Here is a 124,064-nt window from a genome sequence, read left to right on the forward strand (position 1 = left end):
GTCTTATTATGCACTTACAACACTAGATTTTTTTGATCACTATCTTCTACTTACCAACCCACCACCAGAGGCTGCAACACCATCAAAACCACCGTGTTTTGACCACTCAATACTCACCCTCACATCTGTATTTTTTTCTTCTTCTTTCTAAGCAAACCCACATGTATTTTTTTCATCTCAAATATTTTTCATCCCAAATCTTTTTCATAAAGAAGCTGCCTTTTTCAATTGAAACCTAGATTATGAATTGTCCCAAAAAAACAAAACCAGGTTGTTAAGATATTAAATTGACAAAGGATCTAGAAAAACAACTCAATATATCATTTTTTAATTAAAAATTAATTACTCATCTTCATGTGTTCTTCAAGTGATTCTTCATCATCTTCACCAATTTTTCTTACTAAAAAGTTCAGATCTAGAAAACTACAACAAGAAAATATACAGATCTGGAAAATCACCACAACAATAGAACCAACAATAAAAGGAAGTTGTGAAAAAATCAACTAAAATAATTCCCAAAAAAAAAATCCATAATGTTTATGCTACCATTTTCATTACAATTAAGATATGAATGGAACACGTGGTTTTGATGATGAGAACATTTGAAGTGTGAATAGTGCCAATGCGATGGAGATCAGCTTTATTATGCACTTACAACATTAGATTTTTTTTTGTCACTATTCTCCCATCTATTTAAAAAAATTGTTGCGATAGAAATTGGTGAATTAATAAATAACTTATGAGTTACTTATTATATGTTGAGAGCTGGGACCGTGAAGCTTTATGTTGGTGGTGGATGAGAGATGAGAGAGAATGGTTAGAGAAGATAGTATAAAAAATTCAGTGCAGAGAGTGTATGATAAGAGCATGTTCTTCTTTTAATCCTCTTTAATATAAGAACAAAGTATGTTGTGGAAAACTCAAATATAACCTTTAATGAATTTCTGCCACGTCGCCCTTTTGAGGGTAAATTTTGTCTTAATTTTACTTTTTCTAACAAGATTATGTCATCTAACTCCAATGATGTCATGTAACTATAAAGTTGAGTTTTACAACATATTGCAACACCTTTTCCTTGGGAACTAACCATATAGTTGCCTTTTTCTGAACAAATACACTTTGAGATAACATGTGATTCAAACTTTTCACATATATCAATGTTACAGATTGGAAATAGCTGTCAATTCTTTTTGGCTCTCAAATTTGAATTTCAAATTTCTTTTGCTCATACATAAGTTTTCCACAAATTTCATTCTTTGCTCACACTACTTATCTCTTTATCAACTTATTTCTCTCTCTACTTCCCTTTCATTTACTTCCTCATGTATCTTCTTCTATCATTTTGTTCTTCATTTTCCTCCCGTCTTTGTAATCTTAAACTCCAATATGTTTTTGCAGAAAAGTTGCAAGTTTTTTCTTCTCTGCACAACCAAAAAGGACACGGGTAAGTAAAATAACACCAATTTTGTATCTATACATATTCTTTTTTTATTCTGTTCATATCATCTTTAACTAACTGTCATGTTTTTTCTTCCTTTAGGTTCATAACCACACATTCTACAAAAAGGTAAACAAGTTTCTATTTTTCTTCAACTTCATCATTTTCAATATAGATGCAAGACAAAATTCTAATAACGAACATTAGTTAAGAGATGCAAAGTCTACATAGCAACATAAAATACATGTTATACTTTCTTCTTTCTTCTATAAATATAAAACAAAAGAAAAAATCCAGATTAATAAATTAACAAATTACAGCCATAAATAAATGATGAGAAATATTGTTACAATACCTTTTTGCAGATGAAATGAAGTTCTCATCTCTCCAACAAATGTTCTTTTTGCAGGTAACTCAAATGATGTTGTTGTCCATCCAAGAAACTACAAAGAAAGACATGCCTAAATAAACAATGACGAAACATAAAGGGGAGGGTTTTGAAAGAGTTTGATTATGAGAGTTTGATTATGATAAGTTTGATTGTGATATGTTTTTTTGTGTTATTATACCTGTTATGAAAAAATAAATATATAAGAAAAGTTTAGTTGTGATGACAAATGACATAGTATTGTTGTTTAAATTAAGATGATGATGAAGAAACAGAGATCCAAAAACATTTTCAAGAAGAAAATCTTACACTTCTGTCTTTAAGAGTTTTTGTTCACTTTTTCCTCTTGTACGTTTTTTTCTTCTTATATGTTCTCCTTTTATATCTATATATACGTATTTAATAAACTGTGTTAACAAATGCTCCAAAGAAAAACAGAATATTATTCTTTAAATTTAGAAGATGAAGAAGAAACGTAGATCCAAAAACATTTTCAACAAGAAAAACTTACAGTTCTCTCATTAAGAGTTTTTGTTCACTTTTTCCTCTTGTACGTTTTTTTTTTTACTAAGCTCCATTTCTATTCTTCCACTTCATTTTGCAAGAGATTTAAAAGTTGATCTCCTTTTTCCAGTCAACAGTAGACCGATTTCCTGTAAAAAAGCAAAATTCTTTGAAAATTATTATTTTTCCTAACCAACAACAAAAAATATCACATGTAATCTGGGTATACATACTTTATTGAAATTTTTTCTTCTCTGCGCAACCAACAAGGACAAAGGTAAGTAAAAGACAATAACACCAATTTTGTATCTACTCATATGCATTCTTTATTCTTTTTTTTTTATTACGTTTGTATCATATTTAACAAACTATCATGTTTTTTCTTGCTTAGGTTCATCACCACACATATTCTACATGAAGGAAATAGTTTGAAATGAGTTTGGTTATGATGTGTTTGATTGTGCTATGTTTTTTGTGTGATTATAACTGGTATTAAAAAATAAATATATAAGAAATATGTGATTGTTTTTTTAATAAAGGTTGTCGGAAGGAGGCTGCGGCCGGAAGCCGACCAAGGTTGAAGAAAGCTTAAAAAGAGATGAATTTGTTTTGGTAAAAACAAAATAAATAAATAATAAATGAATAGTTGATTTGTTATATTGATGTGTGGTTCAATGTTATGACATGCATCACATGAGAGTAGTTGAGAACTCTAATGTGTGATGACGAAACTTTCTTTTTATCATTTTCCATATATTAAATGAATAAAAAAGAGTTTTGATTTCTGACAAAAAAAAATAAAGTGGTGAAAATACTTTTTTTTTGGTATAATGTGAGTTGTGATTTCTGACCAAAAAATTGAGTGGTGATAATTATATTTTTGTGATATAATGTGTCGAAGGAACTTTGTTTTAGATTTCAATTAAACTTCAAACCAAAAAACACATGGTAGCTACAAAAGAGAGAAAAGGAAGGATGAGAACTTACAATAGCATTAACCGAACTTAAATTCATGTCATTACCACCAAAAAAGAATGGTGATTTTATTAAATAATATCTAAGCAAGTTGAGAGACAAAATGAGAGGGTCGATCAGAATTTTGTTGATATAAAGCTCAGAGTCAGCCATAGTATCTGAAATGAAGGGTAATAAACGATTAGCAGCAGAAGTAACTCAAATTTTCTCAGTGAATCAATAATCTTCGGATATGGACTAGACAAGGATTAAGGTCTCAATTAAACACTAGAAAGACACATGAATAAACAAGATAACATACAAATATTTTTCCTGGTTTTTATTTTATTTTTTAAACAGCATCTTTTATTAGTTTAGGTTTATATTTCATTTTGTAGATTTAACAAGGAAGTTCAGAGCTTAAATAAAATTGAACTGTCAACAACACCATACAATAGAGTCTGAGTCTCTATATCTAAAATTATTTATTGTTGATGTTACAAAATTCAAAGTGTTAAAATATTTATCTTTTTTGTACCAAAAAAAAAATATTTATCTTTTGTGAAGGAAAAGTGAGAACATATTGTTTTGCATGTAAAATTTGATCAAAAAATACAACACCATAATTTTCAGATTTGAGATAGATAAAGGTTGAGATCCTAAATAAAAATCAAATCTTTATGATTTGGGTGACTAAACAATGATAAATTAATTAATTATATAGTTAAACAAAATAACATTACCATGTCTAAAATGGCTTTACCAAGAAGAGAGGTGCATGATTTACCAAGAAAAATAAAGAAACTACTCCCAAACGGTGGTTGTCCGCGGTGGTTACCGGAAACGGCCTCTAAGTCCGGTAGTCTGAAATATCGAAGAAATAAAATAAAAAAAAGGGTGTATTATAAAGAATGGAGAGATTAGTTCGGTGGTGGTGCATCAAAACGGTGGCCGAAAATCACTTTTTAAAAAATGTGAAATTTTCAAGCTATTTCCTTTTGAAAATCTGATTTGATAGAAAGATAGAGGAGAATGAGGTGATGAATAATATGTAATTTTTTATGAGTAAAGGTCGCCGGAAAGATGTAGATCTGGTCGGAAGTTGCTGGTGGTGGTTGTTCATGGTGGAGAAGAAAACGATGTGAATGAGATGGATGGTTTCAGGCGAGTGATAGAGAGAGAGAGAGAGAGAGAGAGAGAGGAGGGGAAATATGTGAGTGATGTGGAAACTGATAGGTTTTGTTAAAAATAAACAAATTATTAAATAATATTAAATAACAAAATTAATATATGTGTGAGGTGTGAGGATTTGAGAAAGGGAATAGAAAGAGAGTACTAATGTGTAGAGATTTGGAGAGTGGTATAGCAGGTACGTGTGGTGTGGCAAATTTTTTAAAAACTAGCATTAAAACAAATTTATAATTAATTAATATTTTTTAATGGGACAATTAATTAACGAGTAAATCATGATTTTGGTTGATGTCTTTGAAAGTCATTTTTAAATTAGTCGTTGACTCTATTAATATTTTAAAAATAGTGTTTGTCAAAATTTTCTGAATTAAATTATTATCTTTGTGTTTTGTCACACGACGAGTTAAACTTTTGAAAAAAACAGAGGCTATTTTGAAATATTATAAAAAGTTTTTATATTAAATCTTTATCTCTATGTTATTGTCACATTACGAATGTCTTAATTGAGAAATTTTTAACAAAGACAAATATTATTTTGAAATATAAATAGAATGATGGACTAATTTGAGAGTGTTTTGAAAGGCAAAGACTAATTTGGTGGTTTACTCGTTAGTACTCCATCTGCCTCAAAGTGATAGTCGTTAAGGTTTGTACATGATTTTTATGAAAATAATTAATTATGGTGATTTCAATGTCAAAATTAATATCATTTACTAAAATACCTCTATTAATTGTAGTTAGTGGATAGTACGTCGGATGAAATTTAATAAATAAGAGCATAATAGTGGAAAAAAATATAAATGATGTTTTGATATTATAAAAAGTAATAATTATTTTAAGACAGAGAAAATAATACTAAAAAAAACGATTATTTTAAGATGGGGGGAGTATTTAATAGAGTTAAGAAAAATCAAACAGGGGTCCGAGAGCATAATTCATCATGGTCGTAATTGAAAAAAATCAAATATTAAGGATAGCTACAAATAACTTTGTAAATTCATAGAGCAACTATAGTATTTGGTGATAAATATAAATTAAGTATATTAATTATTCAATACATTTAAAATATGATTTTTTACTTATAATCATGATCGAAGGAAATACACTACTAAACACATATTCATTACACCATATTGATTCATGAACTGAAATTAATTATCTAACAAAAATATTTATTACATATAAACGAAAAAATTATTAGATGCAAGACAAGTTGTTCTTGATAAATATTTAAAAATAAAAATTAAACGTGGACAAGTTATCGTTGATACAAATTTTAATATAATTGTTAAATTATTAATTTATCAAAGACATTTATAGTTGGTACAAGTTATTTATAAAAAATTGTTCCTGCTAAAACATTCCTGCTATTTATAACGTCACCTCACTTCAATTCTATAACTATATTGAACCCTTATAATATAAAATGCACGAGATAAGTGAGCATTGACTAAAATCACATAAATAAATCAAATACACGGGATAAGATGTCTTTGACTAAACTAACCTTGATTTACATGATAAGTTGTCATTTTAAAAAAAATTGTTCATGCTAAAATGTTTAAACTATTTAGAATATCATCACCTCAATTCAATTCTACAGTGATATTGAACACTTATCTACTAAAATGCACGGGATAAGTGGACATCGAATAAAATTTTGTAGACAACTAAAATGCATGGGAGAAGTGCGCATGGACAAATTTTTTAAAAGTAACGTAAATGCACGGGATAAGTTGTCGCTGACTAAACTAACTTTGATACACGATATTTATATAAAAAAAATCCTGCTAAAAGTTTCTTCTTATTATGATGTCACCTTACTTCAATTCTATAATGATATTGAACACTCATAAACTAAAATGTCATTGTAGAAATGAGCATTGACTAAAATCTCATAAATAAATCAAATACACTGAATAAGTTGTCATTGTCTAAACTAACCTTGATTTAAAGGACAAATTGTGATCTATAAAAAAATGTTCCTGCTAAAGTGTTTAAACTATTTAGAATATCATCACCTTGATTCAATTCTAAAATGATATTTAAAAGTTATCAACTAAAATGAACGGGATACGTGGACATTGACTAAAATTTCAGAAATAAATCAAATGCATAGGATAAGTTTTCATTGACTAAACTAACCTTGATTTACAGGATAAATTGTCATTTATAAGAAATTGTTCATGCTAAAATGTTTAAACTATTTAGAATATCATCTCCCCAATTCAATTCTACAATGATATTGAACACTTATCAACTAAAATGCACGGGATAAGTGGACATTGACTAAAATTTCAGAAATAAATCAAATACACGGGATAAGTTTTCAATGACTAAACTAACCTTGATTTACAGGATAAATTGTCATTTATAAAAAATTGTTCCTGCTAAAACGTTTAAACTATTTAGAATATCATCGCCTCACTTTAATTATACAATGATATTGAACACTTATCAAATAGAATGCACGAGATAAGTGGACATTAACTAAAATTTCGTAGAAAACTGAAATGCATGGAAGAAGTGGGCATTGACTAAAGATTATGTAGTAACGTAAATGTACGGGATAAGATGTCACTGACAAAATTAACTTTGATACAAGGAACCAGTTATTATTTATAAAATGTTGTTCCTGCTAAAATATTCATGCTATTTATAATGTCACCTCACTTCAATTCTATAACTATATTGAACCCTTATAAACTAAAATGCACTGCATAAGTGAGCATTGACTAAAATCAGTTAAATAAATCAAATATAAGGGATAAGTTGTTATTGACGAAACTAACCTTGATTTACAGGACAAGTTGTCATTTATAAAAAAATTGTTCCTGCTAAAGTGTTTAAACTATTTAGAATAAATCACCTCAATTCAATTCTAAAATGATATTCAACACTTATCAACTAAAATGTACGAGACAATGTACATTTACTAAAATTTTCGTAGATAACTAAAATGCATGGGAGAAGTGGGCATTGAATAAAATTTCAAAAGTAACGTTAATGCACGGGATAAGTTGTCGATGACTAAACCAACTTTGACACACGAAACCCGTTGTTATTAATAAAAAATTGGTCCTACTAAAACGCTCATGCTATTTACAATATCACCTCACTTCAGTTCTATAATGATATTGAACCCTTATAAACTAAAATGCACAGGATAATTGGACATTGACTAAAATTCCATAAATAAATCAAATACACGAGATAAGTTTTCATTAACTAAACTAACCTTAATTTACAGGATAAATTGTCATATATAAAAAATTGATTCTGCTAAAACGTTTAAACTATTTAGAATATCATCGCCTCACTTAAATTCTACAATGATATTGAACACTTATCAACTAAAATGCACGGGATAAGTGGACGTTAACTAAAATTTCGTATATAATTGAAATGCATGGAAGAAGTGGATGTTGACTAAAATTTCTGAAGTAACATAAATGTACGGGATAAGTTGTTATTGACTAAACTAACTTTGATACACAAAATGAGTTGTCATTTATAAAACGTTGTTTCTGCTAAAACGTTCCTGCTACTTATAATATCACCCCACTTCAATTCTATAATGATATTGAACCCTCATAAACTAAAATGCACGAGATAAATGACCATTGACTAAAATTCCAGAAATAAATCAAATTCACTGGATTAAGTTATCACCCAAAAAGTTTAAAAATAATATTTATACATGGGACATGTTGTCACTGATAAATTTTTAAAATGATTATTATACACATGACAAGTGTCACTGATTTTTAAAATGATTATTATACTCTTGAAAAATTATCACTGATAAAAAATTTAAAAATTATTGAACATGGGACAAGTCGTCACTAATACACATTTTTAAATAATTATTATGCACATGACAGGTAGTCACTGCTAAAAAGTTAAAAGTAATTATACACAAGACATGTTATCACTGAAAAAAATTATAAACAATAACACACGGGTCATGTTGTTATTAATATAAAATTTAAAATAATTATTATTTACGGGATAAGTCATCGATGATACATATTATAAAATTATTATATAAAATAATTATTATACAACATGTGACAAGACATCGCTAATACATACGATAAAGTTTACTATACATGGGACAAATTATCACTTCTTGAAAGTTGAAAATAATAATTATACACAGAACATATTGTCACCGATTAACTTTTAAAATGATTATTGTACACGTCCTTAAAAAAAAATGATTATTGTACACATGATAAGTTGACAAACATAGTTTAAATTTTTATAAGTTGATATGTTTTTTAGTAGGAAAATTATATAAATTGATATTATTATTGTTTAAACCTGCAAATAGTTTTTTTTTTAAATTATATAAATCGTTCACACCGTGAATAATATCAACAAGTTAAGAAATGAATAATAAACGGTATAAATTAATAATAATATCGACATTATATATATATATATATATATGTTATAAAATTAATAATAATTAACTTTTAAATGGTATAAATTTTAACTGTTCAATTACAAAATGACAAATTTCAAACTACTAAAAATCATCCCCGACCAACCAGTACCCGTGCGAATGCACGGGTATGTTACTAGTCTAGTGGTAAAAATACAACTTTCCCATTGTGGGAAAAAACTTTGCTGACCCAGGCTAAATGCCACCTAGGTGTAACTAGTAAAAATGTTAGGTTTTGTATGTAACTGCGCTCTCTTCCTTCCGGCTCCGCTATTTCTCTCTCCTCTTTCCTTCATTTCATCATTCGCAAATTAACAAAAAAAAAAAAAAAAAAAACTTCACTCTTCTTTTCTTTCTCTCTCTAGGGTTTCGTCACGAACTCTACCAAATCCCAGGGTTCATCCTTTCCCTTTCGTGATCCACAGATTCTCGATTCACCTCGTTTCTTCGTCAATTCCATCGAGGTTTGTCAAATCGCAACTTCTATCTGCTTCCGCTTTTCTTGATTTTGAATTTTCGTTTTGATTTTGCTTCCGTAGAACGAGTATCTGAAGTAGGAATCGATGATGTGAGTGAAATTGAAGTCAAATGTGATTTTCGTTCTTCATTTGTTCATCTGCATCAAGAAATTATTATCGTTTTGGTATTTAACGGTTGGAGAAAAATTAAGCATAAATAAGCTATTTTGATTGTGATTAATTTCATGATTGATTTAGCATTTTCTTGTTGTTGATGAAAAGTCTTATCTGGTAGAATTTTGTTGAATTGTTTATTTATTAAGATTGATTGAACTTGTTTGAACTTTGAATGGTGCAGGGAAAAAGGATTGTTGATGAATTAGTAGTTGTTGGGTGTTTTTACTGCGGCGTGTGAATGTTGTTGTTGTTCGATGCTTGATGATAGTTGCAATGGATTTGAATGCATCTCCGGTACCGGAGGAAGATGAAGATATTTTCGAGGAGGAGCCGATACATGCTCAACAGTATGTTGCACCTGAAGAACGTATAGAAAGTGGAGCTGATATAGCACGCCGGGTACTATTTCTTAATTTTCTCTTTTTTACCCCTTTTGGTTTCATGGCAGTGTCAACTTACGTTGGTTATGCTGAAGCACAATCACGAACACCGGACATGACATTGATACTGGAATGTTCACACCGACTAATTTTGAAAAAAAAATTCATAGTTTAGTGTAATCACATGTGTTGGTGTCGTGTCATTGTCGGACACCTGGACATTTCTTCTATCACAAGTAGGGCTGGCAATGAACCGAACCAACTCGAAAATAGTTCGAGACTCGATTCGGTAATTAACTCGTTGAACTTGGTTCATGAACCAAATGAGTCGAACTTGAGTTGAAAATTAAGTTCGTTGAATAAATGAGTTGAACTTGAACTATGTATAGTTCGACTCGTTTGGCTCATGAACCAGCTCGATATATATATATATATATATATATATATATATATATATATATAATTTCTAGTTATGATCAACCGTTAGAAGTTTCACACTTAAAAACTCTCCCTAATATTGCATGTATATGTACCAACATAGAAGGTTTGATGTTGTAAATTAATAATTAAGAATGAAGAAGATTGAGACTTAGCTATTTTTAGTTTTCAGATGGAAGATTGAGATTACATTCACAAAGCTAAAACCAAGACACAATTACATTAAAGAAAGAAAGAATTACGTAAAAAATAAAATAAAATAAGGAAAGAGCAAAAGCTAGTACCGTTTTAGTCCCACATCGCCTGAAACTAAATAGTACCAATTGCAATATTGTTATAAAAGAAGGTTTTATTCACGGGATGTTTATTAACAACTAGTAGCAAGTTGTTTCAATTTGTTTTTCCCAATACAAGGGTCTGGTTTTAGCAAACACCTTGCTAATATAGTTTTTTTTTTTTTGTTCATTTTATTTTTTGAGTGAACCTATCGAGCTGAACCGAGTTGTTCGTGAGCTTGAATCGAGCCGAGTTCGAGCTAAAAAAATAGTTCGTAACGAATTCGAATCGAGTTTCGAGCCGAACTAAATTTTAGCGAGTCGAGCCGAGCTGAAGTAAGTTCGACTCAGCTCGACTCATTTCCAGCCCTAATCACAAGTGTAGGCGCTATGGTGCTTTGGAATAGGAGTAATGTGATGGTAGGAGTAATGTGTGTGATGGTAGTTTCTCATTTTTTTAGTTTGTACTAGTAAGTGTGGGACTTAAGTTAATCTCACATGGCACATTATCAAATTAGACCTTTTTTTAGAGGTGTGAAAGGAATTGAGTTCACATATCATGATATACAGGAACCTATGCGGAAGCTGTTTTGATAGTTGCTTGGATTTGATAGCACAAGTTTGTATTGTAGTTTAGTATTTATCTAAAATTCTAACTTGTTGTATTAATGAGTGGACGGCTGAAATTGTTTTGAATATCTCATTTCTCTGCAAGTGGCATTAAAAGAAAAATTAGGATTTATGATTAAAGGTGAATTCTATAAAAATTTACTGCAGTGTTAAATGATGTGAGTCAAACAATCTTGATCTTGAATGTCAAGAATCAACTCACTCTCTTGTTCCCCCATCCCTCAAGTTACTGGTTTTGATCAGCACTTTTTGTGTTCATTATAGAGTTTAATCAAAATGCTGTAGAGAACGCTGATTATTTTTTTTGGGGTTGCATAGAAATTAAGCAAAACTAAACCATTGCTTAGTGTGTTGATTGAGATATTTCTTTTAAAAGTACAAAAACAGGAAGAAAAAAAACTACAACCTCAAAATTAACCATTTGAAACAATGATTCTTTTTGGCTATCAAATAACATGGGTTTCTAAGTAATTAGGGTTTCAAACTGTATATTACCCTTACTTTTCTTTTTGTTCACACAAGTCCTGAGTTGTTGTATCTTTTTTAGGAGCGCGAGGAAAGAAAGAGACGCTTGAAAAGAGAACGTCCAGATGATAGACCCGTGCATCATTCACAGTCACCTCGATATGATCAACAACTATATCATGCAAAAAATCCTAAATCATATGATACAAGTAGGCTTCCTCCGGGTAAGGGTTTCTTTCCAATTTCCATGGTCCACTTGCTGCCAGTGATAATCAGCATTGTGATTGAAATAAGATATTTCTTAATACGATCCTATCTCTATTTCAACCTATATTTGAAGTGGATTTATTATATATTGATGAAAACCAATGATGGGCAATAAATTATGAAAAAGTAAAGAGCATTGTTGAAGGGTAACTTGAGCTGTTTGAGTTCTTTCATTAGAATAGTAACTGAAAAATTTAAACTTTACATGGGTGCACATGTAATACATCTTTAGTCAGGCATCAACAACTAACTGAAACTAACCTTCTAACTACCCTGTTATTTTCCCTTAAACCTAGGAACCATGTAGTTAACTGGTCATGTGATCAGAAGCACTAGATCCCAAAACCTATGATCCAATCAGTAAAAAATGAGCGATGCAATTTGTAAGATTGGCCTGCAGTAGAAAGTGGTGATGCTGCATGAACTGCCTTGGACTGTCAGTGACGGATCCAAAAATCTTGATTTGTGGGGGAAATGTATGATACAATTTATCTGAATCCATTTAAAATAATTAAGTATAATAAAAATATTTTTTTTATGGAAATTTTTGACCGGCTTTAAGATTATGTGACATTCGGGATTTAAATTTTTATTTCGCTTGTTTTTTATTTCGCGTTGATTAAGTAACTTATTTATTTTAAATTTTTTTATTTATTTTTTACTCAAACCGTTAATTCATAATATTATCAAGCAAATTCATATTACAATCTAGTAAAACACAAAAACCACTACAAAGAACATAAGATATAGATGCCAATGTTAAAGGACAAGCACCACCAAATTTTTTAATTGAACCAAATCTTTTTGTGTTTTATTGTATTTATTATTCTATGTGCTTTTAGGGTAAACAAGAATTTTACACTCTCTGAGTATTTATATAAAAAAATATATCAATATATAACTGATAAAGCACATTTAGGCTCTGTTTGGTAAAAATAAGCTATAAGCTAGCTGATAGCTGAAAAGCTAGCTTATAGCTGATGACCGATAGCTGATAGCTAATAATTGAAAAAGCTAGTTTATTAAAATTAAAGTGTTTGGTAAAGTTAGTTGTCGAAGTAGCTGATAAATATAAAATGACATAAAAGGATATGTTTGTTTATTTATATTTTTTAAATTATATATGTAATTTTTTTACTCAATGTATTTTTTTTAAATATTCAAATTTATTTGAAATTATTTTCATCTTCACACTGATAAATGTGCTTTATGAATTTCATTGACATTTTTTATTCGACAAATTTTTATTTTTTGACGAATTTTATTTAACGAAATTTGTTTCACTATTTATTTATTGTTTATTATATATTTTATTTAACATTAAATATTACTAATGTCGCAAAAAACACGTTGGGAAAGTGAACAGTAAAATACAGAAAACTATACCATGTAGTGACTAGCAAGTTGTGAGCATGGTTGCTGTAGGCCATATAAACGTGGGAAGTGGGTGGTTTTTTATTTATTTAAAAATAATAAAATTAAATTAACAAGGTTAAAATTGGAAAAAATTATAAGAAGCTATAAGCTATAAGCTTAAAAGCTACTTGAAATAGCTTTTCAAAAAAAGCTATAAGCTCACGAAAAAAACTTGTTACCAAACACCACATTTTGATCCAACAAGCTTATAAGCTATTCAATAAGCTATAAGCTAGCCTCTTGTTGTTACCAAACACAGCCTTAAACATCTACAAATTATATTTTAGAACGTTGTATGATTTTTTCAATTTTAACACCATTAAATATTCTTGTCTAAAAGAAAACACCATCAAATATATTATTTTTGTGTATGTGATCAAATAACCATTCAATAATGTATCTCTCATACTCTATTTGATTCTTCACAAAATAATTTTTTGCGGGGTCAACACTTCATTTTTAATGGAGATAAACCTAAAATTATTCAATAATTATTAGAAAAATAATATGCTAGTGGGGGCATTTACCCCCAATACCAGATATGTGGATCTGTGCCTGTGGACTGTAGACACTCTATACACCTCATTATCAGACAAAGGGCTCGTTTGTTTTAAATTTTTAAAAGTCCTTTTTTTTTTTTTTAATGTTTTAATTATATTTGTGTTAGCTTTTCTCAAAAATCATTTTAAATGAAATAGCTATTTTGATTAGCTTTTGATTTTGATTTTTGATTTTTAAAAGAAGAGAGATTAATCATAGTTTATGGTTTCTATGCTTTTTAAATGATATTAATGAAAGAACATTTTAGCAAGCATAGTTTTCAACTTGAATGCTTTGTCAACCATGGTTTATGCTTTTCCCAAAAGTCTCTAAAGAAAATCTCTTATATCAAAAAGATTTTAAAAAAAATCTAAAACAAACAGGCCCAGGATATTGTGATTGATTGCTTCTTGATCATATTTGCTTCACTATTCTACAACCCTGATTGACTTGCATTAAGAGAATTATTAGTTGAATCGTGCAAAAAATGGTATGTATCCTGAGTCTGACCAGAACAGTTGTAATGAGACCATTGAAGATGATTACCATTTCAATATCCTCTGCTGCTCCCATGGCCGCAATTTCCATGGTTAGTCAAATTGGAGACAAATGTCGAGGAATCTGGTAAGGACAACATTCATTTCAGAAGAGGGACCTCTTGACGGCTGTTAATGAGATTGTTTACATTAGGGACATCACGGTTTACCTCTATGATTTTCATGAAGAATATCATGAAGCACAAAAGCCATATACAGATTGTCGAGTTTATCAAGGTTTTATTAACAGTATCAGTTTTAAACTCTGAAGGATGGGCTTGATCTCTTCAGTGACGGATTTTTCTCTATTCAAGTATGTGGTCAGATCATGATATGTCATTTGAAGAACGACAAGATTATGGATGGAGTCATACCACCACCGTGCACATCATTGTTCTACACCTGTGGATCCTTCTTCAATATAACAGCATGTTTTACACCTGTGGTCAACAACTTCGGATCAATAGATTGCCAAAGCAAGGAGACTCACTGGTAGTCCTCACTCTATCATTACTTTGTCCTCAGATGGAGTACAAGAAAAAGGCAATTTAATCACCCCCTTTTTGGAATTGTCATTGGTTTGAATGGTATAGCAGAATTGGAAGACATGGGAGTCTATGTAGCAAAAGAATGCAACAGGTCTATCTGGGCCGTGGTCACTGATACAAGGCTTGGTGAAATTGTACCAGAAAGGTAGCCACAGAAAATTGGTTGTAGGGTGGTGCAAACTTCACATGCAGTAGAAGCTTCACACGTGAGATGGGGCATTGGATTTGGACGACAAGATCTCTTGGAACAGGATGGTTGGCACTGTCTGATGTGATTCAAGGTTTCACACAAGAGTGGGTCATGACTCACGAGAGTTGATGTTGCAGGGAAATTTCAGAGTGGTGGTTGGCCAGAAAAGTCACAACCTGACATATTAAGGCACTAAATAGCAAGTTAACTGATTTGGTTAACTTGAGACTTTGAGAGGATCCGTCTTTTGACACAATTTTATAGACATGTTAGGGCTCTAAATAGCAAGTTAACTTATTTAGGTTTGATCGGCTGAGGACTAGCTAGCTGATTCTCTGATTAAGGCTTTTTCAGCCCAGGGGTTCTATGAAATGTATGACAAAGTCGTGGTATTGTATTATATTTCTATGCTTCAGCCATCCCGAGTTTGATGATGAATATTAGAGTATTAGCACTCTGTCTCTGTTTTTGAACTTTGAAGTCTCTGCCATGCACTGACTCCATTGATAATGAGGCCGCTAGCGGTTGATCAGTTGGTAGTCACTGTTAACAAATGGGTTTTATTTATAAAATTCGAGATTGATAGCTGTTAAAGTTTACTTCAGTCATGATTGAGATTCTGAGAATACATTTTGTCACAAATTACTATTGTTGTACATGTGGGGAAAAAACTTATGTATTATTTTATTCTTTTCAAACAGGGTGGTTAGATTGCCCTCCATCAGGCCAGGAGATTTGCTGTATGATACCTTCTAAGGTTCCTCTTGGTGAATCATTCAATGACTGCATCTTTCCTGGCAAAAGATACTCATTTAAACAAGTGATACATCAACAGAGAGTTTTAGGAAGAAAAGTAAGTAGAACTTATCCTAAAAATGTAATACTTCATTTAGGCGTTTTTCTATCTGTTTCTTATGCTTTGTCGTTGATTTTTTCTTGGATTTTAAATTTTGAGCAGAGTAATCAGAATGAAAGGGGTTTCTACCAAAAAAGAAAATATAAAAAGGATCTCTATATCTAGTTTACCCAATTGCAATTTTGATACTTGTCTTTAGCAACATAATCTAGCGAAATTGAATGTTCTATATCATACGAAAAAACTTGCATGCACAAATACTGCTTTTTTACATTTTATTCTCTTGATTTGCAGCTTGGTCTGGTGATTGATTTGACAAATACCTCTCGATACTATCCAGTGACAGATTTAAAAAAAGAGGGTATCAAGCATCTTAAGGTTTGTAGTGGCCATATTTTATTCACCAACTCATGATTTTTACAACTTTCTTTAAAACTTTGGCATCTATTTCTTGTTCTTACATTTGAGGATCATTTACTTTTTGTTCAGATTCAATGCAGGGGGCGTGATTCTGTACCTGAAAATTCATCTGTAAATCAGTTCGTCTATGAGGTTTGTTTAAAAATAATATTTAGTCAAGCATAGTAATTTTGAAGAATTTAGCTTGAATTTTCGTTTCGTAGCATGCATAGGAAGATTTAATTGAGGATAGGAGATCCTTCTTAAAAAGCCTAATGAAAAAAACCTTGGTAAATAAGAAAATATATTGTATAGGAGATCCTTTTTAACAATGTTATTGTTTATATTTCAGGTTATACAATTTTTGTCACGCCAAAAGCAGTCAAAGAAGTATATACTTGTTCATTGTACACATGGGCATAATCGTACGGGATACATGATTATCCATTATCTAATGCGTGCTATGTCAATGTCTGTTACTCAGGTCAGTTTTGGAGTCACCTTATTACGGTAGCTCTCTCTCTCTCTGTCACCCTGTTTACCTGGATTAAGATGGTGCTCAAGTTGAATAATACTTTTTCCCAACTTGTAGGCCATTAAGATTTTTTCCGATGCACGCCCTCCAGGAATCTATAAACCCGATTATATTGATGCATTGTACAAATTTTATCATGAAAAAAAGCCTGAGATGGTAGTTTGTCCTCCTACTCCGGAGTGGAAAAGATCTTCTGAACTTGATCTCAATGGTGAAGCAGTTCCTGACGAGGATGATGATGGAGTCCCAGGCCCTGATTTGCAGGTATGGATATACATAGTGAATTTTGATTATTGGACTTTCCTATTTTCTCGCTGAATGAATGGCTTTTTAATTTTCTAGCGAGATTTAGTGTAAATCATATGTTTATATGATTCTCTTGATTGGTACTAGGCTTCTTCTTGAGAAAGCCATTTAGTAATCTAAGGGCCTGTCCACTCAAACTGAGAATATTTTTCATTTTCATTTATTGTTTTCACTTTCTTTTACAAAAAGAAGTTTTAACTATTTCCTATGAAAATCTTTTAAAGTAGGTATTATAATTTGGGTTGGGCCTAACTCATTCCTTACCTAACCGAAATGTAAGGCTAGTACTGCGTCTACTTATAAAGTTATGTTCAAACATTTTCTCATCCAATGTGGGACTCTTGAAATAGTAGGAAACAAAAGGAAAGCATGATGACATTTGTCATTAGAAAAAAATGCTTTTAATACTACACTGGTTTAAGGTTTAATAATAGTCTAATCATGGCTAGAGATATGGAATAAATAGAGCTTATAAAGCTTAGGAAATTCTCACTTCACAAGTTATATTGGGTTGAGTTAGGTCCAAAGTCTTAGATTATATAAAAGACTATACTGAATCCGTTGATGGACCATTGTATTATCCTCGAATGAAGGGTTTGAGTGTGAAGCTCATATGTTTGGGCCTGTCCAGTTTGTTTTGTGTTAACTAACTACGCTGGTGACTTGTTAGGTAATTAGGTAAACAACCGCTCTCACATCTGATCTTCAAAATTACTCTCCTGTACCCTTCCAAATGAAAGTGTTACACTGCTACTCTTTAATGCATGTTAGTATACACAGTGAGAAGTGTCCAATTGATTTTGCCTCCAATCAAACGTTATTTTATTAAAAATATAGATGTTTGGTTTCTTTGGTAAAAAATAATTTTGCCTCCAAACCTCAACTTGACTAGTAGTGATAAAAAGCAGTTTTTGCATTAGATTTTAAATTTTCCATTTAATTTTACAAAAAAATTGCTTTTTGATGCAAAATTACTCTTGGTAAACGCTCATCTAAAAACCTGCTTAGTCAGTTTTAATGTAATCAAATCTCTTTGCAGTGGTAAAAAATTATAAAAATGAGCCTTTTGGACTTTCGATGTTACAAAAATCTTACATTGAATACGTTCATATCATTTTTATGATTATAGAATATGAAATAATGTTTTAAATACCTTACTATCACTTTGATATGTAATCAAAATCTTCATTTTATTTTCTATAATAAAGATCACAACTAGCTGCAGATGATGCCAAAAATCAAGGCAAGAAAATTGATCCAAAGCGAGTTTCATATTAAAATAGAGTAAAATGTAGCACATATTGGCAGGTAAGTTTAATTTTTTTAAACTAGAGGGGAGTGCGGTGACTATAATTTAATCATCTATCAATGGAGGTTGTAATTTATCCTTGTGTAGTTTGAGACAAATGGTGACATACTAATACTCATAAAAATTGTGGACTCAACCACCTGACATGTTTTAAACTTGGCATTTTTCCCATTCTCTTAGGAGAACCATGAGACAAGCTCACAGATGACGAACGATGATGTTTTAGGAGATGAGATACCTGCCGATCAGCAAAATGCATTTCGACAGTTCTGTTATCAAACACTTAGATTGGGTGTTGGGGTAAGCCTTCTTACTTTCATGTATGGGTTTATTCTTAAATTTGAGAATTCATTTCTAAAATTATGAATTTGAAGTTTTAATAAGGTCACTGCATCTTTTCATTTTTACTCATTTAAATTATATTACAACAAAGGAGTTGATGGTGCATATTCTGCTAATTTTTAACAATCATTTGAACCGATCCTTTTGTTTGTCACATTACACTATTGCACTAGTCATTTGATGTGCTTGATCTTGTCGTTTTATGTTTTCAACATTATGTATTCTGTTAGTATCTTTGATTTTGGAGGTTTTGCTCTTCGTACTATTTGGAGTTACATGTACTCATTTCCTGATTACTTGATTTTATCATTTGTGTAAATTGCGTTCGTACTTGCCTTTTTCCAATTTTAGATAAATTTGGCTGCGATATATATATATATATATATATATATATATATATATATATATATATATATATATATATATATATATATATATATATATATATTGAGAAGGGATCCATTGACTCCAAGAGTAAGTCTAAAGAATTACTCCTAATCATAACCATTGATCTTTATATTAATTAATGGCTGTAATTAATTACTATTAATCCATAGGGTTTGGTTGTTGTACGCCTTCTTCTCCCTTTCAAGAAAATAAGATAAAATACTCTTTCTTCTCAAACAATCCCGTACCAGTGAGCATATGAACATTTTCTATATACCTTTAATTAATATCCGGTGTCTTTATTCAATTCTTATGTTTATTATATGATCTATGGCTGTCAAAAACAAGGTTTATATCATCTTTATGAATAAAAAAAATAAAAAAATCTGATTCAATTAACATCACAATCCTCTATCGGTTAGAATAAAAATTAGTTTTCAATTGGATTCAATCAAAAAAATTCTTGTTGAGATAATGATAATCATGGTGGCTTACACTGTTTGTTTGAGATCTCTTTTGGCTGTGTACTCTCATCTCATGTGATGTTTAGGAGAAGGAGTATAAAAGGTTCACATTAAGGATTAATGCAATAGATCACAACCATTAATTACTATTAAAATCAAAGGTCAAGATTTGGAGTAAGTCTTTAGACTTACTCTTGGAGTCAATGGATCCCTTCTCATATATATATATATATATATATTGCTATGAACTTTTTTTCATGTTGAGTTGTAAGGTCACGAAGTATGTGGCACATTTTACTATGTGATTTGGTGATTTGTGGAAAATGTGCTTGGATAGCTCTTCCTGATTTCGTGTTGCTTCATTTTTAATGTAAATATTGTCTTAGCTGCACGTGGTTTCTATTTATTTTGAATGTTCATCCAATATGTATATTCTTTTGAAATTCTGTGTTGTACATTGCTTTTATGAGTGAACTAAGCAGACGATAACATACATTGCTTTTTTCAAAAGCTGTTCACAGATCACGCCTTTCATTTCCCTCTCATTTTTATGATTTACCTGCTTTATGTACTTCTGATGCTTTCATAGCCAGTTCACTAACCACTAGTGTGCAGGCCAGAGGACATACACAATTTCCAGGTTCACACCCAGTTTCTCTCAACAGGTTCTATTTATTTGAGCCATTAAATCATGTTTTGATATGTTATATTGATTTAATTAATTATACATATAAAGTAGGACTGCTATTTCATTTGCTACTGCACGTTTTGTGTTGTGTGTGTGTGTGTTTTTTTGAATGGTAAATGTTAGCATAGTTAGTATTATGGTGGGGATGAGACCCTCTCAATCTTTACCACTCAACTCCTTAACACTCCCACCCCAACCACATAGCCAGCCTGATCTTTCCATTGTGTTATTGTTACACCATGACTTGGACAATTGTGCATTGTATTTCGTATTGGGTTGTTTTTGTGCATTTTCTTTTTTACAATCCTTTTTTGCGTAATGTTTTATCCACAACATTGCCTGGTGCTGGTTTCTGAGAACCTATAGATTCTCAGTTTTACCGGAGGATACTTTTCACAATTAGACCTTAAATTGTAACCCGATATATCTCTTCTTGTTCAAAGATTTCATGGCGCTAACTTACCTCTAAACCCTATCTAGTAGTGCATATAACAAAGGGAAGGGAACAATTTTTTAAATACCTCTCTGTAATGACAGATTATTCAAGGCATTATGTCAGTATGAATATCATTTTTTCTCATTCCTTACATTCTTTGTAGTTGCAAGTACAAACCATTTCACTAAGCCATATCTTCGAATGATTAGATTCTAACCGTATGCCTAGAATTAGTGGTCATTTTACAATACATCATTTGCAACTTTTTTATTTTTATAAATGTACAGTGAGATTTTTTCCCATTATTTAATGTTAAAGTTTTTGTATATACGTGTCCTTTTACAACACTATCTTCACGAATTTAAATTATATTTATCTCCAATAATTGTGTAAAAAAGAAAGTATTAAATTTAATTATCTATTTGCCCTTCTCTTGTAAATTTACTTGTTTAATTGATATAAAAAATCAGTGTCCCCAATTAATTTTTACATTTTTTGTCAGTGAATCTATATTAAATTTGGTTATGTTGGTATGCAGGGATAATTTGCAGTTACTACGACAACGTTATTATTATGCAACATGGAAGGCCGATGGTACACGGTATATGATGTTAATAACAATGGATGGGTGTTACTTGATCGACAGAAATTTTAATTGTCGAAGGGTCCAAATGAGGTTTCCTTGCAGGAGTACTACTAATGAGGTATTATGCTACTTTATATTTGAAATTTCTAATAGTGGTTGTTACTCTTGGATCATATTTAACATAAATAGATTCTACAGCATGTGTAAATGCCATTATCATCCATAATGACTTTTGTTTCTTTACATTATCTAGGGATCTGGTGGTAAGTTAGTTAGTGATTATCTTACAGCAAGCAAACTCTTCGCCTTTATATATTTTACAATATATTATGAGTAAGGAAGTTCCAAAATACTGTTTCAACATTGTTTTAGTGGTGTGACTTTTCCTGCTGTGCTCCAAGTCTGGCATTTTCCTTTCTCATTATGCCTCTACTCTGTCAAGTCCTCGCTACATTTTGCATGGTTTTCAGCACTGTTCTATTTAATGCCAACCTTAAAATTTCAAGATCTGGCCAAATCACCCAAGTATCCTTGGTGTTCCTAGACTGGCCAGTGGCACCTAGTGTCCAGTATTCATCGGTGTTCAGTGTTCTCCTTAAATCATTTCAACCAAAGCATTTTCTAGTTCATTTTCATAATCCTTTTTCACTTGCTTTTCAACAGTTGTCGCCTACAAATCACCACTGGTTCTACCTCTGACTACTAGAGACTATCACTAAAAGTGAAAAAGAGTAACCAGTCATAACCTGCAGTTCTATCGTCTACCAGCACTTGGAATCTCTATACTCCTCTCATTCTCATGAAAGCATGATTCTGTTCTGTATAAAGTTCCCTAGCTTCTTTTGGACCGGGCATTTTTCCAACCTATTCCCTTAGAAATTATGAGGCTATAGATTTAACTAAAGAACATGCAATAGTTGGTTAAGGACGGCAGTAGTTTGTTGTTGACAGCTGTAACCAACTCCAAGCTGGTGTTGGGAAATCCTCTATGGTGTACATCAACCAACCACCACTGTTTTAAAAATTGTTACACATGCTTTATTTAAATTTATATCCTCATACAGAAGTCATCCTAATCGATAAAAGCTTTATCTGTATTAGTATTTGTTGTTGTCGTATTCCCTTAGAAGTGGCTATATTTGTAACAAGCTTGATTTGATCTACATATTCCCACTAGAATAGTGGTCTTATATATAGCACACTGCACATGTGAATTTGATGATGCACTGTAGTTATGATGAGTGATGTAAATTAGCTTGGGATAAGGCTGTAAGTTTGTTACTTTCGCTCGTAATCAGCTTCTTGATTGATTGCAATTGTACTATAATAAGAGATCAGTGTGCAGCCTAGAGAGACAATTTATTTTCTAGCACTCTGTTTTGATATAAATTATGCAGAGACTGATAATTTGTTATATTTTGGTTCTAAGGGTTTGGGCGAGAAGACCCACCATTTCACATTGCTGGATGGTGAGATGGTTATAGATACCTTGCCAGATTCAAATAAGCAGGAGAGAAGATACCTTATATATGATCTTATGGCAATCAACCATGTTTCAGTAATAGAGGTTCGGTTTAAAAGTTATTGTGCAAAATAATGCTGGGTGATCTAATTTCTGTTTTAGAATTGTTAGAACAAAATAGAGTAATTGTATCATATGCTCATATAATAAGAGTAACTGAGCTAACTGTAATCTAGTGCATTTAATGTTTTCATTCTATATAGTTCACCTCAGTTGAACGTGTCTTTCCCGAGTTGTTTTTATCTGCTCTACTTTTTTTATGCCTTTCTTGTTTCTTGGTAGCTGTGTATGATTATTGGTTAATGGCTCAAATTTTGGTGCAGCGACCCTTCTATGAAAGATGGAAGATGCTTGAGAAAGAAGTGATTGAACCTAGGAATCACGAACGACATCAGATATACCAGAGCAGAAATCCTTACTACAGATATGATCTGGAACCATTCAGGGCATGCATCTTGAACCTTATATTGATCACAACATATTGAAGCCTCATTTTTCTCTTATGGCTTACAGTTGATATTTTTGAAATGTTTTTTAGGTAAGGAGGAAAGATTTTTGGTTGCTCTCTACTGTCACAAAGCTTTTGAAGGAATTCATTAAAAAACTCTCACATGAGGCAGATGGTCTTATATTTCAGGTGAGTTGTGAATGGTGATCAGTGATAACCTTCATTGTACTAGACACTAGAATGAGAATAAATCTGTGTGGCTGATTCTTGATGAGAGACTGGTTCAAGTTTTGGAAGGATTGGTCCATTCCTTTTACTTCCAAATCCTTGTTAACATTTGTTCTTTTCCTTCTGTTTTGGATTCAATGAAGTTTGTTCCTGATTATATTACTTACCAGGGTTGGGACGATCCTTATGTACCACGTACTCATGAAGGACTCTTAAAGTGGAAATACGCCAATTTAAATTCAGTTGACTTTCTGTTTGAGGTTATCATCACCTTCTTTTGTATGGTGTTTTGGAATTTCTGATATTACATGGTCAGTTGTTTGATATTGATGCCGCCATCTAATTTTTAGCTGCTTCCATCGGCAGGTTGAAGGTGATCGGGAGCTACTTTTTGTGTATGAACGGGGAAAGAAGAAACTCTTGGATGGGAATAAGGTTGCTTTCAAAGGTCAGACAAAGTTCATTTATTTTATATGTCCAACTTTGTTTTTATAATTATGTTGTGTGTCTGTAGAATAGGAAATTTAGACAGTCATGGCATTTGGGACGTAGACACGTTAGAGCTAAATTGCTTGATTTTATAACCTGGCTTGCAAAAATGATGTTCAAGCTTGATTCATTTAATTAAACAAGCCAAAATAAAGGGTTTGCGCTTGGCCTGTTTGAATTTGAGGCTTGAGCATGGCTTTAGTTTACTTATGGCTTAACTATCTATTCCATTTATATTGAAGAAAAGGTATAATTCTCTAGGTCAATGTAATAAATAAAATTGAAATTCAATTATCTAGGTCAATGTAATAAATAAAAGGGTTAATAGGCTTTTACCCCCCTGCCATTTGGGCGACTTTTGGTTTACCCCCCCCGTAAAATAAAAACTTGGAGATTCCCCCTCGTAATTTAAAGATTCTTTGGTTTACCCCCCCAAAGCCAACCGTCAGCATCTGACTGGATAAAAATGGTGATGTGGCGTGCTGATTGTGCATTAATTAATGAGGTGGCACTTTGACTTGGCTTTTTTTATTTATTTTCCAAATTTTTTTAATTCCATTTGAATTTCCTTTATTAAAACTTAATTTAATGAATTGAAAACATTAAAATTAATAATTTTTCTCTTCTTCTCCACCTCTCCCTCACGATAACCCTTCTTCATCCTCTTACATTCCAGTTTTTCCATCATCTTCCTCTTCCTTGCCCTCGTCGTCTTCTTCTCTCACAATTCCCAATTTTTTTTCCTGCTCAATCTCCCTCACGCACAAAATCGATTGGAACCCTTGATTGGATGAATTACTGGGTTTCAAATTGGAACCCTTATGTTTTTGTTGATCTAAAATGGGTTTTCGAATTTGGGGTTTGGGTATTTGAGGGATTAGTGAATTGAGGGGTTTGAGGGATGTTTTTGGTTGCAAGTGAAAGAAGGTGGAGTGTGATGAAGATGATGATTTGGAGAAGAGAAGGAAGAACAGTGAAGGAAGAAGAGAGAAGAGGATGAGTTCGCTGGAAAAGAAGAGAAAGAAAAAGAATTGGGATTAAATCCAATTTCATGAACTCACCCACTCGCCGTGAAAATCGAATTGAGATGCCATCGGAAGCAATCAATTTCTTCCCTAAAAGATTCGAAATTTCTCGTAGGAAAAAAATCAATTTCTAATTCCTTCCCTCATCTCAGCTTGTTCTCTTCTTCCTCTTGAACATCAACTCACTCTGTTTTTCTCAAACTGCGTTTGACAGCTCAAAACGCACATTTTCAATTTTCTAACGGGAATCCAAACAGGCACTTAGAAGCAACACTTTGTTCAAGTTACATCATCAAACCCTTTTGTGGATACAAACTGCAATTTTCATTTTCTGCATCATGGTGTTCCCAGGCTGTTTTTCTGCTAGCTTAGAGCAGTTTTTTTGTTTCAGCATTGGGCGCGGCCGGTTTGTGGCTGGCTCCCTGTTCTGTTTGTTTTGTGCTTTTGCACCCCTTGTAACAATTGCCTATGTACTTCTTGTGCAAGGTTTTCTAATATATAAGCTGTTTAAAAAAAAAAAAAAATCCAATTTCATGAATATGTTTTGGATTTGTTGTTGGTGTTGGGCTGTTATTGTTGAAATATGATGAACTGTTGTTCTTCCTGTGTTGTTATTGCGTTTCCAGATTTTTTTTTTTTAAGATGTGTTTGTGTTGTTGATAGAGGGAAGATGATGAATATGGGAAGATGAATGAGTTTGTTAAAGAATCTGAGTTGTTGTTGATTAGAAGATTATTTGTTAAAGAATTGTGTTATTTGTTAAGTTGGGATGATGAAGATCTAGAATATTCTTAATGAAGATTTATGCTGTGAAGGATGAAGTTGTTGTAGAAGAAGAAATGGATGAAGAAAAGAGGAAGGAGGAAGAAAAAGGTACGGTGGAGAGAAAAGAAAAGAGAAGGATTGATTTTTTTTTTTTTTTTTTAATGTTTTAGGTTATTTAAATTAAGTTCTTTATTAAAAAAAATCGAAATGGAATAAACAAAAATGGAAAAGAGTTTTGTATTTTTTTTTTAATTTTTTTTATAAAATTCCAACTCAGCAAGCCAAAAATGCAAATTTATCCAGTCAGCACCGCCACATCAGCTTATCCGTACAGTCAGATGGGCTTAGGGTCCAAAACCAAAGAATCTTTAAATTACGAGGGGGAATCTCCAAGTTTTTTTTTTTTTACGGGGGGGGGGGGGGGGGTAAACCAAAAGTCGCCCAAATGGCGGGGGGGTAAAAGCCTATTAACCCTAAATAAAATTGAAATTCCCATGTCTCAGTTATTAAAGTCAAGATTATAAAGCTTGACTCATTTAAATAATCATATTTATTTTCAAGCACGTGTATGCTTGTTTAACTTAACAAAGTTTGATTGAATACGCAACAAGTTATGATTAAATAATTCATGAATAGGTGCATTTGCATATTTAATGATGCTATTTATTTCTTAATGCGACACATGTTAATATCAGTTTCTAATCTAGTGCCCACCAAAAAGTGGGTTGAGAAGGGTGATGCTTTAGTAAAACTAATACATGATGTTATCTTTTGTTTTAATTCAATAATTTTTTTTTTCTTTCTTCCAAGTCCACAGTTCATAGTTTGTTTTATTTCAATTTCACTTGCTTTAATTGCTTTCTGGTAACATTAAATCTGCAGATGGCACAGAACCCTCATTTTATTCCGGAAAGATCATCGAGTGTTCTTGGGATTTTGATAACCTGGAATGGATATTCCTGCGAATTAGAACAGATAAATCAACTCCAAATGAGTTTAATACTTACAGAAAGGTCCAATACTAACTCCCAATTTTTAGTTTCTTTTATCTCTAAATCTGTACTTGGATTCAGCCATTTACTTAATTTTATAGGTGATGCGAAGCATAAAAGACAACATCACAGAGGAAGACTTGTTGAATGAAATAAATGAGATAATTCGCCTTCCCATGTATGCGGACAGGATAAAAAGTGATAGTAAAGCAAATCAGATTGCTCATGCCGCAAAGCAGCGAAGGTGATTCATTGTGGTTAGATAGGGACTCATAATGCCTTAAATTATTTCACTGGTGGGAGAATGAGATGTTTGTAGGGTAGAAGATCAGGTGAAAAACATAAACATATGTAACCATTGGTGTCTGCTTCTGGTATTTATTGGATTTGGCTATATATTTGGCCATCATCCTAAGGTTGCTTATGTAATTAGTTGGTCCTTGCAGCAGTGCTGCCGAGTTGCGTCACAAATTTCATTCTGAATTCATTTCCTTTAGTTGTCTAGATCAATAGGGTTAGGTTTAGGATATTATTGTATATTATCAATTTTTATTTTTATTTAGTGATTATAAGTTATTGAAATGGTAACTGTTGCTTCTTAGACTCAAGTTCCATTACATTGGTTAGAATTTTCTATGTATGTGATATATACATTGGTTAGAATTTTCTCTGCATGTGAATATTAATTTAACTACTTGTAGCAAGCCTTCCATTCTTTTTAGGCGCCAAGTTTTCATTCACGCACTATGCAGTATGTACTCAAGCACTGGTCTCAGATTGTGACTGGACAGCATGTTTGATGTTGTGCCTCTTATTTTTATTCATATATTTATTATTCTTTTTTTTTTTGTGGTTAACTACGTTGCCACTTTCTCAAGTAGTAGCTCTCAAAACTACCAGAAGACAGAAGTATTGACAACATATTTTGTATTCGTCTTTTGCAACATTTAAAACAACAATTTTTTTAGTAAAAAACATGCTAATTTAAATTATATAATAAAAATACTTTCTTATTCGATGAGGGGTTTGTATTTTTGACATGTGATGTTCTGGAGATCCCGTTATGTAAGTGACTCTTGAGTCACTTTTCTAGTGATCCTCTCTATTTCTTTAAAGGCAAAATTACACTTTTAGTCCCTTAACATAATTTCAGGTAACAGTTTGGTCATTTATCTTTTTTTCATTTCAATTTGGTCCTTTTTATCCATTTTCATATACATTTTCAAGCTTCAAATCTAATATTCTTATGCAACCATAGACGAGAATCATAGATTTGAAGACTAAAAGACTATAAAAAAATAAAATCATGAATTTTAAGCGTAAAAATTCATATGAAAATGGACAAAAAGGACCAAATTGAAATGAAAAAAAGATAAAGGACCAGAATGTTACCTGAAATTAAGTTAAGGGACTAAAAGTGTAATTTTGCATTCTTTAAATAAACGGACATGTAGATTACTATTATAAAACTATAATAAATAACTTTACCATTTATTTTTGAAAACAGATCTCTACTCCAAAAAGACAAATATTAATATTATTTTTTTCTTTGAAGGGATTAATATTAATATTATATTATTATGTACACTTTGATTATTATGCAGAAAAATAAAATATAATTAGTACGCGTGCTAAGGAAAGAAAGAATGTGGAGAAGGAGCTGAAACTTTTTCCTTATAAACAAACACAAGTAAATTCAACGGCTGAGAAAAAAGAAAGAAATATCCAACGGTTGATATATGGCAGCAGAGATGGCAGTAGACAAAGCGCTGCCGAGAGGAAGAAGAACAGAACGCAGTCGTCTACTACTGACTGAGTGGAAGCAAACCCTAAAGAAAAGAAGTGATATGGATATTGGAAAAGTAAACGAGCTAAAAGAATTCATAGAATCATGCAAATCAAATCCTTCTCTTCTTCATACTCCTTCCCTTCAATTCTTCAAATCTTATCTTCTCAGGTATTATTATTCTTTTCTTCAATTCAATTCAATTCAGTTATTCCCATTATTTCAATCTCTTCATTTGTGTAGTTTGGGTGCTCGCATCCCTCCCCAACCCAAAGACGGAACCTGATGTTGATGATAATGATGACATTATAAAATCTGATATTGAGTTGGATAACACTGACGATGTTGTTCAACCTGACAATGACCCTCCTCAAAAGATGGGTTGCTCAACTGAAGACCAAAGGGATGCTGCACAACTATCAAAGGGATGCTGCACAACTATCAAAGATATATTATGATGTGAAGAAAAAAACATAACATTACGTACGTGTAAGTTTCTTTTCTTTCTTTAGTTTGGTAAGTGAGACTTTTTCTTAAAAGATGAGTAAATGTGACATGAGTTTATAAATGAAAAAGAAGCGGTAAATAAATAACTAAAGGTAAAAAAAAAAAAGAAAAAAAAAAAAAAGGAAGCATAGTTGACTGCCGGTGCACATCTACTTTTTGTTTTGTTTTGTTGATTGATGAGTTGTGGCTCGATAAGCACACAGCCTGGAGGACTTCCAACTCATACTTCATTTTTTTCTTTTTTGTTTTTGTTTACCCAACCCAACCCAACCCCAATATGAAATTATGAACCTTCTTTCTTAATTTCTTCTTCTTCTTCTTCTTCTTCTTCTACATCTCTTTTGTTTTTACGGTTACTCTCTCTCTCATCCTATAGCTACACACAACAAATCCATTTATCCAAATCAAGCTGAAATTTGCTGAAGCTGAAATTTGTGTGTGTGTGTGAGAGAGGAGCAATGGGAATGCTTCCTCACAGATCAATGTTACTAATTCTAGCCGTTGGATTATTATTATTATTATTAGCTGAAGCTGAAGCTGAAGCAGCAGATCTGGATTCCCAACGAGCTGCATTGCTAACTCTCCGTTCTTCTGTCGGCGGTCGTACTCTCTTTTGGAATGCCACCAATCAGTCTCCCTGCAACTGGGCCGGCGTCCAATGCGACCACGACCGTGTTGTCGAACTTCATCTTCCCGGCGTTGCTCTTTCCGGTCAAATACCCACCGGCATATTTCCTAATCTCACCCACCTCCGCACACTCAGTCTCCGTTTCAATGCTCTCACCGGTTCACTTCCTTCAGATCTGGCTTCCTGCGTCAACCTCAGGAACCTTTACATTCAGCGTAACCTTCTCTCTGGCCAAATTCCTGACTTCCTCTTCACCTTACCTGACATGGTTCGACTCAACATGGCCTTCAACAACTTCTCTGGTCCCATTTCCACTTCATTCAACAACTTCACCAGACTCAAAACCCTCTTCCTTGAAAACAACCATCTTTCAGGTTCTATCCCCGAATTCAAAGCCTTCACCCTCGACCAGTTCAATGTCTCCAACAATGTCTTAAACGGCTCTGTTCCCATCAACCTCCAAACATTCTCTCAAGATTCCTTTCTGGGAAATTCCCTCTGCGGTCGACCCCTTTCACTCTGCCCTGGAACCGGCGCAGATGATGCCTCTTCTCCTTTCTCTGCCGACGATGCTAACATCAAAAACAAAAACAACAAGTTATCTGGCGGAGCCATTGCTGGAATCGTCATTGGATCTGTTGTAGGTCTTCTTCTGCTCGTTTTTCTTTTGATCTTCTTGTGTAGGAATAAGAGTAGCAAGAACACTAGTGCTGTTGATGTTGCTACCATAAAGCAGCATCCTGAATCTGAACTTCCTCACGACAAGTCTATTTCTGACTTGGAGAACAACGGCAATGGATACTCTACTACATCTGCTGCTGCTGCTGCTGCTGCGGTTGCAGTCAGCAAGGTTGAAGCAAATGGCAATGGAAACACTGCTGCTGGAGCAAAGAAATTGGTGTTTTTTGGGAATGCAGCAAGGGCTTTTGATCTGGAAGATCTGTTGAGGGCTTCTGCGGAGGTGTTGGGTAAAGGGACGTTTGGCACGGCTTATAAGGCAGTTTTGGAGTCAGGGCCGGTAGTGGCGGTGAAAAGGTTGAAGGATGTGACAATAACTGAGAAGGAGTTCAGAGAGAAGATTGAAGCGGTAGGAGCTATCGATCATCAGAGTTTGGTACCTCTAAGAGCTTACTATTTCAGCAGGGATGAGAAGCTCCTTGTTTATGATTACATGTCAATGGGAAGCCTCTCTGCACTTTTGCATGGTTAGTCTTTCCTTCTTTCACAATCATTGCTCCAATTTATCTTGTTGTTTCTTTATTTTTAACTTTTGGCAATGCATCTTGGCTATTGATTGCATTGCATTTCTTTTGATACTACGGGAAATGTCATCAGATCAGAATGTAGCCTGTTTTAGGAATTAGAATCTAAGATTATGAAGTTTGCTTCTTACACCCACATTTAGGGGTTGGGTTTATGATGTTGTGATTTTATCAATAACGTACTGGATTGCAAGAATGGTTAATTTGCTCATTTTATTCATTCATCTTCTGTTAGATTGAGAATTTTTTCTAAATATTAGTAGTAATAGACCAAACGACTAATTCAGAGGTTTGAGTTTTTTTTCTTTTTTTCTTTTCAACTTGCAATATTGCCTTTCTATCAATTAACATGGAAATCCCATATTCCTTATTGGAATTATGGGATACAACAAATGGCCCATAACATGATTCGTTGATTAGCATGAAGAAAGAACGGTGTAATGATGTTTGTGATATTTGTTATAGGAAACAAAGGAGCAGGTAGGACACCGCTGAATTGGGAAATGAGATCAGGAATTGCACTAGGAGCAGCCAAAGGCATTGAGTACCTTCACTCACAAGGACCTAATGTTTCCCATGGAAACATAAAGTCATCTAATATACTCTTAACCAAATCATATGATGCAAGAGTGTCTGATTTTGGGCTTGCACAGCTTGTTGGTCCTTCCTCTACCCCAAACCGTGTTGCTGGGTACCGTGCACCAGAAGTAACTGATGCTCGCAAAGTATCTCAAAAGGCAGATGTGTACAGTTTTGGCGTATTGCTCTTAGAACTTCTGACAGGAAAGGCACCTACACACGCTCTCCTCAATGAAGAAGGGGTAGACCTCCCCAGATGGGTTCAATCCGTGGTTAGAGAAGAGTGGACTTCTGAGGTCTTTGATCTTGAGCTCCTTAGGTATCAGAATGTTGAAGAGGAAATGGTTCAGTTGCTGCAACTTGCTGTTGATTGTGCAGCACAATACCCTGATAAGCGCCCTTCAATGTCTGAAGTGGTACGGAGCATAGAAGAATTACGTCGATCTAGCTTGAAAGAGGACCAAGACCAAATCCAACATGACCACAATGATATAGAATTGTAGATAGATGGTGGTGCATCACACTATCTTCTCGTTCAATTTGCCCCCTCCACCTTACTTGGTGGACTTTGTTTTATCAGAGTCACATTCCATTTTTTTTTACTTGCTTAAAATTAAAATCCTGTGCGTATGTTTGTATTTTTGTATCTTGAGGCTCTTATTTGTTTGCTCTTTGAATTTTCTACTCATTTTTCCATTCTGCCATCTCCTTTTTTTTCAATTACTTTGGGGAAGTGGATTCCTGTTCCATTCCATTATTAGTTGTTACTCCACTATTATTGTTGTGTTGTTGGATTCTGGTTGATGTAATTATTACTTTTGCTTTAAAATGGCTTTTACTTTTGTTGAAACATGTAATTGAGGTGTTATGTGTCATTGGTTGGTTGCCATGTCTGTCTCGTGGGTGGCTCTTTCTTTAATTGTTGCCAAAAAGGTTTGGTTCATCACCTCCTTATTAAAGTACTGTACTCCACTAGTTGTAGTTGTATGTATGGATGGATGATTTATCCTCGGAACCAACCTTGATTGATCGATAGTGGCAGTTGGTTTCATTTTTATTTATAGTAGGGTGCTCACATCACCAAGGAATGTAATACATTTACAGAAAATAAAAAAATGAATGTTACACAATTTACAAATGAGACTTTGTCAATGTATCATTATTTTTAGGATTATGCTAACAAGTGTCTTAAGCATACTTGTTAAGGATTCAATAATAGAAATAATTGATAAATTTTAAATAAAAAATTAATTTTTTATGTTTTAATGTCTTGAATGCGCAAATTCTAAAATGAGTTTCTTATTTTAAACTTGTAGTAAATAAGTGTCCTAAGAGCACTTATTAATACTTCCCTTATTTTGACTTAAGAAATTTTAATATTCTTTAAAGAAATTTTAATATTCTTTAAAGAATTAAGAAACCTTGGTGTCGTTAGAGCTTTAGGTGGCAACATAGTTGGATCTTCTGCCTAGGGGTGTTCAAATAATTCAGTTAACTGCACCAAACTATGAACCAAACTGCATCCAACCCTATTTTGGACTGAACCATTTCAAACAGTTTTGAACTGAACCACTTTTTTCAAACCAGTTCCAGTACAGTTTAAAACCGGTTCATAACCGGTTTGAATTTAAGAACCTTTTTGAAAAAATAAAATAAAATAAAATTATCTGCAAAATGTTTAACATCCCGAGAACAAAATTAACTAAAAAAACAAAAAAACAATGACACTATGAAAAAATATGAAAATCAAGAATTAAAAATAAAAAGAAATTAAATCAAACCAACAATAATAATACTTATGGCGTCAATGAATGATTGAAGTTGAAATGGATTTTGTGAAAAAACTGAACCTTGCATTCATAGTCTTGTTTATTTCCAGATCTATGCCTTGATTTTCAACATATAGATGTCAATAGCTCTCGTCAGAAACTTGTATTCATAAATGATGTAAATGATGAACGTAGACTCGAATTTGATGATGAATCTCGTCAAATCATCATCTCCAAAAATGCTTAGAGTTGCTTTTCCATCTACTAGTACTGAGAACTTCTATCTGACGAGATGGTGAACAATGCTAGAGTACATTAACAAAGTTGCAGAAAACAATTGTTTATTCCTAATCTCCATTGCACTACTGTTTTGGTTATAAAATCACAAAAAATAGGTTTTAAAACAATTAACTCGAAAATCAGTTTAAAAATCAATTAAAAGTAATTCGGTTATAATAAAAAACCGGTTCAAATAAGTTAAACCGGTTTACAATTACAAACCGGTTCTGAACCGGTTTAGAACTGAATTGGAACTGGTTTGAAAAATTAACCAGTTTTTATCAAAATGGTTTTATTAATTGAACCAAACTGTTAATGCAGTTCAGTTACAATTCAGTTTATGAACCATGAACACCCCTACTTCTGCCTTATTGTCATATTTTTGCGTGCCTGTCTTGATTTAAAAAAAAAACCAATTGAACAAGACTTTACTACTCTTTCCGCTCCTTTGTAAGTGTATTCTTAGAAAATCACCACTAAAGTAGCGAAGTATATTTTTGCACATTTTCTTCCTATTATACCCTCATTTTAATCCATCAATAAATTCCTATTTTTTTGCACACACTTTATCTTTCCATTAAATTTAATGTTATTTTTCTCTCGTAACAAACAATTGTCAGTTATTATCTTTTTCTCCAATAAATTCCTATTTTTTTACGAACTCTCTCGTAACAAACAATTGTGAATTTTATAAATATTGTGTGGCAAACTGGAATGAGACATGGAGCCATAAAATTGAAATGGGATTCAAAAAGTTGAAATGGATTTATGAGAACAAAAAATTCCAACTTCTTCGATTGTGTAAGATAAAGGGATTGCAAGGGCTTATTATCAGATGAAGAAATCGAAACAGTACTCTTTTATGAGTTTGAATGTGTTTTTGAAGAAGTCGAGTGATTTGGATGTTGTTGTTGTTTGGGTTTTTTTCTTCTATAATAAAGATCACAACTAGCTGCAGATGATGCCAAAAATCAAGGCAAGAAAATTGATCCAAAGCGAGTTTCATATTAAAATAGAGTAAAATGTAGCACATATTGGGAGGTAAGTTTAATTTTTTAAAACTAGAGGGGAGTGCGGTGACTATAATTTAATCATCTATCAATGGAGGTTGTAATTTATCATTGTGTAGTTTGAGACAAATGGTGACATACTAATACTCATAAAAATTGTGGACTCAACCACCTGACATGTTTTAAACTTGGCATTTTTCCCATTCTCTTAGGAGAACCGTGAGACAAGCTCACAGATGACGAACGATGATGTTTTAGGAGATGAGATCAGCAAAATGCATTTCGACAGTTCTGTTATCAAACACTTAGATTGGGTGTTGGGGTAAGCCTTCTTACTTTCATGTATGGGTTTATTCTTAAATTTGAGAATTCATTTCTAAAATTATGAATTTGAAGTTTTAACAAGGTCACTGCATCTTTTCATTTTTACTCATTTAAATTATATTACAACAAAGGAGTTGATGGTGCATATTCTGCTAATTTTTAACAATCATTTGAACCGATCCTTTTGTTTGTCACATTACACTATTGTACTAGTCATTTGATGTGCTTGATCTTGTCATTTTATGTTTTCAACATTATGTATTCTGTTAGTATCTTTGATTTTGGAGGTTTTGCTCTTCGTACTATTTGGAGTTACATGTACTCATTTCCTGATTACTTGGTTTTATCATTTGTGTAAATTGCATTCGTACTTGCCTTTTTCCAATTTTAGATAAATTTGGCTGCGATATATATACATATATATTGCTATGAACTTTTTTTCATGTTGAGTTGTAAGGTCACGAAGTATGTGGCACATTTTACTATGTGATTTGGTGATTTGTGGAAAATGTGCTTGGATAGCTCTTCTTGATTTCGTGTTGCTTCATTTTTAATGTAAATATTGTCTTAGCTGCACGTGGTTTCTATTTATTTTGAATGTTCATCCAATATGTATATTCTTTTGAAATTCTATGTTGTACATTGCTTTTTATGAGTGAACTAAGCAGGCGATAACATACATTGCTTTTTTCAAAAGCTGTTCACAGATCACGCCTTTCATTTCCCTCTCATTTTTATGATTTACCTGCTTTATGTACTTCTGATGCTTTCATAGCCAGTTCACTAACCACTAGTATGCAGGCCAGAGGACATACACAATTTCCAGGTTCACACCCAGTTTCTCTCAACAGGTTCTATTTATTTGAGCCATTAAATCATGTTTTGATATGTTATATTGATTTAATTAATAATACATATAAAGTAGGACTGCTATTTCATTTGCTACTGCACGTTTTGTGTTGTGTGTGTGTGTTTTTTTGAATGGTAAATGTTAGCATAGTTAGTATTATGGTGGGGATGACCCTCTCAATTTTTACCACTCAACTCCTTAACACTCCCACCCCAACCACATAGCCAGCCTGATCTTTCCATTGTGTTATTGTTACACCATGACTTTGGACAATTGTGCATTGTATTTCGTATTGGGTTGTTTTTGTGCATTTTCTTTTTTACAATCCCTTTTTGCGTAATGTTTTATCTACAACAATGCCTGGTGCTGGTTTCTGAGAACCTATAGATTCTCAGTTTTACCGGAGGATACTTTTCACAATTAGAACTTAAATTGTAACCCGATATATCTCTTCTTGTTCAAAGATTTCATGGCGCTAACTTACCTCTAAACCTTATCTAGTAGTGCATATAACAAAGGGAAGGGAACAATTTTTTAAATACCTCTCTGTAATGACATATTATTCAAGGCATTATGTCAGTATGAATATCATTTTTTCTCATTCCTTACATTCTTTGTAGTTGCAAGTACAAACCATTTCACTAAGCCATATCTTCGAATGATTAGATTCTAACCGTATGCCTAGAATCAGTGGTCATTTTACAATACATCATTTGCAACTTTTTTATTTTTATAAATGTACAGTGAGATTTTTTCCCATTATTTAAAGCTAAAGTTTTTGTATATACGTGTCCTTTTACAACACTATCTTCACGAATTTAAATTATATTTATCTCCAATAATTGTGTAAAAAAGAAAGTATTAAATTTAATTATGTATTTGCCCTTCTCTTGTAAATTTACTTGTTTAATTGATATAAAAAATCAGTGTCCCCAATTAATTTTTACATTTTTTGTCAGTGAATCTATATTAAATTTGGTTATGTTGGTATGCAGGGATAATTTGCAGTTACTACGACAACGTTATTATTATGCAACATGGAAGGCCGATGGTACACGGTATATGATGGTAATAACAATGGATGGGTGTTACTTGATCAACAGAAATTTTAATTGTCGAAGGGTCCAAATGAGGTTTCCTTGCAGGAGTACTACTAATGAGGTATTATGCTACTTTATATTTGAAATTTCTAATAGTGGTTGTTACTCTTGGATCATATTTAACATAAATAGATTCTACAGCATGTGTAAATGCCATTATCATCCATAATGACTTTTGTTTCTTTACATTATCTAGGGATCTGGTGGTAAGTTAGTTAGTGATTATCTTACAGCAAGCAAACTCTTCGCCTCTATATATTTTACAATACATTATGAGTAAGGCAGTTCCAAAATACTGTTTCAACATTGTTTTAGTGGTGTGACTTTTCCTGCTGTGCTCCAAGTCTGGCATTTTCCTTTCTCATTATGCCTCTACTCTGTCAAGTCCTCGCTACATTTTGCATGGTTTTCAGCACTCTTCTATTTAATGCCAACCTTAAAATTTCAAGATCTGGCCAAATCACCCAAGTATCCTTGGTGTTCCTAGACTGGCCAGTGGCACCTAGTGTCCAGTATTCATCGGTGTTCAGTGTTCTCCTGAAATCATTTCAACCAAGCATTTTCTAGTTCATTTTCATTATCCTTTTTCACTTGCTTTTCAACAGTTGTCGCCTACAAATCACCACTGGTTCTACCTCTGACTACTAGAGACTATCACTAAAAGTGAAAAAGAGTAACCAGTCATAACCTGCAGTTCTACCGTCTACCAGCACTTGGAATCTCTATCCTCCTCATCCTCATGAAAGCATGATTCTGTTCTGTATAAAGTTCTCTAGCTTCTTTTGGACCGGGCATTTTTCCAACCTATTCCCTTAGAAATTATGAGGCTATAGATTTAACTAAAGAACATGCAATAGTTGGTTAAGGACGGCAGTAGTTTGTTGTTGACAGCTGTAACCAACTCCAAGCTGGTGTTGGGAAATCCTCTATGGTGTACATCAACCAACCACCACTGTTTTAAAAATTGTTACACATGCTTTATTTAAATTTATATCCTCATACAGAAGTCATCCTAATCGATAAAAGCTTTATCTGTATTAGTATTTGTTGTTGTCGTATTCCCTTAGAAGTGGCTATATTTGTAACAAGCTTGATTTGATCTACATATTCCCACTAGAATAGTGGTCTTATATATAGCACACTGCACATGTGATGATGTGAATTTGATGATGCACTGTAGTTATGATGAGTGATGTAAATTAGCTTGGGATAAGGCTGTAAGTTTGTTACTTTGGCTCGTAATCAGCTTCTTGATTGATTGCAATTGTACTATAATAAGAGATCAGTGTGCAGCCTAGAGAGACAATTTATTTTCTAGCACTCTGTTTTGATATAAATTATGCAGAGACTGATAATTTGTTATATTTTGGTTCTAAGGGTTTGGGCGAGAAGACCCACCATTTCACATTGCTGGATGGTGAGATGGTTATAGATACCTTGCCAGATTCAAATAAGCAGGAGAGAAGATACCTTATATATGATCTTATGGCAATCAACCATGTTTCAGTAATAGAGGTTCGGTTTAAAAGTTATTGTGCAAAATAATGCTGGGTGATCTAATTTCTGTTTTAGAATTGTTAGAACAAAATAGAGTAATAGTATCATATGCTCATATAATAAGAGTAACTAAGCTAACTGTAATCTAGTGCATTTAATATTTTCATTCTATATAGTTCACCTCAGTTGAACGTGTCTTTCCCGAGTTGTTTTTATCTGCTCTACTTTTTTTCATGCCTTTCTTGATTCTTGGTAGCTGTGTATGATTATTGGTTAATGGCTCAAATTTTGGTGCAGCGACCCTTCTATGAAAGATGGAAGATGCTTGAGAAAGAAGTGATTGAACCTAGGAATCACGAACGACATCAGATATACCAGAGCAGAAATCCTTACTACAGATATGATCTGGAACCATTCAGGGCATGCATCTTGAACCTTACATTGATCACAACATACTTGAAGCCTCATTTTTCTCTTATGGCTTACGGTTGATATTTTTGAAATGTTTTTTAGGTAAGGAGGAAAGATTTTTGGGACGATCCTTATGTACCACGTACTCATGAAGGACTCTTAAAGTGGAAATACGCCAATTTAAATTCAGTTGACTTTCTGTTTGAGGTTATCATCACCTTCTTTTGTATGGTGTTTTGGAATTTTTGATATTACTTGGTCAGTTGTTTGATATTGATGGCGCCATCTAATTTTTAGCTGCTTCCATCGGCAGGTTGAAGGTGATCGGGAGCTACTTTTTGTGTATGAGCGGGGAAAGAAGAAACTCTTGGATGGGAATAAGGTTGCTTTCAAAGGTCAGGCAAAGTTCATTTATTTTATATGTCCAACTTTGTTTTTATAATTATGTTGTGTGTCTGTAGAATAGGAAATTTAGACAGTCATGGCATTTGGGACGTAAACACGTTAGAGCTAAATTGCTTGAATTTATAACCTGGCTTGCAAAAATGATGTTCAAGCTTGATTCATTTAATTAAACAAGCCAAAATAAAGGGTTTGCGCTTGGCCTGTTTGAATTTGAGGCTTGAGCATGGCTTTAGTTTACTTATGGCTTAACTATCTATTCCATTTATATTGAATAAAAGGTATAATTCTCTAGGTCAATGTAATAAATAAAATTGAAATTCCCATGTCTCAGTTATTAAAGTCAAGATTATAAAGCCCGACTCATTTAAATAATCATATTTATTTTCTAGCATGTGTATGTTTGTTTAACTTAACAAAGTTTAATTGTATATGCAACAAGTTATGATTAAATAATTCGTGAATAGGTGCATTTGCATATTTAATGATGCTATTTATTTCTTAATGCTACACATGTTAATATCAGTTTCTACTTTAGTGCCCACCAAAAAGTGGGTTGAGAAGGATGATGCTTTAGTAAAACTAATACATGATGTTATCTTTTGTTTTAATTCAATATTATTTTGTTTTTTTTCTTCTTCAAGTCCACAGTTCATAGTTTGTTTTATTTCGATTTCACTTGCTTTAATTGCTTTCTGGTAACATTAAATCTGCAGATGGCACAGAACCCTCATTTTATTCCGGAAAGATCATCGAGTGTTCTTGGGATTTTGATAACCTGGAATGGATATTCCTGCGAATTAGAACAGATAAATCAACTCCAAATGAGTTTAATACTTACAGAAAGGTCCAATACTAACTCCCAATTTTTAGTTTCTTTTATCTCTAAATCTGTACTTGGATTCAGCCATTTACTTAATTTTATAGGTGATGCGAAGCATAAAAGACAACATCACAGAGGAAGACTTGTTGAATGAAATAAATGAGATAATTCGCCTTCCCATGTATGCGGACAGGATAAAAAGTGATAGTAAAGCAAATCAGATTGCTCATGCCGCAAAGCAGCGAAGGTGATTCATTGTGGTTAGATAGGGACTCATAATGCCTTAAATTATTTCACTGGTGGGAGAATGAGATGTTTGTAGTGTAGAAGATCTGGTGAAAACATAAACATATGTAACCATTGGTGTCTGCTTCTGGTATTTGTTGGATTTGGCTATGTATTTGGCCATCATGCAAAGGTTGCTTATGTAATTAGTTGGTCCTTGCAGCAGTGCTGCCGAGTTGCGTCACAAATTTTATTCTGAATCCATTTCCTTTAGTTGTCTAGATCAATAGGGTTAGGTTTAGGATATTATTGTATATTATCAATTTTATTTTATTTAGTGATTATAAATTATTCAAATGGTAACTGTTACTTCTTAGAATCAAGTTCCAGTACATTGGTTAGATTTTTCTATGTATGTGATGAATATTGGTTAGAATTTTCTCTGTATGTGAATATTAATTTAACTACTAGGAGCAAGCCTTCCATTCTTTGTGACTTGACAGCATATTTGATGTTGCACCTCACTTTTTTTGTGTGGTTATCAAGTAGCTCTCAAAACTACAAAATGTCAGAAGTATTAACAGCATATTTTGTATTCGTCTTTTGCAACATTTAAAACAATAATTTTGTATTGAAAATCATGCTAATTTAAATTATAAAATAAAAATACTTTCCTATTCGATGAGGGGTTTGTATTTTTGAGAAAGTAAAAAGGTTATTCAACTAGGTTGTGGGATCAACCGTTACTCGTTGTACTTGAAAAAATATTTTCAATTACGATTCTTTTTGACATGTGTGTTCTAGACATCCTGTTATGTAAGTGACTCTTCGGTCACTCTTCTGAAGGATCCTCTCTATTTCTTAAAATAAACGGACATCTATATTACTATTATACTAAAACTATCACAACTATAATAAATGACATTGCCATTTATTTCTTAAAATAGAGGATCTCTATTCCAAAAAATATATGGTAGCGTCTATTAATTGATATTGATTACTACTCTTTTTTTTTGGGGTGGCCGGGGTTCGAACCCGACAAGTTGCATATATTATCCATTGTTCATACCAACTGAGTTATGTTCACGAGGACTGGTATTGATTACTACTAATAAAGGGGAAAAAATTACAACAAAAATAATTGTAATAGTAATAATATATACTTTTCTTTTTCCTTCAAAAAAAAATACTTTTCTTTTATTGAGTCTTCTTAGCTTATGTAGGTTGGTTCACATGATAAGAGGTTGTCTCATATTTCACAATGAAGTGAATTCAGACCATGCTCTTAATGGTTGCCCAATGTTAAACCTTGATTATCTAAACAGTTTTCATTAAGAAAAGGTTTTTATGCAATTTTGGTCTTCGTTTTTAGAAAAATCGCAATTTTGGTCTCCCGATTTTTAGATTGTACAATTTTGATCCTTATTTCAGAAATTTTGACCAATCCATTATTTTGACAATTCAATATGAAAACGTGATAATTTATTAGAAGACATGGCATTAAAATGAATGCCTTAATTGTTCAGAGTCTTCAATAATATAATGTTAAATAAGTCGTGACCAATCATAAAAAAAACAAAAGAAGAGAAATTAAAAAGATATAGAGTTGAAACCGAATAAATTAATACCACATCACGTAGGATTGACTTATTTAAAATTTTTAGTGACACAAATTTTGTAAAACTGTTTAGAAGAACTTATGAAAACAACTTATAACAATTTTCAAAAGCTCTTTTTCAGATATTTTAATAAATTATTTATATAGCTTATAAAAACAACTTATAGTACAAACAAAAACAAAAACAATTTAATTTAATTTTATCCTTTATTATAGCAATAGCTTATGTTAGTTTATATACAAGCGCTTATCATGATAAACACTTTGTGCTATAATTTCCAAATAAGCCGTTTATCCAAACATACCCTAACCAAAAATAAAATAAAATTGAGTGTTGGGAAAATATAATAAACAAAAGAAAGACAATTTTGAGAGTCCAATTGGTGTCGTCCTCTTTCTTTGATTCTAGTTTGAAACTGTAAATCCAAAGAGCACCCATCACTTCACACACTCAGATCGGAGTCAATGCTAAACCCTTTCTACTTCAATTCTAGTTAGGGTTTTCAATTGATCATCAAATCAATCTTCAATCTTTCAATTTGGCGTAACCAAATCCCTAATTTGTTCTTATGAAACCCTTTTCATCCAAAAAAGTTCTTCTTTTTCTTCTTCTACTCTCCACTTTTTCATCCTCCGTTTTCTCCGAGGAGGATTCCAAGAAGAATAATACGTTTCGGGAACGTGAAGCCACCGATGATGCGCTCGGATACCCAGAAATGTAGTTACTCATAGTTGCATTATTCGTTTAATTTCATTGATTTAGTTTTTTTTTTTTTTTTGAGTTTTTGATTGGTTTTTGTTATGTTGTTTAGAGATGAAGATGCTTTGGTGAATTCGAAATGTCCTGTGAATTTAGAGCTAAGATGGCAAACGGAAGTTAGTTCTAGTGTTTATGCAAATCCCTTGATTGCTGATATTAACAGGTAATCTTTGTGTGTTTTTGTGGTTGAATTGCATGAATGTGTATTTGTTTGTCTAATGGAGCACGGACTGACACGTCAACACCGATAATAATTTGAGAAAATTACATAATTAAATGTAATCACAATGTCAATTGATAAAACTAAAACCTGCCATAAAATAAATTCACTGTTTTGAATATAGGGTAGTTCCATACAAACATACATCAATTGTTTTGAAATAAGGGAACTTTGATACAAACTCCCCCCTTCAAAACCCTTCAAAAAAGTATTAATGATAAAGTTAAGGGTATTTTGGTATATGTATACATTTTTAGGTAAACGATTTATTAGTATGTCTGTGAAAACCTTAAACTACCAAAGAAAAGAAATGTAGGGAGTAGCTTAATCTTGAGTACGGCTTGCTTTCTTGTGTCGTCAAATCAAATCACTGCAATTTTGTTTTGGCAGTGATGGGAAGCTTGACATAGTGGTTCCCTCTTTTGTTCACTACCTTGAAGTTCTTGAGGGCACCGATGGAGACAAAATGCCAGGTAAAAAGATCGTCAATGTTTCTCTTTCATTTTTGTTTAAGACATGTGTATCAAGATAAAATATATGTTCCTTGTCCTGATGATATTTTTGTTGTAGCTATATTTTGGTTAGTTATGTTTATAATATGAATGTAGCCTTGAGATTAGTTGAAGGGATTTAGATTAAGACAGAATTTAGAGGGCCATAAGAGAAGGAATTAGACGATAGTTAAGAAGAACACTAAGTTACTAACTGGTGTTCTATGACCAGAGAGAAGCAAATGACGCAGAAATGATTGATTCTCTGTCCCATGTGTGGCTTGAATTTTCATCGCAACCAATATTTACTAAAAATTTCAACATGCCTGTGTTTGCACTACTTTTGTAAGCTGGTGTAATGGCTCAGCTCTTGCTCATTAACTATACTTGAGCTACATAGTGTGTCACACAAGGGTAATGACTTATTTAATTTTTTTTTTTGTTTTTTGTTTTTCACACATGGGTAATGACTTAGCATCGGTGCCGTCATATTATCGATTCGTGTTGGATATTGATTCTTAATACAACTCTCCTCTTTTACTGGCTTAGATACTAGTCATGTAAAATTTGGCTTAAAGGTATGACATAACACCATAGGCGGAATGGCTCCTTGTACTGTTAGGGTGTGATGTAGATAAAGTCATAAAGGGTTAGGTTGTGATATATATAAAGAAGGGGAAGGAATTATAGAGAGGGCATCATGTCAATTGAGAGAGTTAGGTCTTCTGGACATTGGGTGGTGTAGACCCATGATGTTCTGCAAGCTGTACTGTTATAAGGGGATATATTCCCTAAATATGCTAATAAAAATACCAGTTTCTATTAATTGGTATCAGATCTCTGGTATTGGAGATTCGGGTCCTGCATATTGACAATTCAGAAGCCGCTGTTCATATTCAACAAGAATGATTTCCTTTTCCCTCTCAAAAAAAAAAACAAGAATGAAGGATCCCATTCTTATCATTCTTGGAGAATGGAAGGAACTTGGAGGTTTTAGAGAGAATTCAACAAGCAATGTCTAAAAATCCCAATCTTTGACGGAGAAGAAACTTATCTATAGTTCTGAATGGAAGCCTAAGGAAGGGTAGGATGTTATATTGTTACGAAAGGGTGGTCTGCAGAGGACCAATGTAAATGGGTTTTTAATGTTCAGCTAATCATTGCAAATGCTAATGATCAGCACCTGTCCTTATTCTGATAGATCATCTGGTGTTCGATTTGACTTTATTCAAATCATTCTTCTTCTTGGTTTTTTAGGCTGGCCTGCTTTCCACCAATCGACTGTGCATTCTAGTCCACTTCTATATGACATAGACAAAGATGGCGTGAGAGAAATAGCTTTGGCAACCTACAATGGTGAAGTGCTATTTTTCAGGTGAGCTTTATACAGTTTCCAAATTTTTCTTCCATTTACAAATTATCCATTGCTTTGAGGTGTTTTATTAAGGTTGTTACAATGATTTTTCATTTTTAGGGTTTCCGGCTATATCATGTCAGACAAGCTTGAGGTCCCACGTAGGAAAGTGCTTAAAAATTGGTATGTGGGTTTGAATAAGGATCCAGTGGACCGTACCCATCCTGATGTTCATGATGACCAACTTGTCCAAGAAGCTACTATCGCGAATTCTATGTCCCGTAAGTTTCTGCTGTGCTTATCGCTTAGATAATTGTTGGATATAAGCATATAGGTAAAAAATCCTTATATTTTCATTATCTACACAATAAAACAGCTTTTAACAGAGGATTCAATCACTGTAGCAGCCACGAAGTTTCTGCGGTCTACAATAATTTTGAATTTCATGCGATTGTGAAATGTATTTTTATCTAATCTAATTTTATCTTTGGGTGATGATTCTCCTTGTAGAAATGAATGGAAGCCGACACGAAGTTAATTCCTCAGCTTCCACATCAACAGAAAGTCACCCTGACACAAAAAGCGTGTCTAATCCAGAGCCTGAAAAGAAAATAAATGGAAGCCAATCAGAGGAGAGTATTAACACATCAACAGAAAGTCACCCTGATACAAAAAATGTGTCTAATCCAGAGCCTGAAAAGAAAGTAAATGGAAGCCAATCAGAGGAGGGTATTAAGATGCCAACAGTTGCTGATAATTCATCTGTCAGTGCTGGTTCTGTGGAGACTGTTAATGCAGACAACAAGACTAGCATTGGGAGGCGGCTGCTGGAAGATAACAACTTAAAAGGAGCTGAGCAAGTTGGTTCTGAATCCAAAGGTAAGGAAGAAGTTCATGCTGCAACTGTGGAAAATGAGGAAGGACTGGAAGCAGATGCTGATTCATCTTTTGAGTTATTCCGCAATAGTGATGACCTGGCTGATGAGTACAACTATGATTATGATGATTATGTTGATGAATCATTGTGGGGTGATGAAGAATGGATTGAAGGGAAGCATGAGAAATTAGAGGATTACGTGAATGTTGACTCACACATCTTGTCCACTCCTGTTAGTTCCTCCTACACCTTTTAATTTTATTTTATTAATTTACAGTTTATCAATTCTGGATTTGTGAAAGTCCGAGAGAAAGTATAAACAAGTCGTTTTCTTGTCTTTTCCAGGTCATTGCAGATATTGACAATGATGGCGTAATGGAAATGGTTGTTGCTGTTTCTTATTTTTTTGACCAAGAGTGAGTCTATGCTTATACTTTATTTTTAAATTTCATTATTTTTTATTGCTTTCTTTATCATAACAACGTTGTGATTGGAATTCATAGTCATAGTTATGTGAATAGGATGGTAGCTGACTAGCTGACTAGTTGTGCACCTTTAGCTGACTATTTTGGTTCCTATCATAATGAACCCAACAAAAATAGGATATAGGAATTTCAGACTTTAATTACTTCAAACGAAACAAGGTTGCTGCTACTTGAGCTTTGCATCAAAACCAATATTCAAGTTGAGCTTAAAAAATATTGGCATTGTCAGAGAACTCAATACATGATCTCTTTTGCAGTATCGGAAACAGGGTATGCTGGGAAGATAAAATTTTACATTGTGAAATTGAGATGTCAAATTAAAAACAGATGAAAGAAAGGTCCCTACAATTTCACTCTGATAGAGAAAGAAATTTGGTTTAGAACTTCAGATGTTTTCAATCCAATCTGCATGGACTGAGTTTTTCTTTTTTTGGTTGAATTGGCACCCAGTTCTCTAAAAAAATTTCTGACATCCCTTTGCAGCTGTATACATATTGAATAGCTAAAAACAAAAGATATATTATAATTTTAATTCATTACTGATTATCGAAAGATGAATCATAAATATTCAAAATGTCTTTCTGATTTGTTAAACCAATACTTATCTGCAAGATGAATCAAATTACTTCAGAAACGATAAAAGTCACATGCTGGGAGCTTTGGAGATGTGGCGTTTTAACAGATAATGGTGTTAATAATATTTTCTATAAGAGGAATATCAATGAAACTCGCAGTTTTCTTTTTAATCCAGTAATTACCATTCCTTCTATTAATTGCAATCAAACTCAGCCCAATCTTTTACACAAAGGATTGGCTGAATATAATACACAATACAAATATGCTTATTGTATGTGCATGTGTGTAATAAATTTTATATATATATTTTATATTAATTGAAAGCATAGAATAGATAGATAAATAGTTATCTAAGCTCTAGATATACACCTGGTCTTCAATGAAAAAATAAAAGGCACAAGATTGAATGCTATATTCTTGGGTTGTATCCATAAATGACTAGAACATTGGTGAGATTTCAAAATTGTTGAGAGGCATCAAGCCAGTGAAGTATTTTATTTAAAGCTAAATTCGTTCAATCATCTTTATACTTTGAATCTGGCTCTGTTTTTGTTAATCCTGTTTTTGAAATTTTTTGATGCATTAGGATTTTTACTATAATAATATACATAGCTCAGTGCAATATGATTTTTGACAATTATTGGTTTTCTTAACAAATGAGTATTTGTCAATTTAGTGGTCTGGTGGTAATTAGCAATGTTTAAGCTGACAGGTATTATGACAACCAGGAGCATATGAAAGAATTGGGCGATATTGACATTGGGAAATATGTTGCTGGTGGTATTGTTGTTTTTAATCTGGACACAAAACAAGTCAAGTGGACTGCAGAACTTGATATGAGTACAGATACAGCAAACTTCCGAGCGTACGTATATTCTTCTCCAACTGTTGTAGACTTGGATGGTGATGGGTATCTGGACATTCTTGTTGGAACTTCTTATGGCCTATTCTATGTGTTAGATCATCATGGTAATGCCTGGAGCCTGCTTCTCTGCTACTCGCTTATATTAAGAATGTGTTTTTTAATATGCTTCTATGAGGTCTTCATTGATTTTCTCTGGGACTTTTGTTTATTATTGATTTTGTAGTTATCAATCCCAGATAGTAGCACAACCATACCACCCTTACAAGGAGATTCATCTCCATTTCCAACCATTACAATTTACTGTTTTAAGTTATTTTGTATAGAGGATTCTTCCCTAAGTTTCATCATTATCAATACAGACCAGAAGTGTTTCTTTTCTGTGACCCTATTAGAATTTTATTTATGCTTCTTTCTGCTGTTTTTTTTGCAGTTTTTTGACAATAAAGTTTTGCATTGCAAGGTCGGACATTTTTTGGCTCTGAAATCTTAAAATTCGGGATTTTTTTTTATAAGCTCAATTAGGGCCTTTTTTTTTTGTGAATCATAATTAGGGGTTTTAAGTAGGGACTTTTAGCAATGTCCTTGTTTATTAGTCGAACAGAAGCTTTGGAATCAAATATATATTTTCTTTGGTTTATTAAATGCTAATAGTTTTTTTTTCTTCCTCAAATAGGTAAAGTTAGAGAGAAGTTCCCTCTTGAAATGGCCGAGATTCAAGCAGGTGTTGTTGCAGCTGATATTAATGATGATGGAAAAATTGAGCTAGTTACTGCTGATACCCATGGAAATGTTGTTGCATCGACCCCCAAAGGAGATATGATTTGGGAAAAGCATCTGAAGAGTCTTATTCCACATGTAATGTACTATCTCAATCTTCCTTGGCATGTCAATGAGTGTAGCATGATTGTGAGCATTTTCTGTTGTTTTGCTGAATATTGAACGTGGAGCCGACAGTGTATGTTTAATAGCATTTTTAAATTGGTTTGGGTTGATGGGATTTCTTAGAATTTGGGGTGGACTTAAATCAATCCTACAAAATCGATTTATAAGATTAGGGATGCCATTTCACATCCAATGTGGTGCTCTCGACAAGGTAATTATAAGATGGACGGAGAAGCCGGAGACTATAATGGATACTAGTGAAAAGGAAGAATACACGAGTTTTAGATAAAAAAGAAAGAGTAATGAAAGCAAGCCAGGGCTTAAATAATAATTTTAGCTTTAAGTTTCTCATTTGCCAACAGGTTTTTGAAAGAAATAGAATTACCCATTTTGCCTTTGTCAATGAAACACTTTCAATCATGGTCTCAATTTATTCCTTTGAGCTGCCAGTTTTCATTTTAATTCTGTTTCTTCCCAAATTGTTAAGACATGGGCTCTTCTGTTTCTGATGGTAGAATTCTTACATTGTGTGAAATATCACTTTATAATCAACATATGCTTCATAGGTTCAACTTGTACTAATATTCCTTTGTACCTTTGGTCCAAAAACATAGCTTGTACAACTTGCTCACTGTATAAGCAGCCATTGAGCAGTTTTGCTCTTAAAAATTTAACCTTAGTCAATGTCTTCTAAATTAATTTTCCACAGGCTCCAACTATTGGTGATATCGACGGGGATGGCCGTACTGAGCTTGTTGTACCAACACTATCTGGGAAGATTCATGTTCTTGATGGAAGGGATGGATCACCTATTGGACGGTACCCATTTATAACTCATGGAAGAATAATGAATCAAATTCTTCTTGTTGATTTAAGTAAACAGAAGGAAAAGAAGAAGGGATTGACCCTTGTTACCTCTTCGTTTGATGGTTATTTGTACCTCATTGATGGACCTACAGGCTGTGCTGATGTTGTTGACATTGGTGAAACTTCGTAAGAAATGCTCTGTTCTTTAACCTTTGTTTCTTTCTTTCATGAATTTTCTTCCCATCCTATTTTCCAGAAGCTAAATGAACGAGTAATTTTTTTATGCAGATATAGCATGGTCTTGGCAGACAATGTAGATGGTGGGGATGATCTTGATCTGATTGTCTCGACAATGAATGGCAACGTCTTCTGCTTCTCGACTCCCTCACCTCACCATCCCCTCAAGGTAGGATATTTTCAAAACTTGTTCATTTAAACTCTCATCTTTTGCTCAATTGCTTTATACCATGTTTCAGGCATGGAGATTGCCTAACCAAGGAAGAAATAATGTTGCAAATCGGTACGGTCGTGAAGGCATCTATGTAACTCATCCTTCAAGGGCTTTCCGTGATGAGGAAGGAAAGAGTTTTTTTGTGGAAATTGAGATTGTAGATAATTATAGATACCCATCTGGTCATCAAGGACCATACCATGTCACTGTAAGTTCCCATCCAAATTACTTTCGATCTCTAATTCTCCTATGAAGCACTCAGTTTATAAGTTTTTTTTTCTTCCTTTTCATGCTGTGAAATCATCAGACTTCCTTGCTTGTCCCTGGCAATTACCAAGGAGAGAGAACAATAAAGCAGAACCAGACCTATTATCAGCCTGGTAAACATCGAATTAAGCTGCCAACTGTGGGAGTAAGGACCACAGGAACAGTTTTGGTCGAGATGGTTGACAAAAATGGACTCTATTTCTCTGATGAATTCTCTCTTACATTCCATATGCACTACTATAAATTGTTGAAGTGGCTTCTTGTTCTTCCAATGCTTGGGATGTTTGGTGTGCTTGTCATCCTTCGCCCACAAGGCCCAGTGCCATTGCCATCATTTTCAAGGAACAACGATTAGCGATGATTATTTTGTTTCATGCTCCAGGCACACCATTGAGCTCAGGAAATGTGAATACTTTTTTACATCAAATTGAGTTATCCCTGGGTGCCGCAGTGAGCTTTGATCACGTAGTCAAAGTGGATATTTTATAAGAATCATTTGTTCAAGCTTTGGTTCAGGGATAGTTGAGGGTTGCAACACAGTGAATGAGATCCTGATATTGGAATTTTGCCCTTTATGTGTAGTGTAATCAGATACTGAAATGTAGAACTGAACGTGTTTTTGGCATCTTTAGAACAGAATAGATATTTATAATAATATATAGCTTTCTCTGATTTATTTCTAGTTGTATTGTTAACTAGTTTTGGTTTCAACTTTACGATGTGGAAATGATCAAATAATACAGTAACATGAGATTTATGGTTAAAGACATGATGTATCATTAACGTTGAGCTCGTGAGAGCACGTTGATTCTCACTACTTTTTAATTTGATTTTATTACGTTATGTTCCAACTAATTTGAGTTGAGTCACTGATCCGAATTGAGTGAATTTACTAAATGGGAAAAACTGTCTATTTTCTGGCTTAATTGTACTTTTAATCTATTTTCTTAATGACTAATTTTGATTCTACCAACTTTCAAGGGAATATTTAGTCATACACATTTTCATTTCTTTTTTCACATGTTGATAGTCATGTATTAAGGGTGTGTTTGGATTGAGGGTTTAGGAGGGGAAGGGAGGGGAGGGTTCACTTTTAATTTTTAAATTACGAACAACGTAAAATGTTTTTAAAATAAATTAAGTGTTTTTGAAGTATTATATAATCATTTATCATGTTGTTAATTCAATTTAATAAAAAATCATTTTATAATGTCCATAATTTAAAATAGAAAACTAAGCCCTCCCCTCATAAACCCTCCATCCAAATACACCCTAAATGTATGAGGAGAACTCTAGAGTTGTACGATTCACATAATTGATGTTTTCATGAGTCTAAATGTCTAATAACGAGTAGTCATAACCATGGAACATTTTTGAATCAACAATAATGTGCGAGTCAGGGATGCGTTTAAAGTGTACTCACTTTTATATGGAACAACAAAGTTGGGGGGGGGCATGGTGGATTCATCATCATTACTCCATTTAACTCTAGAGTTACTATACCTTTGGAAAGGAGGTTTCAGATTGTGCAAAGAAAAACATCACAAGAAGCTTTAGGAAGAAGGTCTAGGATGAGTGTAAGGAAAGGAGGTTTCAGATTGTGCAAAGAAAAACATCACAAGAAGCTTTAGGAAGAAGGTGTAGGATGAGTGTAATCCAAAACAGTACCACATTCACAGTTGGATGTACTATAAAACATGATTAACGAACACGTCTATGATTTACCACAATTTGTAACCACCTAATTAGCTACAAAACTTTGATGATAAAAGAACATTTTCTATTTACAACCAATGATTGACGAATAGCTCGTTACTTTCTTCAACTTGTACTTATAGATCACTAGTATGTTTTCTTTTAGGCTTAATAACAGTTTTCGCCCCCAAACTTTTACGAAGTTGCGATTTTTACCCCCTAAGAAAAAAATTACAAAACCGCCCCCTAAGTTTTGCAACTGTAGCAGTTTTGGCCCCCCAAGGCAAAAAAAAAAAAATTAACACGTGGCACCTCACTTATGGTGCCACGTCCGCGTAGACCGAGTCAAAATTGGTCTTGGGGCCAAAACTGCCGCATGTGCAAAACTTAGGGGGCGATTTTGTAGTTTTCTTCTTAGGGGGCTAAAATCACAACTTTAGAAAAGTTAGGGGGCTAAAATTGCTATTAAGCCTTTCTTTTATCATCTCATATCCAATTTATTAAAGTTTGGTATCTAAATACAAAGAATAATCTTCACCAGTGGTTCCCCATTTAAGACTTTTAACGAACGTATTTGCACTTTCATGTTTTAAATAATGGTGTCCAAATTGCACATATATAATATTTCCCCTGTAAGAACAAAATAGAGTCATTGCATTCAATTCAACCAAATTCTTCTCCAGGCAAATTTAGAATTTTAGAATTTGTGAACAAGAACAACGGAACAAACCAAAAGAAACAGGGCAAAAGCTAGCCTTTTATGAGGTCTTTCAATCACATTTGTATGTGGCACTGATGCCATATAAAATGGGTTTGAATCTCCTCCTAACAACTAACTCAATGCATGAGGATATTCAATCATATTTATACGCTCAATAGTTTGAAAATCTGAGCAATATGGAACTAGAAACAAACTATATACAACTTTAAAACCAACTTCAACAATGTGAATATTAAAAAAAATCTTACTAAGATTGGGAATGAAAATGAGTGTTCCTTTCTCTTCAAAACTTTGTTCCAAAAACATATCTTCAAGAAATCATGAATGCCAAGAACACCAAAGTGAGGCAATAAAACAATCTTATTAACCATAATAAATATTTTTTTGACAATAACCTTAATAAATATTAAAATCAACAAAACCACTATAGATGACCAAATGACAATGTAGCAACTCTGTTGATTGTTTTATTCAACTAGATATACATGTTTCCAATAAGCATAATAAGATAAATACTGTGTCCAAGGAAATTATGGAATAATAAAACTCTATTCTTCAAATTTCTTTTATAGAATAGTAAATTTCTTTTCATGGTCTTACCAAAATCACTCAACAAATATTGAAGATAAAGTTATAGAAAACTTACATAAAAAATCATAAGAATTGCAACACAGGTCTCTTCCCAAGTCTTTTAATCTCTCTATCCATTTTCCCACTAACCATAAACCAAAACAACTTCAAATCACAATAGAGAGACCAAAATGGATATCCAATAGTCACAGGAAAATTCTCTTCAATGAACAAATGACTATACAAAGCAAATCCATAAAAAGACAAAGGAACAAGAAACAAGAACCACCAAGTGAAGAATATTGAAAAGAGTAAGAAGATAATGCTGAAAAGTGTTCCTATGAAGTGCCATTTTCTTGTTGATGGGTTTGAATGATGGTTCATGTAAAATATCCAGAATTCTTCTTTGTTCTTGAAATTCATGGTCGCTCAGAATTGGAAATGAGGGGAAGATTGTTTGGTTGAAATTGAGAATTGGAATCAAAGTTTGATTCTTGAAGGTAGCTATGAAGGTGAAGGGAGAGTTGAGACTTGTGAGATAAGAAAAATATGAATTTTTATTTATTTATAAATTAACAAACAAATTTTCCATTTGTCATTTCGTTCAAAAATAAAATCATCCATCTGTCAAAAAATTATTGGTTGAAAAATTTAAGAAATTTATTATTTGTGGGAGTATAATTAAATTTAGTGGTCATAGATATAAATAAATTTAACTACTCTGGTTGCAATTATTAATGTCAAATACTTTTCAATTAATATAAAATTTAATTTCCAACTTTTTTTTTTACCAAGAAAATTAATTTCCAATTACTCTTTATTCTCATTGAATATTTTTTTTTTCCCTCACGAAAGACACTTTCAAATATATACACTTATTTCTTCAAAAAAAAAATATATACACTTATTTTTTTAATGAAAATTACTTTATTAAAATTCTAGATAAATGTAAAGTTTATTAATTTTGCTTATTTTTTTTGCTTTATTAGTTTCGCATGTTAGGCGTGAAGCCAACCAATGTGCTCATTATTTAGCAAAATATGCTCTTAAGAATTTAGATTGCATATGGGTTGAAGAAACTCCGCCTTGTATTTCTGCAGTCTCGGCATTTGATTTATTGCCAGACTTTCATTAATGAAATTGTCTTTAACGTCAAAAAAAAAAAAAGACTAGATGAAGTATCAATCCATTTTTCCACTTTCTCTAAAAAAAAAAAAACCATTTATCCACTCTAAGAGATGTAATTACTATGTAACAAACTCAAACAAGAAAAACACATAACAACCGGATATTGTTGCATCTTCAACATAAGAAATCACAAAAACTAGACAAATCATCCTGCATGTTAATTCAAATCAATACATAAAACACTGAATGACTTGTATCTCACTCCTAAAAATTAGCTTATAATGAGAGTCTTCAAACACATATTCCATTGCGTTGTCCATAAACCTCGGCAATGTGAAAAGTAAAACTTCAATATCCATCCAACACGCCTAATGTGGACGGTTCAATTCTCACAGCATGCTTACAAAATCTTTTGATACCATATTAAACAAATTTGGATCTCACTCTTCAAAGCTAGCAGATCATAATGTGAGACTTAAATATAACTTCAATATATAATACAAACACTAACTTGAAACCCCCAATTTTGTTTCTCCAAGCCAATTGCCAAGATCTAATCATCTCGATAATATCCATCAACTAAAAAAAAAAAAAAACCAAAGCACTAAAATACTACTATTATTTACTTCTTCACTAACAACATTATTTCCATGTTACAAAAATTAAACTATTTTTTTAACTTTTTGAAAATGTAAATTAGAACTTCTTTATAGTGTTATAAAAAAGGAATTTGAAACATTTTTAAATGCTGTCAGCTATATATTAAGATCTTATAGTTTTTTTAATTACTTGGCCTTAATTCAACACTTTTGTTAACATGTTGGTCATAGGAATAGCATCAATTTCGATAACTCAGAAATATATTTTTACATTTTTTGTACTTTGTTTACATTATAAAGATCACACCTAGGAGGCTCTCTTGGTCATTTGTGTAAGGCTTTCCTTGGAACCAAATTATAAGTTTCTTTGCAGATGACAAACTTAAGAGGGGAGATGAAACGTCACATTCACTTGTTGAAGCAATTGAAGGATCATTCAAACGGGGCTCATGTAGATATTCAAGTTGACTTTCCTCGACTAGAAAATATACATATTCACTCCCTTGCTCACCCTGTCTTGGCATGAAGTTCACATTGCTCTTGAATAACAATATCCACTTAAACCAAACATTTGCATATTTCTCTACTTTTCTTCATTCGATTCCTATGTCCATTAGAAGTCTCTCTCAGTTTATGTTTATTGGTTTCGAGACCTGAAAGAAAATAAAGATTGAATGGCTTAGTAAACCACTGTACGAGGAAAACCAAAAACTTCGCATAATAAAATCTATATGAAGGCAGACATACACTGAATTCTTTTTGAAGCATACTGAAATTTCCAAGATTGGCTGCATTTTAATGACTGATTTCCACCTGATAACTTTCTGTTGAAGTATACTACTAAATTTGTTGATCAGTTTCCTTATCTTACCTCCCATTAAAGCATTAGGATCCGAGCTTACCAATGTAGCTCAAGTTGGATTTCTGTGAAACCAAGGTCCAGGTCAACTTGACTTTCCCTGGCACCAATGTAAGCATAAATTATGCAATCCACTGTCAGAGACTATAATTCACCAATCAGCCACAACTAGCAACACCTATACAAGGTTTACAGAGACGATGAGAATTAAATGCACAAACCCCCAAAATGATCTTTGAAATTGTTGAAATATGGAAAATTCAGAGAAGCTCTCCGAAAATGATAGAGTGTCTTTTAGTCTATAAAGTTTATCCTTTGAAATTTTCTTATTCCGGGGATTAACCTAACAGCACTGAACAACTGTAGGACCAAATTGGTGATTAACTCAATAAAATTTTACCTTCCATATTCAGTCAAGTTTTCTTCTTTTCTGTTTTTGTTCAAAATCATCTGTAGGCTCTACTTGGCGAGAGATCCTCTTGGCAGCACATTCATTTTTATCACCGCTATCTACAAGAACATTCTTATCTGGTGTATGACATTGCTCCAATATTTTGCCGACTGGTTCATCATATATGAGATAAACTGCTGTCTTCATCACAATGAAACCGTTCCCAAAAACGACAACAATCTCGACTTTGTCACCAGGTTGCATATTTGATATCACTCTCTGCCACTCCTCATTTTCTAAGGAGGATAACGCCTCTCTCTTATAGAGTTGAATGGTGGTCTTTGTGTGATTTATCACCAACACATTTTTAAGGCCAACTGATGTTATGCCATCTGGGCTTGATGAATAGACAATGCACATTATTGTCTTCAAGTTATGGCCTTCCACTTGAGGGACTACACAAATTATAGAATAACCTTTGGAGTTGAAAGTTAACCAATTTGGGTAATTATCACCGGGGAGCAAAAAACTACCACACCCATCGACAGTCAAATTCTGTAAAAAGTAAAAATATTTGATTTAACAATATATTAATACCACAATCATTTATTCAAAAATTAAATTTATCACATTCCTCATAAGACAATTAATATTTTTATTAATAAAAATTCCCCTGAAAAGAAATTATTAATAAAAATTATGATCTTTTGACTACCTTGATTTTTTTTTTTTTTTTGAAGTAATGATATTTTACAGGGGGAAAAGTCATTGCTGAAAATATTACAAGTTACACATAGAAATATTTGCTTCGTTCTTAAAACAGAGAATGCAGCTTCAACATACCATAACCAAAATATCTGATTTCCATTAGATATTTTAGTTGTGTTGAGCTGCCAAGATTCTCTCTTTCCAACACATCATCTCTTAAAAGTGATATTAATGTATCTTGGAATGGATTCGAAATGAAACGATGAGAGCGAGACTAATAAATTCCCCACAAATTGAAGCACTACTCTTGATACTAATATCGTGAAACCAAACAAATTTTCCCACTCACTAAGTTGTGCACAATTGCAACTATTTTTCATAAAACAAAATTGAAACAGATGATTTCACAACTCTACATCTAAGCCTTATCCTAGTAGGTCGGCTCAGTTACATGAATCAAATGACATCATATTCTATTATAAGTCATATCAGGAACCAAATCATCACAACTCTACCTGCTAACGACATAAAAACTAAGATTCATGGATTTCTTGTTCTCAAGTAGGAGTCGCAAAATGGATGGATCAAAATGGTTCATTAATCCATTGACAATTCACTAAAAATTCATTAATCAAATCAAATCCAATTCATCCATTGTTATATTATGATAACGACAAACAAAGGTGACCTTTTGACGACAAACAAAGATTATAAAAACTGTCATGACAAAGTATGCAAAATAAAAGGATATATCTTCAAAAAAAAAATTTAAAGACAATAATTCTGAAACAAATGTAAATATCTATATGTTGATGGAAGATAAACAATATGTTTAGGGCTCCATTATTTTTAATTGTTAGATATTTTATACCTTTAGCAGCAAAAAAAATGCAAAAACTTGCATGTATTTCTTTAATAGTTCAAGTCTCACAAGAAAGATATCATATATAACCTATATATTAAAAAAAGTATACAACTACCAAAACTTTAAGACATTGAAATGCTTTCCTGGTTTTATAAGAAGTTATCTCTTCTAATATTGTCTATATAAAAAGTATACAATTGGACACATGCAAGGGAGATAGAGAGAGTGAAACCTGTAAGATCCTCTCTTTCAGAAAATTGGTGATTAGGGAATTCATTCCCATTTGAAATAAAAGAGATTTCATGGAATTTTTTGTTGTTGAAACTTGCACTTGACTGCGACATTCAATTAATGAAAAAGTCTTCACATCTGATTCTTGTGATGTAGTTGCAGTTGATTCCAATTCCTTAGAACTTGTAGCATTCAAAGCATTCAAGATTTTTGTTGCATCATGTGATAGTTGAAGTTCTGATCCACACTCCAGCCAAAGACTTTGAAGCTTTGGAAGGAATTTGGAAATAGATGATAGATCAAGGGAAATGCGACCTGTTACATCTAAAGAAACAAGGGATGACATCACAGTAGTTGTTTGAAAAGCGGGTGAGAGATTATTTGTTGGTGCCATCCAAGACCAAATGATAGAAGGGAACACGTCACGGGAGAATCCTTCATATCCACACAGAGAAATGTATCCAATACTTTTTGACCTTACTACAGAAAATGGCACTCTTGTTATAGCGGTGTTATTTGCAATAAGAGTGGTTAAAGATTCCATCTGTTCTATGTCCTCTTCCAACTTGTCAATCATTAAACATCCAGATAGAATGAGAGTCTTCAGAGATTTCAATGTATAGATGTTTCTTGGAAGGTTACAGAGGTTAATACAGTCTTTCAAATTTATCAGAAGAACTTTATTGAGATGTCCAATGCTATGGGAAACCTCGGTCAGCCCTGGACAATCTTTGAGTATAAGCTTTTCAAGATTAGGCAAGTTTGAAAAGTCAGGAGTTTGTGTCAGGTAATGAGAATGACTAAGATTGAGAATTTTCAGCTTTTCCATCCTCTGTAAAAAGAGAAATGTTATAAAGAAGTTACCGATAAAGCATAAGAAGATAGTGCTATAAGCCTTTAGACTATAATCCCTTCTATAACTATTGCAAACAGCATGCACTTGCTCTTAACTGTAGCGTGCTTTGGACGCAACACTCAACTTAAAATTCATTCATGAATATGAAAAGTGAAAACAACTCATAAAATATGAAAAATTAAACTCCAAATTAATACCTGCATCTCTTTCCACACAAGTTTGACATTGCTGTTTTCCAACTCAATGGAAACTAAATTTCTTTGGCAGAAGTTTGCTGGTATGCATGGTAAAGGAAATCCATTCCAGTGTAGCCATCTCAATTTTCTTGAAAGATATTTAAAATCTCCATCAAGCTGTACACCAGAGAGTTGCAGCAATCTGAGTTTCTTCATGTTCTCAAATGTTTTGGTACTAAATCGTTGTGCAAAGTCAGTCCCTCAACAGCTTTTGTTCCCTGTGAATATAAAGGAGCAAAAGTCATCCTATATATAGATCCAGGAAGCACAATCATATGTGCAAAACTAAAAGATATAATGCAGATATAAAACTTGTAATGAAACCAATCATTTGTTACTAGGGGCCATGAAGCACAAAATGATTCACAACCAAACAAATATTCAAAGCTTTTGGGCTAACAAGAGCACAATGAATGTTGAATACTAACTCAAATGTTTTCGCTTTATACGTTTGAGATATTTTAAATCCAGATTTTCTTATTTTAACCAAAAGCAAATATTTAAAATCCAGAATTTAAAACAAAGTATATGAAGTTCTTACAGTGTGTTCTGACAATACATCGAGCACATCCTCATGAAACCACAACCTACTACGTTCCTCAGGCTCCTTTGGTGATTTCTCACGAATAATTTCTCTTCCCATGTCTCGCAGCAAATCGTGCATGCCAAGCTTGTTCTTATCATCAACAGTTACCAGGCTTCGCTCAATAAGGACACTTATTCCAATTTCTGCGAAAAGTCCACAACCATTTAATATATGAATAACATCATTTCGGTCCATCCCAATAAAGAAACAAGCTATGTCAAGGAATATTGATTTCTCTGTATCATCATTTAAACCATCATAGCTTATTTTTAACTTCTTATGTACTTGATCATTGGGAATTATTTTGAGTTTCTCCAATACAGAAATCCACTCTAATACCTCCCTATCAAATAAATAGGACCCAAGGACTTCAAGAGCTAGCGGCAATCCCCCAGAATACTTTACCACATTTATGGAAATTTTAGAAAAATCTTCTCTAAGACTTTTTTGCTGGAACGCATGCCAACTAAAAAGCTCAAGAGATTCAATTTCATCCATTTCTTTCATTTTGTATATTTTGTCAACTCTATCCCCTCTAAGTATATGCTTATCTCTAGTTGTGATGATTATTCTACTCCCTGGAGCAAACCATTTACAACTTCCACACAAAGCATTTAGTTGGTCCAATTTATTTACATCATCAAGCACAAGAAATACTCTTTTATGGCAGAGTCTTTCCTTCAATATAGATATTCCGGATTGAATGCTTTGTATCTTGGTTGTGGTTTCTTTGAAAATATCATACATAAGTCGTTCTTGTAAAGACACTTGTCCACCAACTTGCTCCCAAACCTCCCTAATATTTGCAAGGAAGCTCCTACCATCAAAATTGCGCCCAATTATATTGTAAATGCCTTTTGCAATGGTGGTTTTCCCGATTCCACCCATCCCCCACATCCCTAGCAGAAGAACCTTGTTTGATTGTTGAGTGTCTAGAAGTTCAATCATATCTTGCACTCGAGAATCGACACCCACGATTATCAGCAATGAACAAATCCATCTTGTCAAGCAAACGTGTTACATTTTCAACAATATCCTTGATAACCTCACTTTCATTCCTATATAAAAAAAAAAAAAAAACCAAAGAAAAGTTACATTTATGTGTAACTACTTACCAATGTATGTATGTTTCAAAAGTAGAGGGGAAATTTGAGTAAGAAAATTGTTGTTGGATGTGTGTGAGAAAGTTGAATCGTTACAAAAAGTTGCCAATCGATTGAAAATGTTGACCTGAGAAGCCAATTGACAACATGGAAAGAAAGAGAAGATTTAAATAAAAATTTCAGGCTTCACTATTATTCTTTTTGAAGAGGCTTCAGGCTTCTCTATTATGTCAAATCTTAAGCAAACAAGAAATGATTCTTTTACTTCAAAGGAGAGTATATATACAAAATAGGAGTTATGTGAAACTGTGAAAAGTGAGAATTAAGAAACTCCAGTGTGGGAAGTTACTATTGGAGAACTACAGTGTACGGCAGCTATTGTGTGAGTGTAGAGTTTGTTATGTCTCTATCTAATTAAGCGTCGTAGTATAGTCAATTCCAAGTTAGAGCATAAAAAAAAAAAAGAAGAGATTTCCAACCACAAAATGAGTGGCATTTTTAATCCGTATAAAATTTACATTTTTTATTTATTTTTTGTATCCACTTTTTTGTTCTACATATTACAGAGTTTAATGGATATGCACAAACGGTGTTGTCTTTTTACCAAATATGTCTCGTCCAATCAAAACAGCTTATAAGCTAATACAATAAGCTATAAGCTAGCTTATTCGTGTTACCAAACACAACCTTGGTCTTTTAAAATTTTAATACTTTTATCCAATCCATTACACCCCTACTAAAATTGGAGATAATTATTGAACTAAAAGCTTATTTAATTTAACTTAAAAATTAATAAAAACAAAACAAAAAAGGATTAAAATGGAAATAAATAAAAGGCTAAAGTGCAACTTTGGCCCCCTATCTTTCAAAAAGTTGCGATTTTGGCCCCCTAAGTTTGAAAACTACAATTTTGGTCCCCTATGTTTTAGCCACGTATGCGTTGACATGGTCAAAATTGACCAAATATGCAAAGGGGCTAAAACATAGGGGACCAAAATTGTAGTTTTCAAACTTAGGGGGCCAAAATCGCAACTTTTTAAAAGATAGGGGGGCCAAAGTTGCACTTTAGCTTAAATAAAATTGAAGAATAGAATCTCAGAGCAATAATAACCTGGAATTATTAAGGACAACAAATCCAGCCTCATGAAGCGCATCTCTGACTCCACTGTAGTAGTAGTACCATGGATTCCTCCTGTGGTGAAGAATTAAAATAACAAAAGGTAGTAGAAGAATTAAACACATTCTCTTCTCTTTCTTTCAAACCAAACAATATCATATCATAAATCTACTCTCTTCCTTTTCGCGAAAATGGCCAACATTTTGAAATCCAATTCAGCGAGAATCGCACTTGGTTCCATCACCCAATCCTTGGCGGCGGCGTCGTCCTCCGTTCGATTTCTTCACAGCTGTCGAGCCAGGTCAATTTCATTCTCATTAATAAGGAATTATGAAATTGAATTCGTTATTTTGTTTTTATTAATTTAATTGGATTGAATTTTTTATTAGGGATCGTGAAATTACTCCTCCGTTCAATTGGGGGGTTGTGTTTGTAGATTTTTCGAAAGTGTACATTATTGAGCGATACGGAAAGTATGTCAAGACTCTTCCACCCGGAATCCATTATTTGATCCCTCTTGTTGATAGAATTGCTTACGTTCATTCGATAATAAAAAATCAAAGTATCGAGATTCCTGCTCACCTTGCTACCACTAAGGATAATGTCCCCATATACGTTGAAGGTTTGCTTTTTTTTGAGGTGTGTCCTTTTTTTATTTTTTTGAAGTGGAAAATTGGAAACAATGTAAATGAAAAAACTGTTTTTATAATTGTGTGTTTTTAGTGCAGATTGTGGATCCTGTACTTGCTTCTTATGAGGTTGAGACTACCCTTTATGATGATGTCATTCAACTGGCTCAAACCACAATGCGTAGTCAAGTCGGTAAGGTTATTCTCCACAACTACTTTTGGGAAAGGAGAACGCTCGATGCAAAGATTTTGGTAAGTTTAGTTTAATGAACTCATTGTTTGTACTATCCTAATGATTATACCTTTCATGGTAGCATTTAGTTACTTCAGTTTTAAGTTGTTTTGGACTGGCCTAAAGCCAAATCTAGCTCCGCTCGGATCCGACCCGAGTCCATTAAGCAGGCGACACCATAGTTTTTTTTACTCGAAAAATTATGAAACAACCAGATATATTAATGTCGACTAGATATTTAACAAGTCTGCTGAACTATGCAGCAGTAGTTATATTAGAGCAATGACTAGCTACAATAATTGAACCAGAAAATATAAATTACCACCAAAACTAGTCCTTGGAACTACCCTCATAGGACAAAGCCCTTTCAAATAGAGATGACCTGTTAGCGTCTGCAAAACAAATTCCAATATTTTTTCTCCTCGAACATCCAGCAGCACTTGTACGTGATTTGCTAACTAATTCTTCTTGTTTTCCTGCTACACCCTTATTTCTACTCTCCAAAACTATTGGGCCATTCACTACCACACACCCACTTTCAAATTCAACCGTTTTGAAAGAAACTGGTACAAGTGTAGTGAATCATGAGTAGAATATTATTGATATAATCTCTGGAGAAGGAATTCTCAATCAAAGATACAAATACATATAAAATATATATGCAGAAACTGATATAAACAAAAGACAAAACAGTACATGAACAATAGAACAAAGCACGGTTAAGTTGATTCCTCGAGAAATTCCAAGTCTTGCGTCTCTCCCTTCCAAGAATTCGATAGCTTGGTTTCTCTCTACCAATCTTATCCAAATAACAGAATGGCCCTCCCTTTGCCACAGCTTCCCTATTTATTTCAATTCATAAGACACACATAATAAGAACTGCACATATAACTGTCAACACATAATAGAAAACTGCACACATAAGCATAATGGCCACAAACTGACCAAAGTCAGTTTTGGTCTTCTCTGCCCCTTGGACGAAACCTTAATTAGACGTCTTACTACAAATCCTTAATTAGACGTCTTACTGATTTCTGACCTCACATAGTCATTAGTCACTTATTGGAATCATTTCATGCCTTTCTCAGTTCTCACAGCTCCTCATAAACAGAATGTCATTGCCAACCACGGTTTTGCAACTTAACTCATTCTACAATAAACTGTTTAATCAACTTCCTGACTACAAGTTCCTCAAAATGGTAGGGTTTGGATGCTATCCCTTTCTTAGACCTTTTATTCCGTAAGATTGCATTGCAACTGTAAGAAGGGCATTTTCTTGGGTTATTCATCCTCCTTTTGGGAAAAGTGTGCCTACTACTCATATTCCAGATACTCTGAATGATGCAAACATTATTTATTAATCAAAAGCATCTCAAATATTACACTCAACATCTATTTATAGACATAACAAGGCCAAACACCCTAACAAGTTATTCTTTTCCCAAATTGGAGCTTGATAATCTAAGATAGAATGAAATCTTGAAATAGCAAATAAGAATTAATAATATCAAAAACCATATTTATGACATTGAAACTCTAAGGGTGTGTTTGGATGGAGGGTTTAGGAGTGGAATGGAGGGGAGGACTTACTTTTCTTTTTTAATTTACGGACATTATAAAATGATTTTTAGAAAATTGAACTAACAACATGATAAATGATCATATAATACTTCAAAAACACTTAATTTATTTTAAAAAAACATTTGACATGGTTGGTAATTTAAAAAATAAAAGTGAGTCCTCCCCTCCATTTCCTTCCTCAACCCTCAATCTAAACACACCCTAAATAACTTACATAAATTAACAGCCCAATCTACAACAGATTTTTGTTTGAACATCCTTACTTGTTTGGACATGGTTTCTAATCCTGCTTAGATGATAGTACATAGCAATGACAACAGTGTTATCAACGGTGGATTATGGTGGCCAGCCATAAACCTGCCATACAAACATGGTGTGGCCTATGGCGGAAACATGGCGTATATAATTGATGTTACGGCTTATGGTGGCAGTCCCTAATCTGCCATGCTAAAACGCCACGATCTGCCATGGCGGAATTTTGACAACACTGACAGTAGATAACAAACACAAAGCAACAGCTACGAACTTGCTCTTCTATATAAGTCAACCATGTATTTTCTTTTTAATGTACCATGTGTAAAACTCAACTTGAATTTTAAAATTTGTCTTGAAAAGTATAGCAGCCAAATTTAATAATGGTTAATTTAATTGTGAAAAAATTGTTGCAGGAGTCCATTAATGTGGTTGTAAAAAGTTGGGGTGTAAAGTGCTCCAAATATTGGAGTTCAGTTCCAGCAACAGCAACTGTGGTAGAACCTGACTCAGAAGATTAGTCTTTGCAGCTGCTGCTCACAGGGGATATCAATTCACACACAAAACACTTGTTATCATTTGTCTTATTTATGTAAGAGATCCATTGACTCCGAGAGTAACTCTATTCCAAATCTCGACCCTTAATTTTAATATCAATTAATGGCTATGATTAATAATTAATGATCCCTATTGTAAGATTTTTATACTCCTTCCTTCACAATTTTTTTCTTTAACAAATCCTTCGTATCATAAGCACTCGTGAAACCTTGTACCATCAAACTATTAATCTATATCTTTCACCAAAAAAATATATTAATCAATACCCATACCCCTATTAAAGTCTTCAATCTCAGGAAAATAATGTCAAATTAATTTGGGATGGACCCGTCTGTGACGGTGATCCCCCTGTAGCATCATCACCCGCCCCCTCCCCTCCTCCTCCTCCACCAGCCAAAGGAGGGCGTAGTGCATCATTTTCCCTCCGTGCACTACTAGTAGAGGTACGCCTCCCTAACCTCACTCCTCAGGCCTCTGAGACATATTCCTTCGAGACAAATCTGCACAACATTTCAAAAAGCAAAAAATCAATGAGACATTTTCTTACGGACATTGTGTCATTTCTAACAATTCAACAACATTTATATTTTGGCAGTATCATTTCAATCCGTAAACTACCACATTGCAGTCAAACATACTATAATCAACATTAACGAACTATATTCTAACTAATTTCATCATTAACAATGCAAAAAAAAATAAAAAAAATTCATTGAGACATTTTACCAAACACAGAGTGCAATTTTCAAACAACTAAGAAATCTAACAATTTCTAAGACATAAACTACCACGTTGTACTCTAAACAACATTTAAACTACAATTTCTAACTTAATTCATCACTAACAGTCAATAAAACTAACATGCAAGCCAAATTTCTAAAAATCTATAAATGTCTAATTTCTTCAAAAAATAAAAAATTTCAACAACAAAAAATCAAGTAGGTGTGGGTAAAGTAAGTTCACAAGTTTTGAAAAGGAAGTAGGGGTATTTTTGTTAGTCCGGGGTGTAACTTGAAATTAATGTGGTGGTAATTAGAAAAAATCAATATCTATTGGTTTCACATTGCTAGATAAAAAATTGCATGATGTATGAAATAAAGTTAAAGAAATAGATGCATGAGCTTTTTTAAAAAAAATAAGAGTTACTAAAAATATATGCAGGGAGGGGGTGCAGTAGCCATGGGGAGTATACACACTAAACAGTTAAACAGCAAAGCAAAGTGGGAGGACGGGCCAAGCGCAGAGCCCATCTCGGATTAAGGGTTTACAGCAAACCGGGTCGCAACTGGAGCGGGTACGGGTTAAGCTTACATCTCAGGCCCTTAGATTGTACGGTGAGGACCAGAATGGCGCGCATACTCGATTTAAAGAGACAGCGAACCGTAGGCGCACAAAAAAAAGTCCACAGACACACAGTGAAGTATAAAAGGAAGTTAAACCTAATCTCTTCTTGATTTCAATCTGGTTTTCTCTCTCTCTCTCTCTCTCTCTCTCTCTCTCTCTCTCTCTCTCTCTACTGTAATGTAACCGCCTAGCCTCCAATGTTTACTCTCTTTCTGAAAAATCTCTCCTTTCTCCCGTCATGTCTTTCTCGCAAGGTTTTTACTAGGTTTCAAGTGCGTGGGTTCTCATCATCTTCTTTTCCCGAGGTTTCAGTATGGTGGCACCTTGACAGTTGTGCCGTGCCCTCTGGGGTTAGCTTTTCGAAGGTAGCACCTTCGATTACGGCAGCCGTTAGAGCTAACGGAATTATGGGTACAATTCATATTCGTGCATATGGCGATTTTAATTCTTCAGAGGTTGATAAAGAGGCTCTTAATTCAACCAACATTTCTCTATACTCCATTACCGATTCCACTTTTATCAAACCAAAAATAAATACCGGTCAGTGACTTTTCCTCTTATTCTTTTCTTTATTGTTGTTGACAAAATTCATTCATTCATCATGTAGCATAGCATTTTTTATGTTTACATTATTGTTGCAGATGGAAAGAGTAATACCTATAAGCATTTTCTTATGGATCTTAATGATTGGATTTCAACAAATCCTCCACCCGTACACCTGTTTTTGATATTTGGTAATGGAGACTTCTATAGCAATGGTATATTGCACCGGTTAAGAATGTGCAACTACAATATCTTGCTTGCATATCCAGGAAGGCCTCATGTTGCTCTCTTCCATGCAGCAACTATAATGTGGGAGTGGTCTTCGATGCTCAAGGGGGAAGACCTTACAGGAAAACATTTCAACTATCCTCCCGATGGTCCGTCTAATTCCTGCTATGGAAACTCAATTGTGCCTCTTGAAAACCCCTTCTTAGTTGCTCAAGAGTTGCACACATCTTCACAAAATGCGGACAACATAAAGTTAGATCAAGCTTCAAAGTCATTTTCTAGGCAAGTTATGAAAATATTGTGTTCGCACCCAAATGGGATCTCCATGGGAGATCTTCGTGCAGAGTTGACAAAGTGTAATCTGCCTTTGGTTAAACGTTTCTATGGACAAAAAAAGTTTTCCAACTTTCTAGTATCTATACCACATGTACAACTCGAGTTTTTAGGAGAAGATCATTTTTGGGTGCGTTTGGTCCCATCAATGACATCTGCTGTTAAGAATAAGCAGAATGATGGTGCCGCAACTCAAAAGCTACACAATGAGGGTAAAAATATGGATAGAAGTGCAAATCTTGAACCCGGAAAAGTAGAGAAAACACATGAGATTCCAATTAGATTGGAGATTGATGAGGTTTGTCGTAACCCATTTACTTCAACTTTGTTTAGTTGGGTTAGGAGTAGTTGTTGGACATTTTGGAAAAGCAATGCTAAGTCCGAAGTAGACCAGAGTCCTAGTCATTTTGAAAAGCAACCTCATTGGGATAACTTTAAATATAGGGTTTCGGTATGGTGGGACTTTGACAGCTGTGGCGTCCCTTCTGATATTAGCCTTTTGAATGTAGCACCTTCAATTATGGGAGTACTTAGAGCTAACGGGATTAAGGGCCCTATTAATATTGACGCTTATGGCGATGTTTCTCAATTTTCAATGATCCAACAAGAAGCATTTTTCTTATCCGGCATTGATCTCCACCACATTCCAGGTTCATTTTTCTTACCTTATAACTAAAGCTATTACCATCTTCATTTTCAATTCTATTGTTTTTCTTTATTTATTAGAAGTTAAGAGATGTATTGGTTTTGGATTTTAAAGGACTATTTTATTAGGAAAAAAAAGTCAAATAGATTTTAAAGACTGTAGGAATTTCACAACTTACTCCGTAGGGCTTTCAAAACTTTTTTGTTTCGATTTTAATGGATTTGTATCTTAAGAGTTTATAAGATTTAAAAAGATTTTTGGCCTTATGACAAGACTTTGATGATTGTTGGCATTCATTCAAAATTTGAATCAAACACAAAAATAACAATAAACGATAATGTTGAGATAAGAAAAGTAAAATTAGTACAATTATTATTCAATTCACTGCAACTTCATAGTCAAGCGGTATGATATTTAGACCATAATATTAAACTTGACTCGGTAATCGACTCGGCAGATGCATTGGGTCACTGAGTCGACGGTCGAACCATCAAGTCACTTGTTGAGCCACATGGCTTAATCGGATCAGACTAGATGACTCGATTAGATAACTCGGTGTTTAGATTAAATTTGTATACATATTGAATCATATTAAATCGAATTTAACTATATTAAATCAGATTGAATTGGTGACTATGTCACTCCAAAAACTAAAATGATGACACATATAGAATAAAAATAAATATCCAACAAACCTAATTTCATAGACTAATTATTCATGAGCTTTAAATAAAATATTTGAGCTTTATAATTATATATGTTTATGTTTTTGACAAAGATTATATACGTTTATAATTTTTTTAGGGGATTATATACGTTTATATTGAGGTACTTCAATCTGCAAAAAATAAATAAAAGAAAACTGAAAGGTATTTGCTTTATACTAAATACTAGCTTCCAGTGCCCGTCTGTCCGCTTTTTCTACTGCACTAATGTATGTATGTATTGGAGTCTCTTTGTATAAATTAATAAACACTATTTCACACACAAATATAACCATTTCACACAATGTAGAAGAGTTATATATAAAACTTATTACAAAAAATAAAAATGACTGTAAATAGAAATCTCTTGGTTTAACACTAATAAAGGTTGACTTTTAAAAATTAACTTTTTTGGACAATGGAATAGAAAGTGGTTTGAGACTCAAGAACACAATCACATTGATAAAACTAAGTAAACTTTAGAAGTTCAAAACAGTAAATTGTGTGCCTATTTTCCAACTACTCCATTCAAATTTGAATCTAAACAGAGGTACGCTGTTTTGTAGGAAAACACACCCATATGTCCAAAAATTCCAAGATTCTAAGAAGCCAAGTTAATAGCTGTAAAATTACATAGTACCATTTTGTCAACGCTATCCCTTGCTTGATGCTCCCATACATCCTTATTATTGAGGATTTGCAAAACCCAACATCTACCTTACCACGTCAAAAGGTTCAAGGAGAGTTATCTAACAAAAAATATTTGCTTAAATTCAAGTTTGTTCAAGAAGTACATTGTAGGTTGAGCTTGAAATATTTGGAGAGGCTATGAGGTACCCGTGTGTTTTTTGAGAAATGATGAAAGGGCAAATTACATTGACCTTTCTTGAAAAATTTAGTTTGTTTAGATACAACTATTTAAAAGGCACTTTTTGTTACAAAATCACATCAATCTTTTGATAGTTATTTTCTCTTATCTAAATATGATTTTGTTACAAAAGACACAAAAGGGTAAATATATGCTGATGTGTCAAATGATTAGGATGGACAAAATTGTGTTTTTGCTGGTTATTAACTTTCATAATTAGAGAATAAATAAATATGTTAAATTTACTCTGACGGTATGGAGGTAGATGACTATTTTGGTAGCTTGAATGTGGGTTCCTTTTTTTTTTTTTTGAGGGAAGTGTCCTTGTTTGTTATGGAGCTTTGTTCTTGTGGTTTAAGATGGATGTGCGGCTAACAAATCAGTCTTAGAATGCTGGCCATATGAGGACTTACTGAAATGTTTCATTCAATCTTATCTTTTAAAATAATAATTACCTTTAACTACTTTGTTACAGGTGGAAAGAACAAGAACAAATGCTTAACAGATTGGCTTTCTCAAAGTCCCTCACGCAGACACCTCTTTTTGATATCTGGTGATGAAGACTTCGACTTCTCTGGCTTACTGTATCGGTTCAAGTGGAGGAGGAACGACAACGTCTTGCTTGCACATCCAGGAAAGGCTCATGGTTATGTTTGCAAAGCAGGAACTATAGTGTGGCAGTGGTCTTCAGTGCTCAAGGGGAAATATCTTACTGGAAAATATTTCAGCCAGACTCCTTATTGGTATCTTAAGGTGCGGGTGCAGGTGCCTCTTGAATATCCACCCGAGTGGTATAGAAACTCGAAGGTGCCTCATGAAAACCCCTTCTCAGCTGTTGAGGAGCTCACATCTTCACAAAATGCAGAGATCCATGTACCTTACTCTTACGTGAAGTTAATTGAAGTTCAAGAGTGGGTTTCTAGAAAGGTCAGGGAGGTATTGAGTTCGTACCCAAATGGGATCTCCATTGGAGATCTTAATTTCCAGTTGAGATTGGGTTGTCGTGGTGAGTTACGGTCGATCGGTGGTCTTGGTGATGGCTTATATTCAATTAGAAATTTATCCAATATTCTAGCATCTATACCAGATATACAACTCTTGTATATAGGAGATGATAATTTTTGTGCACGTTTGATCCCATCAACAACATATAATGTTAAGAAGCAGCAGCGGGCTGAACGAAGGGATGTTAAATGTTCAGGATTGTTTGACTCTGATTCAGTTTGGGATGATCTGGAATCTTTTGTTTTCACGTCTAGAGGATCACGTCTAATTTCGCGTTCAACAAGCAGGTTTGCTAGCTTTGTACTACGTTCTTCATAATTATGCCTTTCGCTATGCAATTTCTTCATAATTATGTAGCTACTTGTTGAAGGAATAATAATTCAGTGCTACATGTTATTTGTTTTGTCAGGGAGGATCTGGCTCATCGATTACAAAAGTACGGACCCATATTTTTTAAGTCTCTCACTGAAAATAAAATCCTTCAATTGGTGAAATTGTTGATAGCAAAGAAATGGTTGGAGGAAAGTTTGGTGTTTGGTCTTTATGATGACATGTATTTATACTATTCAATCCACGTGTCATTATTTAATGAGCAACAGCAAAAACAGTATATAAGGAACTATTATAAGTATTGTCCTGGAGGAAAGCCCCTTGCAATTGATGGGGCTAACTAAATCAGTTCAGATGAGCTAATTGATGGGCCAATCTCATGGTACAAATGCTTAAGATCTCTATTTATAAATAAAACACTACATGCCAACTTGCAAACTTCATTCAAACATGAAGTGGAGACAGATTGTCAGAGTATTCGTCATGTTGAGAAAAAATGCAAAATTCAAGAGTTTCAAATGTAAACTAGACATGAGTTACTTGCTTCACTCATCTATGTTTGTCAGTATTTCTATTTTCATTATGTATTATGTTTTTTATTTTTAAATTTTCAATCCATATTTCATGGGTTACATTTGAATAAATTAAGATATTACAGAGTAATCTTTAGTTGACACTCTTTGACTCGAATCATAATAGTGATGGGAAAAAGTTATCCCCTCTCCTTGTTGATTTTTCTTATCGTTCTATGAGCATCCAAGGCTACAACAGAAGCTTGCAAAAGGAAGACAGATCTTATCCCAAAAAAAGGAAAAAGAAAAGGTGGCTCACAGCATTATTAAATAGGAGAATCCAATAGGCCAAACAAACGTATAATACATTCCAACACACGTTATTTGTAACTTTTCTATTAACTATCCATTGACACGAGTTGAGTTAGACAAACATGATTGGAGTATGTTTGGATGGAAGGTTTTGGAGAGAAAAAGATTACTTACTTTTCTTTTTTAAATTACAGCCACTGCAAAATATTTTTAGAATCAATGAAATGTGTTTAAAGTATCATCTTGATTTCTTAAAACAACTCACAAACTAAGAGTATGTTATAGTCATTCGACACCAAAAAGACAAATGATGTTGAACAATCAAATAAAAATAAAAAACAAAAAAGACAAGTGATGTTGAACCTGAAGGTGAGAAAAACACGGGGGGGGGGGGGGGGGGGGGGGGTTGAATTGTGTTAGGTTTTTCTTCGTTTTCTTCTAAGCTGAAAACACTGATCAAAAGCAAAGTGAGAACTGCTTCTGAAGTGAAGTTCAGAACTAATATGCAGCGGATAAAAACAGAGAGAGAAAGAAGAAAGACACAAAGCAATTATACAGGTTCATTCCACAAACCGGAAGTAGTCATGTCCCCCTTGCACTTCCAAGGAGAGTTCACTATAATGTAATATCTGATTACAACTGCTCATTGCTACAACTAGCAAGAGACTTCAAATTGCTCAAACACACAAGCAAGAGACTTCCTATGCTCCTGAACACAATCAAGAGACTTCTAATGCTCAAGCACAACTGCAAGAGACTTCTAATCAAACAAGATTACAAAGAAAAATGTTTGAGGTTGAGCACTTGATATACAATCAGAGGTGCTCACAATACAAATCAGATACAGACTCTTAAGATTTTAGAATTTCTAAGATATGAACTTGAAAACAGAAATTCAAATGGATGCATAAAATAGTGAATGCCTTGTATCTCACTCCCAAAAATTAGCTTATAATGAGAGTCTCCAAACACATATTTCCATTGCATTGTCCATAAACCTCGGCAATGTGAAAAGTACAACTTCAATATCCATCCAACACGCCTAATGTGACCGTTCAATTCTCACAACATGCTTACAAAGTATTTTGATATCATATTAAACGAACTTGGATCTCACTCTTCAAAACTAACTCTCACAATCAGAATGAGAATGTAAGATTTAAATACAACTTTAATATATAATACGAACACTAATTTGGAACCCCCAATTTTTTTTTTCTAGAAACCAATGCCCAATATCTAATCATCTCAATAATATCCATCAACTTTAAAAAAAAAAACAACGCACCAAAATACTAATGTTATTTTTTTTTGAGAGGAAAATACTACTATTATTTATTTCTTCACTAACAACATTATTTCCATGTTGCAAAAAATGAAACTATTTTTTTTTTAATATTTTGAAAATGTAAATTATAACTTCTTTATAGTGTGATAAAAAAGGAATTAGATCCTTAAAAAAAAAGGAATTAGAAACATTTTTAAATGTTGTGAGCTATATATTCAGATGTTATACTTTTTTAATTACTTGGCCTTAATGCAACATTTTTGTTAACATGTCGGTCATAGGAAGTATTCCTTGTCAAAAAAGCAATTTTCTACATTATAAAGATCACACCTAGGAGGCTCTCTTGGTCATTTGAAACCAAATTATAAGTTTCTTTGCAGATGACAAACTTAAAGAGGGGAGATGAAATATCACATTCACTTTGTGACGCAATTGAAGGATCATTCAAACGGGGCTTTTATATGTATACATCCAAACTAATGATATTGAAGGTGCCTTTCCTCGACTAGAAGATGTACATATTCACTCCCTTGCTCACCATGTCTTGGCATGAAGTTCACATAACTCTTGGATAACAATATCCACATAAACCAAACATTTGCGTATTTCTCTACTTTTCTTCGTTCGATTTCTATGTCCATTAGAAGTCTCTCTCAGTTTATATCTATTGGTTTGGAGACCTGAAAGAAAATAAAGATTGAATGGCTTAGCAAACCATTGTTTGAGGAAAACCAAAAACTTAGCTTAATAAAATCTATACGAAGGCAAGCATACACTGAATTCTTCTGTGAAACCAAGATCCAAGTCTACTTGACTTTCCCTGGCACCTTGTGCTTCAGCAATACGAGCATTCGTAGCCACCAATGTAAGCATAAATCTAGCAATCCACTGTCCGAAACTATAATTCACCAATCAGCCACAACGAGCAACACCTATACAAAGTTTACAGAGACAATGAGAATTAAATGCATATGGAAAATTCACAGAAGCTCTCTGAAAATGATAGATTGTCTATCTGTCTTTTTAGTCTTAAAGTTTATCCTTTGAAATTCTCTTATTTCAGGGGATTAACCTCACAGCACAGAACAATTGCAGGACCAAATTGGTGATTAACTCAAACAAAATTTTACCTTCCATATTCAGTCAAGTTTTCTTCTTTTCTGTTTTTGTTCAAAATCATCTGTAGGCTCTACTTGGCAAGAGATCCTCTTGGCAGCACATTCATTTTCATCACCGCTATCAACAAGAACATTCTTATCTGGTGTATGACATTGCTCCAATATTTCGCCGACTGGTTCATCATATATGAGATAAACTGCTGTCTTCATTACAATGAAACCGTTCCCAAAAACGACAACAATCTCCACCTTGTCACCAGGTTCCATATTTGATACCACTCTCTGCCACTCTTCATTTTCTAAGGACGATAACGCCTCTTTCTTATAGAGTTGAATGGTGGTTTTTGTGTGATTTATCACCAACACATTTTTAAGGCCATCTGATGTTATATCATTTGGGCTTGAAGAATAGGCAATGCACATTATTGTCTTCAAGCTACGGCCTTCCACTTGGGGGACTTCAAAAATTACAGAAGAACCTTCTGAATTGAAAGCTAACCAATCTGGGTAATTATCACAAGGGAGTGAAAAACTACCATAATCTTCAACAGTCAAATTCTGTAAAAAGTGAAAATAGGTTCAAAATTCTCTAATTGTCATTAGATAAGGACAGTGGCTTTCTCCTGTTTTGGAGTTTTCCACGTTATATTTTTGTGTTCTTTATTTCTCTATGCCAGTTTTTCCCCAACCAAAAGTATGCAATATAAAAAGAATATATCTTAAAAAATATGTAAAGAGTAAAAGCAAACTTTGTCAGGATTGCATGAAAAATTTCTATACCATGTTTAGGACTTCATTATTTTAATTATTATACATTTTATACCAAAAGCAAATAAGTCAATGCACTTACATGTATTTTGTTAATAGTTATAGTTGAATAAGAAAGATATCACATATAATATAATTGATACATTAAAAATAATTCAACTACCAGAACAATAAGATATTAAAATGTTTACCTGGCTGGTTTATACAAATTTTTCTCTTCTAATATTGTCTATATAAAAAGTATAACAATTGGACACGTGCAAGAGAGATAGAGTGAAACCTGTAAGATCCTCTCTTTCAGAATATTGGCGATTAGGGAATTCATTCCCATTTGAAATAAAAGAGATTTCCTAGAATTTGTTGTTGTTGAAACTTGCACTTGACTGCGACATTCAATTAATGAATGCACATCTGGTACTTGTGATGCAGTTGCAGATGATTGCAATTCCACAGAACTTGCTGCACTTAAAGCATTCAAAATTTGTGTTGCATCTTGTGATAGTTGAAGTTCTGATCCACACTTCAGCCAAAGGCTTTGAAGCTTTGGAAGGACAGTGGAAATAGATGATAGATCGTGGAAAATACTAGTTGATGCATCTAAAGACACAAGGGATGACATGCCAGAAGCTGTTTGAACAGGGAGTGAGAATCCCTGATGATTTGGTGACATCCAAGACCAAATGATAGAAGGAAACACATCACGTGAAAATCCTTCATATCCACACAGAGAAATAAATCCAATGCTTTTTGACCTTACTACTGAAAAGGGCACTTTTGTTATACCAGTGTTACCTGCCATGAGAGTGGTTAAAGATTTCATTTGTTCCAAGTCCTCTTCCAACTTGTCAATCTTTAAACAACCAGATAGAATGAGAGTTTTCAGAGATTTCAACGAATAAATGTTTCTTGGAAGGTTGCAAAGGCTAATACAATCTTTCAAACTTATCAAAAGAACTTTTTTGAGATGTCCAATACTTTGGGAAACCTCAGACAGCCTTGGACAATCTTTCAGTATTAGCTTTTCAAGATTAGGCATGTTTGAAAAGTCAGGAGTCTGTGTCAGATAATGAGAATGACTAAGGTTGAGAATTTTCAGCTGCTCCATCCGCTGCAAGAATAGAAATATAATAGAGAACTTACGGATAAAGAAGAAAAAGACAAACAGAAGCAATTACAATATTGAGAGTGGTAATAAGATTGAGATTGGTTTTCATCTTCTTCACTCTTCTCCCTAAACAGAAAAAGATAAACAGAAGCAATGACCAATATTATTAAACTGAAAGCTTTTTTAATCAAACTCAAGATTGCAATACTTTCCATTGTTGTGATCTCCTCTGGATTTTGTTATTTATTATTGAATATTTTTGCAATACTTTTTTATGTATTATAATTTGATTTTCTCTATTAATATATGATTCTTGTTTTTCTTTGTGTTGTTGAATTAATGTATTTTAATCCTTTTAAGGCGTAACTAACCTTTAAGAAAATGATTAGTTAAATAGGAAATCTCACCATAAGTCATTAATGGAACTCAATGAGTAATTGGTAAAGAATTAGTTTCAGTTAGTATTTGAGTTGAGTTTTGCTAATTGTTCTATCTATCCGATGTGGGACTAAATCCCACCGAGTGTTGGCCGCTAACACACCCCCTCACACTTCAACCCGGCCCGATGGGCCTGAAGCGTGGACGATGCAGGAATCCCAACGATGGACCCAATAGTCTCTAATACCATGTAACGAATATTGGGGCCTAACTCATCCATACAAAACCGGCTTGTACGGTGAGGAGTGCCTCCTCTTTATAAACTCTTCTCGAGAATCCTATCTATCCGATGTTGGACTAAATCCCACCGAGTGTTGGCCGCTAACACACCCCTCACGCTCCAGCCCGGTCCAATGGGCCTGAAGCGTGAACGATGCAGGAAGCCCAACGATGGACACCCAATAGGCTCTGATACCATGCCACGGAACCGAGTGTTGGCCGCTAACAGATTGTGTTTTACCTAAGTTATTGCTTTGCATGGGGTGAAGGTAATTGATTAATTGAGAATTAATAGCATCAAAGAAAATGGTTGGGAACTACATATGATTAATTGAGAATTATCTTTGTAATTAACATAAGTCAAACCAGATGTCTTAGTGTATTCATAAGTTAAATTTTAACTTACTTACCATCTGCTTTGAGCTTTTTCTTTTTTGAACCGAAGTCTTAACCAACAATTGGATTATCTAATCTAATCTAATAATATAAAACTTGACTAGTTTAGTAATAATTATTTAATCCAATGGATATCATAACCAGGACTCCAATCTTTTAGTAGATTTGTGAATGGGGAGCACTTGCCCAACAGTGCACTTTGGACACAACACTTCAATATCATTCATAAATATCAAAAGTGAAAACCACTCAAAATACAAAAAATTAAACTCCAAATTAATACCTGCAAGTTTGACATTGCTATTTTCTAACTCAATGGAGACTATATTTCTTTGATAGAAGTTTGAAGGTAAGCATGTTAACGGAAATCCATTCCAGTGCAGCCATCTCAAATTTCTTGAAAGATATTTAAAATCTCCATCAAGTTGTACACCAGAAAGTTGCAGCAATCTAAGTTTCTTCATGTTCTCAAATGCTTTGGTACTAAAACGTTGTGCATTATGCCCTGGCAGCTTTAAAGTCAGTCCCTCAACAGCTTTTGTTCCCTATGAAATATAATGAACCAAAAGTAAAACATGCAAGAGTCAGTAAGCACAATAACATGTTTAAAAGTAAAAGATATAAATCAGATAAAAAACTGGTAAAGAAACCAATCATGTGTTACCAAGAGTTAGGAAGCACAGAAAGATTCACAACCAAACTAATATTCACAGCTTTTGTGCTAACAACAACCCAAATGTATGTTAATACGAACTCAGAAATGTTTTTTGCTTCTTAAAGTTTAAGATATTTCAAATCTAGATTTTCTTATTTACCCAAAAGAAAATATTTTATATTTAGAATTTAAAACAAAGTATATGAAGTTCTTACGGTATGTTCTGACAATACATCAAGGACATCTTCTTGAAACCACAACCTACTACGTTCCTCAGGCTCCATTGGTGATTTCTCACGAATGATTTCTCTTCCCATATCTCGCAGCAAATCATGCATGCCAAGCTTGTTCTTATCATCAACCGTTACAAGGCTTCGCTCAACAAGGACACTTATTCCAATTTCTGCGAAAAATCCACAGCCATTTAATATTTGAATAACGTCATTTCGGTCCATCCCAATAAAGAAACAAGCTATGTCAAGGAATGTTGATTTCTCTGTATCATCATTTAAACCATCGTAGCTTATTTTTAACTTCTCATGTACTTGATGATTGGGAATTATTTTGAGCTTCACCAGTACACAGACCCACTCTAATACCTCCCTATCAAACAAATAGGACCCAAGAACTTCAAGAGCTAGCGGCAATCCCCCAGAATACATAACTACATTTTTGGAGATTTCAGAAAAATCTTCTGTGGGACTTGTTTGCTTGAATGCATGCCAACTAAAAAGCTCAAGAGATTCAGTTTCATCCATTTCTTTCATTATGTATATTCTGTCCACTCTATTCCCTCGAAGTACATGCTTATCTCTGGTTGTGATGATTATTCTACTCCCAGGAGCAAACCATTTGCAACTTCCACACAAAGCATTTAGCTGGTCCAGTTTACTCACATCGTCAAGTACAAGAAGTACTCTTTTATGACAAAGTCTTCCCTTTAATATAGATATTCCTGATTCAACGTTTTGTATCTTGGTTGTGGTTTCTTTGAAAATATCATACATAAGTTGTTCTTGTAGATTCACTTGACCACAATCTTTCTCCCAAACCTCCCTAATATTTGCAATAAAGCTCCTACCTTCAAAATTGCGACCAATTTTATTGTAAATGGCCTTTGCAATGGTGGTTTTTCCGATTCCACCCATCCCCCACATCCCTAGCAGTAGAACATCATTTGTTTGTTGAGTGTCTAGAAGTTGAATCATATCTTGCACTCGAGATTCAACTCCCACTGGATTATTAGCAACAAACAAGTCTGTCTTGTCCAACAAACGTGTAACATTTTCAACAATATCCTTGATAACCTCATTTTCGTTCCTAACAAAAAGAACAAAAGGAATGGTACATTCACAAACGTATATGTATAAATAAGTAATTACATATGTATGTATGTGCAAAAGTAGACGGGAAATTAGAGGGAGAAAATTATTGTTGGATGTGTGTGTAAGCAGAATCGTTCCAAAAAGTTGCAATTAGATTGAAAGAAACCAGAGAAGCATTATGTCATTTAGTACATCAGCAATATGGCAAGAAAGAAAATATGTAAGGTATGTTTGGATTGAGGGTTTAAGAGGAGAAAGAAGGGGAGAGCTTACTTTCTTTTTTTAAAATTACGGATTTTAAAAAAAATTGAAACAGGGGCACTTTTGAATAATAATCCTAGTGACACTAACGCAAACAATAAATGAGAGTATTCCACATGCAAAAGAGAGTATATGTGCAAAATAGGGACACTTTAGAGAAAATACTAAAAAGTTAATGTAAACAAAAGGTCAAAAGGGTATGAATGTCGAGTGAAGGCATAGAAGAGGAAAAACCTATCCACCCAAAAAAAGGAAAAAAATATTAATTAACTAGATGTTTTGGAGGAAGACCAGTTTGTAGAGGTCCAAGATAAACAACCATGCAAGACCAATGACTGGAGAGGGGAGAACTACTGTGTACAGAACTTATTTTGAGAGTGTAGAATTAGATTATGAAGGCAGTTATTCTAAAAGCTATCCCAAACCCTCTCACATAAGTCAATCCAAACAAATTGAGTCTCATTGCTAAAATTAAGCTATAAGATAGCTTAGAGCTGTTTATAGTTAAAGGCTGATAGTTGAAAAGCTAATTAATTGAAATTAGTGTGTTTGGTAAAATTAAATTTTAAAGTGATTAGTAAATATAAAATGACACAAGTACACGTATGTTTATTATGTTATAAATTATATTTATAAACATGTTTAATTAATCTATTATTTTAATAACTTAAGTGAGATTCACACATTTTTAAAATTAAAAAATTAAAATATAATGATATAAAGTTATTGATAGTTGATTGATGTATTCCATTTAAAAAATTTGTGTGAGATGTTTGATTGGATGGATTGAGTATTTATTAAGTATTAATATTAATATTATAAAATTATAAATAAATAATTTTTACACGTAAGGTTCATTTAAATTCATTTAAGTAAAAAAAAAAATGCGTGTCTCTATTTTTTTTTTTTTGGTCAGGATGCGTGTCTCTATTCTAAATGTTCTTAAAATGCTACTTGACAAAAACAAATTGTTTTTTTTTTTTAACAAAGAAACAAATTGTTTAAATTTTAAAAGCACAAAATAATGAACAAGTATATTAAAATGCAGAGATAAAGGGAGAGGAAGTAAGTAACCTGGAATTTAGGACAACACATCCAGCAAGGCCAGACGCCTCACAAAGTGCATCCCTCCACTTTAGCACCGTGTCTTGGTTCACTGCACGAATCCCATCTCCCGGTAAAACATTATTTCCCCACTTCAGTACCATCGATTCCTCCTCTTGTGAAAGTCTATTCAATGATTTTTGAAAAGATTTACCAAAGTCACCGGTTTGATGACGAACTTCTGAGGGATCAACATGGTAGAATACAGGAAGAACCACCTGGCCTATGGTTTTGTGACACTCCATTATTTTCAACAATTCTTGAAGACACCATGAGGAATCTGCATAGTTTATGGAGAAAACAATAACAGAAATTCTGGACTCTCCGATAGCATACAGTAGTGTCGATGAGACACGATCTCCTCTTTCAAGTGATTGATCGTCCTTGAAGACGATAATGCCGGCATTCTGAAGAGATGCAGAGAGATGTGAAATGAATGATGTGCGAGTGTCTTCACCTCTGAAACTCAAGAACACATCGTGCTTTCTTGTTATGTAATCCAGCGAAGCCAGATCGTTCTCTAATGGAGTGAGGTTCAGATCAAGAAGCAGCGTCCTTCTCCTCTGTAAATCATATGAAGAGGAAGTTGTTGGGGAAGACATGGTTGGATGATTTGTGGTTTCGGAACAGGACAGGAAGGAAGAGATCGATGTTTGTTGTTTTGTTCCAAAGATTTGTTTGTTGATATTGTCCGAGAGAATCTATGGATTTGGTTGATCTGTGAAGTTGGGAAGTGCTTTGTTTAAAGACTTGCAGTTTGACTAAATAGTAAATGCAGTCAGCACATCAGTCTTACAACGTGTTTTGGAAGGAAACAATGTAAAATATTTTCTTTCTTTTATTTGACCGGGTAGTCAGCACATTAGAAGGAAACTGATATAAACATCACTATCATTCTTTTATTTGACCGTATTTGGTTCGGATGAGTTTATAGAATTTTTTTTGGCACGCCCTACTTTTCAAAAATATTATCTAATGTGCCCTACTTTCAAAATAAATATCCCATATACCCTATTTTGCAAAATCCCCTTACATAGCTTCATCTGAGATGACACCATGTAGGGCTGGACAAACTGACCCGACCCGCCCGGAATCGGCCAACCCGCGTGAATATAAAGGGAAACGGGCGGGGCAAAACTGGGTTCACTGGTTGGGCGGTTGGATAAACCGGTTTGTGATGGTTAGTAGTGGACGGGAATGGGGGGTGTGTATAGCACCGATATAAACCGAACCCGAACCGAAATTGTTAGAATCCAGCCCAACACCTACTTGAGCCCACTGAACCCAGCCCAATAGTAACACACCACCAGCCCATTTAACTTCATTAACCCTAACACAACTTCATCTCTAGTTTAGTTTCTCAGAGCCAAGCCTGTGTTTTTCTGCAGCTTCTATTGTTCATGCCTTCATGGCCCTCTCTCTATCTCTCATCCTCTCTTCATTTCTTCATCATCCCTTCTCTATTTCTTCATCATCCCTTATCTCTGTTGTTGTTGACTTGTTGTTGTTATGAGATCCAAATCCATAACACTGGTTTTTTATGTGAATTCAAAGCGTTACATTCAAAATTTCTAGATCTGTTGATTATTTTGAATAAATTTTTGTATATTGTTGGGACCGACACAAACCACCCGCTCGTCCGCCCGAACCGCAACTGTTAAAACCGAAAACTCCGATGGACGGTAACAGATGGTGATATTCCAACCGTCGGATTAGGCGGATCTGGGTTTTGAGCCCGAAACCCGTCCAACCCCGTCCGCTGTCCAGCTCTAGCACCATGTATCCTTCAGGATGGCTCCATCTCAGATGGCGCCGTCCTACCTCCTTTTTTTTACGATTTTCATTTTTTTGGCTTATTAATTAATACATCATTTAGGATAGCTTCATCTCAGTTGGCACCATCCTACTAGGTTCTTTTAATTTTTTTTGTTTAATTTTTTTGCTGAAAATTTATTAAATGAATTTATTAAATAGAAATAATATAAAATAATTTAATAATATAGATTGATACATTAGAAAAAAATTAAAACAACATAATTATATAAAATGATAAATATTACAATGAAAAGTATTTAAATATAAATATTAGTATATTACATTATTTTCATTATTACAATGAAAAAAATTAAACATAAAAAAATTCGAGTTTATATCAGTTTTTCATTGAACCGCGTGTTGTTTGTGATTTTCATTTCATCAAGTGAACCGTGAAAATCAATCTTCCAAATCAATCTTCCAACCAAATCAATCTTCCAACCAGCCCAAATATTACCCCTCTCTCACTTGTTCCAGCTCTGTCCAATAAGTTGTGAAGCACCGATACTTCAAAATGGATGACGTATTATATCCCTGCGTATCCTGTACCGATACCTGCCAGATACTTCCCGATAAGTATCAGAGAGTATCCGAAGATTAAATTTTATTTTTTTAAAAAATAATTATCCGATACTTCCCGATACGTATCAGGAAAGTATCCGATAACTATCCTGCACCGATATCTGCCCCAATACTTCCCAAATAATGTTAACTAAAATAACTTAACTCTTGAGTATAGTCCTTCTTTTTTGGATTGATATAATATAACACTAACAATGTTCCTTTTGGATATAGTATAACACTTATGGCGCTCTTTTTGTGATATATTGTGTATATAATTGACGAATCATCATTTTTTTTTTGAAACAGCAAAATATTATTAATCATCAAGCTCGTGCAAGAAGCACTAATAAGCTTGGGTGGAGGAAAAAAAATACACACTAGAGGAAATATTATTTATGTTGATGTGCTACGAGCCTATGACTGGTTTCTTTTGTTTGTTAATATATTTGCATGTTCAAAAATGGTTATAATTATAGGGTTAAATATGTTTTTGGTCCCTATAAAATTGCGACCTTTTAAGTTTAGTCCTTACTTAATTTTAATAGCTTTTTTAGTCTCTACAAAAAAAAATTACTTATAATTATAGTCCCTGCTAAAGTAAATTTTGTTTAATTATCCTTAAACTCTTAAATTTTTTAACGATTCTTTTTATACAAGTTTAGAACACTACGAAAGGTTCATTTACTAAAATCTATAATTTTTTAACATGAAATAAATTAAATATGAATTTTTTAAAACGACAAAAGTTTAAGATATAAGTAACAAAAATATGGACGTAGAAATCAAATTTTTGCGATATTTTTTTCGGAGGACCTTTTAATAACGTTCTTAACACGCCTGTAAAAAATTGTTGAAAAACTTAAGAGTTTAAGCATAAATTAAACAAATTTGGATTGAGTAAGGACTAATATTGAGTGGAGAAATTTTTTGTAGGGATTAAAAATGCTATTAAAATTAAGTAAGGACTAAACTTACAAAGTCACAATTTTGTAGGGACCAAAAACATAATTAACCCAATATATAATTATTATGGAATGGATAATGTACAAAGAAACACGAGGATAAAACTATGGGAGCTAAAATTAAGTAAGGACTAAACTTACAAAGTCACAATTTTGTAGGGACCAAAAACATAATTAACCCAATATATAATTATTATGGAATGGATAATGTACAAAGAAACACGAGGATAAAACTATGGGAGCTGACATACATGGCATCCTTCTATCCTTCTTCTATCAACACCACCACTTTTACTACTCTGCACCCCCACCACAACACAAGAAGAAGTTCTGTTTTTCTCTGTCTTTGTACCAACTCCAATGATGAACCTGATAATACTTCACAACCTGGAGGTGATGTTCAAAGCCAAGAGCTACTAGCTCAACTTGCAATGCTTGAGACAGAAAAAGTTCGTCTTACGGATTATTTGGATGAAAGATCTGAATACTTGACACAGTTTGGTGAAGAAGCTAAAGCTGAAATTGATAAGATTGGTGAAGATGCTCTTAAAGGATTGGATGAAGCTAGTGATAGAGTATGTATGCACTTTTCACTCACTATTTACTTGTTCAATTTGTTAACCATGCATAGATTCTAGCTAGCTACAGAGTTATTCATTTTAGTACTTTACATTCCAGTAAACCATAATTCAGTTTTTAAAGTATATGAACATAACAAATAATTGTTAAAGTATGTACAATTTATCTTGTTCTTTAAAGTATATGAAAATTCATTATGTTAATCCCTAGTAGGAACTATACTTTAAAATTATTTATTTTATATACTTTAGATAAAATGAGAGAGAGATTGGACTATAATGTTAGTCAGGTGGAAGCAATTTGACCCCGTAGGAGTATCTGAGAAACTGTAGTTTGAATCCTAGGGGAGTAACCCATGGAGGTTGAGAACGAAAGGATAAAATATTATTTAATCAGTCGAATTGAGAATTAGTCTCATAGTCGGTCCAAATGACTGAAGTAGCGGGGATGCCATGGTGGACTCATTGTGGTGCCAAAGGCTCTAATCACGGTGAGCATATGAAAATCCTTTGTATTAGTCCCTAGCATCTTGACAAAACAAAGTCTATCTAAAGTGACGAATTTTATTTAATTTTGAGATAATCGTTTTTTTTTATTTTTTTGAAGAAGCTAAACTAACCCACCAAAATTGAGACTTTGAGGAGAAGCATACTCATTATTTTTAAATACTATAGAGACTAAAGTTGAAGATAGTGATACTTTAGAAACTAAAATTGAAGATAGCGATACTTTAGAGACTAAATTGATAATGTATTCTCTTACAATCCATATTTTTTTATAAGATATGTTAATGTACTTTTAATTCTATTTTAATTGTTTAATTATTGATTTTGTCAGAAAAATTGTTTAATTATTGATTGATTTCTTAGATTATATGCTTACTTTGTACACTTATCATATGGAGTATAGAATATACAAACGCAAATATGCCTGTTAAAAGCAGTACTTATGCAAAATTTGCTTGAAAATTACTTCAATAATGACCCTTTTACATTCATTTGTGATTAATAGATAACAGCAAAAATAGAGAGTGAGATGCTAGCATTTGAGGAATCAAATGAACTAGACAGAGTAGAGTTTGAGGAAAGTGAAAGCAAAGTAATGGAGATTGAAGGACAAATGGAAGTTGACAGAAATGAAGGACTATTCTTTAAGAACTTAGGACAGAAAGGACCTAATGTTGATAAAGCAAAAGCCAAAGAAGAAATAGAAAAGATGAAAGATGTAACAACAAATGAGGAAAATGGAAGAAAAACAAGGAAAAATGTTTACTTATTCTTCATTGGTCTTTTTACATATGGAATAGTTGGTTCTATTAATGTCTCATCATTAAGTAGTACTGATTGGAAGAAAGTTGCAGTTCTTGGAGCTATTCTTGTGGCTTTGTTTTCTCAGTTCATTTATGAACAAAATAAAGACAATAATCAGAAAGATGATGAACAATGAAGAGGAAGAAAAGAACTCAAAAATCATCTTTTTTCATCAGATTGGATGTTTCAGTTTATGAGGGAAATGATTTGTAAATGTATAGCCCCAAGTGAGTGCTTACAAATTGGATCTGATATATCAAGCAGCTTTTCTTGGGCATGAAATACAGCTGATAATATTGGTGACTAAGTTACCATGTTATACTGCTGAATTGCAGAATGTTGAAACACTATTAATGTCAATGTCTGAATTAGAAAATTCTTAAGTATACTCTCCCATCAAGTGCTCATTTATGAGACGAGATCAAATCATTGATTTTGTAACGGTCAACTAATCCTAACCACTGAATTTGTAACTTATATTTGGCTCATCAAAATAACTTTTCTCTCTTCTCTTTCCTTTAACCACTGAATTTGTAAGTTTCGTCAATTACACCTTGAAATTAACAAAACTTCAATTACCCTCCTTGAAATTGCACAACGTTAATCAATTTACCCCCTCCATCAAATTCTTCTGTTAGTCAACATGATGTTTTGCAAATATCCCCCTGAAGTTTTGCACTTATATGCAAAATGCCCCCTGAACTTGAAAATTTATATTTTTTTCTTATCCTTAAAAGTGACGGCATTATTACTGAATTGTGGAGCATATTAGCTAAGTTTTGACGGTATACAACCATATATTGACAGTATTGTAGAACAAATTGGCAGTATTTGGTAAACCCTACAATATTGTTCAAAACTCAAGAATATTTACAAAACAAACATAAAAGCATTTCTTTGTTCCAACATCAAATGTTGTTTTTTCTTTTTTCAAGTTGTCCTTCACCCCATTAGAGATCAAAAGGATGGTGACTATCATGTTTTTTTATTCTCTTAAAACAAACATAACGAAATATAAATAATATAATATTATTACCATTCCTTTGAATCCTAACGGGGGAAGAAAACCATGATTCCTTCAAGATCTTTTATAAAGTGAGAGAAGTAAGAAGTTTATGTATTTTTTCTTGAAATGGAGAGAAGTGTGTTGGTGTAGAGTGTGCAGGGCTCACAATATAAAGGAAGCGGAAATTTTTGGTGTGGTTAACATTAGTAATAACAAAGTCATATATTTTGACATCTTGGTTATGCCAGTCATATGTCATTTATGTGCTTCATTGTGTATGTCATGCTTTAATTTTCCATATGACTGCAGTCACTTTTAAGGATAAGAAAAAATATATATAAATTTTCAAGTTTATGGGGCATTTTGCACGTAAGTGCAAAACTTCAGGGGAGGTATTTGCAAAACGTCATGCTGACTAACAGAAAAATTTGACGGAGGGGGTAAATTGATTAACGTTGTGCAATTTCAGAGGGGTAATTGAAGTTTTGTTAATTTCAGATGGGTAATTGACGAAACTTACAATTTCAGGAGGGTAATTGTCTATTTACTCAATCTTGAAATGAGTCCAAAAATTCTCAACACTAAGACAAATGTTAACTTGTGCCCTCAAGGGCACATGTTAAAAAACTTGTTATAAAAATAAACGCATCAAAAGTCGTGCATTTGACTTCTTAAAAGCTAAAATATTATGTTTTCCAATGTAAAGTTGCTCTTTTAGGGTTTCTTAACATGTGCTCTTAGGGCACAAGTTAACCTGACCCTAAATTTAAAAATTGAAAAGTGTTTTGTAGGTTAGTAGGCTTTTTGACTTTTTTAACCTTGGTTTTTTTGTTTTTGTTTTTGAACTCCACATATTTTGACAAAGAAGTGGACTTTTTTTTTTTTGAAGGGACAAAGAAGTGGACTTTAAAACTATAAAATTGAAATGAAATGGCAAGTGGTCACTAAAATATGAAGAAGAAAAACTTTGATTTGCAAACGATATATGTGACCAATTCTTCAAATGATGCGACAAACCACACTAAAATTCTTGAAGGCCACGTGAGGGTGTTTGCGATACGAATTTGTTCGGTTTTAAAAAATAAAAGTCATCATAACCTACCTTAAAAAAAAGTCATTATAACAGTAAGATAAAAAACAAATTTGCTTCAATTGATTTTCAAAAAATAAATCAAACTAAATCAAACTAATGCGTTTTTTTGCAAGACAAAAAGTATTATTAGTGTTATGTTTCAGAACACTACTTATAGCATAATATTTCATTCATAATAAAAAAAAACATAATGAAAAACATTTCATTCCATATTTCCATTCATAATGGCCATGTTGATGTTTCAATACACACTAACAGTACCAAACATTCAAAATCCTTTTTAGCATCACATTATGTTACACACTTACAGAGTTACAGTACTAAATAACAACTTGTAGTTCGAAAAAGAAAGCGTTCATACTTTAGCAATAACAACACATATTAGCAAAAGATCAGCAACTATAATCACAATTAACAAAAGATCAGTCAATACAATTACTTATAATGGTCAAAAGATCAGTCCGAATACGAGATACGATACGGATACGATACTGCACCGATACGCTGATACGGAAAAATTTCAAAAAACAAGATACGATACGGCTGAGATACGTTAATAAAAAAATTATATAATTAAATGTACAATATAATTATGGGTTAAATATGTTTTTGGTCCCTACAAAATTGTGACCTTGTAAGTTTAGTCCTTACTTAATTTTAATAGCATTTTTAATCCCTACAAAAAATTTCTGCACTCAATATTAGTCCTTACTCAATCCAAATTTGTTTAATTTATGCTTAAACTCTTAAGTTTTTCAACAATTTTTTACAGGCGTGTTAAGAACGTTATTAAAAGGTCCTCCGAAAAAAATATCGCAAAAATTTGATTTCTACGTCCATATTTTTGTTACTTATATCTTAAACTTTTGTCGTTTTAAAAAATTCATATTTAATTTATTTCATGTTAAAAAATTATAGATTTTAGTAAATGAACCTTTCGTAGTGTTCTAAACTTGTATAAAAAGAATCGTTAAAAAATTTAAGAGTTTAAGGATAATTAAACAAAATTTACTTTAGCAGGGACTATAATTATAAGTAAATTTTTTTTGTAGGGACTAAAAAAGCTATTAAAATTAAGTAAGGACTAAACTTAAAAGGTCGCAATTTTATAGGGACCAAAAACATATTTAACCCTTATATATATTTGCTAGTATTAAAGATTCGAGTTAAATACGTTCATCATCCTTACAAATATATAAACTTTTTGTTTTAGTTTCCTTAAATTTTTTCTTCCATTTTTAATCCTTATAAAATTTTCAATCACTGTTTTTGATCTATACTTTTAAGTAAACTTTATACGTAGACTTCCTATTTTTGAATAAAATTTTGCTGAAAAATTTATAATATAATAAGAATCTCTAAAAAAACAAAAAAATATAATTTTTTAACAAAACATGAATTAAATATGAATTTTTATATTTTTGCCTGTTAAAAATTCATATTTAATTCATGTTTTGTTAATTTTTATTTTATTTTTAGGAGAGATGTTTATAATATTCTACACATTTTTGCATAATTTCATTAAACAAAGGCTAAACATGAGTTGACTTAAAAGTATGAACTAAAAGTGATGATTGAAAATTTTATAGGGACAAAAAGTCGAAGGAAAATTTTAGGAGGATTAAAATGAAAAGTTGATATATTTATTGGAAACAAAAACATATTTAACCTTAGATATTTTTTAACTTTTTTTATTTGATTTTACCTAGTTTTAATCGTTATACATTTTTTTAACAAGACAAAATGGAACTTAGAGTGCTAGATTAGAAAGCAAATAAAGTTTACAACAGAATACAAATAAATGCGCAAAAGCACGAAACAACGAAAATCACACGATGATTAACACCCAAAAGGAAAGAAGTTAAGCCACCAACAATGATAACTATAAGCAAAATTCACATGTTGTTTTGCGTTCAACCCCCAAATGGAAAGAAGTTTAACTTTGTCCACTGTTTCATAAATAGAAGTTGCCTTGTTATTAAAAATCCTCTTATCACATTCTTTCCATAACACCCAAATGCATGAAAGCCAAATTCATAAAAGAGTAGACCGCAGACATCTAGAATTACCTCCGAACTAGCCAAACTGCAAAAAGTGACCGGAAGTTCAATGGATCAACTGCCGAAATACCGACCCAACAACGCAAAGTGATGCCAAATAGAACCATTGCAGATGTATACATCTTTACCATGTTCAACCAAAGAAAACTCCCAAGCCACTACAACTGAGAAAGCACAGCCAGCCCCACAAAATCTTCCTCTACAAGAAAAAACGCCCCAACACCACACATTATTTCCATAGCATAATACACATAGATCTGAGTTTCTGCATTTGTACTGCATTTTTCTCCGCAACTCATACTTATTTGTCGTTCCTGAGAACTGCAATTAACTGTCGATTTTGGAAACGACAATTAACTTTCGTTTCGAAGCGAACAATAGTTAATTATCCTTGGAGGCATTTTATTCGAGTTGAGGTGCTGGGAGCAAATACTAGGTGCCTAAAAAGCAATTCCACTTATAATATCTTTCTTTCCTTATATAGATTAGTTCTCCACTCAGAAGTCATTTCATGTATGTGCATAACAACCATAAAAACTCAAGGTATGAATTTCCAATCACAATATCACTTTTGCACAGAGGGAGTAAATTTTCAGTAACGTCATGCACCTGCGGAACAATCAAACCATACCTATTTTGGGAAAACATTAGCGTAATTTCAGTAACATTATGCACTTGCGTACATCGACACATGTTAACATCAATAGCATTTTGCCCATTTCCCTTCCATTTACAAAACTTCTTTAGCTAGCTCATCTGCACTAACATTTGCTTATCTAAGCACATGAACAAAGGAGAAACTTTCATTACCAACATGTTATATAATTTGTTACCGTAAAAATTGTAACATCCTATACAACTTTAAATATTGTCGACTGACCTCAAAAACCAACACGAGTTATGTAAAGAAGATGGCTCTTGTTGGTATACGTAGTGCTAAACAAGTCTTATAAGTCTTCCTTCAGCCATGCAGTCCTGTGCCGCACGACTTAAAATCCCTCTCATTCCGATGTGAATTCGATTTGCGTAGAAGCTGTCAGGAGCCGCTCATTGTCATGACTTATGCATTAAAAAAAATGCAGATCCCATATGGGTAGTTCCTCTTTTCATTTACCCATTTTAGTGCATTCAGAGAGTCTGACTCAATAATTAAAGCACAGTTCCAATTGCAAACGCAATCACTACAAAATTGCTGCATTAGAGTCCTTTATTCAAATAGAAACCATAAACCGTGATGTAACACCCTGTTTTCCCAACGTAAAAATTTCATAATTAAAAATCAGAGTAATTCAACTTTAATGGAATGCTACACTTCTTAAAAATTCATAAACTGAATAAATAGCAATTTATTCTTCAAAATCATTGAACATAAGTAATTCAAAACTTCGCAACGGAATTAGTTCATTCAACATAAAAAGTCTTTGGCACGCAGGCCTCATCATAAAAATCTCAAGTCTTGTTCAACATTTATTCATAAAAATCCATAAGTAATACGTAAGAAATAGAAATAGAAGACATAATCTCATCCCGTTACGTATCAGAGCACCTAAGACACACTTGTGAGGAGTCCACTCACAACCGCAACTAATTCTGGTTACCTGCAAGTTACACATACGAAGAGCAACATTTCCAAGCAGAGGGGTGAGATTTCTCAAACAATAATATTAAGCATATAAATCATATAAAGTACATTCAACAACTTAAACATCTTATGATTCATTAATCATATCTAACAACTTAAACTTCCTTAACTAGTGTCATTAATCTTCTTATATTGGTCGTAAAACTATCTTAATACTAATCATAAACATCTTCATATATTATCAATTAATAATCTCAACATCATCATATAACATCAAATAATAGTCTCCAACGATCATCACATAACATCAAAATTAATCACAAACGTCACCACATTTCATCAAACATTATTTATAAGCATCAACATCTAATATCAAATATAATCATAAGAATCATAATGTAATTTCACATAAGTATTATTATCAAAACATAGCATTACCGAAAACAACTTCACAATCAAATTCGTAATCAACTTCATATATCAACATAATTATAACTCACGTAACATCTTATCATAAATCATTCGTCTTCATTCATCATAGCACTTCATTAATAACTTATCAACTTGACATCTTAACAACTTGACAACTTGACATCTCAACATTTTAACAACTTCGACTCGACTATGCAACTTCTACTTTTCAAATCATCTTAAATCATCTTAGACATCTTCATTATGCACGTGGTACCACCAGGGCATTAAGCCCTCTTCTCTAAGGTCATAAAGGACCCGTCGGGCATTAAGCCCCCATCTCTAAGGTCATAAAGGACCTGTCGGGCATTGAGCCCCCATCTCTAAGGTCATAAAGGACCTGTCGGGCATTGAGCCCTCATCTTTGACTATGCAACGACACAACTCTAATGCAACGACATAACTTTCGTACAACTTAGACAACTTCATGAACATCTATGACATCCTAACATCTTGACATCTTGACAACATAACATCTTAACAACTTGATGACTTCATAACGACTCGACGACTTAACAACTCTTATCATCTTAACGTCTTAACATCTTAACGTCTTAACATCTTAACATCTTAGCATCTTGACAACATATGGATCACATAAATAATTCATGTCATATCATAATATAACAATATCAAATGATAATAAACAACATCTTAAAACATCATATTCATCAATCATAAACAACTTCATATAACATTGTATTTAAACATCGACAATAATTCACTATGTATCTTTGTAAAAACATAATAAATTACCCACAACATATTTTCATGTCAAACCAAAGCTACTGAAAAGATATCACAAATATCAACAACTTTCATGTTTACAACAAAGATCAATTCAAAACAAAAACATATGAACAAAACGCAAAAACATGAAACAGATAATGCTGTCACCGTACAATTTTGCTAAGACCTCCCTGTAGTATTTTCATCATAACTCAAAGACCAATCATCATTTTCACGTCAAACCAAAGCCACTAGAAAGTTAACAAAATTATCTAAAACTTTCATGTTTACGCCTAAGACCAATTCTGTACCGATCAATACAAGTTTTCATTTTAAATTCGGAAAAGTTGTGCTGAAAGGCCATAAAAATTCACTGTGACCTACATGCAGTAATTTGACCATAACTCAAGTTCTATAAATCGTTTTGACGTGAGACCAACGACATTAGAAAGCTAACATCCATACCTACAACTTTCATGTTTACACCTAAGACCAATTCTGTAACACCCCGTTTTCCCAACATAAAAATTTCATTTAAAATCAGAGTATTTAATTCATAACGGAATGCCACACACTACTTTAACATCTCAAAACAGATAAAAATAATTATCCTTCAAAATCAACATCATGAAAAATCTTAAACTGTTGCAGCGGAAAATAGTTCAACGTTTAAAAGTCTTGGCACGCAGGCCTTATTGGAAATTCTCATAAATTAGTTCATAAAAGAAACACGTAAGAAATAGAAGTAAAAGCAAGCCCCCATCCCGTTACGTATCAGAGCACCTAGACACCAACTGAGAGTCCACTCATGAACGCCTCTAATCTTTATTACCTGCACATTACCCACGGTCGAGGCAACATATACGCAGAAGGGGTGAGATTTCATAATCAATACATTAAGAATATAATCCAATAAAATGCATTTAACAACTTAAACATTAATAACATATCAATAATTAGCATATTTTTCATTTCATAACAAATACAATCATCAAATACCATTACTAATTTTCATCACAAATCATAATCAACTTAACACTTAACTTGACGACACAACTCATCTTTGACCATGCAACTCTATCAACTCAACAACAACTTAATAACACAACTCTTCTTTGACCATGAAACTCTATCAACTCAACAACAACTTGACAACTTAAACATCATGAACTTCTTGATATGCAAATGCATGTGGTACCAATCAACAACAAAATGAGCATAATGGCTCTTCAATGTGTGAGCACAAAGGCTGCCGGGCCTAAAGCCCCCAACTTTAATGAGCACAAAGGCTGCCGGGCCTAAAGCCCCCAACTTTAATGAGTATGCAATGGACTCAATCTCTCCTACAACTTAGACAACAACGTGAACATCTTATACAACTCCATAATCATGGACAACTTCTTAAATTCTTACAACTTAGACCGACTCATGCAACTTCAAGACACTAACAGTCAATAGCAGGGAACAGCAACAAGATACAACATTTAATAACACTTGAATGCGTTAACATCATCTAAGGTATGAATTACATCAACATAAATACCATAAAGCATCATTATAACATTCATGCAACCACACTTCTAATCTCAGTCACTTGAACAGACTGCAGGGTCTATAAAAACATCCTAAACAGCTCTCTTACTTAATCCTAAGGTCAACTCAAGACTACACGTGTGAAGGGATCGCATCGGGACAATTTTTGGGCAACTAACAGCCTAACTCGCAGTGGCGAGTAACTCTACTCGCAATGGCGAGCAAAGCGTGCATTCTGGGTTCCTAAGTCTCTACTCGCAGTGGCGAGTTATTCTGCTCGCAGTTGCGAGCTTACAGGTCACTCGCAGTTGCGAGTTGCATTGCTCGCAGATGCGAGCTCTGGGCTCTAGCTCGCCGTTGCGAGTGTTCTTGCTCGCAGATGCGAGCGATGAATGTCAGTACGGCCAGAAACCTAAAAATCACAACTTTTCACCTATACTCATGATTCCTTCATCCAAATAGCATCTAATTATCATCTTAAGTCATATCTAAGGTCTGTACACTAATTTTGCATCAATCTAACATCTGTTCTTGATTCATTCATCAAAATTGATCCTAAACCTAATTCTCAATTCTCACCAAAACTTAACCTAATCATGCTAAATTCATCCTATAGAATTATACCCTTAATAATATTGAAAATTAGTCTCACCCTTACCTGATAATAGCAGAATCGCAGCCCTCCTTTGGTTCTTCTCTCTTTCTGACTTTTCTCCCTTTTTCTCCAAAAACGTACGTACTACTTTTCCTAACTTATGTCTGTCTATTTATCTCTCCTTTTTACTCTTCTCACTACTAATTGCTCATCTCACCACGCAGCCCAATCTTTAATATTTTTATTTTATTTCTCATATCTTATTTTATTTAATAATAAAATAAGTCACACCAACATAACAACTTCACAACATCAATATACTTCACGTCATTCTAGAAAATCACATAATTTATCTATAAATCATGCAAACTATTTAAATTCTTAAATCATATAAATATATATATAAATAAATATATAAATCCTCATTAAATTAAGTAAATAATTAAGACGGGCGTTACAAATTCCGCACCGATCAATACCAGTTTTAATATCAAAATTCGGGCAGAATGCAGATTTTCTTCAAGTTTCACCTAATCTCATGGTGCTAACCTCAAAACTGATTCTAATTATCATCCTAATGATTATCTAAGGTTTGTACACAATTTCTACATAAATTCAACAAGTTTTCATCATCTAATCATTAAATCTCTCTCAAAACCCTAATTCTCAAATTCTCACAAACTCTCCCCAACTTGTTAGATGTAATCTAATGATTTAACAACTTAATATTAATGCAAGATAGTCTCACCCTCACCTTAGATTAATTCCTGAATCAGCAGCAGCGTTCTTCTTTCCTAAGGTCTTCTCCTCTTCTCTTGACTTTTCTCTTCTCTTCTCTTCTTTCTTGTTCCCATCTTTTCCAAAAAACGGTTTTTGGTAAACTCTTTCTAACCTAAGCTTCTCTATTTATAATACTAAAATATTCTTCCCAAATCTATTTAGGCCCAACAACTTATTCTTCTTTCTATTCTAACCTCCAATTTTACTCACACTAATAATCCTTATATTCTAATAAATAATATTTCTCTACTAAATATATAATAATACACCAAATAACAAATATATATCTATAACAATTAACAAATATATTATGCTAGTAAATACCAACATATAACATAACAAAATATCGCTCAACAAAATATATTAACTAAATTATAAAAAGACATCTAATCTCAACAAATCATATATCCCTCATATACATCATATAAATATATAAATATATTCTAAAACTAATTAAAATAATTAAATAAAAAGGAGGGCGTTACACGTGCCACTTGATACCATTTATATCTTTAAGTACATCATGTTATACTGATTCGATCGAGTTTTGAAAGCTTCCATCTGAATCCTTCAGTGTTTCTTACCACATCTCTTGGGTTATATGGAACTTCACTACTCCATACTTTCATCCAGGAACTGAACGATTAAAATTAAAAGAATTAATAAGGGACCAAAATGTGAGTTTTATAATTTATGGGACCAAAATGTAAACTGCAAATTATTTAGAGGATCATTTATGCAATTAAGTTTTTTTTTTAATAGAAAAATATTAGTATTTTAATTGTTACTATAGTGTTTTTGCAATTGAAATAGTTTCTTTAAAGCAAATATGCAGCTCATATTGAATCAACATCTATTAAGTCATTGTGAGTTTTATCTTTGAATTATATAGTTTCGTCGATTGATTGGAATATTTTATGATTTTAAGTATTTGTCATTTTGCCACATAAACAATTATTATTATTATTATATTAATTAAACTAGCTTGGAAACCCGTGCCAAGCACGGGCTAGAATTACGACTATTTTTTCATATAAAATCTAATTAAATAGCAAATTCATTATTTTATACACAATATATAAATAGAACGCATTGTTATCGTATTTTCGATTGCTTATATATACAAATATCAACACGTATATAGTTATTTGGATTTTCGTATTGTTAAACATGAATGATTTAACGGATGCAACGTCGAAATATTAGTATTTAATGCCGGAATATTTTACATGGATGGCTAAAATTTATTACGGAGACATGAGTCTTTTTTTTTTTTATGTTCTGCATATAACTGGGGGTGTTGGAGTCTCGAGGCCTACCGCTGCATATACAATTAATTGTCCCTACCCAACGAATCGTCTCTATCAGATGCCCTTATATATAGTTTCTTTCAAATTCCATGATTTCTATAGTGGATACCCTTATATATACAAAGTTAATATCGTGCATACACTTGATTCATCTTAACATCCAACACGAATTTGTAATTATTCAATTGTGTAACAAAGAAGTATACAAAATCAACCAGAGAACGCAACAAATTAGAGGAATATTTTATCAACAACTCATCAGGAATGGGTACGTTAATTTATCCACTCTCGTTGGTGGATCCTATTCCATCTCCAATTGAAAGCATCCAATCGACAAACTTTCTTATCTCATCTTGTTCGACACGAACGGTTGAAGCACGTAAACGCATATTTGTTGTAAGTGTGAGAACCTTACAGTGACTCCACAACATTGATGAGTTGATGGATGAAGCAAGTATGTCTTTTCTGCATCCTTTTCTTATCATTGGCAAAATTTATCTGAAATCACCGTCCAAAACCACAGAAAGACCCCCAAATGGTTTGTCTGTATTATCGATGCCATCATAAGACATTATATCGCGCATGGTTTGGTCAAACGCCTCAAAACCATAACGATGCATTATCAAGTGTCAAACGCCCCAAATGGACACCCGTGTCAAGCACATGCTAGAATTTCGTCATATTTGAGGGAGAAAATGCTCTGATGTATCAAGTGTCGATTAAAGTTCAATATTGAATAAAAAAGTGGAGGTTGAACAACAAATAAATTAATAAAACTCATATTTTAGTCTTCAATTTTTCGATGAAGATGTGGTATTGTTCTCACTTGTATGGTTTCTCTTTCTGTAATGTGTCGAATCACATCAATGTTGACTCCCCTATAAAGCCCAGAGGTGGTATCATATCCCGGTTCAACATTGTGGTCGGCGGATGGAGTGCTTCTTGGTGGTCTATCACAGACACGGAGAGTCTCTTAATGGAGATATGTTAATCTGTCAATTATGAGTTAAAATTTGACATTGGATGCAAGAGTAGACGTTGAGAAACATATGAGGGAGATTATCCATATACCTAATGCTTTAGGACTTTGGGTGAAGAAGTGATGTCGATCTCCTTGTGTTGTTGCTCTTTGACTAATATGACGATACAACCCAATGTAGGCTCCAATGGAAGTCGTAGCATTATAATGATTTGTTTTGTTAGTTTTTGGGTGTCATTTGTTTAATTTTTATCTTAAATTTTAGTTTTAGGATGTCATTCGCTTTCAAGCAATTTTTTATTCAACCTCTATTATTTTAAATTCCTTCACTTTTGGTCTTTGGTATGATTTGACAATGGAAAAATGTAGATGTGTTCTGCTACATTGACAAAATACATGTTTATTAGACATTTTAAATTGATGCGACATTTTTAATGAATCTATTATTTTGGTAGCATAATTACCCAGTAATTTCCAATTCTTTAAATAAATTCATAAAATTACCAACAATTGAATCTCTTAATTATATTGTCATAGATAAAACACACTCTCCTTGGTTTTACTTCTTATCATTCCTCTCTTGTTCAAATTTCTTTTTCTTCTTTCTTTTTCTAATTTACTTTCTATCTCCACATTAAAGAAAGGAACAAAGGCACCCCTCTATGAAATAGCCACCAACTCACATTTTTTTTACCATGTTGTTCCTCTTATCTTATTTTGCTATCTCACCATATCATAGACACAAAGAATCTCACACTTAAGGGAGGGATGGTAATGTGTCATTTGTAAGTAAAACTTCTACATTGGATGCAAGAGTATATATTGAGCAACAAATAAGTTAAATGACAAATATACCTAATGTCTTAAGGTTTTGAATGAAGATGTGGTGTCAATCTCACTTATGGGGTTTCTCTTAGCCAAATGTGATGATCCAAGTCATTACAGGCTCCCTCGGAGTTCCATACATTATGATAAATTGTTATCTTAGTTTTTGGATGCTCTTAGCCTAATATGATGATCGAGGCTCCCCATGAAGCCCCAACATTATGACTTCTTAGTGAGATTGTATATCATTTGTTTAATTCATTTATCTTAAAATCAAGTCTTTCAATGTCATTCATTTTCATGCTATTTTTTCTATTTAACCTCCATTAGTTCAAATTCTTTCACATTTTGTCTTTGGTGAATGTGAAAATGGAAAGACGCATATATATGATGTTGATTTGACGAAATACATGCTCATTAGATATTTCAAAATGATGTCGCATTTTCTAAATGAGTCTAAGTTTTTTGTTAAAATAATTACTCGTAAATCTCCAGCTTATTCGACAAACTCATAAAACACTACAACATTTTTTGCTTTAGGCAACGACGCAAAAGCGTTGTTAAAGGCACTAAATCCGTGGCCTAAACGTTTAGGTTGCGGTTTTCAGGCGTGGTATATACGGCCGTTGCCTAAAGGCATAAGCGACGGTTTTTGCACTTCCGGCAACGGAAAGAGAGAACCATGCTGAAATGCATCAATAAACTCATAAAATTACTCGTAAATCTCCAGCTTATTCGACAAACTCATAAAATTACCAGCAACTCACGCTATTTCCTATACTCTTAAGAACATATCACACACTTCTTTTTTTTTCCTTTATCATTTTTCTTAGGTGTAAATTCATTTGTCATTTTGTTATATTTTCTAAGTTTATTTCCCTCTTCTCATGAAAGAAAGGAACAAAAATCTTCTTGCATGAAAACACAACTAACCCACCTTTTTTAGCATGTTGTGTCTCTGTCTGATCTTATTTGTTTATATCTTTATAGCACAGACATAAAGAGTCTCACACTGAAGGGAAAGATGTTGACGTGTCAAGTATGAGTTAAAGTTCAACATTAAATTCAAAAGTATATTTTGAACAACATATAAGTGAGGAGACCAATATAACTAATGTCTTGTATGGTTTTGGTAGAAATAAATTCATTGTGGTTTTTGATTTTATTTAAATAACGACATTAAATGTTAAACCTCAAAAATCATTACGGCGCAAAGATCATTAAGGTTTTATTCCATTTATATTTTTCTTTATAAAATTAACCATAAATGTATTATTATTTTTTTGTATTATAAAAGACTTTTATGTGCACTATGCTACTAAAAGGGAATTGGATTATAAAAGACTTTTTATAATTTAATTCTCAACTTCTCTCTCGTGTTTAATTGTTGAGATTACACTGGAGAAAATTTGAGAGAATTTTCAATGTAGAGAATCCAAATCCTACTAAAAGACACGATGTACTTTGATTTTTTTTAAGACAATTTTTTAGAAAAAAAAACTAAAATTGGAATTTAAAAAATTAATGGATTTATTGCTTAAATTTAATTTTGGGTATCATTCAACCCTTCCTTATACTCTTGTTATTACATTTCTATAATTATATGACTTTTCTATGTTCTTGAGTAATCTTTTTTCTTTTAGAATATCAAAATTAAGGCTTTCATTTTGGATAAAAAAATTGAGGTTTTCAATGACCAATATTGAAATTTAAATTTTTAAATTTAAACAATACATTTTCTTTTAAGATAAAAAATGTAGATGAGTTTAGTTCTCAATTGCTCACCGGGATCATAACATGTCTCATGATTCAAAGAGCGTTTATACAAATACTTGAAAATTATCCATCAAAAAGGATACTCCAAAATGCCAGATGAATGTTACATTTGTTTTTGGCAATTGTGCTATATTTTTTTAAAGTGATGAGTACTACTCTTAAATTGATTAATTTTGATTTATTTTACGATCATGTTAATAATTAGTTTTTAATTTAATTCCTCATATATCAAAATCAATTTATTCTACATTACTTATTTTTATGAGTTTAATCAATATTGATAGCAATATAATTTGTTGTTTATCGTATGTTTTAATATCCTTTTAAGGTTGATTTCGTGGTTGCTGGGTCAGGTTTATATACTCTCAGCTTTTGTACTTGCTTTTATTTAATATATTTTCTTTGCTTAAAAAAAAGATAATAATACAATTACATCATTAATACAAATTTCCTTCTCTAAAAAAAATAGTGCACATTAATGAAAAGATATACATTAATAAATGTAAATCAATCAATATCAAAATAATTTAATACCCTAATAAACAGTAATTACAATTATTTACTCTAATATAGTTAAGGCAAGGTAGTCAACGTAGTAAATAGGTTTTATTCTGATCATGAATTTAAGTGCAAGAATCAATTGTCATATTAATGTGTGATCAATTACAAGTATTGTCTTCTATCGTCTTGTTCCTGCCCTTGCTAGATACATCCTTAAGACAATTTCCTAAAAATATAGAATATTGATTCAATTTATAACGTCATCACCTATTATAATTATAATTGACATCTATCTTACAACTGAAATGGTAGTATAGCTACTATCATAATTATCTCTTTCAATGCCAAAGAAAAAGTTCCAATTAAAAGAATAAAGAAGCACGTTTGTCTTTTGTTCTCTTTGGATCTCAACTATACTTTTTCTTTCTTTCCATAATTCAATCTTCATGAATATTGTCTATTCATGAATAATTTCTGCAAGTTAAAAAGTCAAAACAAACAAAAAAAGTTATAAAATATTCAACAACACAGCTTTATACCGAAGAAGAAAAACTTCATTATATTTGTTAAAAAAAGAAAAACATAATCAGAAAAGACTTTCAATAATACGAATTACCAAAACTCGTGTTTCTCATACATATATCAAAGAAATCAAATAAGTTGTTACAATACATGAGTCATGTACATTAATAAGAGAAATATGTAAAAAATTGACATTGTAACAAAGAGAGAAAATAGAGGTTCATAGAAGACTTTCAATAATATGAATTGTGAATAGAGAGTGGTGTGAAAAGTGTGAGAGTCAAAACAGTTATTTATAGCCAAAGACATAAAGTAACCAAAATAATCAAGTGCTTGATTCATGCATCTTGTAAAGGAAAAAAAAAATTGTACATTAATATTCATCAATTGGTGCATTTGTTCTTAGAAACAAAATCGTAGTAATTCAAACCAAATGATTTTATTTTATTGATAACTTTTTTTTTGACAATTTTATTTTATTGATAACCATATATTTGACATCTACGTACGCACACTATTTTTTGACCAAATATATTTTTATTTAATTTTAATGTGTAACAAAAAAAACTAAAAATGTGTATAAACATATTATGTACCATATCATTCCTTTCATGCTGCATAAACTATGGAAGGCGTTACAAAAATTTAGAGAGTTGTCTCTTCGTATTTAAAAAGAATTGTTGTAATAAAAAAAACGAAAAATAAAGGAAACGAAAACAAATAAAATTATTAACATGAGAGAGAGAGAGAGAGAGAGAGAGAGAGAGAGAGAGAGAGAGAGAGAGAGAGAGAGAGAGAGAGAGAGAGAGAGAGAGAGAGAGAGAGAGAGAGAGAGAGAGAGAGAGAGAGAGAGAGAGAGAGAGAGAGAGAGAGAGAGAGAGAAGGTGTGTGTCACAATGAAGATAGAGAGAAAGGATGTGTGATATGATGAAGATGAAAATCATGACAGACATATTGACTATATAGAGGGGGAAAAACCTAAGTAAAAGTTAAAAGGATGACATGTATGCTCAAATTTGATTGGTTGCTAATTTTAATCATGAATCATGATTGGCTGATAATTTAAATCATGAATCATGGTCAATTTTTATTGGTTGATAATACAAAACATATTCATGATAAGGCTATTAAAATGTTTATAATTTCCATTTTGCTTTTTAATAAATTAATTGAAATAAATTAAATTTGTGTGAGTGATGCAAATGACATAAATAAAATGTGAGTAAATATATGGTGATTTGAATCTTTGATCAAGCAATTAATGAGATGAAGCAAGAAGGAGTGCCAAGTGTACTTTTGAAAAAAAATAAGGCAAATATATATAATAGAGATTAAAATTAAATTAAAAACTGAATCCTTCCATTTTCCCACGTTTTTGTCCCTCTGGAATCTGGATCTCAAATCTCACCGAAGTCAACTGAAGAGTATTTCCTTCCGAAAATTCTTGCTCCCTCCACTGTCCCTGAAAACTCATATCACCCATCCATGTCTTTGAGTTATGATTTTAATGTTGATGACTATTTAAATTTGCCAGATGATAGTCCCGATGACAGTAGAATTAGAAAGTATGATGTGTTCTTGAGTTTCCGAGGGGAAGATACTCGTACGTCTTTCACTTCACATCTATTTGCATCTCTTCAAAACGCCGGAATTATCGTTTTCAAGGATGATCACTCCCTTGTGAGGGGAGATCACATATCAGAATCATTACTGCAAGCAATCCAAGAATCTAGAATTTCTGTTATTGTATTCTCCAAAAACTACGCTGATTCACGATGGTGTCTTCAAGAGTTGATGAAAATTATGGAGTGTCACAGAACCACGGGACAGATGCTACTGCCTGTGTTCTACGATGTACATCCCTCTGAAGTTCGTCATCAAACAGGTGAGTTTGGTAAAGCTTTTCAAAATCTATCGAATAGAATTTTAAAGGTGGGTGAATTCATGGAGCCAAAATGGAGAAATACGCTTGAGGAAGAGGAATCGATGGTGTTTGAGTGGGGAAGTAATTTTTTATGGGAAGATGGGAACAAAGACATGGTACTAAAGTGGAAAGATGCCCTACATGAGGCGGCTGGCCTTGCTGGATTTCTTGTCCTAAATTCCAGGTTACCTACTTCTTCTCTGCATTTTAACATTTTTTTATTATTGTGTTTTTATTAAGTGTTTACTGTTGGAACCGCCATGTCTCCGGTGGCGGTTGTGTGTTTGGTTTTAAACGAGTCTGGCTTCAATCGAGTTCAGATTCATGGAGATTCGTTCATATCCGCCTCTTGTCCTTCTGGGTTCTTCACCGGACAAACAAGTTTGGGTTTCTTTTGTGAGTTTTGTTGGTTTTGTCCCAACCGGAACTGTTTTCTCTCGCAGTTGCTGGTGGTTGTTTCAGATTGGGTTGTGTTTTGCTTAAATCGGTCAGAGTGGTTCTTTGGCGGACTGTTTTGGCGATCGAGTATCAAATTAGATATATTCTTCCGGCAGTTCTCTTCCCAGTATTCGTATTCTGTAACTTTTTTTTTATTATAATCTATCCTGGATATGCAGGTCATGATTCATATGCATCCCTTTTGTTGAAAAAAAAAATAATATATATTGTTTGAACTAATTTATCCGTGTTTATCAATTTAAACACTAGTGAGACTATTTGAAAGAACTTATAGAAACAACCTAATACATGTTTATAAAGGGTTTTCTACTATTTTCAGAAGCTCTCAAAAGGTAGCTTAAGAAAACAACAATTTGACTTTATTTTCTGTTATTTAAGTCTTAAGCTGCTATCATGTTCGTTCAATAAAAACCCTTTTGACCATTTCTTAGAGTTTTTTTCTTTCTTTCTTCTAACGTGTCCTCATTTTTGCATATATACACTCTTCTGCATGTGGTAGAATCATTTCTTGTATGCTTAAGATGCAACATAATAGAGAACCCTGACTTTTTTACTTAAATCTTCTCTTTCTTAACATGTTGTCAACGTACTAAATGATATGATAATTGATATTCAACCTTACTTAAATCTTCTCTTTCTTAACATGTTGTCAACGTACTAAATGATATGATAATTGATATTCAACCTAAACGTGCAAACACAACATCCAACAATAATTTGCTTTTGCCATTAAAAAAAAGCCTATAATTGTTTTTTAATCAAATGTTCACTCTACTTTAGACACATACATACATAGGTAATTACTAATATGTAAACACATAGATATCCATATATGTATGGACATGAAAATGTAAATGTACCAACTTTGTTTTTCTTTATAGGAATGAAAGTGAGGTTATCAAGGATATTGTTGAAAATGTTACACATTTTCTTGACAAGATGGACTTATTCATTGCTGATAATCCGGTGGGAATCGAATCTCGAGTGCAAGAAATCATTCAACTTCTAGACACTCAACAATCAAATGATGTTCTACTCATAGGGATGTGGGGAATGGGTGGAATCGGCAAAACCACCATTGCAAAGGCCATTTATAATAAAATTGGCCGCAATTTTGAAGGTAGGAGCTTTCTTGCAAATATTAGGGAGGTTTGGGAGCAAGTTTCTGGACAAGTCTATTTACAAGAACAACTTATGTATGATATTTTCAAAGAAACCACAACCAAGATACAAAACATTGAATCGGGAAAATCTATATTGAAGGAAAGACTATGTCATAAAAGAGTACTTCTTGTACTTGACGATGTGAATAAATTGGACCAACTAAATGCTTTGTGTGGAAGTTGTAAATGGTTTGCTCCAGGGAGTAGAATAATCATTACAACTAGGGATAAGCATGTACTGAGGAGGGATAGAGTTGACAAAACATACTCAATGAAAGAAATGGATGAAAGTGAATCTCTTGAGCTTTTTAGTTTGCATGCATTCAAGCAAACGAGTCCCGCGGTAGATTTTTCTGAAATTTCCAGAAATTTAGTTATGTATTCTGGGGGATTGCCGCTAGCTCTTGAAGTCATCGGGTCCTATTTGTTTGATAGGGAGATATTAGAGTGGATTTCTGTATTGGAGAAACTCAAATTAATTCCTAATGATCAAGTACATAAGAAGTTAAAAATAAGCTATGATGGTTTAAATGATGATACAGAGAAATCAATATTCCTTGACATAGCTTGTTTCTTTATTGGGATGGACCGAAATGATGTTATTCTTATATTAAATGGCTGTGGATTTTTCGCAGAAATTGGAATAAGTGTCCTTGTTGAGAGAAGCCTTGTAACGGTCGATGATAAGAACAAGCTTGGCATGCATGATTTGCTGCGAGATATGGGAAGAGAAATCATTCGTGAGAAATCACCAAATGAGCCTGAGGAACGTAGTAGGTTGTGGTTTCATGAGGATGTGCTTGATGTATTGTCAGAACATATTGTAAGAACTTCTTATACTTTGTTTTAAATTTGTTTTTGGTTAAATAAGAAAATCTAGATTTAAAATATCTCAAACTTTAAAAGCAAATTACGTTTGTGCTGTTGTTAGCACAAAAGCTTTAAATATTAGTTTGGTTATGTATCATCTTGTGCTTCCTTGCTCCTAGTAACAAATGATAGGTATTATTACAAGTTTTTTTTTTTTTTTTAATCTCTATATAGCTTGTTTAACTTTTGGTCATTTATATTTCACAGGGAACAAAAGCTGTTGAGGGTTTGACATTGAAGTTGCCAAGTCGTAGTGCACAACGTTTTAGTACCAAAGCATTTAAAAACATGAAGAAACTCAGATTGCTTGAACTTTCTGGCACACAACTTGATGGTGATTTTAAATATCTTTCAAAAAAATTGAGATGGCTGCACTGGAATGGATTTCCTTTAGAATGCATACCATCAACCTTCCACCAAAGAAGTATAGTTTCCATTGAGTTAGAAAACAGCAATGTTAGGTTTGTGTGGAATAAGATTCAGGTATTAATTTTTTAGTTGTTTACACTTATCATCTTTATGAATGCTATTTAAGTGTTGGCAATAGTAATAGAAGGGTTGGCGTCCTAGTTATCATATCCAGTGGATTAAAAAAATATTATTTGGACAACCTAATTTTTTGTCTTTAAAGAGAGAAGAAAAAAGGACAAAGCAGGTGGTAACTATAAATTTAAAGAGCTTGATTATATTACATAAGATCCACCATAGCCATAGCTATGAATTTAGTTGCAATTTGTATAAGTATAAACAAAATCCACATAATAGTCCAGAGGAGATAATAAGAAAGGAGAGGATTGCAATCTTTAGTTTGATTTCAAAAGGTTTCATTTTAAATTTCAAACCTATCTATGATCTCAAATTTTAAAATTCACAGGAAAATGCTTTTAAATGGAATATTTTGAAAAACCAACATATGTTGTAATTACTTTTGTTTATCTTTTTATGCTTTATCCTAAAGTTGTCTATAATATTTATGTTCTTGCAGATGATGGAGCAGTTGAAAATTCTCAATCTTAGTCATTCTCATTATCTGACACAGACCCCTGACTTCTCATATCTGCCTAATCTTGAAAAGCTAATACTCAAAGATTGTCCGAGACTGTCTGAGGTTTCCCAAAGTATTGGACATCTCAAGAAAGTTCTTTTGATTAATTTGAAAGATTGTATTAGCCTTCATAACCTTCCAAGAAACATCTATACGTTGAAATCTCTGAAAACTCTCATTCTTTCGGGATGTTTAATGATTGACAAGTTGGAACAAATGGAATCTTTAACCACTCTGATTGCAAATAACACTGGTATAACAAAAGTACCCTTTTCAGTAGTAAGGTCAAAAAGCATTGGGTTTATATCTTTGTGTGGATATGAAGGATTCTCCCGTGATGTGTTTCCTTCTATCATTTCGTCTTGGATGTCACCAACAAATAATGTCCCACCCGTTGTTCGAACAGCTGTTGGAATGTCATCCCATGTTTGTTTGAATGTATCAAATAGTGTTTCCCAAGATCTATCATCTGTTTTCAATGATCTTCCTAAGCTTCAGTGCCTTTGGTTGGAGTGTGGATCAGAACTTCAACTTTCACAAGACACAACAAGAATTTTGAATGCATTAAGTTCGACGAACTCTAACGAATTGGAATCAACTGCAACTTCAACACAAGTATCAGATGTGAAGAATTCTTCATTAATTGAATGTCGCGGTCAAGTGCAAGATTCAGCAGCAGAAAATTCCATGAAATCTCTTCTAATTCAAATGGGAACGAGTTGTCTAATCTCCAATATTCTCAAAGAGAGGATCCTACAGGTTTCACTCATTCTCTTGCATGTATCTAGTAGTTTTTCTTTTTTTTTTTAAACAATAGTAGTAGAGAGACATTTTTATAAAACCAGGTAAGTGTTTTAATGTCTAAAAGATATTTTTCATACAGTCTTCACAAATTTTTATTTTAGTCACTGATTTCTTAAATTACATTTGTAAAAAATGGTGAAAAATAGTGACTTCAAATAGTGAAAAATGATTGTTTGGTCCAAATAGAAAGGTGTATAATTGCTAATTTACACCTTAATGTTTTAGGTGGGTGTAAATTAGCAGTCCACACACATATAATATAGACACATTAGTCAAATTTTAAATTTATAATAAGTTTTACATTGATCTTTATTTAAACTAACAAATAAGACCTTTAATAACTAGTGCATGCGCATTAAGGATTAATTCATCAATGCATATAATATCTTCAATGTTGGATTTACAAATTTCTATAAAAATGTATAAATAAGGATAATATTTTAACTCTTGAAATTAGTATCAGATCATCAATATGTCCCTTGAGAACAAGTAATCCATGAATCTTAAACTTTATGTAGCTAGCATGTAGAGTTGTGATAATTTAGCGACAATTGGTTTGGTTCCAGATATGACTTATACTAAAAAAATATGACGGCATTTGATTCATCTAGTTGAACCCTGTAATAGGATAATGCTTAGTTGTTGTAGCACGTAGAGTTGTGACATCATTTGTTTCAATTTTGTTTTATGAAAAATAGTTGCAATCTTCTGAGTGCACATCTTAGTGACAGGGGCGGAGCCAGCTGGGCTTGAGGATGTGCACCTGCACATCCTAGAATTTTCCATTTTGTGCCTATTAATATGTTGATATTGCTATTTGCACACCCTCAGTTTTTCCTTTTGCACCTGCCAAACACTCTAGAAGACTAACCAGCAGACTGTTATACAACATATTTCCTATTGCTATTTGCACTGCCTTAGTTTAATTGAATTTTGATTATTAGGTGTTGTTATTTAATTCGGTAGGATCATAAATGCGAAAAACATATGTGTCTAAGCATTTTGCAAGTAAATTATATATTGTATACTAAAAAAAAAATTTCTTCTCTAACTTCTTGTCCTTTTCTTTTGGACAATTCTTTTTTGTTTGTCCATAAAGACTATGATTATGATTAATTGTATATAATTTAAATTAAATAACATTATTATTTCAAATTCCTAGTGATAATTACTTGAATTTATAATTTGTCAAAAATAATAAGCTATACAAATTAATGCAATTATTTGGGTAAAAGTAACAGAAGTGTGAATTTATGTGTATAATTTTATGATGAACATTTTTATTTGTAAAAATCTTTGAAAATCTTGATTTTACTTAAATAATATATATATAAAATTACATAGAAATGAAGGACAAACTGACAACAAGTTGCATTGTTAATCCGTTTTAGATGGAAAAATTATAATTATAATTATAATTAATGAGTTAAAAAAAATTGTACCTCCTGACTCAGAGTCTTGGATACGTCACTGCTTAGTGAGTGGTACAATTTGTTAGTTTCACGACATTAGTATCAAGCGTAATGCTACCATAAAAATCTTTGCAATTCTTTTTCCAACACTCTTTTCTAATTTTCTAAATGATATGGGTTTCATCTCATCAATTCATTTGGAATCCATTCCAAAAATGGTGCGACATATACATAGTTTCACTTTTATTTGGTTGATATGGTTGGTTGATGCTGCACGTCTTCTGTTTTAAGAACCCAAAAAGAGATTTCTATTTGTAATGTTTGGTGGCCATCTAAACACTTTATTAACACCTTGAGAGAGAAAGAAATAAAAAGAGTGATGTGATGAGTAATTCTTAGTTGGTCACATGACCACATGGTCACAACCAACCAATAACTGACACTTCATCACATTTAAAGAGAGGAGAGAGAGGAAATGGAAAGTGTGAAAGAAGAAAAAAAAACATTAGAGAGAGTGACCAAATCCAATTTCTTGGACCTGTGACCACCCAAGAATATCTCTGATGTGATAGATTTGATAGGTTGGTTATGTTAGAAATCGAGGTGTTGAATTAGTGTTTGAAAAATTAGGGTGTTCAAATATCATTGTTGTAATTTTTTATTTATAAAATTGTGAATAATTATCTTACGAGGAATATTATATATTTAATTTTTTAATAAAATGATTGTGATATTAATATATTGTTAATAAATTTTTTTCCACTTTTTGCAGAATTTGACTGTCGATGGGCGTGATAGTTTTTTGCTCCCCGATGATGATTACCCAAATTGGTTAAGTTTCAACTCCAAAGGTTATTCTGTAATTTTTGAAGTCCCTCAAGTGGAAGGACGTAGCTTGACGACAGTGATGTGCATTGTCTATTCTTCAAACCAATATGACACAACATCAGATGGCCTTGAAAATGTGTTGTTGATAAATCACACAAAGACCACCATTCAACTCTATAAGAGAGAGGCGTTATCCTCCTTCGAAAATGAGGAGTGGCAGAGAGTGATATCAAATTTGGAACCTGGTGACAAAGTCGAGATTGTTGTTGTGTTCGGGAACAGTTTCATTGTGATGAGGACCACAATTTATCTCATATATGATGAACCAATCAATGAAAAATTTGAGCAATGTCATGTACCAGATGAAAACGTTATTGTTGAAAGTAGTGATGAAAATGAATGCGCTGCCAAGAGGATCTCTCTTCAAGTAGATCCCGCAGGTGATTTAAAACAAAAACAGAAAAGAAGAAAACTCGACTGAAGATGAAAGATGTGAAATACTTGCCAGGTACTCCCTCCGTTCCTTTATAATTGTCACTTTTGCATAATTTTTTTGTTTCTATCTAACTGTCGTTTTCAAAGTTCAAAGCATCATTAAATGTGGCTTTACCTATATTACCCCTATATATTTATTGCAGAGAGAGAAATGTATGAAATGAAGTATTAAATGATTAAGGTTATTATGGGAAAAAGATAAATTGTTGTACCAAAAGTAGTAAAAGTATTTGTTGTCTTGGTTTGTGTAAAAAGTCAAAATGTGACAATTAAAAAGAAACAAAGGGAGTAAAATTCAATTTGAGTTTATTTTTGACCGGTGTGTCGTAATGGCATTCAAAATCGCCATTCTATTCCTTTCTAATTTTGATTGGTGAAAATTTGTTTTGCTTGCTGGTGTAAGGGATTTCTTTTTCTTGTGGTAGTGGTAGGTTCCAGAACTGTTTAGGAGAGACCTGTGCCCTTATGGTTGAGGATGCATTGGTGGGCATCTTGCTAGCCGCACACATTGTTTCGCTCAACTCCTACCCTACTGCAGCTGGACTGTATTTGTGGGCTGGAAGTTTTTCCAGTCTTGGTAATGCACTTTTATATTAAGTTTTTTTTATTTAATTTTAACTTTCTTCTGGTGAGCCATTGCTCAGCTTGTACCCTTGTTTTTGTTAAAACCTTTCTTATAGTTGGACACAAATCTATCAAGCTCATAAAGATTCTTCGCATGCACAATATTGATGTCAACTTCATTTTCTTAATGATTTGTGTAGTTGCTTCTAGATTCTCCTAAGAATGAAGATTTTATTATGCCAAGTTTTTGGCTTTCCTAATAAGTGATTTTATTCAACCTTCAATTTTCTTTCAGGTTCCAAATCAATAAACTGTGAGAGAGACTGGAATTGGACATGTGAAAGAACACATTCATAATGGAACGAAGGAAAATCATAGAAACTCTTACGCTAACACTTTATTGGATGAAGTTCATGTAGGTCTCACCACTTTATTGTTATTCAAAATGTGATTTGTTATGTTATCCATGCACTTCTATTGTAAAAATTATATTATTTTCTCTTTATTAGAGAAATGGACTCAGCTAGCAATTGAGTTATAATCTACAACTTGTTACTCAGATAGTTACTTACTTGCTCCTATAAATAAGTTCATCATCAAGCTCTCAAGCTTTCTTTCTCTTCCCTCATCATCTTATTCACATTGTTTAGCTTGGAGAAAGATTTACAGACATGTGGTTTAAAATACACAACTCTATGAAGTCATCTATCTGTCTGTTACATTATGCATATTCATTCCCAAATCAAGTACCAAGAGAGCCCAAGACAGATGCAGTGCAGCACTGGTAAAGAGTGCCTGATTATACAAGCTTATAATCGACTTATAGTTGGCTTATTTATTCTCACATCAGGTACCAAGATTACCTCATTTATGAATTTTATTCTATTAATTAGTCTTTAGTTGGAACTTTAATGAAATAGTGAACTTGTATTGATTTATCATACAATCTAGTTACCTCATCACGTATAACACACTACGCAGGATGTATGCCTTACTAAAGAAACTCGTTATGTAGCTTCCCAGTCCCCATCTAGAATTCAAATTCCACCAAACTAAATTATGTAAACAATATTCCACCAAACTAAATTATGTAAACAATATGTCAGGTCAAGAGCATCAATGCCTGTTTGGATTGACTTATTTTTTTAGCTTATACAAATCAGCTTATGCTAATAAATAAGCTTTTATTTATTATTCATCACCTTGTCAAGGTAGTTTATGAAAAAACAACTTCTGAAAATACAACTTTCGTTAGTGGAAACTTATGAATTAACATAAAAACTTATTTATTTGCATAAATTATTTTTCATAAGCTCAAAGATAAGCCAATCCAAACAGACCCTAGCATAAAATCTGTGAAAACTGAATATATTTCAAAGTTCTGAATAATTTACAACCACTAATGTGTTTATATAGGCTAATGTAACTTGATGGGCAAGACTAATAAACTAATGGACCCAAAACAACTAATCACTAATAATAATTAAAATAAACTATTTACGACACTCCCCCTCAAGCTGGTGAATGAATATCAATCATTCCCAGCTTGAAAACAAAATTTTCAAAGTTATTGTTGTTCAGTCCCTTTGTTAGAAGATCTGCAAGGTTGCCTTGGGAAGAGACATACGGAGTGCAAATTAGACCACCGTCTAACTTTTCTTTGATAAAGTGTCTGTCAACTTCAATATGTTTGGTTCTGTCATGCTGCACCGAATTATGGGCTATGCTAATAGCAGATTTATTAACACAATAGAGCCTCATTGGTTCATCAATCTTTATCCTCAAGTCTTTCAAGATGCTTCTTAGCCATAGTAATTCACATATCCCCTGTGCCATTGCCCTGAACTCTGCTTCAGCACTAGATCTGGATACCACATTTTGTTTTTTACTTTTCCAAGTCACAAGGTTCCCACCCAGGAAAGTGCAATATCCTGTGGTCGATCTCCTATCCACAATTGACCCTGCATAGTCCGCATCAGTGTATGCTTCAAGTCTCACACTTCCATTCCTTTGGAACAAAATTCCTCTACATGGGGTTCCTTTCAAATATTGCACAATTCGAAGTGCAGCTTGTAAATGAATCTCCTTTGGTTGGTGCATGAATTGGCTGACTAAGCTTACAGCAAAAGCAACATCAGGTCTAGTATGTGAGAGGTATATAAGCTTGCCGACTAACCTTTGATACATTTCTTTATTAACTGCAAAGTGTTGATCTCGAACTCTTTGGCTAAGTGTTGGCCTAACAATTTTTGCTCATCTTCATCATCACCTATCACTATAATGTCATCCACATATACCAGCAACACTGTTACTCCCCCTGTTTCGGAATGTTTGACAAATAAAGTATGGTCTCCTTGGCTTTGTTTGAAGCTCAAACCTACCATAACTTTAGTGAATCTACCAAACCATGCACGTGGTGATTGTTTTAACCCATATAAAGCTTTTTTTTAACTTGCACACAGTGTTGGCAGTAGTATGTTCACCGTATCCAGGGGGCACATTCATGTAGATCTCCTCTTCAAGTTCTACATGAAGGAAGGCATTTTTCACATCAAATTGGTGTAAGTTCCAGTTGTAGTTAGCTGCTAAAGATAATATCACCCTGACAGTATTCATTTTTGCAACAGGAGCAAATGTCTCTGAGTAATCTACTCCATAAGTCTGAGTGAATCCTTTGGCTACCAATCTTGCCTTGTATCTCTCAATAGAACCATCAGCCTTGTATTTTACAGTGTATACCCATTTGCACCCTACAGGTCTCTTTCCATTTGGCAAAGGAACCAACTCCCCAGTATTGTTCTTATCAAGTGCCTCCATTTCCATGTCCATGGCTTGTTTCCATTTCCTGTCAGACAATGCCTCAGATAAAGAGGTAGGTATAATGGTAGTGTTTAGGTTGGTGAGGAAGGCTTTATAGGTAGGTGATAACTGTTCAAAGCATAGGTAGTTGGATAGAGGGTAGAGTGGCTTATTGGTACAAGTTCTAGGATCTTTTCTAAGGGCAACTGGAAGATGAAAGTCATCAGAATCTATTGGTGGTACTTCTCTGGATTTTCATTTCTTACGCTCTATTGGGCTGGGTTCTAGCTTCTCAGGTGTGGATGAGTTAGATTCTGGTTCATGTGCATGAGAAAATTCAGAAATTGAATCACAAGAATTTGAAGGGTCAGGCAAAGTTACCTCATGTAATGTCGGATTAGACTCTTGGATATGAGTAGATTCAGGAATGGTCTTTCTTCGTGCATAAGTCCTTATATTTTTCCCATATCTTACATCGGCTTCAACATTTACATGATTTTCAGAATCAACTTCAGTCTCAACATTGTCACCTCCAGTTTCAACTTCTGGTCCTAGATTAAGGTCAGGAAGTAAAAGAGACTCATCTTCCTTACATGAATTCTCCCCCTGAAGATGAGTTTTAACAAAGTAACTTTCTTGTTCATGGAAGATGACATCTCGAGAGACAAAGAATTTGTGAGATGGAGGATGATAACATTTGTAACCCTTTTGGGTGGAAGAATAACCTATAAAGACACATTTTAATGCTCTAGGATCAAGTTTCCCTCTACCATCACTATGGATATGAACAAACGACGTACACCCAAATATTCTAGGGGTGAGATTACTAGAGGTAGACAAATCAGGATAGAATGAGGATAAAACTTCCATAGGCGTTTTGGAGTCAAGAACACTAGAAGGTAAGCGGTTTATGAGATAAGATGCGGTTAAAACCGCCTCTGCCCAATATCTTTTGGGAATTTTATTTTGGAATAACATAGCACGAGTTTGATCCAACAAATGACCATTTTTTCTCTCAGCAATTCCATTTTGTTGGGGTATTTTAACACAGGAAGACTCATGAATTATGCCTTCTTTTTGACAGAAAGAATTTAAACCGTGAATAAAATAATCTTTGGCATTATCGGATCTAATTCGTTTAATGCTCACATCAAACTGATTTTTAATCATAGAGAAAAATTGAAAAAACACAGAACTAACTTCAGATTTTTGTTTAAGCAAATAAACCCAAGTAACCCGGGTGCAATCATCGATAAAAGTTACAAACCAACGAGCACCCGATATATTTGGTACATTAGAGGGACCCCACACATCTGTATGAACTAAATAAAACGGAAAAGTACTCATTTTATTACTGACTGAAAAAGGTACACGCTTGTGTTTAGCAAGTTCACACACCTCACATTGAGAACTCTCAACATCTAATGTTTTAAAGAATAAAGGAAATAACTGTTTAATGACTCTAAACGACGGATGACCCAGGCGATAGTGGTACAAGATAACCTTCTCCCTGTTGGTCTTTATTGATTCTGGAAAAAAAGAGTTGTTGCCAAGTAACTTTGGGCTTGAGTCTGAAGTAGATAAAATAGTCACAAGGAAGGGGGGGTTTGAATTGCGACCCTTTAAAAATTATCCTGAAACTTAAAAGTAATTCTCAAGTAGTTTACTTGAAATAGTTAAGTCAACTTTCTGAACTCAGAACGTTCTGATGTTCATACACAAAAACTGATTAACAAAGTAAATGTGTTGGTGTGTGTTGTGTATATTGAAATTAAAGAGTATAAGAAAGAGAGAAAGAGCACACAGAAATTTATAGAGGTTCACTCAATGTTGGCTAGTCCTCTCCTCTCAATCTTGTGAGAGTTTCCACTATGATGTTTGAGACAACCTCTCAAATCCTGCACCTTACAATCTTTGTTCACCTGAACAATTACAATTCTTTATTCTCTAAGCCTCAGCAGGCTTGCACCGTCTTGCTAAGTTAACCACTTAGACTTTTACAACCTTGCTCAAACTAACACTTTAGTACCCCTAAAGCTAGATGAGACTTTGTTACAATTTGTGTGGAGGTTGAATGTTTGTGAATCAAACAGAAGAGGAGGAAGAAGAAGTTATCTATAAAAGAGATAACAAAGATAATTGATTTACACTACAAAGAAGGTAGAAAGAGCCTTTAGTGATGATCAATTTAATTGCAAGAGCTTCAAACAAATTCAAGTTGTTTTCTTGTATGCTTTTTGCAATGGTGCAAGTAATGCTGAGCCTTTGAACTGTATTTATAGAGTCCTTGGACTCATATAGCCGTTGTAGGGTGTCCAATGTAACGCCCCATTTTTGTTCTAATATTTTAGTAGATGTGTGAGTATTTTTATATGATTTTATTTGTTATATCTATATGTGATTTTATGTGAAATATATGATTTATGTGGTTGTATATTATTTAAATGAATATGACTTTATTATTTGTGGAAATATTAGGAGAAATAAAAATAGGAGTAAAATATTAATATTTTGGTTAATGGGAGTTAGTTAGTAATTATGTTAGTTTAAGGGAGTTAAGAAAAATAAAGGAGAGGTTATGTTTATTGGGAAATAGAATAGAGAGAAGGCAGAAACATTTTTCACGTACAAAAGAAAACATAAGCTTTTGGGAGAAGAAGGGAAAACCTAGAAGAGGCAAAGAGAAGAGGAGGAACAATTCTGTAAGCTTTTGATTCATCTAAACTAAGGTAAGGGTGGGATTCCTTTCAATAATCTTGATATGTAATTATGGTAATTGGTGAATTGTCGTTCTTGAGGTTAGGGTTAGAGAAGTTATGTTAGATGATGAATTATGATGAGACTTGTTGTTGAATTGCATGATTATATGTTGTTTTATCCCCTATGTTGTCTAATAAACCTGTAAACATGTTTCTAATTCATTTTGGGTGATTAGGGGATCAAAAATTGGGTTTTGGGGTGAAAAATGGTGCAAAAATCGTAACAGTCTGTGCCAAATCGTGCTCCGATTATTTACGAATGAAAATGCAAATTTTGACCCAGAAAATCGTACTCCGATTCCAAATCGTACTCCGATTTGACAGCTTTCCCTGTTTCGCGTTCTTGCGTCTCTTTTTACCCATTTCTGTTTTGAATTAGCTTTCGGTGTAAACATAAAAGTTGTAGATAATTGAGTTAGCTTTCTAATGGCCTTGGTTTGGAGTGGAAAAGATTTGTAGATTTTGAGTTATGATAAAAATAGTCAAAGTGGGTCTTTAGAAAACTTTAAGAAAACTTAGCAAAACTAATCCCAAGTTAGTCCAAAAACTTATGGTTGTTTTCTCAACTTCAAACTTAAGTGTTAGGGATTTGGTTGAGGTGTTTTATGGATATTTGACTTATGTTCTATTGATCAAAACTTAATTGCTTTTGGGGGATGTTTTAGACTTTGAGATGAATATAATTGATTTATACATATGCTATGTTGTTGATTTCCGTTGTTGACGTTGTTGTATCATCTAATGTTGAAGTTGGGGAGTGTGTCATAATTGTTGTAGGCACATATGTTGTTGTTGTAGTCGTTGTTGAAGTTGTATGTTGATATACACAAGTCGAGTCCATATGCATACTCATGTTCTGTTGGGGGCTTATGCCCTGGAATGTTTATCATTCAAATTGTTGGGGGCTTATGCCCTGGAATGTTTATCATTCACCTGTTGGGGGCTTATGCCCTGGGATGCTTTAACCATCCAAATCGTTGGGGGCTTATGCCCTGGAATGCTTAGCATTCAACGCGCGTAGATTGGTACCACATGCATGATGCATTAGTTGTTGTCGTTGTTGCATTGTCGAGTTGTTGTTGTTGTCGTCGCAATGTCGAGTTGTCGGTGTCGTTGTGGATAACGTTGTTGTTGTTGTTGTTGTACCTTGTTGCTGAAAATAATTATGTCGTTGCTTATGTGTTTATTTAAATACATTATTAATGATGTCTGTTGTGATATGCTTTGTTGTTTTCATTAATTTGATGAATTATATATTATTATTATTGGATAAGATTCTCACCCCTTCTGCGTATATGTTGCCTCGACCGTGGGTAATGTGCAGGTACTGATGACTTGTAGGTTTGGTCGGCTCAAGTGTCTAGGGCTCTGATACATACTAGGATGGGGAAATCGTTGCGAATGTCTTCTCATTTCTTTTATGTATCACATATTTTGGAAAAGACTTGCTATTAGAGTTTATCGTTGTTGAAAATAAAGTTGAATTATGTTGGGGCCTTTGTGCCAAGATCTTCATTGATGTTGAATTTTGGTTGAAATTATATTTTTAAAGAATTATTCCGCTGCAGTATATTAAGATTCTTTATGTTGGCCTTAAATAAATAGATATTTTCTATTTATGAATTTTTGAAAAGTAGTGTGACACTCCGTTGTGTGATTACTCTGATTATTATAATTAATATTACGTTGTTGGGAGAACGGGGTGTTACAATTGGTATCAGAGCTGGTCGGTCCGTCCGGCCAATTAGTAGAGTCGTGTCGAGCCATGTAGAGTTGTTTGACAATTTATATTGTCTTAGTTGTGCTGATTTTTGTTGTTATGTAGAGTTGAGACCTGGAGGCTGCGAATATTATCTGTTACAAGAGAAATAGAATGGCTGGAAGGAACGATACTGCGATGGCTGCTGCGTTGGAAGCTGTAGCCCAAGCTATAGGACAACAACAGAATGTTGGTGCTGGTGTTAATGCTGATGTAAGAATGTTGGAGGCCTTTCTGAGGAATCATCCTCCTACTTTCAAAGGAAGGTACGACCCTGATGGAGCACAGACATGGCTCAAAGAAGTTGAAAGAGTTTTCAGGGTTATGCAATGTACTGATGACCAGAAGGTACGTTTTTGTACGCACATGCTAGCTGAGGAAGCTGATGACTGGTGGGTGAGTCTCTTACCTGAATTAGAGCAAGGTGATGCAGTTGTGACTTGGGCTGTGTTTAGAAGGGAGTTCTTAAACAGATATTTCCCTGAGGATGTTCGCGGAAGGAAAGAGATTGAGTTCTTTGAGCTGAAGCAAGGAAACATGTCGGTGACAGAGTATGCAGCCAAGTTTGTGGAGCTGGCTCAGTTCTATCCACACTATACTGGAGATAATGCTGAGTTTTCCAAGTGCATAAAGTTTGAGAATGGTTTGCGTGCTGATATTAAGCGAGCCATTGGTTACCAGCAGATCCGTGACTTTTCTGCTTTGGTGAGCAGATGCAGAATCTATGAAGATGATACCAAAGCTCACTACAAGGTGATGAGTGACCGTAGGGGTAAGGGACAGCAGAGTCGTCCGAAGCCTTACAGTGCCCCTGCTGACAAGGGCAAACAGAGGATGCCTGAGGAAAGGAGACCCAAAGGGAGAAATGTTCAGGCTGAGATAGTTTGTTACAAGTGTGGTGAGAAAGGCCACAAGAGTAATGCATGTACTCAACAGGATGAGAAGAAGTGTTACCGTTGTGGCAAGAAGGGGCATACGATGGCTGAGTGCAAGCGTGGTGACATGGTTTGCATCAATTGTGATGAAGAGGGTCATCTTAGTTCTCAGTGTAAGAATCCTAAGAAGACTCAGACTAGTGGAAAGGTGTTTGCATTGGCCGGTACACAAACGGCTAATGAAGATCGACTTATCAGAGGTACTTGTTTCTTTAATGGTACTCCTTTAATTGCTATTATTGATACTGGTGCTACACATTGTTTCATTGCTGTTGATTGTGCAAATAAGTTGGGTTTAGTTATGTCAAGTATGCCTGTGGAAATGGTTGTTGAAACTCCAGCTAAGGGTTCAGTAACCACTTCTTTTGTTTGTCAGAGTTGTCCTATATCCATGTATGATAGGGATTTTGAAGTTGATCTTGTATGTTTGCCGTTGACGGGTATGGATGTGATTCTTGGTATGAACTGGTTAGAATACAACCACGTGCATATTAATTGTTTTAGAAAGACGGTGTACTTTTCTTCTGCTGAAGAAGAGAGTGGAGCAGAATTTTTATCTACCAAGCAGCTGAAGCGATTAGAGCATGATGGAAACTTAATGTTTTCCCTGATGGCGTATTTGTCTGTAGAGAGTCAGTCGATAATTGATAGATTGCCCGTTGTGAATGAATTTCCTGAAGTTTTTCCTGATGAGATTCCAGATGTACCACCAGAGAGGGAGGTTGAATTTTCGATCGATCTTGTGCCGGGTACGAAGCCTGTGTCGATGGCTCCTTACCGTATGTCAGCAGTTGAGTTAGCAGAGTTGAAGAAACAGTTAGAAGACTTGCTTGATAAGAAGTTTATAAGACCAAGTGTGTCACCTTGGGGAGCACCTGTGTTGCTAGTTAAGAAGAAGGATGGTAGCATGAGATTGTGCATAGATTACCGTCAGCTGAATAAAGTGACGATAAAGAATAGGTATCCACTTCCGAGAATTGACGACTTGATGGATCAATTAGTGGGTGCTCGCGTGTTTAGTAAAATTGATTTGAGGTCAGGTTACCATCAGATTATGGTGAAGGATGAAGATATGCAGAAGACGGCCTTTAGGACACGGTATGGACACTATGAATATAAAGTGATGCCTTTCGGTGTTACTAATGCGTCGGGTGTGTTCATGGAGTATATGAACAGAATTTTTCATGCTTTTCTGGATAAGTTTGTTGTTGTATTTATTGATGATATTTTGATTTATTCTAAGAATGAAGAAGAGCATGCAGAACATTTGAAGATTGTCTTACAGGTGCTGAAAGAAAAGAAGTTGTATGCAAAACTATCAAAGTGCGAGTTCTGGTTAAGTGAAGTAAGTTTCCTTGGCCATATTATTTCTGGTAGTGGTATTGCTGTAGACCCGTCGAAGGTTGAAGCGGTATCACAGTGGGAGACTCCTCAGTCAGTTACGGAGATTAGAAGTTTTCTTGGTTTGGCTGGTTATTACAGAAGATTTATCGAAGGATTTTCGAAGTTGGCACTTCCATTGACTCAGTTGACCTGTAAAGGTAAAGCTTTTGTGTGGGATGCTCAGTGTGAGAATAACTTCAATGAGTTGAAGCGAAGATTGACGATGGCTCCAATTTTAATTTTGCCAGAGCCAGATAAACCTTTTGTTGTATATTGTGATGCGTCCAAGTTGGGCTTAGGTGGTGTGCTTATGCAAGATGGTAAGGTAGTGGCTTATGCTTCTAGACAGTTGATAATTCATGAGAAGAATTACCCTACGCATGATTTAGAGTTGGCTGCTGTGGTTTTTGTGTTGAAAATTTGGACACACTATTTGTACGGTTCCAGATTTGAAGTGTTTAGTGATCATAAAAGTCTGAAATATTTATTTGATCAAAAGGAGTTGAATATGAGGCAGAGAAGGTGGCTAGAGTTGTTGAAGGATTATGATTTTGGTTTGAATTATCATCCGGGTAAAGCCAATGTGGTTGCAGATGCCTTGAGTAGGAAAACATTGCACATGTCGGCTATGATGGTGAAAGAATTTGAATTGCTGGAACAGTTTAGAGACTTGAGTCTTGTTTGTGAATTGGCACCTCAGAGTGTGCAGTTGGGTATGTTGAAAATTAATAGTGATTTCTTGAAGAGTATCAAAGAAGCACAGGAAGTTGATGTGAAATTAGTAGATTTGAAGGTTGCCATTAATCAGACCACAGATGGTGATTTTCAGACTGATAATCAAGGGGTGTTGAGATTCCGAGGCAGGATTTGTATCCCTGATAATGATGAATTGAAAAAGTTGATTTTAGAAGAAAGTCACAGAAGTAGCTTGAGTATCCATCCGGGAGCTACAAAGATGTATCATGACTTGAAGAAACTGTTTTGGTGGTCTGGGTTGAAGCGTGATGTCGCACAATTTGTTTATGCCTGTTTGACTTGTCAGAAATCGAAAGTTGAACATCAGAAGCCTGCTGGTTTGTTGACGCCTTTAGATGTGCCGGAGTGGAAATGGGATAGCATCTCCTTGGACTTTGTGACGAGTTTACCAAACACTCAAAGAGGGCATGATGCCATTTGGGTTGTTGTCGATAGATTGACTAAGTCAGCACATTTTATTCCGATTAATATCACCTATTCAGTAGCTCAGTTGGCGGAGATTTATATTCATAATATTGTGAAGTTGCATGGTGTCCCGTCGAGTATTGTGTCGGATAGAGATCCGAGGTTCACTTCGAGATTTTGGAAGAGCTTGCAAGAAGCTTTGGGCTCTCAGTTGAAGTTGAGTTCAGCTTATCATCCGCAAACAGATGGTCAGACGGAAAGGACGATTCAATCATTAGAAGATTTGTTGAGGGTGTGTGTGCTTGAGCAAGGTGGAGCTTGGGACAGTCACCTACCGTTGATAGAGTTCACGTACAACAATAGTTACCATTCGAGTATTGGTATGGCACCTTTCGAAGCTTTATATGGTCGGAGGTGTAGAACTCCTTTATGTTGGTTTGAGCCGGGTGAAAGTGTTGTGTTGGGACCTGAAATAGTTCAGCAGACTACGGAGAAGGTCAAGATGATAAGAGAGCATATGAAAGCGTCGCAGAGTCGACAAAAGAGTTATCATGACAAACGTAGGAAAGACCTCGAGTTTCAAGAGGGTGACCATGTGTTCTTGAGAGTCACTCCTATGACCGGTGTGGGTCGTGCTTTGAAGTCCAAGAAGTTGACTCCAAAGTTTATTGGTCCTTATCAGGTATCTGAGAGAATTGGTACGGTGGCTTATAGAGTTGGTTTGCCACCACATCTTTCGAACTTGCATGATGTGTTTCATGTGTCGCAACTTCGGAAGTATATAGCGGATCCTTCACATATCATTCCTAGAGATGATGTGCAAGTTAGCGACAATCTTACGGTGGAGACTTTACCTTTGAGGATTGATGATCGCAAGGTGAAGACGTTGAGAGGTAAGGAGATACCTCTAGTGAGAGTTGTTTGGGGAGGAGCAACTGGTGAAAGTCTTACTTGGGAGTTGGAGAGTAAGATGCAAGAGTCATATCCTGAGTTGTTTGCTTGAGGTAATATTTCGAGGACGAAATTCTCTAAGTTGGGGAGAGTTGTAACGCCCCATTTTTGTTCTAATATTTTAGTAGATGTGTGAGTATTTTTATATGATTTTATTTGTTATATCTATATGTGATTTTATGTGAAATATATGATTTATGTGGTTGTATATTATTTAAATGAATATGACTTTATTATTTGTGGAAATATTAGGAGAAATAAAAATAGGAGTAAAATATTAATATTTTGGTTAATGGGAGTTAGTTAGTAATTATGTTAGTTTAAGGGAGTTAAGAAAAATAAAGGAGAGGTTATGTTTATTGGGAAATAGAATAGAGAGAAGGCAGAAACATTTTTCACGTACAAAAGAAAACATAAGCTTTTGGGAGAAGAAGGGAAAACCTAGAAGAGGCAAAGAGAAGAGGAGGAACAATTCTGTAAGCTTTTGATTCATCTAAACTAAGGTAAGGGTGGGATTCCTTTCAATAATCTTGATATGTAATTATGGTAATTGGTGAATTGTCGTTCTTGAGGTTAGGGTTAGAGAAGTTATCATTCACCTGTTGGGGGCTTATGCCCTGGGATGCTTTAACCATCCAAATCGTTGGGGGCTTATGCCCTGGAATGCTTAGCATTCAACGCGCGTAGATTGGTACCACATGCATGATGCATTAGTTGTTGTCGTTGTTGCATTGTCGAGTTGTTGTTGTTGTCGTCGCAATGTCGAGTTGTCGGTGTCGTTGTTGATAACGTTGTTGTTGTTGTTGCTGTACCTTGTTGCTGAAAATAATTATGTCGTTGCTTATGTGTTTATTTAAATACATTATTAATGATGCCTGTTGTGATATGCTTTGTTGTTTTCATTAATTTGATGAATTATATATTATTATTATTGGATAAGTTTCTCACCCCTTCTGCGTATATGTTGCCTAGACCGTGGGTAATGTGCAGGTACTGATGACTTGTAGGTTTGGTCGGCTCAAGTGTCTAGGGCTCTGATACATACTAGGATGGGGAAATCGTTGCGAATGTCTTCTCATTTCTTTTATGTATCACATATTTTGGAAAAGACTTGCTATTAGAGTTTATCGTTGTTGAAAATAAAGTTGAATTATGTTGGGGCCTTTGTGCCAAGATCTTCATTGATGTTGAATTTTGGTTGAAATTATATTTTTA

General features: G+C 33.5%; 11 protein-coding genes, 2 long non-coding RNA genes and 2 pseudogenes across 21 annotated transcripts; 10 read left to right on the plus strand and 5 right to left on the minus strand.

Moving 5' to 3' along the window:
• Window positions 1-909: 909 nt before the first annotated feature.
• On the minus strand, window positions 910-4,492 carry LOC146926291 (uncharacterized). Of its 2 annotated transcripts, XR_015034083.1 has the most exons (6): window positions 4,028-4,492; window positions 3,318-3,463; window positions 2,338-2,479; window positions 2,136-2,211; window positions 1,794-1,881; window positions 910-1,421 (listed from the first exon to the last, which is right to left on the minus strand). It is a non-coding gene; the product is annotated as an uncharacterized LOC146926291 (long non-coding RNA). The 2 variants fall into 2 exon arrangements; XR_015034084.1 differs by lacking the exon at window positions 2,136-2,211.
• Window positions 1,340-2,141, plus strand: LOC146926292 (uncharacterized). The gene is made up of 3 exons (XR_015034085.1): window positions 1,340-1,444; window positions 1,541-1,567; window positions 1,848-2,141. It is a non-coding gene; the product is annotated as an uncharacterized LOC146926292 (long non-coding RNA).
• A 4,735-nt stretch (window positions 4,493-9,227) lies between the features above and the next one.
• On the plus strand, window positions 9,228-27,623 carry LOC146926293 (mRNA capping enzyme family protein). 3 transcript variants are annotated; one of them, XR_015034086.1, is made up of 19 exons: window positions 9,228-9,389; window positions 9,742-9,959; window positions 11,831-11,972; window positions 15,947-16,098; window positions 16,396-16,479; window positions 16,591-16,653; window positions 16,853-16,984; window positions 17,093-17,299; window positions 18,831-18,950; window positions 20,459-20,508; window positions 21,506-21,671; window positions 22,983-23,120; window positions 23,399-23,521; window positions 23,614-23,712; window positions 23,922-24,011; window positions 24,118-24,199; window positions 25,929-26,138; window positions 26,913-27,043; window positions 27,124-27,623. XR_015034086.1 is itself a non-coding variant. In XM_085758678.1 (18 exons), exons 2-18 carry the CDS (start codon window positions 9,822-9,824, stop codon window positions 27,268-27,270), a joined length of 2,064 nt encoding a protein of 687 aa, XP_085614804.1. In that variant the 5' UTR covers window positions 9,228-9,389; window positions 9,742-9,821; the 3' UTR covers window positions 27,271-27,623. The 3 variants fall into 3 exon arrangements, 1 of the variants encoding a protein (XP_085614804.1); XR_015034087.1 differs by having other exon boundaries at window positions 26,081-26,138; XM_085758678.1 differs by lacking the exon at window positions 25,929-26,138.
• A 1,914-nt stretch (window positions 27,624-29,537) lies between these two features.
• On the plus strand, window positions 29,538-32,634 carry LOC146926294 (putative inactive receptor kinase At1g48480). The gene is made up of 2 exons (XM_085758679.1): window positions 29,538-31,148; window positions 31,671-32,634. The coding sequence occupies exons 1-2, from the start codon at window positions 29,774-29,776 to the stop codon at window positions 32,285-32,287; spliced, it is 1,992 nt and encodes a 663-aa protein (XP_085614805.1). The 5' UTR covers window positions 29,538-29,773; the 3' UTR covers window positions 32,288-32,634.
• A 1,879-nt stretch (window positions 32,635-34,513) lies between these two features.
• LOC146926295 (uncharacterized) lies at window positions 34,514-40,969 on the plus strand. The gene is made up of 9 exons (XM_085758680.1): window positions 34,514-35,164; window positions 35,968-36,017; window positions 37,012-37,177; window positions 38,494-38,631; window positions 38,911-39,033; window positions 39,127-39,231; window positions 39,338-39,419; window positions 40,143-40,273; window positions 40,354-40,969. Exons 3-9 carry the CDS (start codon window positions 37,079-37,081, stop codon window positions 40,498-40,500), a joined length of 825 nt encoding a protein of 274 aa, XP_085614806.1. The 5' UTR covers window positions 34,514-35,164; window positions 35,968-36,017; window positions 37,012-37,078; the 3' UTR covers window positions 40,501-40,969.
• A 1,508-nt stretch (window positions 40,970-42,477) lies between these two features.
• Window positions 42,478-50,892, plus strand: DEX1 (defective in exine formation protein (DEX1)). Its single transcript, XM_085758719.1, has 13 exons — window positions 42,478-42,810; window positions 42,905-43,015; window positions 43,463-43,545; window positions 44,821-44,938; window positions 45,038-45,198; window positions 45,428-46,026; window positions 46,140-46,210; window positions 47,568-47,824; window positions 48,394-48,575; window positions 49,312-49,595; window positions 49,698-49,815; window positions 49,886-50,068; window positions 50,168-50,892. The coding sequence occupies exons 1-13, from the start codon at window positions 42,662-42,664 to the stop codon at window positions 50,480-50,482; spliced, it is 2,631 nt and encodes an 876-aa protein (XP_085614845.1). The 5' UTR covers window positions 42,478-42,661; the 3' UTR covers window positions 50,483-50,892.
• Window positions 50,893-52,990: 2,098 nt separating this feature from the next.
• Window positions 52,991-53,631, minus strand: LOC146926297 (uncharacterized). The gene has a single exon (XM_085758720.1). The coding sequence runs from the start codon at window positions 53,534-53,536 to the stop codon at window positions 53,198-53,200; it is 339 nt and encodes a 112-aa protein (XP_085614846.1). The 5' UTR covers window positions 53,537-53,631; the 3' UTR covers window positions 52,991-53,197.
• A 1,440-nt stretch (window positions 53,632-55,071) lies between these two features.
• On the minus strand, window positions 55,072-60,559 carry LOC146926298 (disease resistance protein RUN1-like; annotated as a pseudogene). The gene is made up of 5 exons (XR_015034099.1): window positions 59,528-60,559; window positions 58,948-59,204; window positions 57,896-58,726; window positions 55,588-56,645; window positions 55,072-55,493 (listed from the first exon to the last, which is right to left on the minus strand). The product of XR_015034099.1 is annotated as a disease resistance protein RUN1-like (transcript).
• A 1,213-nt stretch (window positions 60,560-61,772) lies between these two features.
• On the plus strand, window positions 61,773-65,184 carry LOC146926299 (uncharacterized). Of its 3 annotated transcripts, none has more exons than XM_085758725.1 (4): window positions 61,773-62,093; window positions 62,182-62,431; window positions 62,521-62,673; window positions 64,903-65,184. In XM_085758725.1, the coding sequence occupies exons 1-4, from the start codon at window positions 61,984-61,986 to the stop codon at window positions 65,005-65,007; spliced, it is 618 nt and encodes a 205-aa protein (XP_085614851.1). In that variant the 5' UTR covers window positions 61,773-61,983; the 3' UTR covers window positions 65,008-65,184. The 3 variants fall into 3 exon arrangements, with proteins under 3 accessions (XP_085614851.1, XP_085614853.1, XP_085614852.1); XM_085758727.1 differs by having other exon boundaries at window positions 61,796-62,093; window positions 62,516-62,673; XM_085758726.1 differs by having other exon boundaries at window positions 61,798-62,093; window positions 62,182-62,414; window positions 62,516-62,673.
• Window positions 65,185-66,496: 1,312 nt separating this feature from the next.
• Window positions 66,497-71,721, plus strand: LOC146926300 (uncharacterized). Of its 2 annotated transcripts, none has more exons than XM_085758721.1 (4): window positions 66,497-66,928; window positions 67,030-68,142; window positions 70,186-71,002; window positions 71,125-71,721. In XM_085758721.1, exons 1-4 carry the CDS (start codon window positions 66,586-66,588, stop codon window positions 71,387-71,389), a joined length of 2,538 nt encoding a protein of 845 aa, XP_085614847.1. In that variant the 5' UTR covers window positions 66,497-66,585; the 3' UTR covers window positions 71,390-71,721. The 2 variants fall into 2 exon arrangements, with proteins under 2 accessions (XP_085614847.1, XP_085614848.1); XM_085758722.1 differs by having other exon boundaries at window positions 67,231-68,142.
• A 1,626-nt stretch (window positions 71,722-73,347) lies between these two features.
• Window positions 73,348-81,283, minus strand: LOC146926301 (disease resistance protein RUN1-like). Its single transcript, XM_085758728.1, has 7 exons — window positions 80,517-81,283; window positions 78,072-79,176; window positions 77,498-77,746; window positions 75,324-76,178; window positions 74,288-74,833; window positions 73,932-74,089; window positions 73,348-73,837 (listed from the first exon to the last, which is right to left on the minus strand). The coding sequence occupies exons 1-5, from the start codon at window positions 81,146-81,148 to the stop codon at window positions 74,297-74,299; spliced, it is 3,378 nt and encodes a 1,125-aa protein (XP_085614854.1). The 5' UTR covers window positions 81,149-81,283; the 3' UTR covers window positions 73,348-73,837; window positions 73,932-74,089; window positions 74,288-74,296.
• Window positions 81,284-84,077: 2,794 nt separating this feature from the next.
• LOC146926302 (uncharacterized) lies at window positions 84,078-86,159 on the plus strand. Its single transcript, XM_085758724.1, has 2 exons — window positions 84,078-84,462; window positions 85,478-86,159. The coding sequence occupies exons 1-2, from the start codon at window positions 84,088-84,090 to the stop codon at window positions 85,910-85,912; spliced, it is 810 nt and encodes a 269-aa protein (XP_085614850.1). The 5' UTR covers window positions 84,078-84,087; the 3' UTR covers window positions 85,913-86,159.
• A 16,757-nt stretch (window positions 86,160-102,916) lies between these two features.
• LOC146926303 (disease resistance protein RPV1-like) lies at window positions 102,917-111,661 on the plus strand. 2 transcript variants are annotated; one of them, XR_015034088.1, is made up of 7 exons: window positions 102,917-103,646; window positions 104,803-105,907; window positions 106,162-106,437; window positions 106,940-107,758; window positions 109,988-110,551; window positions 110,964-111,115; window positions 111,398-111,661. XR_015034088.1 is itself a non-coding variant. In XM_085758696.1 (6 exons), exons 1-5 carry the CDS (start codon window positions 103,024-103,026, stop codon window positions 110,522-110,524), a joined length of 3,360 nt encoding a protein of 1,119 aa, XP_085614822.1. In that variant the 5' UTR covers window positions 102,934-103,023; the 3' UTR covers window positions 110,525-110,551; window positions 111,398-111,661. The 2 variants fall into 2 exon arrangements, 1 of the variants encoding a protein (XP_085614822.1); XM_085758696.1 differs by lacking the exon at window positions 110,964-111,115 and having other exon boundaries at window positions 102,934-103,646.
• A 953-nt stretch (window positions 111,662-112,614) lies between these two features.
• On the minus strand, window positions 112,615-113,289 carry LOC146926304 (secreted RxLR effector protein 161 pseudogene; annotated as a pseudogene).
• A 5,244-nt stretch (window positions 113,290-118,533) lies between these two features.
• On the plus strand, window positions 118,534-120,154 carry LOC146926305 (uncharacterized). The gene is made up of 2 exons (XM_085706881.1): window positions 118,534-120,033; window positions 120,146-120,154. The coding sequence occupies exons 1-2, from the start codon at window positions 118,534-118,536 to the stop codon at window positions 120,152-120,154; spliced, it is 1,509 nt and encodes a 502-aa protein (XP_085563007.1).
• The last annotated feature ends 3,910 nt before the right edge of the window (window positions 120,155-124,064 follow it).

Source organism: Medicago sativa, chromosome 4 (genome assembly GCF_051527215.1).
Source record: "Medicago sativa cultivar Bolivia chromosome 4, Bolivia_mono, whole genome shotgun sequence".
NCBI lineage: Eukaryota > Viridiplantae > Streptophyta > Magnoliopsida > Fabales > Fabaceae > Medicago > Medicago sativa.

Coding starts and splice junctions, on each gene's coding strand:
- LOC146926305 (XM_085706881.1), top strand. CDS start 118,534: ATGGCTGGAAGGAACGATACTGCGATGGCTGCTGCGTTGGAAGCTGTA.
- LOC146926299 (XM_085758725.1), top strand. CDS start 61,984: ATGGCCAACATTTTGAAATCCAATTCAGCGAGAATCGCACTTGGTTCC. Junction 62,432..62,520: donor AAGGTTTGCTTTTTTTTGAG/GTGTGTCCTTTT, acceptor TTTTTAGTGCAG/ATTGTGGATCCTGTACTTGC. Junction 62,674..64,902: donor CGCTCGATGCAAAGATTTTG/GTAAGTTTAGTT, acceptor AAATTGTTGCAG/GAGTCCATTAATGTGGTTGT.
- LOC146926293 (XM_085758678.1), top strand. CDS start 9,822: ATGATAGTTGCAATGGATTTGAATGCATCTCCGGTACCGGAGGAAGAT. Junction 23,522..23,613: donor ATGATCTGGAACCATTCAGG/GCATGCATCTTG, acceptor AATGTTTTTTAG/GTAAGGAGGAAAGATTTTTG. Junction 24,200..26,912: donor GAATAAGGTTGCTTTCAAAG/GTCAGACAAAGT, acceptor TTAAATCTGCAG/ATGGCACAGAACCCTCATTT.
- LOC146926300 (XM_085758721.1), top strand. CDS start 66,586: ATGTTTACTCTCTTTCTGAAAAATCTCTCCTTTCTCCCGTCATGTCTT. Junction 66,929..67,029: donor CAAACCAAAAATAAATACCG/GTCAGTGACTTT, acceptor TTATTGTTGCAG/ATGGAAAGAGTAATACCTAT. Junction 68,143..70,185: donor TGATCTCCACCACATTCCAG/GTTCATTTTTCT, acceptor ACTTTGTTACAG/GTGGAAAGAACAAGAACAAA.
- LOC146926302 (XM_085758724.1), top strand. CDS start 84,088: ATGGATAATGTACAAAGAAACACGAGGATAAAACTATGGGAGCTGACA. Junction 84,463..85,477: donor TGGATGAAGCTAGTGATAGA/GTATGTATGCAC, acceptor TGTGATTAATAG/ATAACAGCAAAAATAGAGAG.
- LOC146926294 (XM_085758679.1), top strand. CDS start 29,774: ATGGGAATGCTTCCTCACAGATCAATGTTACTAATTCTAGCCGTTGGA. Junction 31,149..31,670: donor CCTCTCTGCACTTTTGCATG/GTTAGTCTTTCC, acceptor TATTTGTTATAG/GAAACAAAGGAGCAGGTAGG.
- DEX1 (XM_085758719.1), top strand. CDS start 42,662: ATGAAACCCTTTTCATCCAAAAAAGTTCTTCTTTTTCTTCTTCTACTC. Junction 47,825..48,393: donor CTATGTGTTAGATCATCATG/GTAATGCCTGGA, acceptor TTCCTCAAATAG/GTAAAGTTAGAGAGAAGTTC. Junction 48,576..49,311: donor TGAAGAGTCTTATTCCACAT/GTAATGTACTAT, acceptor AATTTTCCACAG/GCTCCAACTATTGGTGATAT.
- LOC146926295 (XM_085758680.1), top strand. CDS start 37,079: ATGATGGTAATAACAATGGATGGGTGTTACTTGATCAACAGAAATTTT. Junction 37,178..38,493: donor GCAGGAGTACTACTAATGAG/GTATTATGCTAC, acceptor TTTGGTTCTAAG/GGTTTGGGCGAGAAGACCCA. Junction 39,232..39,337: donor CAGTTGACTTTCTGTTTGAG/GTTATCATCACC, acceptor TTCCATCGGCAG/GTTGAAGGTGATCGGGAGCT.
- LOC146926297 (XM_085758720.1), bottom strand. CDS start 53,536: ATGAATTTCAAGAACAAAGAAGAATTCTGGATATTTTACATGAACCAT.
- LOC146926301 (XM_085758728.1), bottom strand. CDS start 81,148: ATGTCTTCCCCAACAACTTCCTCTTCATATGATTTACAGAGGAGAAGG. Junction 77,747..78,071: donor ATGTATTGTCAGAACATACC/GTAAGAACTTCA, acceptor TATATTTCATAG/GGAACAAAAGCTGTTGAGGG. Junction 76,179..77,497: donor TTGAGTTAGAAAATAGCAAT/GTCAAACTTGCA, acceptor TTTATCCGTAAG/TTCTCTATTATATTTCTATT.
- LOC146926303 (XM_085758696.1), top strand. CDS start 103,024: ATGTCTTTGAGTTATGATTTTAATGTTGATGACTATTTAAATTTGCCA. Junction 105,908..106,161: donor ATGTATTGTCAGAACATATT/GTAAGAACTTCT, acceptor TATATTTCACAG/GGAACAAAAGCTGTTGAGGG. Junction 106,438..106,939: donor TTGTGTGGAATAAGATTCAG/GTATTAATTTTT, acceptor ATGTTCTTGCAG/ATGATGGAGCAGTTGAAAAT.